Consider the following 144179-nt stretch of genomic DNA (forward strand, 5'->3'; position numbering starts at 1 on the left):
TACCCTCTTAGCGCTCCGAATGTCCACTTGCATTTTCTACAGAAAGAGTGTTCAGAACTGCGCAATCAAAAAGTATGGTTTAACTCTGTTAGCTTAATGAACATATCAGAAATAAGTTTCACACAATGCTTCTGTGTAGTTTTTATTTGAAGATATTATTTTTCCCAATAGAGGCCTCTTAGCGCTCAGAATGTCCAATTGCAGTTTCTACAGAAAGAGTGTTTCAGAAAGGCTCAATCAAAAGTAAGGTTCAACTCTGTTAGTTGAATGCACAGAACAGAAAGGAGTTTCATACAATGCTTCTGTGTAGTTTATATTTGAACATATTCTTTTTTCCACTATTACCCACTTAGCGCTACGAATGTCCAGTTGCATTTTCTACAGACAGAGTGTTTCAGAACTGCTCAATCAAAAGTATGGTTTAACTCTGTTAGCTGAATGCTCAGATCAGAAAGAAATTTCACAGAATGCTTCTGTGTAGTTTATATTTGAATATATTCCTTTTTCCACTACTACTCTCTTAGCGCTCCAAATGTCCAGTTGCATTTTCTACAGAAAGAGTGTTCAGATCTGCTCAATCAAAAGTATGCTTTAACTCTGTTTGCTGAATGCACAGATCAGAAAGAAGTTTCACCGAATGATTCTGTGTAGTTTATATTTGGAGACATTCCTTTTTCCACTATTACCCTCTTAGCGCTCCGAATCTCCACTTGCATTATCTACAGAAAGAGTGTTTCAGAACGGCTCAATCAAAACTAAGGTTCAACTCTTTTAGTTGAACAAACAGAACAGAAAGAAGTTTCACACAATTCTTCTGTGTAGTTTTTATTTGTAGACATTCTTTTTCCCAATATAGGCCTCTTAGCGCTCAGAATGTCCAATTGCAGTTTCTACAGAAAGAGTGTTTCAGAAAGGCTCAATCAAAAGTAAGGTTCAACTCTGTTAGTTGAATGCACAGAACAGAAAGAAGTTTCATACAATGCTTCTGTGTAGTTTATATTTGAACATAATCTTTTTTCCACTATTACCCACTTAGCGCTACGAATGTCCAGTTGCATTTTCTACAGACAGAGTGTTTCAAAACTGCTCAATCAAAAGTATGGTTTAACTCTGTTAGCTGTATGCTCAGATCAGAAAGAAGTTTCACAGAATGCTTCTGTGTAGTTTATATTTGAATATATTCCTTTTTCCACTACTACGCTCTTAGCGCTCCAAATGTCCAGTTGCATTTTCAACAGAAAGAGTGTTCAGATCTGCTCAATCAAAAGTATGGTTTAACTCTGTTAGCTGAATGCACAGATCAGAAAGAAGTTTCACAGAATGATTCTGTGTAGTTTATATTTGGAGACATTCCTTTTTCCACTATTACCCTCTTAGCGCTCCGAATCTCCACTTGCATTTTCTAAAGAAAGAGTGTTTCAGAACGGCTCAATCAAAACTAAGGTTCAACTCTTTTAGTTGAACAAACAGAACAGAAAGAAGTTTCACTCAATCCTTCTGTGTAGTTTTTATTTGTAGACATTCTTTTTCCCAATATAGGCCTCTTAGCGCTCAGAATGTCCAATTGCAATTTCTACAGAAAGAGTGTTTCAGAACGGCTCAATCAAAAGTAAGGTTCAACTCTGTTAGTTGAATGCACAGAACAGAAAGAAGTTTCATACAATGCTTCTGTGTAGTTTATATTTGAACATATTCTTTTTTCCACTATTACCCACTTAGCGCTACGAATGTCCAGTTGCATTTTCTACAGACAGAGTGTTTCAAAACTGCTCAATCAAAAGTATGGTTTAACTCTGTTAGCTGAATGCTCAGATCAGAAAGAAGTTTCACAGAATGCTTCTGTGTAGTTTATATTTGAATATATTCCTTTTTCCACTACTACTCTCTTAGCGCTCCAAATGTCCAGTTGCATTTTCTACAGAAAGAGTGTTCAGATCTGCTCAATCAAAAGTTTGGTTTAACTCTGTTAGCTGAATGCACAGATCAGAAAAAAGTTTCACAGAATGATTCTGTGTAGTTTATATTTGGAGACATTCCTTTTTCCACTATTACCCTCTTAGCGCTCCGAATCTCCACTTGCATTTTCTACAGAAAGAGTGTTTCAGAACGGCTCAATCAAAACTAAGGATCAACTCTTTTAGTTGAACAAACAGAACAGAAAGAAGTTTCACACAATTCTTCTGTGTAGTTTTTATTTGTAGACATTCTTTTTCCCAATATAGGCCTCTTAGCGCTCAGAATGTCCAATTGCAGTTTCTACACAAAGAGTGTTTCAGAACGGCTCAATCAAAAGTAAGGTTCAACTCTGTTAGTTGAATGCACAGAACAGAAAGAAGTTTCATACAATGCTTCTGTGTAGTTTATATTTGAACATATTCTCTTTTCCACTATTACCCACTTAGCGCTACGAATGTCCAGTTGCATTTTCTACAGACAGAGTGTTTCAAAACTGCTCAATCAAAAGTATGGTTTAACTCTGTTAGCTGTATGCTCAGATCAGAAAGAAGTTTCACAGAATGCTTCTGTGTAGTTTATATTTGAATATATTCCTTTTTCCACTACTACGCTCTTAGCGCTCCAAATGTCCAGTTGCATTTTCAACAGAAAGAGTGTTCAGATGTGCTCAATCAAAAGTATGGTTTAACTCTGTTAGCTGAATGCACAGATCAGAAAGGAGTTTCACCGAATGATTCTGTGTAGTTTATATTTGAAGACATTCCTTTTTCCACTATTACCATCTTAGCGCTCCGAATCTCCACTTGCATTTTCTACAAAAAAAGTGTTTCATAACTGCTCAATCAAAAATATGTTTTATCTCTGTTAACTGAATTTACAGATCAGAAATAAGTTTCACAGAATGCATCTGTGTAGTTTTTATTTGAAGATATTCTTTTTCCCAATGTAGGCCTCTTAGCGCTTAGCATGTCCAATTGCAGTTTCTACATAAAGAGTGTTTCAGAACGGCTCAATCAAAAGTAAGGTTCAACTCTGTTAGTTGAATGCACAGAACAGAAAGAATTTTCACAGAATGCTACTGTGTAGTTTATATTTGAATATATTCCTTTTTCCACTATTACCCTCTTAGCGCTCCGAATGTCCACTTGCATTTTCTACAGAAAGAGTGTTCAGAACTGCGCAATCAAAAGTATGGTTTAACTCTGTTAGCTTAATGAACATATCAGAAATAAGTTTCACACAATGCTTCTGTGTAGTTTTTATTTGAAGATATTATTTTTCCCAATAGAGGCCTCTTAGCGCTCAGAATGTCCAATTGCAGTTTCTACAGAAAGAGTGTTTCAGAAAGGCTCAATCAAAAGTAAGGTTCAACTCTGTTAGTTGAATGCACAGAACAGAAAGGAGTTTCATACAATGCTTCTGTGTAGTTTATATTTGAACATATTCTTTTTTCCACTATTACCCACTTAGCGCTACGAATGTCCAGTTGCATTTTCTACAGACAGAGTGTTTCAGAACTGCTCAATCAAAAGTATGGTTTAACTCTGTTAGCTGAATGCTCAGATCAGAAAGAAATTTCACAGAATGCTTCTGTGTAGTTTATATTTGAATATATTCCTTTTTCCACTACTACTCTCTTAGCGCTCCAAATGTCCAGTTGCATTTTCTACAGAAAGAGTGTTCAGATCTGCTCAATCAAAAGTATGCTTTAACTCTGTTAGCTGAATGCACAGAAGAGAAAGAAGTTTCACCGAATGATTCTGTGTAGTTTATATTTGGAGACATTCCTTTTTCCACTATTACCCTCTTAGCGCTCCGAATCTCCACTTGCATTATCTACAGAAAGAGTGTTTCAGAACGGCTCAATCAAAACTAAGGTTCAACTCTTTTAGTTGAACAAACAGAACAGAAAGAAGTTTCACACAATTCTTCTGTGTAGTTTTTATTTGTAGACATTCTTTTTCCCAATATAGGCCTCTTAGCGCTCAGAATGTCCAATTGCAGTTCCTACAGAAAGAGTGTTTCAGAACGGCTCAATCAAAAGTAAGGTTCAACTCTGTTAGTTGAATGCACAGAACAGAAAGAAGTTTCATACAATGCTTCTGTGTAGTTTATATTTGAAAATATTCTTTTTTCCACTATTACCCACTTAGCGCTACGAATGTCCTGTTGCATTTTCTACAGACAGAGTTTTTCAAAACTGCTCAATAAAAAGTATGGTTTAAGTCTGTGAGCTGAATGCTCAGATCAGAAAGAAGTTTCACAGAATGCTTCTGTGTAGTTTATATTTGAATATATTCCTTTTTCCACTACTACTCTCTTAGCGCTCCAAATGTCCAGTTGCATTTTCTACAGAAAGAGTGTTCAGATCTGCTCAATCAAAAGTATGGTTTAACTCTGTTAGCTGAATGCACAGATCGGAAAGAAGTTTCACAGAATGATTCTGTGTAGTTTATATTTGGAGACATTCCTTTTTCCACTATTACCCTCTTAGCGCTCCGAATCTCCACTTGCATTTTCTAAAGAAAGAGTGTTTCAGAACGGCTCAATCAAAACTAAGGTTCAACTCTTTTAGTTGAACAAACAGAACAGAAAGAAGTTTCACACAATCCTTCTGTGTAGTTTTTATTTGTAGACATTCTTTTTCCCAATATAGGCCTCTTAGCGCTCAGAATGTCCAATTGCAATTTCTACAGAAAGAGTGTTTCAGAACGGCTCAATCAAAAGTAAGGTTCAACTCTGTTAGTTGAATGCACAGAACAGAAAGAATTTTCATACAATGCTTCTGTGTAGTTTATATTTGAACATATTCTTTTTTCCACTATTACCCACTTAGCGCTACGAATGTCCAGTTGCATTTTCTACAGACAGAGTGTTTCAAAACTGCTCAATCAAAAGTATGGTTTAACTCTGTTAGCTGAATGCTCAGATCAGAAAGATGTTTCACAGAATGCTTCTGTGTAGTTTATATTTGAATATATTCCTTTTTCCACTACTACTCTCTTAGCGCTCCAAATGTCCAGTTGCATTTTCTACAGAAAGAGTGTTCAGATCTGCTCAATCAAAAGTTTGGTTTAACACTGTTAGCTGAATGCACAGATCAGAAAAAAGTTTCACAGAATGATTCTGTGTAGTTTATATTTGGAGACATTCCTTTTTCCACTATTACCCTCTTAGCGCTCCGAATCTCCACTTGCATTTTCTACAGAAAGAGTGTTTCAGAACGGCTCAATCAAAACTAAGGTTCAACTCTTTTAGTTGAACAAACAGAACAGAAAGAAGTTTCACACAATTCTTCTGTGTAGTTTTTATTTGTAGACATTCTTTTTCCCAATATAGGCCTCTTAGCGCTCAGAATGTCCAATTGCAGTTTCTACACAAAGAGTGTTTCAGAACGGCTCAATCAAAAGTAAGTTTCAACTCTGTTAGTTGAATGCACAGAACAGAAAGAAGTTTCATACAATGCTTCTGTGTAGTTTATATTTGAACATATTCTTTTTTCCACTATTACCCACTTAGCGCTACGAATGTCCAGTTGCATTTTCTACAGACAGAGTGTTTCAAAACTGCTCAATCAAAAGTATGGTTTAACTCTGTTAGCTGTATGCTCAGATCAGAAAGAAGTTTCACAGAATGCTTCTGTGTAGTTTATATTTGAATATATTCCTTTTTCCACTACTACGCTCTTAGCGCTCCAAATGTCCAGTTGCATTTTCAACAGAAAGAGTGTTCAGATCTGCTCAATCAAAAGTATGGTTTAACCCTGTTAGCTGAATGCACAGATCAGAAAGAAGTTTCACCGAATGATTCTGTGTACTTTATATTTGAAGACATTCCTTTTTCCACTATTACCCTCTTAGCGCTCCGAATCTCCACTTGCATTTTGTACAAAAAGAGTGTTTCATAACTGCTCAATCAAAAATATGTTTTATCTCTGTTAACTGAATTTACAGATCAGAAATAAGTTTCACAGAATGCATCTGTGTAGTTTTTATTTGAAGATATTCTTTTTCCCAATGTAGGCCTCTTAGCGCTTAGCATGTCCAATTGCAGTTTCTACAGAAACAGTGTTTCAGAACGGCTCAATCAAAAGTAATTTCAACTCTGTTAGTTGAATGCACAGAACAGAAAGAATTTTCACAGAATGCTACTGTGTAGTTTATATTTGAATATATTCCTTTTTCCACTATTACCCTCTTAGCGCTCCGAATGTCCACTTGCATTTTCTACAGAAAGAGTGTTCAGAACTGCGCAATCAAAAGTATGGTTTAACTCTGTTAGCTTAATGAACATATCAGAAATAAGTTTCACACAATGCTTCTGTGTAGTTTTTATTTGAAGATATTATTTTTCCCAATATAGGCCTCTTAGCGCTCAGAATGTCCAATTGCAGTTTCTACAGAAAGAGTGTTTCAGAAAGGCTCAATCAAAAGTAAGGTTCAACTCTGTTAGTTGAATGCACAGAACAGAAATAAGTTTCATACAATGCTTCTGTGTAGTTTATATTTGAACATATTCTTTTTTCCACTATTACCCACTTAGCGCTACGAATGTCCAGTTGCATTTTCTACAGACAGAGTGTTTCAAAACTGCTCAATCAAAAGTATGGTTTAACTCTGTTAGCTGTATGCTCAGATCAGAAAGAAGTTTCACAGAATGCTTCTGTGTAGTTTATATTTGAATATATTCCTTTTTCCACTACTACGCTCTTAGCGCTCCAAATGTCCAGTTGCATTTTCAACAGAAAGAGTGTTCAGATCTGCTCAATCAAAAGTATGGTTTAACTCTGTTAGCTGAATGCACAGATCAGAAAGAAGTTTCACCGAATGATTCTGTGTAGTTTATATTTGAAGACATCCCTTTTTCCACTATTACCCTCTTAGCGCACCGAATCTCCACTTGCATTTTCTACGAAAAGAGTGTTTCATAACTGCTCAATCAAAAATATGTTTTATCTCTGTTAACTGAATTTACAGATCAGAAATAAGTTTCACAGAATGCATCTGTGTAGTTTTTATTTGAAGATATTCTTTTTCCCAATGTAGGCCTCTTAGCGCTTAGCATGTCCAATTGCAGTTTCTACATAAAGAGTGTTTCAGAACGGCTCAATCAAAAGTAAGGTTCAACTCTGTTAGTTGAATGCACAGAACAGAAAGAATTTTCACAGAATGCTACTGTGTAGTTTATATTTGAATATATTCCTTTTTCCACTATTACCCTCTTAGCGCTCCGAATGTCCACTTGCATTTTCTACAGAAAGAGTGTTCAGAACTGCGCAATCAAAAAGTATGGTTTAACTCTGTTAGCTTAATGAACATATCAGAAATAAGTTTCACACAATGCTTCTGTGTAGTTTTTATTTGAAGATATTATTTTTCCCAATAGAGGCCTCTTAGCGCTCAGAATGTCCAATTGCAGTTTCTACAGAAAGAGTGTTTCAGAAAGGCTCAATCAAAAGTAAGGTTCAACTCTGTTAGTTGAATGCACAGAACAGAAAGGAGTTTCATACAATGCTTCTGTGTAGTTTATATTTGAACATATTCTTTTTTCCACTATTACCCACTTAGCGCTACGAATGTCCAGTTGCATTTTCTACAGACAGAGTGTTTCAGAACTGCTCAATCAAAAGTATGGTTTAACTCTGTTAGCTGAATGCTCAGATCAGAAAGAAATTTCACAGAATGCTTCTGTGTAGTTTATATTTGAATATATTCCTTTTTCCACTACTACTCTCTTAGCGCTCCAAATGTCCAGTTGCATTTTCTACAGAAAGAGTGTTCAGATCTGCTCAATCAAAAGTATGCTTTAACTCTGTTAGCTGAATGCACAGATCAGAAAGAAGTTTCACCGAATGATTCTGTGTAGTTTATATTTGGAGACATTCCTTTTTCCACTATTACCCTCTTAGCGCTCCGAATCTCCACTTGCATTATCTACAGAAAGAGTGTTTCAGAACGGCTCAATCAAAACTAAGGTTCAACTCTTTTAGTTGAACAAACAGAACAGAAAGAAGTTTCACACAATTCTTCTGTGTAGTTTTTATTTGTAGACATTCTTTTTCCCAATATAGGCCTCTTAGCGCTCAGAATGTCCAATTGCAATTTCTACAGAAAGAGTGTTTCAGAACGGCTCAATCAAAAGTAAGGTTCAACTCTGTTAGTTGAATGCACAGAACAGAAAGAAGTTTCATACAATGCTTCTGTGTAGTTTATATTTGAACATATTCTTTTTTCCACTATTACCCACTTAGCGCTACGAATGTCCAGTTGCATTTTCTACAGACAGAGTGTTTCAAAACTGCTCAATCAAAAGTATGGTTTAACTCTGTTAGCTGAATGCTCAGATCAGAAAGAAGTTTCACAGAATGCTTCTGTGTAGTTTATATTTGAATATATTCCTTTTTCCACTACTACTCTCTTAGCGCTCCAAATGTCCAGTTGCATTTTCTACAGAAAGAGTGTTCAGATCTGCTCAATCAAAAGTTTGGTTTAACTCTGTTAGCTGAATGCACAGATCAGAAAAAAGTTTCACAGAATGATTCTGTGTAGTTTATATTTGGAGACATTCCTTTTTCCACTATTACCCTCTTAGCGCTCCGAATCTCCACTTGCATTTTCTACAGAAAGAGTGTTTCAGAACGGCTCAATCAAAACTAAGGATCAACTCTTTTAGTTGAACAAACAGAACAGAAAGAAGTTTCACACAATTCTTCTGTGTAGTTTTTATTTGTAGACATTCTTTTTCCCAATATAGGCCTCTTAGCGCTCAGAATGTCCAATTGCAGTTTCTACACAAAGAGTGTTTCAGAACGGCTCAATCAAAAGTAAGGTTCAACTCTGTTAGTTGAATGCACAGAACAGAAAGAAGTTTCATACAATGCTTCTGTGTAGTTTATATTTGAACATATTCTTTTTTCCACTATTACCCACTTAGCGCTACGAATGTCCAGTTGCATTTTCTACAGACAGAGTGTTTCAAAACTGCTCAATCAAAAGTATGGTTTAACTTTGTTAGCTGTATGCTCAGATCAGAAAGAAGTTTCACAGAATGCTTCTGTGTAGTTTATATTTGAATATATTCCTTTTTCCACTACTACGCTCTTAGCGCTCCAAATGTCCAGTTGCATTTTCAACAGAAAGAGTGTTCAGATGTGCTCAATCAAAAGTATGGTTTAACTCTGTTAGCTGAATGCACAGATCAGAAAGGAGTTTCACCGAATGATTCTGTGTAGTTTATATTTGAAGACATTCCTTTTTCCACTATTACCATCTTAGCGCTCCGAATCTCCACTTGCATTTTCTACAAAAAAAGTGTTTCCTAACTGCTCAATCAAAAATATGTTTTATCTCTGTTAACTGAATTTACAGATCAGAAATAAGTTTCACAGAATGCATCTGTGTAGTTTTTATTTGAAGATATTCTTTTTCCCAATGTAGGCCTCTTAGCGCTTAGCATGTCCAATTGCAGTTTCTACATAAAGAGTGTTTCAGAACGGCTCAATCAAAAGTAAGGTTCAACTCTGTTAGTTGAATGCACAGAACAGAAAGAATTTTCACAGAATGCTACTGTGTAGTTTATATTTGAATATATTCCTTTTTCCACTATTACCCTCTTAGCGCTCCGAATGTCCACTTGCATTATCTACAGAAAGAGTGTTCAGAACTGCGCAATCAAAAGTACGGTTTAACTCTGTTAGCTTAATGAACATATCAGAAATAAGTTTCACAAAATGCTTCTGTGTAGTTTTTATTTGAAGATATTATTTTTCCCAATAGAGGCCTCTTAGCGCTCAGAATGTCCAATTGCAGTTTCTACAGAAAGAGTGTTTCAGAAAGGCTCAATCAAAAGTAAGGTTCAACTCTGTTAGTTGAATGCACAGAACAGAAAGGAGTTTCATACAATGCTTCTGTGTAGTTTATATTTGAACATATTCTTTTTTCCACTATTACCCACTTAGCGCTACGAATGTCCAGTTGCATTTTCTACAGACAGAGTGTTTCAGAACTGCTCAATCAAAAGTATGGTTTAACTCTGTTAGCTGAATGCTCAGATCAGAAAGAAATTTCACAGAATGCTTCTGTGTAGTTTATATTTGAATATATTCCTTTTTCCACTACTACTCTCTTAGCGCTCCAAATGTCCAGTTGCATTTTCTACAGAAAGAGTGTTCAGATCTGCTCAATCAAAAGTATGCTTTAACTCTGTTAGCTGAATGCACAGATCAGAAAGAAGTTTCACCGAATGATTCTGTGTAGTTTATATTTGGAGACATTCCTTTTTCCACTATTACCCTCTTAGCGCTCCGAAACTCCACTTGCATTATCTACAGAAAGAGTGTTTCAGAACGGCTCAATCAAAACTAAGGTTCAACTCTTTTAGTTGAACAAACAGAACAGAAAGAAGTTTCACACAATTCTTCTGTGTAGTTTTTATTTGTAGACATTCTTTTTCCCAATATAGGCCTCTTAGCGCTCAGAATGTCCAATTGCAGTTTCTACAGAAAGAGTGTTTCAGAACGGCTCAATCAAAAGTAAGGTTCAACTCTGTTAGTTGAATGCACAGAACAGAAAGAAGTTTCATACAATGCTTCTGTGTAGTTTATATTTGAAAATATTCTTTTTTCCACTATTACCCACTTAGCGCTACGAATGTCCTGTTGCATTTTCTACAGACAGAGTGTTTCAAAACTGCTCAATAAAAAGTATGGTTTAAGTCTGTGAGCTGAATGCTCAGATCAGAAAGAAGTTTCACAGAATGCTTCTGTGTAGTTTATATTTGAATATATTCCTTTTTCCACTACTACTCTCTTAGCGCTCCCAATGTCCAGTTGCATTTTCTACAGAAAGAGTGTTCAGATCTGCTCAATCAAAAGTATGGTTTAACTCTGTTAGCTGAATGCACAGATCAGAAAGAAGTTTCACAGAATGATTCTGTGTAGTTTATATTTGGAGACATTCCTTTTTCCACTATTACCCTCTTAGCGCTCCGAATCTCCACTTGCATTTTCTACAGAAAGAGTGTTTCAGAACGGCTCAATCAAAACTAAGGATCAACTCTTTTAGTTGAACAAACAGAACAGAAAGTAGTTTCACACAATTCTTCTGTGTAGTTTTTATTTGTAGACATTCTTTTTCCCAATATAGGCCTCTTAGCGCTCAGAATGTCCAATTGCAGTTTCTACACAAAGAGTGTTTCAGAACGGCTCAATCAAAAGTAAGGTTCAACTCTGTTAGTTGAATGCACAGAACAGAAAGAAGTTTCATACAATGCTTCTGTGTAGTTTATATTTGAACATATTCTTTTTTCCACTATTACCCACTTAGCGCTACGAATGTCCAGTTGCATTTTCTACAGACAGAGTGTTTCAAAACTGCTCAATCAAAAGTATGGTTTAACTCTGTTAGCTGTATGCTCAGATCAGAAAGAAGTTTCACAGAATGCTTCTGTGTAGTTTATATTTGAATATATTCCTTTTTCCACTACTACGCTCTTAGCGCTCCAAATGTCCAGTTGCATTTTCAACAGAAAGAGTGTTCAGATGTGCTCAATCAAAAGTATGGTTTAACTCTGTTAGCTGAATGCACAGATCAGAAAGGAGTTTTACCGAATGATTCTGTGTAGTTTATATTTGAAGACATTCCTTTTTCCACTATTACCATCTTAGCGCTCCGAATCTCCACTTGCATTTTCTACAAAAAAAGTGTTTCATAACTGCTCAATCAAAAATATGTTTTATCTCTGTTAACTGAATTTACAGATCAGAAATAAGTTTCACAGAATGCATCTGTGTAGTTTTTATTTGAAGATATTCTTTTTCCCAATGTAGGCCTCTTAGCGCTTAGCATGTCCAATTGCAGTTTCTACATAAAGAGTGTTTCAGAACGGCTCAATCAAAAGTAAGGTTCAACTCTGTTAGTTGAATGCACAGAACAGAAAGAATTTTCACAGAATGCTACTGTGCAGTTTATATTTGAATATATTCCTTTTTCCACTATTACCCTCTTAGCGCTCCGAATGTCCACTTGCATTATCTACAGAAAGAGTGTTCAGAACTGCGCAATCAAAAGTACGGTTTAACTCTGTTAGCTTAATGAACATATCAGAAATAAGTTTCACACAATGCTTCTGTGTAGTTTTTATTTGAAGATATTATTTTTCCCAATAGAGTCCTCTTAGCGCTCAGAATGTCCAATTGCAGTTTCTACAGAAAGAGTGTTTCAGAAAGGCTCAATCAAAAGTAAGGTTCAACTCTGTTAGTTGAATGCACAGAACAGAAAGGAGTTTCATACAATGCTTCTGTGTAGTTTATATTTGAACATATTCTTTTTTCCACTATTACCCACTTAGCGCTACGAATGTCCAGTTGCATTTTCTACAGACAGAGTGTTTCAGAACTGCTCAATCAAAAGTATGGTTTAACTCTGTTAGCTGAATGCTCAGATCAGAAAGAAATTTCACAGAATGCTTCTGTGTAGTTTATATGTGAATATATTCCTTTTTCCACTACTACTCTCTTAGCGCTCCAAATGTCCAGTTGCATTTTCTACAGAAAGAGTGTTCCGATCTGCTCAATCAAAAGTATGCTTTAACTCTGTTAGCTGAATGCACAGATCAGAAAGAAGTTTCACCGAATGATTCTGTGTAGTTTATATTTGGAGACATTCCTTTTTCCACTATTACCCTCTTAGCGCTCCGAATCTCCACTTGCATTATCTACAGAAAGAGTGTTTCAGAACGGCTCAATCAAAACTAAGGTTCAACTCTTTTAGTTGAACAAACAGAACAGAAAGAAGTTTCACACAATTCTTCTGTGTAGTTTTTATTTGTAGACATTCTTTTTCCCAATATAGGCCTCTTAGCGCTCAGAATGTCCAATTGCAGTTTCTACAGAAAGAGTGTTTCAGAACGGCTCAATCTAAACTAAGGTTCAACTCTGTTAGTTGAATGCACAGAACAGAAAGAAGTTTCATACAATGCTTCTGTGTAGTTTATATTTGAAAATATTCTTTTTTCCACTATTACCCACTTAGCGCTACGAATGTCCTGTTGCATTTTCTACAGACAGAGTGTTTCAAAACTGCTCAATAAAAAGTATGGTTTAAGTCTGTGAGCTGAATGCTCAGATCAGAAAGAAGTTTCACAGAATGCTTCTGTGTAGTTTATATTTGAATATATTCCTTTTTCCACTACTACTCTCTTAGCGCTCCAAATGTCCAGTTGCATTTTCTACAGAAAGAGTGTTCAGATCTGCTCAATCAAAAGTATGGTTTAACTCTGTTAGCTGAATGCCCAGATCAGAAAGAAGTTTCACAGAATGATTCTGTGTAGTTTATATTTGGAGACATTCCTTTTTCCACTATTACCCTCTTAGCGCTCCGAATCTCCACTTGCATTTTCTAAAGAAAGAGTGTTTCAGAACGGCTCAATCAAAACTAAGGTTCAACACTTTTAGTTGAACAAACAGAACAGAAAGAAGTTTCACACAATCCTTCTGTGTAGTTTTTATTTGTAGACATTCTTTTTCCCAATATAGGCCTCTTAGCGCTCAGAATGTCCAATTGCAATTTCTACAGAAAGAGTGTTTCAGAACGGCTCAATCAAAAGTAAGGTTCAACTCTGTTAGTTGAATGCACAGAACAGAAAGAAGTTTCATACAATGCTTCTGTGTAGTTTATATTTGAACATATTCTTTTTTCCACTATTACCCACTTAGCGCTACGAATGTCCAGTTGCATTTTCTACAGACAGAGTGTTTCAAAACTGCTCAATCAAAAGTATGGTTTAACTCTGTTAGCTGAATGCTCAGATCAGAAAGAAGTTTCACAGAATGCTTCTGTGTAGTTTATATTTGAATATATTCCTTTTTCCACTACTACTCTCTTAGCGCTCCAAAGGTCCAGTTGCATTTTCTACAGAAAGAGTGTTCAGATCTGCTCAATCAAAAGTTTGGTTTAACTCTGTTAGCTGAATGCACAGATCAGAAAAAAGTTTCACAGAATGATTCTGTGTAGTTTATATTTGGAGACATTCCTTTTTCCACTATTACCCTCTTAGCGCTCCGAATCTCCACTTGCATTTTCTACAGAAAGAGTGTTTCAGAACGGCTCAATCAAAACTAAGGTTCACCTCTTTTACTTGAACAAACAGAACAGAAAGAAGTTTCACACAATTCTTCTGTGTAGTTTTTATTTGTAGACATTCTTTTTCCCAATATAGGCCTCTTAGCGCTCAGAATGTCCAATTGCAGTTTCTACACAAAGAGTGTTTCAGAACGGCTCAATCAAAAGTAAGGTTCAACTCTGTTAGTTGAATGCACAGAACAGAAAGAACTTTCATACAATGCTTCTGTGTAGTTTATATTTGAACATATTCTTTTTTCCACTATTACCCACTTAGCGCTACGAATGTCCAGTTGCATTTTCTACAGACAGAGTGTTTCAAAACTGCTCAATCAAAAGTATGGTTTAACTCTGTTAGCTGTATGCTCAGATCAGAAAGAAGTTTCACAGAATGCTTCTGTGTAGTTTATATTTGAATATATTCCTTTTTCCACTACTACGCTCTTAGCGCTCCAAATGTCCAGTTGCATTTTCAACAGAAAGAGTGTTCAGATCTGCTCAATCAAAAGTATGGTTTAACCCTGTTAGCTGAATGCACAGATCAGAAAGAAGTTTCACCGAATTATTCTGTGTACTTTATATTTGAAGACATTCCTTTTTCCACTATTACCCTCTTAGCGCTCCGAATCTCCACTGGCATTTTCTACAAAAAGAGTGTTTCATAACTGCTCAATCAAAAATATGTTTTATCTCTGTTAACTGAATTTACAGATCAGAAATAAGTTTCACAGAATGCATCTGTGTAGTTTTTATTTGAAGATATTCTTTTTCCCAATGTAGGCCTCTTAGCGCTTAGCATGTCCAATTGCAGTTTCTACAGAAACAGTGTTTCAGAACGGCTCAATCAAAAGTAATTTCAACTCTGTTAGTTGAATGCACAGAACAGAAAGAATTTTCACAGAATGCTACTGTGTAGTTTATATTTGAATATATTCCTTTTTCCACTATTACCCTCTTAGCGCTCCGAATGTCCACTTGCATTTTCTACAGAAAGAGTGTTCAGAACTGCGCAATCAAAAGTATGGTTTAACTCTGTTAGCTTAATGAACATATCAGAAATAAGTTTCACACAATGCTTCTGTGTAGTTTTTATTTGAAGATATTATTTTTCCCAATATAGGCCTCTTAGCGCTCAGAATGTCCAATTGCAGTTTCTACAGAAAGAGTGTTTCAGAAAGGCTCAATCAAAAGTAAGGTTCAACTCTGTTAGTTGAATGCACAGAACAGAAAGAAGTTTCATACAATGCTTCTGTGTAGTTTATATTTGAAAATATTCTTTTTTCCACTATTACCCACTTAGCGCTACGAATGTCCTGTTGCATTTTCTACAGACAGAGTGTTTCAAAACTGCTCAATAAAAAGTATGGTTTAAGTCTGTGAGCTGAATGCTAAGATCAGAAAGAAGTTTCACAGAATGCTTCTGTGTAGTTTATATTTGAATATATTCCTTTTTCCACTACTACTCTCTTAGCGCTCCAAATGTCCAGTTGCATTTTCTACAGAAAGAGTGTTCAGATCTGCTCAATCAAAAGTATGGTTTAACTCTGTTAGCTGAATGCACAGATCAGAAAGAAGTTTCACAGAATGATTCTGTGTAGTTTATATTTGGAGACATTCCTTTTTCCACTATTACCCTCTTAGCGCTCCGAATCTCCACTTGCATTTTCTAAAGAAAGAGTGTTTCAGAACGGCTCAATCAAAACTAAGGTTCAACTCTTTTAGTTGAACAAACAGAACAGAAAGAAGTTTCACACATTCCTTCTGTGTAGTTTTTATTTGTAGACATTCTTTTTCCCAATATAGGCCTCTTAGCGCTCAGAATGTCCAATTGCAATTTCTACAGAAAGAGTGTTTCAGAACGGCTCAATCAAAAGTAAGGTTCAACTCTGTTAGTTGAATGCACAGAACAGAAAGAAGTTTCATACAATGCTTCTGTGTAGTTTATATTTGAACATATTCTTTTTTCCACTATTACCCACTTAGCGCTTCGAATGTCCAGTTGCATTTTCTACAGACAGAGTGTTTCAAAACTGCTCAATCAAAAGTATGGTTTAACTCTGTTAGCTGAATGCTCAGATCAGAAAGAAGTTTCACAGAATGCTTCTGTGTAGTTTATATTTGAATATATTCCTTTTTCCACTACTACGCTCTTAGCGCTCCAAATGTCCAGTTGCATTTTCAACAGAAAGAGTGTTCAGATGTACTCAATCAAAAGTATGGTTTAACTCTGTTAGCTGAATGCACAGATCAGAAAGGAGTTTCACCGAATGATTCTGTGTAGTTTATATTTGAAGACATTCCTTTTTCCACTATTACCATCTTAGCGCTCCGAATCTCCACTTGCATTTTCTACAAAAAAAGTGTTTCATAACTGCTCAATCAAAAATATGTTTTATCTCTGTTAACTGAATTTACAGATCAGAAATAAGTTTCACAGAATGCATCTGTGTAGTTTTTATTTGAAGATATTCTTTTTCCCAATGTAGGCCTCTTAGCGCTTAGCATGTCCAATTGCAGTTTCTACATAAAGAGTGTTTCAGAACGGCTCAATCAAAAGTAAGGTTCAACTCTGTTAGTTGAATGCACAGAACAGAAAGAATTTTCACAGAATGCTACTGTGTAGTTTATATTTGAATATATTCCTTTTTCCACTATTACCCTCTTAGCGCTCCGAATGTCCACTTGCATTTTCTACAGAAAGAGTGTTCAGAACTGCGCAATCAAAAGTATGGTTTAACTCTGTTAGCTTAATGAACATATCAGAAATAAGTTTCACACAATGCTTCTGTGTAGTTTTTATTTGAAGATATTATTTTTCCCAATAGAGGCCTCTTAGCGCTCAGAATGTCCAATTGCAGTTTCTAGAGAAAGAGTGTTTCAGAAAGGCTCAATCAAAAGTAAGGTTCAACTCTGTTAGTTGAATGCACAGAACAGAAAGAACTTTCATACAATGCTTCTGTGTAGTTTATATTTGAACATATTCTTTTTTCCACTATTACCCAATTAGCGCTACGAATGTCCAGTTGCATTTTCTACAGACAGAGTGTTTCAAAACTGCTCAATCAAAAGTATGGTTTAACTCTGTTAGCTGTATGCTCAGATCAGAAAGAAGTTTCACAGAATGCTTCTGTGTAGTTTATATTTGAATATATTCCTTTTTCCACTACTACGCTCTTAGCGCTCCAAATGTCCAGTTGCATTTTCAACAGAAAGAGTGTTCAGATCTGCTCAATCAAAAGTATGGTTTAACCCTGTTAGCTGAATGCACAGATCAGAAAGAAGTTTCACCGAATTATTCTGTGTACTTTATATTTGAAGACATTCCTTTTTCCACTATTACCCTCTTAGCGCTCCGAATCTCCACTTGCATTTTCTACAAAAAGAATGTTTCATAACTGCTCAATCAAAAATATGTTTTATCTCTGTTAACTGAATTTACAGATCAGAAATAAGTTTCACAGAATGCATCTGTGTAGTTTTTATTTGAAGATATTCTTTTTCCCAATGTAGGCCTCTTAGCGCTTAGCATGTCCAATTGCAGTTTCTACAGAAACAGTGTTTCAGAACGGCTCAATCAAAAGTAATTTCAACTCTGTTAGTTGAATGCACAGAACAGAAAGAATTTTCACAGAATGCTACTGTGTAGTTTATATTTGAATATATTCCTTTTTCCACTATTACCCTCTTAGCGCTCCGAATGTCCACTTGCATTTTCTACAGAAAGAGTGTTCAGAACTGCGCAATCAAAAGTATGGTTTAACTCTGTTAGCTTAATGAACATATCAGAAATAAGTTTCACACAATGCTTCTGTGTAGTTTTTATTTGAAGATATTATTTTTCCCAATATAGGCCTCTTAGCGCTCAGAATGTCCAATTGCAGTTTCTACAGAAAGAGTGTTTCAGAAAGGCTCAATCAAAAGTAAGGTTCAACTCTGTTAGTTGAATGCACAGAACAGAAAGAAGTTTCATACAATGCTTCTGTGTAGTTTATATTTGAAAATATTCTTTTTTCCACTATTACCCACTTAGCGCTACGAATGTCCTGTTGCATTTTCTACAGACAGAGTGTTTCAAAACTGCTCAATAAAAAGTATGGTTTAAGTCTGTGAGCTGAATGCTCAGATCAGAAAGAAGTTTCACAGAATGCTTCTGTGTAGTTTATATTTGAATATATTCCTTTTTCCACTACTACTCTCTTAGCGCTCCAAATGTCCAGTTGCATTTTCTACAGAAAGAGTGTTCAGATCTGCTCAATCAAAAGTATGGTTTAACTCTGTTAGCTGAATGCACAGATCAGAAAGAAGTTTCACAGAATGATTCTGTGTAGTTTATATTTGGAGACATTACTTTTTCCACTATTACCCTCTTAGCGCTCCGAATCTCCACTTGCATTTTCTAAAGAAAGAGTGTTTCAGAACGGCTCAATCAAAACTAAGGTTCAACTCTTTTAGTTGAACAAACAGAACAGAAAGAAGTTTCACACAATCCTTCTGTGTAGTTTTTATTTGTAGACATTCTTTTTCCCAATATAGGCCTCTTAGCGCTCAGAATGTCCAATTGCAATTTCTACAGAAAGAGTGTTTCAGAACGGCTCAATCAAAAGTAAGGTTCAACTCTGTTAGTTGAATGCACAGAACAGAAAGAAGTTTCATACAATGCTTCTGTGTAGTTTATATTTGAACATATTCTTTTTTCCACTATTACCCACTTAGCGCTACGAATGTCCAGTTGCATTTTCTACAGACAGAGTGTTTCAAAACTGCTCAATCAAAAGTATGGTTTAACTCTGTTAGCTGAATGCTCAGATCAGAAAGAAGTTTCACAGAATGCTTCTGTGTAGTTTATATTTGAATATATTCCTTTTTCCACTACTACTCTCTTAGCGCTCCAAATGTCCAGTTGCATTTTCTACAGAAAGAGTGTTCAGATCTGCTCAATCAAAAGTTTGGTTTAACTCTGTTAGCTGAATGCACAGATCAGAAAAAAGTTTCACAGAATGATTCTGTGTAGTTTATATTTGGAGACATTCCTTTTTCCACTATTACCCTCTTAGCGCTCCGAATCTCCACTTGCAATTTCTACAGAAAGAGTGATTCAGAACGGTTCAATCAAAACTAAGTTTCAACTCTTTTAGTTGAACAAACAGAACAGAAAGAAGTTTCACACAATTCTTCTGTGTAGTTTTTATTTGTAGACATTCTTTTTCCCAACATAGGCCTCTTAGCGCTCAGAATGTCCAATTGCAGTTTCTACACAAAGAGTGTTTCAGAACGGCTCAATCAAAAGTAAGGTTCAACTCTGTTAGTTGAATGCACAGAACAGAAAGAACTTTCATACAATGCTTCTGTGTAGTTTATATTTGAACATATTCTTTTTTCCACTATTACCCACTTAGCGCTACGAATGTCCAGTTGCATTTTCTACAGACAGAGTGTTTCAAAACTGCTCAATCAAAAGTATGGTTTAACTCTGTTAGCTGTATGCTCAGATCAGAAAGAAGTTTCACAGAATGCTTCTGTGTAGTTTATATTTGAATATATTCCTTTTTCCACTACTACGCTCTTAGCGCTCCAAATGTCCAGTTGCATTTTCAACAGAAAGAGTGTTCAGATCTGCTCAATCAAAAGTATGGTTTAACCCTGTTAGCTGAATGCACAGATCAGAAAGAATTTTCACCGAATTATTCTGTGTACTTTATATTTGAAGACATTCCTTTTTCCACTATTACCCTCTTAGCGCTCCGAATCTCCACTTGCATTTTCTACAAAAAGAGTGTTTCATAACTGCTCAATCAAAAATATGTTTTATCTCTGTTAACTGAATTTACAGATCAGAAATAAGTTTCACAGAATGCATCTGTGTAGTTTTTATTTGAAGATATTCTTTTTCCCAATGTAGGCCTCTTAGCGCTTAGCATGTCCAATTGCAGTTTCTACAGAAACAGTGTTTCAGAACGGCTCAATCAAAAGTAATTTCAACTCTGTTAGTTGAATGCACAGAACAGAAAGAATTTTCACAGAATGCTACTGTGTAGTTTATATTTGAATATATTCCTTTTTCCACTATTACCCTCTTAGCGCTCCGAATGTCCACTTGCATTTTCTACAGAAAGAGTGTTCAGAACTGCGCAATCAAAAGTATGGTTTAACTCTGTTAGCTTAATGAACATATCAGAAATAAGTTTCACACAATGCTTCTGTGTAGTTTTTATTTGAAGATATTATTTTTCCCAATATAGCCCTCTTAGCGCTCAGAATGTCCAATTGCAGTTTCTACAGAAAGAGTGTTTCAGAAAGGCTCAATCAAAAGTAAGGTTCAAATCTGTTAGTTGAATGCACAGAACAGAAAGAAGTTTCATACAATGCTTCTGTGTAGTTTATATTTGAAAATATTCTTTTTTCCACTATTACCCACTTAGCGCTACGAATGTCCTGTTGCATTTTCTACAGACAGAGTGTTTCAAAACTGCTCAATAAAAAGTATGGTTTAAGTCTGTGAGCTGAATGCTCAGATCAGAAAGAAGTTTCACAGAATGCTTCTGTGTAGTTTATATTTGAATATATTCCTTTTTCCACTACTACTCTCTTAGCGCTCCAAATGTACAGTTGCATTTTCTACAGAAAGAGTGTTCAGATCTGCTCAATCAAAAGTTTGGTTTAACTCTGTTAGCTGAATGCACAGATCAGAAAAAAGTTTCACAGAATGATTCTGTGTAGTTTATATTTGGAGACATTCCTTTTTCCACTATTACCCTCTTAGCGCTCCGAATCTCCACTTGCAATTTCTACAGAAAGAGTGTTTCAGAACGGCTCAATCAAAACTAAGTTTCAACTCTTTTAGTTGAACAAACAGAACAGAAAGAAGTTTCACACAATTCTTCTGTGTAGTTTTTATTTGTAGACATTCTTTTTCCCAATATAGGCCTCTTAGCGCTCAGAATGTCCAATTGCAGTTTCTACACAAAGAGTGTTTCAGAACGGCTCAATCAAAAGTAAGGTTCAACTCTGTTAGTTGAATGCACAGAACAGAAAGAACTTTCATACAATGCTTCTGTGTAGTTTATATTTGAACATATTCTTTTTTCCACTATTACCCACTTAGCGCTACGAATGTCCAGTTGCATTTTCTACAGACAGAGTGTTTCAAAACTGCTCAATCAAAAGTATGGTTTAACTCTGTTAGCTGTATGCTCAGATCAGAAAGAAGTTTCACAGAATGCTTCTGTGTAGTTTATATTTGAATATATTCCTTTTTCCACTACTACGCTCTTAGCGCTCCAAATGTCCAGTTGCATTTTCAACAGAAAGAGTGTTCAGATCTGCTCAATCAAAAGTATGGTTTAACCCTGTTAGCTGAATGCACAGATCAGAAAGAATTTTCACCGAATTATTCTGTGTACTTTATATTTGAAGACATTCCTTTTTCCACTATTACCCTCTTAGCGCTCCGAATCTCCACTTGCATTTTCTACAAAAAGAGTGTTTCATAACTGCTCAATCAAAAATATGTTTTATCTCTGTTAACTGAATTTACAGATCAGAAATAAGTTTCACAGAATGCATCTGTGTAGTTTTTATTTGAAGATATTCTTTTTCCCAATGTAGGCCTCTTAGCGCTTAGCATGTCCAATTGCAGTTTCTACAGAAACAGTGTTTCAGAACGGCTCAATCAAAAGTAATTTCAACTCTGTTAGTTGAATGCACAGAACAGAAAGAATTTTCACAGAATGCTACTGTGTAGTTTATATTTGAATATATTCCTTTTTCCACTATTACCCTCTTAGCGCTCCGAATGTCCACTTGCATTTTCTACAGAAAGAGTGTTCAGAACTGCGCAATCAAAAGTATGGTTTAACTCTGTTAGCTTAATGAACATATCAGAAATAAGTTTCACACAATGCTTCTGTGTAGTTTTTATTTGAAGATATTATTTTTCCCAATATAGGCCTCTTAGCGCTCAGAATGTCCAATTGCAGTTTCTACAGAAAGAGTGTTTCAGAAAGGCTCAATCAAAAGTAAGGTTCAAATCTGTTAGTTGAATGCACAGAACAGAAAGAAGTTTCATACAATGCTTCTGTGTAGTTTATATTTGAAAATATTCTTTTTTCCACTATTACCCACTTAGCGCTACGAATGTCCTGTTGCATTTTCTACAGACAGAGTGTTTCAAAACTGCTCAATAAAAAGTATGGTTTAAGTCTGTGAGCTGAATGCTCAGATCAGAAAGAAGTTTCACAGAATGCTTCTGTGTAGTTTATATTTGAATATATTCCTTTTTCCACTACTACTCTCTTAGCGCTCCAAATGTCCAGTTGCATTTTCTACAGAAAGAGTGTTCAGATCTGCTCAATCAAAAGTATGGTTTAACTCTGTTAGCTGAATGCACAGATCAGAAAGAAGTTTCACAGAATGATTCTGTGTAGTTTATATTTGGAGACATTCCTTTTTCCACTATTACCCTCTTAGCGCTCCGAATCTCCACTTGCATTTTCTAAAGAAAGAGTGTTTCAGAACGGCTCAATCAAAACTAAGGTTCAACTCTTTTAGTTGAACAAACAGAACAGAAAGAAGTTTCACACAATCCTTCTGTGTAGTTTTTATTTGTAGACATTCTTTTTCCCAATATAGGCCTCTTAGCGCTCAGAATGTCCAATTGCAATTTCTACAGAAAGAGTGTTTCAGAACGGCTCAATCAAAAGTAAGGTTCAACTCTGTTAGTTGAATGCACAGAACAGAAAGAAGTTTCATACAATGCTTCTGTGTAGTTTATATTTGAACATATTCTTTTTTCCACTATTACCCACTTAGCGCTACGAATGTCCAGTTGCATTTTCTACAGACAGAGTGTTTCAAAACTGCTCAATCAAAAGTATGGTTTAACTCTGTTAGCTGAATGCTCAGATCAGAAAGAAGTTTCACAGAATGCTTCTGTGTAGTTTATATTTGAATATATTCCTTTTTCCACTACTACTCTCTTAGCGCTCCAAATGTCCAGTTGCATTTTCTACAGAAAGAGTGTTCAGATCTGCTCAATCAAAAGTTTGGTTTAACTCTGTTAGCTGAATGCACAGATCAGAAAAAAGTTTCACAGAATGATTCTGTGTAGTTTATATTTGGAGACATTCCTTTTTCCACTATTACCCTCTTAGCGCTCCGAATCTCCACTTGCATTTTCTACAGAAAGAGTGTTTCAGAACGGCTCAATCAAAACTAAGTTTCAACTCTTTTAGTTGAACAAACAGAACAGAAAGAAGTTTCACACAATTCCTCTGTGTAGTTTTTATTTGTAGACATTCTTTTTCCCAATATAGGCCTCTTAGCGCTCAGAATGTCCAATTGCAGTTTCTACACAAAGAGTGTTTCAGAACGGCTTAATCAAAAGTAAGGTTCAACTCTGTTAGTTGAATGCACAGAACAGAAAGAAGTTTCATACAATGCTTCTGTGTAGTTTATATTTGAACATATTCTTTTTTCCACTATTACCCACTTAGCGCTACGAATGTCCAGTTGCATTTTCTACAGACAGAGTGTTTCAAAACTGCTCAATCAAAAGTATGGTTTAAGTCTGTTAGCTGAATGCTCAGATCAGAAAGAAGTTTCACAGAATGCTTCTGTGTAGTTTATATTTGAATATATTCCTTTTTCCACTACTACTCTCTTAGCGCTCCAAATGTCCAGTTGCATTTTCTACAGAAAGAGTGTTCAGATCTGCTCAATCAAAAGTATGGTTTAACTCTGTTAGCTGAATGCACAGATCAGAAAGAAGTTTCACCAAATGATTCTGTGTACTTTATATTTGAAGACATTCCTTTTTCCACTATTACCCTCTTAGCGCTCCGAATCTCCACTTGCATTTTCTACAAAAAGAGTGTTTCATAACTGCTCAATCAAAAATATGTTTTATCTCTGTTAACTGAATTTACAGATCAGAAATAAGTTTTACAGAATGCATCTGTGTAGTTTTTATTTGAAGATATTCTTTTTCCCAATGTAGGCCTCTTAGCGCTTAGCATGTCCAATTGCAGTTTCTACAGAAACAGTGTTTCAGAACGGCTCAATCAAAAGTAAGGTTCAACTCTGTTAGTTGAATGCACAGAACAGAAAGAATTTTCACAGAATGCTACTGTGTAGTTTATATTTGAATATATTCCTTTTTCCACTATTACCCTCTTAGCGGTCCGAATGTCCACTTGCGTTTTCTACAGAAAGAGTGTTCAGAACTGCGCAATCAAAAGTATGGTTTAACTCTGTTAGCTTAATGAACATATCAGAAATAAGTTTCACACAATGCTTCTGTGTAGTTTTTATTTGAAGATATTATTTTTCCCAATATAGGCCTCTTAGCGCTCAGAATGTCCAATTGCAGTTTCTACAGAAAGAGTGTTTCAGAAAGGCTCAATCAAAAGTAAGGTTCAACTCTGTTAGTTGAATGCACAGAACAGAAAGAAGTTTCATACAATGCTTCTGTGTAATTTATATTTGAACATATTCTTTTTTCCACTATTACAAACTTAGCGCTACGAATGTGCAGTTGCATTTTCTACAGACAGAGTGTTTCAAAACTGCTCAATCAAAGTATGGTTTAACTCTGTTAGCTGAATGCTCAGATCAGAAAGAAGTTTCACAGAATGCTTCTCTGTAGTTTATATTTGAATATATTCCTTTTTTCACTACTACACTCTTAGCGCTCCAAATGTCCAGTTGCATTTTCTACAGAAAGAGTGTTCAGATCTGCTCAATCAAAAGTATGGTTTAACTCTGTTAGCTGAATGCACATATCAGAAAGAAGTTTCACAGAATGATTCTGTGTAGTTTATATTTGGAGACATTCCTTTTTCCACTATTACCCTCTTAGCGCTCCGAATCTCCACTTCCATTTTCTACAGTAAGAGTGTTTCAGAACGGCTCAATCAAAACTAAGGTTCAACTCTTTTAGTTGAACAAACAGAACAGAAAGAAGTTTCACACAATCCTTCTGTGTAGTTTTTATTTTTAGACATTCTTTTTCCCAATATAGGCCTCTTAGCGCTCAGAATGTCCAATTGCAATTTCTACAGAAAGAGTGTTTCAGAACGGCTCAATCAAAAGTAAGGTTCAACTCTGTTAGTTGAATGCACAGAACAGAAAGAAGTTTCATACAATGCTTCTGTGTAGTTTATATTTGAACATATTCTTTTTTCCACTATTACCCACTTAGCGCTACGAATGTCCAGTTGCATTTTCTACAGACAGAGTGTTTCAAAACTGCTCAATCAAAAGTATGGTTTAACTCTGTTAGCTGAATGCTCAGATCAGAAAGAAGTTTCACAGAATGCTTCTGTGTAGTTTATATTTGAATATATTCCTTTTTCCACTACTACTCTCTTAGCGCTCCAAATGTCCAGTTGCATTTTCTACAGAAAGAGTGTTCAGATCATCTCAATCAAAAGTATGGTTTAACTCTGTTAGCTGAATGCACAGATCAGAAAGAAGTTTCACCGAATGATTCTGTGTAGTTTATATTTGAAGACATTCCTTTTTCCACTATTACCCTCTTAGCGCTCCGAATCTCCACTTGCATTTTCTACAAAAAGAGTGTTTCATAACTGCTCAATCAAAAATATGTTTTATCTCTGTTAACTGAATTTACAGATCAGAAATAAGTTTCACAGAATGCGTCTGTGTAGTTTTTATTTGAAGATATTCTTTTTCCCAATGTAGGCCTCTTAGCGCTTAGCATGTCCAATTGCAGTTTCTACAGAAAGAGTGTTTCAGAACGGCTCAATCAAAAGTAAGGTTCAACTCTGTTAGTTGAATGCACAGAACAGAAAGAATTTTCACAGAATTCTACTGTGTAGTTTATATTTGAATATATTCCTTTTTCCACTATTACCCTCTTATCGCTCCGAATGTCCACTTGCATTTTCTACAGAAAGAGTGTTCAGAACTGTGCAATCAAAAGTATGGTTTAACTCTGTTAGCTTAATGAACATATCAGAAATAAGTTTCACACAATGCTTCTGTGTAGTTTTTATTTGAAGATATTATTTTTCCCAATAGAGGCCTCTTAGCGCTCAGAATGTCCAATTGCAGTTTCTACAGAAAGAGTGTTTCAGAAAGGCTCAATCTAAAGTAAGGTTCAACTCTGTTAGTTGAATGCACAGAACAGAAAGAAGTTTCATACAATGCTTCTGTGTACTTTATATTTGAACATATTCTTTTTTCCACTATTACCCACTTAGCGCTACGAATGTCCAGTTGCATTTTCTACAGACAGAGTATTTCAAAACTGCTCAATAAAAAGTATGGTTTTACTCTGTTAGCTGAATGCTCAGATCAGAAAGAAGTTTCACAGAATGCTTCTGTGTAGTTTATATTTGAATATATTCCTTTTTCCACTACTACTCTCTTAGCGCTCCAAATGTCCAGGTGCATTTTCTACAGAAAGAGTGTTCAGATCTGCTCAATCAAAAGTATGGTTTAACTCTGTTAGCTGAATGCACAGATCAGAAAGAAGTTTCACAGAATGATTCTGTGTAGTTTATATTTGGAGACATTCCTTTTTCCACTATTACCCTCTTAGCGCTCCGAATCTCCACTTGCATTTTCTACAGAAAGAGTGTTTCAGAACGGCTCAATCGAAACTAAGGTTCAACTCTTTTAGTTGAACAAACAGAACAGAAAGAAGTTTCACACAATTCTTCTGTGTAGTTTTTATTTGTAGACATTCTTTTTCCCAATATAGGCCTCTTAGCACTCAGAATGTCCAATTGCAGTTTCTACAGAAAGAGTGTTTCAGAACGGCTCAATCAAAAGTAAGGTTCAACTCTGTTAGTTGAATGCACAGAACAGAAAGAAGTTTCATACAATGCTTCTGTGTAGTTCATATTTGAACATATTCTTTTTTCCACTATTACCCACTTAGCGCTACGAATGTCCAGTTGCATTTTCTACAGACAGAGTGTTTCAAAACTGCTCAATCAAAAGTATGGTTTAACTCTGTTAGCTGAATGCTCAGATCAGAAAGAAGTTTCACAGAATGCTTCTGTGTAGTTTATATTTGAATATATTCCTTTTTCCACTACTACGCTCTTAGCGCTCCAAAGGTCCAGTTGCATTTTCTACAGAAAGAGTGTTCAGATCTGCTCAATCAAAAGTATGGTTTAACTCTGTTAGCTGAATGCACAGATCAGAAAGAAGTTTCACCGAATGATTCTGTGTAGTTTATATTTGAAGACATTCCTTTTTCCACTATTACCCACTTAGCGCTCCGAATCTCCACTTGCATTTTCTACAAAAAGAGTGTTTCATAACTGCTCAAACAAAAATATGTTTTATCTCTGTTAACTGAATTTACAGATCAGAAATTAGTTTCACAGAATGCATCTGTGTAGTTTTTATTTGAAGATATTCTTTTTCCCAATGTAGGCCTCTTAGCGCTTAGCATGTCCAATTGCAGTTTCTACAGAACGAGTGTTTCAGAACGGCTCAATCAAAAGTAAGGTTCAACTCTGTTAGTTGAATGCACAGAACAGAAAGAATTTTCACAGAATGCTACTGTGTAGTTTATATTTGAATATATTCCTTTTTCCACTATTACCCTCTTAGCGCTCCGAATGTGCACGTGCATTTTCTACAGAAAGAGTGTTCAGAACTGCGCAATCAAAAGTATGGTTTAACTCTGTTAGCTTAATGAACATATCAGAAATAAGTTTCACACAATGCTTCTGTGTAGTTTTTATTTGAAGATATTATTTTTCCCAATAGAGGCCTCTTCGCGCTCAGAATGTCCAATTGCAGTTTCTACAGAAAGAGTGTTTCAGAAAGGCTCAATCAAAAGTAAGGTTCAACTCTGTTAGTTGAATGCACAGAACAGAAAGAAGTTTCATGCAATGCTTCTGTGTAGTTTACATTTGAAAATATTCTTTTTTCCACTATTACCCACTTAGCGCTACGAATGTCCAGTTGCATTTTCTACAGACAGAGTGTTTCAAAACTGCTCAATCAAAGTATGGTTTAACTCTGTTAGCTGAATGCTCAGATCAGAAAGAAGTTTCACAGAATGCTTCTGTGTAGTTTATATTTGAATATATTCCTTTTTTCACTACTACACTCTTAGCGCTCCAAATGTCCAGTTGCATTTTCTACAGAAAGAGTGTTCAGATCTGCTCAATCAAAAGTATGGTTTAACTATGTTAGCTGAATGCACATATCAGAAAGAAGTTTCACAGAATGATTCTGTGTAGTTTATATTTGGAGACATTCCTTTTTCCACTATTACCCTCTTAGCGCTCCGAATCTCCACTTCCATTTTCTACAGTAAGAGTGTTTCAGAACGGCTCAATCAAAACTAAGGTTCAACTCTTTTAGTTGAACAAACAGAACAGAAAGAAGTTTCACACAATCCTTCTGTGTAGTTTTTATTTTTAGACATTCTTTTTCCCAATATAGGCCTCTTAGCGCTCAGAATGTCCAATTGCAATTTCTACAGAAAGAGTGTTTCAGAACGGCTCAATCAAATGTAAGGTTCAACTCTGTTAGTTGAATGCACAGAACAGAAAGAAGTTTCATACAATGCTTCTGTGTAGTTTATATTTGAACATATTCTTTTTTCCACTATTACCCACTTAGCGCTACGAATGTCCAGTTGCATTTTCTACAGACAGAGTGTTTCAAAACTGCTCAATCAAAAGTATGGTTTAACTCTGTTAGCTGAATGCTCAGATCAGAAAGAAGTTTCACAGAATGCTTCTGTGTAGTTTATATTTGAATATATACCTTTTTCCACTACTACTCTCTTAGCGCTCCAAATGTCCAGTTGCATTTTCTACAGAAAGAGTGTTCAGATCATCTCAATCAAAAGTATGGTTTAACTCTGTTAGCTGAATGCACAGATCAGAAAGAAGTTTCACTGAATGATTCTGTGTAGTTTATATTTGAAGACATTCCTTTTTCCACTATTACCCTCTTAGCGCTCCGAATCTCCACTTGCATTTTCTACAAAAAGAGTGTTTCATAACTGCTCAATCAAAAATATGTTTTATCTCTGTTAACTGAATTTACAGATCAGAAATAAGTTTCACAGAATGCATCTGTGTAGTTTTTATTTGAAGATATTCTTTTTCCCAATGTAGGCCTCTTAGCGCTTAGCATGTCCAATTGCAGTTTCTACAGAAAGAGTGTTTCAGAACGGCTCAATCAAAAGTAAGGTTCAACTCTGTTAGTTGAATGCACAGAACAGAAAGAATTTTCACAGAATGCTACTGTGTAGTTTATATTTGAATATATTCCTTTTTCCACTATTACCCTCTTATCGCTCCGAATGTCCACTTGCATTTTCTACAGAAAGAGTGTTCAGAACTGTGCAATCAAAAGTATGGTTTAACTCTGTTAGCTTAATGAACATATCAGAAATAAGTTTCACACAATGCTTCTGTGTAGTTTTTATTTGAAGATATTATTTTTCCCAATAGAGGCCTCTTAGCGCTCAGAATGTCCAATTGCAGTTTCTACAGAAAGAGTGTTTCAGAAAGGCTCAACCAAAAGTAAGGTTCAACTCTGTTAGTTGAATGCACAGAACAGAAAGAAGTTTCATACAATGCTTCTGTGTAGTTTATATTTGAACATATTCTTTTTTCCACTATTACCCACTTAGCGCTACGAATGTCCAGTTGCATTTTCTACAGACAGAGTATTTCAAAACTGCTCAATAAAAAGTATGGTTTTACTCTGTTAGCTGAATGCTCAGATCAGAAAGAAGTTTCACAGAATGCTTCTGTGTAGTTTATATTTGAATATATTCCTTTTTCCACTACTACTCTCTTAGCGCTCCAAATGTCCAGGTACATTTTCTACAGAAAGAGTGTTCAGATCTGCTCAATCAAAAGTATGGTTTAACTCTGTTAGCTGAATGCACAGATCAGAAAGAAGTTTCACAGAATGATTCTGTGTAGTTTATATTTGGAGACATTCCTTTTTCCACTATTACCCTCTTAGCGCTCCGAATCTCCACTTGCATTTTCTACAGAAAGAGTGTTTCAGAACGGCTCAATCGAAACTAAGGTTCAACTCTTTTAGTTGAACAAACAGAACAGAAAGAAGTTTCACACAATTCTTCTGTGTAGTTTTTATTTGTAGACATTCTTTTTCCCAATATAGGCCTCTTAGCGCTCAGAATGTCCAATTGCAGTTTCTACAGAAAGAGTGTTTCAGAACGGCTCAATCAAAAGTAAGGTTCAACTCTGTTAGTTGAATGCACAGAACAGAAGGAAGTTTCATACAATGCTTCTGTGTAGTTCATATTTGAACATATTCTTTTTTCCACTATTACCCACTTAGCGCTACGAATGTCCAGTTGCATTTTCTACAGACAGAGTGTTTCAAAACTGCTCAATCAAAAGTATGGTTTAACTCTGTTAGCTGAATGCTCAGATCAGAAAGAAGTATCAAAGAATGCTTCTGTGTAGTTTATATTTGAATATATTCCTTTTTCCACTACTACGCTCTTAGCGCTCCAAATGTCCAGTTGCATTTTCTACAGAAAGAGTGTTCAGATCTGCTCAATCAAAAGTATGGTTTAACTCTGTTAGCTGAATGCACAGATCAGAAAGAAGTTTCACCGAATGATTCTGTGTAGTTTATATTTGAAGACATTCCTTTTTCCACTATTACCCACTTAGCGCTCCGAATCTCCACTTGCATTTTCTACAAAAAGAGTGTTTCATAACTGCTCAAACAAAAATATATTTTATCTCTGTTAACTGAATTTACAGATCAGAAATTAGTTTCACAGAATGCATCTGTGTAGTTTTTATTTGAAGATATTCTTTTTCCCAATGTAGGCCTCTTAGCGCTTAGCATGTCCAATTGCAGTTTCTACAGAACGAGTGTTTCAGAACGGCTCAATCAAAAGTAAGGTTCAACTCTCTTAGTTGAATGCACAGAACAGAAAGAATTTTCACAGAATTCTACTGTGTAGTTTATATTTGAATATATTCCTTTTTCAACTATTACCCTCTTAGCGCTCCGAATGTTCACTTGCATTTTCTACAGAAAGAGTGTTAAGAACTGCGCAATCAAAAGTATGGTTTAACTCTGTTAGCTTAATGAACATATCAGAAATAAGTTTCACAAAATGCTTCTGTGTAGTTTTTATTTGAAGATATTATTTTTCCCAATAGAGGCCTCTTCGTGCTCAGAATGTCCAATTGCAGTTTCTACAGAAAGAGTGTTTCAGAAAGGCTCAATCAAAAGTAAGGTTCAACTCTGTTAGTTGAATGCACAGAACAGAAAGAAGTTTCATACAATGCTTCTGTGTAGTTTATATTTGAACATATTCTTTTTTCCACTATTACCCACTTAGCGCTACGAATGTCCAGTTGCATTTTCTACAGACAGAGTGTTTCAAAACTGCTCAATCAAAAGTATGGTTTACCTCTGTTAGCTGAATGCTCAGATCAGAAAGAAGTTTCACAGAATGCTTCTGTGTAGTTTATATTTGAATATATTCCTTTTTCCACTACTACTCTCTTAGCGCTCCAAATGTCCAGTTGAATTTTCTACAGAAAGAGTGTTCAGATCTGCTCAATCAAACGTATGGTTTAACTCTGTTAGCTGAATGCACAGATCAGAAAGAAGTTTCACAGAATGATTCTGTGTAGTTTATATTTCGAGACATTCCTTTTTCCACTATTACCCTCTTAGCGCTCCGAATCTCCACTTGCATTTTCTACAGAAAGAGTGTTTCAGAACGGCTCAATCAAAACTAAGGTTCAACTCTTTTAGTTGAACAAACAGAACAGAAAGAAGTTTCACACAATTATTCTGTGTAGTTTTTATTTGTAGACATTCTTTTTCCTAATATAGGCCTCTTAGCGCTCAGAATGTCCAATTGCAGTTTCTACAGAAAGAGTGTTTCAGAACGGCTCCATCAAAAGTAAGGTTCAACTCTGTTAGTTGAATGCACAGAACAGAAAGTAGTTTCATACAATGCTTCTGTGTAGTTTATATTTGAACATATTCTTTTTTCCACTATTACCCACTTAGCGCTACGAATGTCCAGTTGCATTTTCTACAGACAGAGTGCTTCAAAACTGCTCAATCAAAAGTATGGTTTAAATCTGTTAGCTGAATGCTCAGATCAGAAAGAAGATACACAGAATGCTTCTGTGTAGTTTATATTTGAATATATTCCTTTTTCCACTACTACGCTCTTAGCGCTCCAAATGTCCAGTTGCATTTTCTACAGAAAGAGTGTTCAGATCTGCTCAATCAAAAGTATGGTTTAACTCTGTTAGCTGAATGCACAGATCAGAAAGATGTTTCACCGAATGATTCTGTGTAGTTTATATTTGAAGACATTCCTTTTTCCACTATTACCCACTTAGCGCTCCGAATCTCCACTTGCATTTTCTACAAAAAGAGTGTTTCATAACTGCTCAATCAAAAATATATTTTATCTCTGTTAACTGAATTTACAGATGAGAAATAAGTTTCACAGAATGCATCTGTGTAGTTTTTATTTGAAGATATTCTTTTTCCCAATGTAGGCCTCTTAGCGCTTAGCATGTCCAATTGCAGTTTCTACAGAAAGAGTGTTTCAGAACGGCTCAATCAAAAGTAAGGTTCAACTCTGTTAGTTGAATGCACAGAAGAGAAAGAATTTTCACAGAATGCTACTGTGTAGTTTATATTTGAATATATTCCTTTCTCCACTATTACCCTCTTAGCGCTCCGAATGTCCACTTGCATTTTCTACAGAAAGAGTGTTCAGAACTGCGCAATCAAAAGTATGGTTTAACTCTGTTAGCTTAATGAACATATCAGAAATAAGTTTCACACAATGCTTCTGTGTAGTTTTTATTTGAAGATATTATTTTTCCCAATAGAGGCCTCTTAGCGCTCAGAATGTCCAATTGCAGTTTCTACAGAAAGAGTGTTTCAGAAAGGCTCAATCAAACGTAAGGTTCAACTCTGTTAGTTGAATGCACAGAACAGAAAGAAGTTTCATACAATGATTCTGTGTCGTTTATATTTGAACATATTCTTTTTTCCACTCTTACCCACTTAGCGCTACGAATGTCCAGTTGCATTTTCTACAGACAGAGTGTTTCAAAACTGCTCAATCAAAAGTATGGTTTAACTCTGTTAGCTGAATGCTCAGATCAGAAAGAAGTTTCACAGAATGCTTCTGTGTAGTTTATATTTGAATATATTCATTTTTCCACTACTACCCTCTTAGCGCTCCAAATGTCCAGTTGCATTTTCTACAGAAAGAGTGTTCAGATCTGCTCAATCAAAAGTATGTTTTAACTCTGTTAGCTGAATGCACAGATCAGAAAGAAGTTTCACAGAATGATTCTGTGTAGTTTATATTTGGAGACATTCCTTTTTCCACTATTACCCTCTTAGCGCTCCGAATCTCCACTTGCATTTTCTACAGAAAGAGTGTTTCAGAACGGCTCAATCAAAACTAATGTTCAACTCTTTTAGTTGAACAAACAGAACAGAAAGAAGTTTCACACAATTCTTCTGTGTAGTTTTTATTTGTAGACATTCTTTTTCCCAATATAGGCCTCTTAGCGCTCAGAATGTCCAATTGCAGTTTCTACAGAAAGAATGTTTCAGAACGGCTCAATCAAAAGTAAGGTTCAACTCTGTTAGTTGAATGCACAGAACAGAAAGAAGTTTCATACAATGCTTCTGTGTAGTTTATATTTGAACATATTCTTTTTTCCACTATTACCCACTTAGCGCTACGAATGTCCAGTTGCATTTTCTACAGACAGAGTGTTTCAAAACTGCTCAATCAAAAGTATGGTTTAACTCTGTTAGCTGAATGCTCAGATCAGAAAGAAGTTTCACAGAATGCTTCTGTGTAGTTTATATTTGAATATATTCCTTTTTCCACTACTACGCTCTTAGCGCTCCAAAGGTCCAGTTGCATTTTCTACAGAAAGAGTGTTCAGATCTGCTCAATCAAAAGTATGGTTTAACTCTGTTAGCTGAATGCACAGATCAGAAAGAAGTTTCACCGAATGATTCTGTGTAGTTTATATTTGAAGACATTCCTTTTTCCACTATTACCCACTTAGCGCTCCGAATCTCCACTTACATTTTCTACAAAAAGAGTGTTTCATAACTGCTCAAACAAAAATATGTTTTATCTCTGTTAACTGAATTTACAGATCAGAAATTAGTTTCACAGAATGCATCTGTGTAGTTTTTATTTGAAGATATTCTTTTTCCCAATGTAGGCCTCTTAGCGCTTAGCATGTCCAATTGCAGTTTCTACAGAACGAGTGTTTCAGAACGGCTCAATCAAAAGTAAGGTTCAACTCTGTTAGTTGAATGCACAGAACAGAAAGAATTTTCACAGAATGCTACTGTGTAGTTTATATTTGAATATATTCCTTTTTCCACTATTACCCTCTTAGCGCTCCGAATGTGCACGTGCATTTTCTACAGAAAGAGTGTTCAGAACTGCGCAATCAAAAGTATGGTTTAACTCTGTTAGCTTAATGAACATATCAGAAATAAGTTTCACACAATGCTTCTGTGTAGTTTTTATTTGAAGATATTATTTTTCCCAATAGAGGCCTCTTCGCGCTCAGAATGTCCAATTGCAGTTTCTACAGAAAGAGTGTTTCAGAAAGGCTCAATCAAAAGTAAGGTTCAACTCTGTTAGTTGAATGCACAGAACAGAAAGAAGTTTCATGCAATGCTTCTGTGTAGTTTACATTTGAAAATATTCTTTTTTCCACTATTACCCACTTAGCGCTACGAATGTCCAGTTGCATTTTCTACAGACAGAGTGTTTCAAAACTGCTCAATCAAAGTATGGTTTAACTCTGTTAGCTGAATGCTCAGATCAGAAAGAAGTTTCACAGAATGCTTCTGTGTAGTTTATATTTGAATATATTCCTTTTTTCACTACTACACTCTTAGCGCTCCAAATGTCCAGTTGCATTTTCTACAGAAAGAGTGTTCAGATCTGCTCAATCAAAAGTATGGTTTAACTATGTTAGCTGAATGCACATATCAGAAAGAAGTTTCACAGAATGATTCTGTGTAGTTTATATTTGGAGACATTCCTTTTTCCACTATTACCCTCTTAGCGCTCCGAATCTCCACTTCCATTTTCTACAGTAAGAGTGTTTCAGAACGGCTCAATCAAAACTAAGGTTCAACTCTTTTAGTTGAACAAACAGAACAGAAAGAAGTTTCACACAATCCTTCTGTGTAGTTTTTATTTTTAGACATTCTTTTTCCCAATATAGGCCTCTTAGCGCTCAGAATGTCCAATTGCAATTTCTACAGAAAGAGTGTTTCAGAACGGCTCAATCAAAAGTAAGGTTCAACTCTGTTAGTTGAATGCACAGAACAGAAAGAAGTTTCATACAATGCTTCTGTGTAGTTTATATTTGAACATATTCTTTTTTCCACTATTACCCACTTAGCGCTACGAATGTCCAGTTGCATTTTCTACAGACAGAGTGTTTCAAAACTGCTCAATCAAAAGTATGGTTTAACTCTGTTAGCTGAATGCTCAGATCAGAAAGAAGTTTCACAGAATGCTTCTGTGTAGTTTATATTTGAATATATACCTTTTTCCACTACTACTCTCTTAGCGCTCCAAATGTCCAGTTGCATTTTCTACAGAAAGAGTGTTCAGATCACCTCAATCAAAAGTATGGTTTAACTCTGTTAGCTGAATGCACAGATCAGAAAGAAGTTTCACTGAATGATTCTGTGTAGTTTATATTTGAAGACATTCCTTTTTCCACTATTACCCTCTTAGCGCTCCGAATCTCCACTTGCATTTTCTACAAAAAGAGTGTTTCATAACTGCTCAATCAAAAATATGTTTTATCTCTGTTAACTGAATTTACAGATCAGAAATAAGTTTCACAGAATGCATCTGTGTAGTTTTTATTTGAAGATATTCTTTTTCCCAATGTAGGCCTCTTAGCGCTTAGCATGTCCAATTGCAGTTTCTACAGAAAGAGTGTTTCAGAACGGCTCAATCAAAAGTAAGGTTCAACTCTGTTAGTTGAATGCACAGAACAGAAAGAATTTTCACAGAATGCTACTGTGTAGTTTATATTTGAATATATTCCTTTTTCCACTATTACCCTCTTATCGCTCCGAATGTCCACTTGCATTTTCTACAGAAAGAGTGTTCAGAACTGTGCAATCAAAAGTATGGTTTAACTCTGTTAGCTTAATGAACATATCAGAAATAAGTTTCACACAATGCTTCTGTGTAGTTTTTATTTGAAGATATTATTTTTCCCAATAGAGGCCTCTTAGCGCTCAGAATGTCCAATTGCAGTTTCTACAGAAAGAGTGTTTCAGAAAGGCTCAACCAAAAGTAAGGTTCAACTCTGTTAGTTGAATGCACAGAACAGAAAGAAGTTTCATACAATGCTTCTGTGTAGTTTATATTTGAACATATTCTTTTTTCCACTATTACCCACTTAGCGCTACGAATGTCCAGTTGCATTTTCTACAGACAGAGTATTTCAAAACTGCTCAATAAAAAGTATGGTTTTACTCTGTTAGCTGAATGCTCAGATCAGAAAGAAGTTTCACAGAATGCTTCTGTGTAGTTTATATTTGAATATATTCCTTTTTCCACTACTACTCTCTTAGCGCTCCAAATGTCCAGGTACATTTTCTACAGAAAGAGTGTTCAGATCTGCTCAATCAAAAGTATGGTTTAACTCTGTTAGCTGAATGCACAGATCAGAAAGAAGTTTCACAGAATGATTCTGTGTAGTTTATATTTGGAGACATTCCTTTTTCCACTATTACCCTCTTAGCGCTCCGAATCTCCACTTGCATTTTCTACAGAAAGAGTGTTTCAGAACGGCTCAATCGAAACTAAGGTTCAACTCTTTTAGTTGAACAAACAGAACAGAAAGAAGTTTCACACAATTCTTCTGTGTAGTTTTTATTTGTAGACATTCTTTTTCCCAATATAGGCCTCTTAGCGCTCAGAATGTCCAATTGCAGTTTCTACAGAAAGAGTGTTTCAGAACGGCTCAATCAAAAGTAAGGTTCAACTCTGTTAGTTGAATGCACAGAACAGAAGGAAGTTTCATACAATACTTCTGTGTAGTTCATATTTGAACATATTCTTTTTTCCACTATTACCCACTTAGCGCTACGAATGTCCAGTTGCATTTTCTACAGACAGAGTGTTTCAAAACTGCTCAATCAAAAGTATGGTTTAACTCTGTTAGCTGAATGCTCAGATCAGAAAGAAGTTTCACAGAATGCTTCTGTGTAGTTTATATTTGAATATATTCCTTTTTCCACTACTACGCTCTTAGCGCTCCAAAGGTCCAGTTGCATTTTCTACAGAAAGAGTGTTCAGATCTGCTCAATCAAAAGTATGGTTTAACTCTGTTAGCTGAATGCACAGATCAGAAAGAAGTTTCACCGAATGATTCTGTGTAGTTTATATTTGAAGACATTCCTTTTTCCACTATTACCCACTTAGCGCTCCGAATCTCCACTTACATTTTCTACAAAAAGAGTGTTTCATAACTGCTCAAACAAAAATATGTTTTATCTCTGTTAACTGAATTTACAGATCAGAAATTAGTTTCACAGAATGCATCTGTGTAGTTTTTATTTGAAGATATTCTTTTTCCCAATGTAGGCCTCTTAGCGCTTAGCATGTCCAATTGCAGTTTCTACAGAACGAGTGTTTCAGAACGGCTCAATCAAAAGTAAGGTTCAACTCTGTTAGTTGAATGCACAGAACAGAAAGAATTTTCACAGAATGCTACTGTGTAGTTTATATTTGAATATATTCCTTTTTCCACTATTACCCTCTTAGCGCTCCGAATGTGCACGTGCATTTTCTACAGAAAGAGTGTTCAGAACTGCGCAATCAAAAGTATGGTTTAACTCTGTTAGCTTAATGAACATATCAGAAATAAGTTTCACACAATGCTTCTGTGTAGTTTTTATTTGAAGATATTATTTTTCCCAATAGAGGCCTCTTCGCGCTCAGAATGTCCAATTGCAGTTTCTACAGAAAGAGTGTTTCAGAAAGGCTCAATCAAAAGTAAGGTTCAACTCTGTTAGTTGAATGCACAGAACAGAAAGAAGTTTCATGCAATGCTTCTGTGTAGTTTACATTTGAAAATATTCTTTTTTCCACTATTACCCACTTAGCGCTACGAATGTCCAGTTGCATTTTCTACAGACAGAGTGTTTCAAAACTGCTCAATCAAAGTATGGTTTAACTCTGTTAGCTGAATGCTCAGATCAGAAAGAAGTTTCACAGAATGCTTCTGTGTAGTTTATATTTGAATATATTCCTTTTTTCACTACTACACTCTTAGCGCTCCAAATGTCCAGTTGCATTTTCTACAGAAAGAGTGTTCAGATCTGCTCAATCAAAAGTATGGTTTAACTATGTTAGCTGAATGCACATATCAGAAAGAAGTTTCACAGAATGATTCTGTGTAGTTTATATTTGGAGACATTCCTTTTTCCACTATTACCCTCTTAGCGCTCCGAATCTCCACTTCCATTTTCTACAGTAAGAGTGTTTCAGAACGGCTCAATCAAAACTAAGGTTCAACTCTTTTAGTTGAACAAACAGAACAGAAAGAAGTTTCACACAATCCTTCTGTGTAGTTTTTATTTTTAGACATTCTTTTTCCCAATATAGGCCTCTTAGCGCTCAGAATGTCCAATTGCAATTTCTACAGAAAGAGTGTTTCAGAACGGCTCAATCAAAAGTAAGGTTCAACTCTGTTAGTTGAATGCACAGAACAGAAAGAAGTTTCATACAATGCTTCTGTGTAGTTTATATTTGAACATATTCTTTTTTCCACTATTACCCACTTAGCGCTACGAATGTCCAGTTGCATTTTCTACAGACAGAGTGTTTCAAAACTGCTCAATCAAAAGTATGGTTTAACTCTGTTAGCTGAATGCTCAGATCAGAAAGAAGTTTCACAGAATGCTTCTGTGTAGTTTATATTTGAATATATACCTTTTTCCACTACTACTCTCTTAGCGCTCCAAATGTCCAGTTGCATTTTCTACAGAAAGAGTGTTCAGATCATCTCAATCAAAAGTATGGTTTAACTCTGTTAGCTGAATGCACAGATCAGAAAGAAGTTTCACTGAATGATTCTGTGTAGTTTATATTTGAAGACATTCCTTTTTCCACTATTACCCTCTTAGCGCTCCGAATCTCCACTTGCATTTTCTACAAAAAGAGTGTTTCATAACTGCTCAATCAAAAATATGTTTTATCTCTGTTAACTGAATTTACAGATCAGAAATAAGTTTCACAGAATGCATCTGTGTAGTTTTTATTTGAAGATATTCTTTTTCCCAATGTAGGCCTCTTAGCGCTTAGCATGTCCAATTGCAGTTTCTACAGAAAGAGTGTTTCAGAACGGCTCAATCAAAAGTAAGGTTCAACTCTGTTAGTTGAATGCACAGAACAGAAAGAATTTTCACAGAATGCTACTGTGTAGTTTATATTTGAATATATTCCTTTTTCCACTATTACCCTCTTATCGCTCCGAATGTCCACTTGCATTTTCTACAGAAAGAGTGTTCAGAACTGTGCAATCAAAAGTATGGTTTAACTCTGTTAGCTTAATGAACATATCAGAAATAAGTTTCACACAATGCTTCTGTGTAGTTTTTATTTGAAGATATTATTTTTCCCAATAGAGGCCTCTTAGCGCTCAGAATGTCCAATTGCAGTTTCTACAGAAAGAGTGTTTCAGAAAGGCTCAACCAAAAGTAAGGTTCAACTCTGTTAGTTGAATGCACAGAACAGAAAGAAGTTTCATACAATGCTTCTGTGTAGTTTATATTTGAACATATTCTTTTTTCCACTATTACCCACTTAGCGCTACGAATGTCCAGTTGCATTTTCTACAGACAGAGTATTTCAAAACTGCTCAATAAAAAGTATGGTTTTACTCTGTTAGCTGAATGCTCAGATCAGAAAGAAGTTTCACAGAATGCTTCTGTGTAGTTTATATTTGAATATATTCCTTTTTCCACTACTACTCTCTTAGCGCTCCAAATGTCCAGGTACATTTTCTACAGAAAGAGTGTTCAGATCTGCTCAATCAAAAGTATGGTTTAACTCTGTTAGCTGAATGCACAGATCAGAAAGAAGTTTCACAGAATGATTCTGTGTAGTTTATATTTGGAGACATTCCTTTTTCCACTATTACCCTCTTAGCGCTCCGAATCTCCACTTGCATTTTCTACAGAAAGAGTGTTTCAGAACGGCTCAATCGAAACTAAGGTTCAACTCTTTTAGTTGAACAAACAGAACAGAAAGAAGTTTCACACAATTCTTCTGTGTAGTTTTTATTTGTAGACATTCTTTTTCCCAATATAGGCCTCTTAGCGCTCAGAATGTCCAATTGCAGTTTCTACAGAAAGAGTGTTTCAGAACGGCTCAATCAAAAGTAAGGTTCAACTCTGTTAGTTGAATGCACAGAACAGAAGGAAGTTTCATACAATACTTCTGTGTAGTTCATATTTGAACATATTCTTTTTTCCACTATTACCCACTTAGCGCTACGAATGTCCAGTTGCATTTTCTACAGACAGAGTGTTTCAAAACTGCTCAATCAAAAGTATGGTTTAACTCTGTTAGCTGAATGCTCAGATCAGAAAGAAGTATCAAAGAATGCTTCTGTGTAGTTTATATTTGAATATATTCCTTTTTCCACTACTACGCTCTTAGCGCTCCAAATGTCCAGTTGCATTTTCTACAGAAAGAGTGTTCAGATCTGCTCAATCAAAAGTATGGTTTAACTCTGTTAGCTGAATGCACAGATCAGAAAGAAGTTTCACCGAATGATTCTGTGTAGTTTATATTTGAAGACATTCCTTTTTCCACTATTACCCACTTAGCGCTCCGAATCTCCACTTGCATTTTCTACAAAAAGAGTGTTTCATAACTGCTCAAACAAAAATATGTTTTATCTCTGTTAACTGAATTTACAGATCAGAAATTAGTTTCACAGAATGCATCTGTGTAGTTTTTATTTGAAGATATTCTTTTTCCCAATGTAGGCCTCTTAGCGCTTAGCATGTCCAATTGCAGTTTCTACAGAACGAGTGTTTCAGAACGGCTCAATCAAAAGTAAGGTTCAACTCTCTTAGTTGAATGCACAGAACAGAAAGAATTTTCACAGAATTCTACTGTGTAGTTTATATTTGAATATATTCCTTTTTCAACTATTACCCTCTTAGCGCTCCGAATGTTCACTTGCATTTTCTACAGAAAGAGTGTTAAGAACTGCGCAATCAAAAGTATGGTTTAACTCTGTTAGCTTAATGAACATATCAGAAATAAGTTTCACAAAATGCTTCTGTGTAGTTTTTATTTGAAGATATTATTTTTCCCAATAGAGGCCTCTTCGTGCTCAGAATGTCCAATTGCAGTTTCTACAGAAAGAGTGTTTCAGAAAGGCTCAATCAAAAGTAAGGTTCAACTCTGTTAGTTGAATGCACAGAACAGAAAGAAGTTTCATACAATGCTTCTGTGTAGTTTATATTTGAACATATTCTTTTTTCCACTATTACCCACTTAGCGCTACGAATGTCCAGTTGCATTTTCTACAGACAGAGTGTTTCAAAACTGCTCAATCAAAAGTATGGTTTACCTCTGTTAGCTGAATGCTCAGATCAGAAAGAAGTTTCACAGAATGCTTCTGTGTAGTTTATATTTGAATATATTCCTTTTTCCACTACTACTCTCTTAGCGCTCCAAATGTCCAGTTGAATTTTCTACAGAAAGAGTGTTCAGATCTGCTCAATCAAACGTATGGTTTAACTCTGTTAGCTGAATGCACAGATCAGAAAGAAGTTTCACAGAATGATTCTGTGTAGTTTATATTTCGAGACATTCCTTTTTCCACTATTACCCTCTTAGCGCTCCGAATCTCCACTTGCATTTTCTACAGAAAGAGTGTTTCAGAACGGCTCAATCAAAACTAAGGTTCAACTCTTTTAGTTGAACAAACAGAACAGAAAGAAGTTTCACACAATTATTCTGTGTAGTTTTTATTTGTAGACATTCTTTTTCCTAATATAGGCCTCTTAGCGCTCAGAATGTCCAATTGCAGTTTCTACAGAAAGAGTGTTTCAGAACGGCTCCATCAAAAGTAAGGTTCAACTCTGTTAGTTGAATGCACAGAACAGAAAGTAGTTTCATACAATGCTTCTGTGTAGTTTATATTTGAACATATTCTTTTTTCCACTATTACCCACTTAGCGCTACGAATGTCCAGTTGCATTTTCTACAGACAGAGTGCTTCAAAACTGCTCAATCAAAAGTATGGTTTAAATCTGTTAGCTGAATGCTCAGATCAGAAAGAAGATACACAGAATGCTTCTGTGTAGTTTATATTTGAATATATTCCTTTTTCCACTACTACGCTCTTAGCGCTCCAAATGTCCAGTTGCATTTTCTACAGAAAGAGTGTTCAGATCTGCTCAATCAAAAGTATGGTTTAACTCTGTTAGCTGAATGCACAGATCAGAAAGATGTTTCACCGAATGATTCTGTGTAGTTTATATTTGAAGACATTCCTTTTTCCACTATTACCCACTTAGCGCTCCGAATCTCCACTTGCATTTTCTACAAAAAGAGTGTTTCATAACTGCTCAATCAAAAATATATTTTATCTCTGTTAACTGAATTTACAGATGAGAAATAAGTTTCACAGAATGCATCTGTGTAGTTTTTATTTGAAGATATTCTTTTTCCCAATGTAGGCCTCTTAGCGCTTAGCATGTCCAATTGCAGTTTCTACAGAAAGAGTGTTTCAGAACGGCTCAATCAAAAGTAAGGTTCAACTCTGTTAGTTGAATGCACAGAAGAGAAAGAATTTTCACAGAATGCTACTGTGTAGTTTATATTTGAATATATTCCTTTCTCCACTATTACCCTCTTAGCGCTCCGAATGTCCACTTGCATTTTCTACAGAAAGAGTGTTCAGAACTGCGCAATCAAAAGTATGGTTTAACTCTGTTAGCTTAATGAACATATCAGAAATAAGTTTCACACAATGCTTCTGTGTAGTTTTTATTTGAAGATATTATTTTTCCCAATAGAGGCCTCTTAGCGCTCAGAATGTCCAATTGCAGTTTCTACAGAAAGAGTGTTTCAGAAAGGCTCAATCAAACGTAAGGTTCAACTCTGTTAGTTGAATGCACAGAACAGAAAGAAGTTTCATACAATGATTCTGTGTCGTTTATATTTGAACATATTCTTTTTTCCACTCTTACCCACTTAGCGCTACGAATGTCCAGTTGCATTTTCTACAGACAGAGTGTTTCAAAACTGCTCAATCAAAAGTATGGTTTAACTCTGTTAGCTGAATGCTCAGATCAGAAAGAAGTTTCACAGAATGCTTCTGTGTAGTTTATATTTGAATATATTCCTTTTTCCACTACTACCCTCTTAGCGCTCCAAATGTCCAGTTGCATTTTCTACAGAAAGAGTGTTCAGATCTGCTCAATCAAAAGTATGTTTTAACTCTGTTAGCTGAATGCACAGATCAGAAAGAAGTTTCACAGAATGATTCTGTGTAGTTTATATTTGGAGACATTCCTTTTTCCACTATTACCCTCTTAGCGCTCCGAATCTCCACTTGCATTTTCTACAGAAAGAGTGTTTCAGAACGGCTCAATCAAAACTAATGTTCAACTCTTTTAGTTGAACAAACAGAACAGAAAGAAGTTTCACACAATTCTTCTGTGTAGTTTTTATTTGTAGACATTCTTTTTCCCAATATAGGCCTCTTAGCGCTCAGAATGTCCAATTGCAGTTTCTACAGAAAGAATGTTTCAGAACGGCTCAATCAAAAGTAAGGTTCAACTCTGTTAGTTGAATGCACAGAACAGAAAGAAGTTTCATACAATGCTTCTGTGTAGTTTATATTTGAACATATTCTTTTTTCCACTATTACCCACTTAGCGCTACGAATGTCCAGTTGCATTTTCTACAGACAGAGTGTTTCAAAACTGCTCAATCAAAAGTATGGTTTAACTCTGTTAGCTGAATGCTCAGATCAGAAAGAAGTTTCACAGAATGCTTCTGTGTAGTTTATATTTGAATATATTCCTTTTTCCACTATTACGCTCTTAGCGCTCCAAATGTCCAGTTGCATTTTCTACAGAAAGAGTGTTCAGATCTGCTCAATCAAAAGTATGGTTTAACTCTGTTAGCTGAATGCACATATCAGAAAGAAGTTTCACCGAATGATTCTGTGTAGTTTATATTTGAAGACATTCCTTTTTCCACTATTACCCTGTTAGCGCTCCGAATCTCCACTTGCATTTTCTACAAAAAGAGTGTTTGATAACTGCTCAATCAAAAATATGTTTTATCTCTGTTACCTGAATTTACAGAACAGAAATAAGTTTCACAGAATGCATCTGTGTAGTTTTTATTTGAAGATATTCTTTTTCCCACAGTAGGCCTCTTAGCGCTTAGCATGTCCACTTGCAGTTTCTACACAAAGAGTGTTTCAGAACGGCTCAATCAAAAGTAAGGTTCAACTCTGTTAGTTGAATGCACAGAACAGAAAGAATTTTCACAGAATGCTACTGTGTAGTTTATATTTGAATATATTCCTTTTTCCACTATTACCCTCTTAGCGCTCCGAATGTCCACTTGCATTTTCTACAGAAAGAGTGTTCAGAACTGCGCAATCAAAAGTATGGTTTAACTCTGTTAGCTTAATGAACATATCAGAAATAAGTTTCACACAATGCTTCTGTGTAGTTTTTATTTGAAGATATTATTTTTCCCAATAGAGGCATCTTAGCGCTCAGAATGTCCAATTGCAGTTTCTACAGAAAGAGTGTTTTAGAAAGGCTCAATCAAAAGTAAGGTTCAACTCTGTTAGTTGAATGCACGGAACAGAAAGAAGTTTCATAAAATGCTTCTGTGTAGTTTATATTTGAACATATTCTTTTTTCCACTATTACCCACTTAGCGCTACGAATGTCCAGTTGCATTTTCTACAGACAGAGTGTTTCAAAACTGCTCAATCAAAAGTATGGTTTAACTCTGTTAGCTGAATGCTCAGATCAGAAAGAAGTTTCACAGAATGCTTCTGTGTAGTTTATATTTGAATATATTCCTTTTTCCACTACTACTCTCTTAGCGCTCCAAATGTCCAGTTGCATTTTCTACAGAAGGAGTGTTCAGATCTGCTCAATGAAAAGTATGGTTTAACTCTGTTAGCTGAATGCACAGATCAGAAAGAAGTTTCACAGAATGATTCTGTGTAGTTTATATTTGGAGACATTCCTTTTTCCACTATTACCCTCTTAGCGCTCCGAATCTCCACTTGCATTTTCTACAGAAAGAGTGTTTCAGAACGGCTCCATCAAAACTAAGGTTCAACTCTTTTAGTTGAACAAACAGAACAGAAAGAAGATTCACACAATTCTTCTGTGTAGTTTTTATTTGTAGACATTCTTTTTCCCAATATAGGCCTCTTAGCGCTCAGAATGTCCAATTGCAGTTTCTACAGAAAGAGTGTTTCAGAACGGCTCAATCAAAAGTAAGGTTCAACTCTGTTAGTTGAATGCACAGAACAGAAAGAAGTTTCATACAATGCTTCTGTGTAGTTTATATTTTAACATATTCTTTTTTCCACTATTACCCACTTAGCTCTACGAATGTCCAGTTGCATTTTCTACAGACAGAGTGTTTCAAAACTGCTCAATCAAAAGTATGGTTTAACTCTGTTAGCTGAATGCTCAGATCAGAAAGTAGTTTCACAGAATGCTTCTGTGTAGTTTATATTTGAATATATTCCTTTTTCCACTACTATGCTCTTAGCGCTCCAAATGTCCAGTTGCATTTTCTACAGAAAGAGTGTTCAGATCTGCTCAATCAAAAGTATGGTTTAACTCTGTTAGCTGAATGCACAGATCAGAAAGAAGTTTCACCGAATGATTCTGTGTAGTTTATATTTGAAGACATTCCTTTTTCCAATATTACCCTCTTAGCGCTCCGAATCTCCACTTGCATTTTCTACAAAAAGAGTGTTTCATAACTGCTCAATCAAAAATATGTTTTATCTCTGTTAACTGAATTTACAGATCAGAAATAAGTTTCACAGAATGCATCTGTGTAGTTTTTATTTGAAGATATTCTTTTTCCCAATGTAGGCCTCTTAGCGCTTAGCATGTCCAATTGCAGTTTCTACAGAAAGAGTGTTTCAGAACGGCTCAATCAAAAGTAAGGTTCAACTCTGTTAGTTGAATGCACAGAACAGAAAGAATTTTCACAGAATGCTACTGTGTAGTTTATATTTGAATATATTCCTTTCTCCACTATTACCCTCTTAGCGCTCCGAATGTCCACTTGGATTTTCTACAGAAAGAGTGTTCAGAACTGCGCAATCAAAAGTATGGTTTAACTCTGTTAGCTTAATGAACGTATCAGAAATAAGTTTCACACAATGCTTCTGTGTAGTTTTTATTTGAAGATATTATTTTTCCCAATATAGGCCTTTTAGCGCTCAGAATGTCCAATTGCAGTTTCTAGAGAAAGAGTGTTTCAGAAAGGCTCAATCAAAAGTAAGGTTCAACTCTGTTAGTTGAATGCGCAGAACAGAAAGAAATTTCATACAATGCTTCTGTGTAGTTTATATTTGAAGATATTCTTTTTTCCACTATTACCCACTTGGTGCTACGAATGTCCAGTTGCATTTTCTACAGACAGAGTGTTTCTAAACTGCTCAATCAAAAGTATTTTTTAACTCTGTTAGTTGAATGCACAGAACAGAAAGAAGTTTCATACAATGCTTCTGTGTAGTTTATATTTGAATATATTCCTTTTTCCACTACTACTCTCTTAGCGCTCCAAATGTCCAGTTGCATTTTCTACAGAAAGAGTGTTCAGATCTGCTCAATCAAAAGTATGGTTTAACTCTGTTAGCTGAATGCACAGATCAGAAAGAAGTTTCACAGAATGATTCAGTGTAGTTTATATTTGGAGACATTCCTTTTTCCACTATTACCCTCTTAACGCTCCGAATCTCCACTTGCATTTTCTACAGAAATAGTGTTTCAGAACGGCTCAATCAAAACTAAGGTTCAACTCTTTTAGTTGAACAAACAGAACAGAAAGAAGTTTCACACAATTCTTCTGTGTAATTTTTATTTGTAGACATTATTTTTCCCAATAGAGGCCTCTTAGCGCTCAGAATGTCCAATTGCAGTTTCTACAGAAAGAGTGTTTCAGAAAGGCTCAATCAAAAGTAAGGTTCAACTCTGTTAGTTGAATGCACAGAACAGAAAGAAGTTTCATACAATGCTTCTGTGTAGTTTATATTTGAACATATTCTTTTTTCCACTATTACCCACTTGGCGCTACGAATGTCCAGTTGCATTTTCTACAGACAGAGTGTTTCAAAACTGCTCAATCAAAAGTATGGTTTAACTCTGTTAGCTGAATGCTCAGATCAGAAAGAAGTTTCACAGAATGCTTCTGTGTAGTTTATATTTGAATATATTCCTTTTTCCACTACTACGCTCTTAGCGCTCCAAATGTCCAGTTGCATTTTCTACAGAAAGAGTGTTCAGATCTGCTCAATCAAAAGTATGGTTTAACTGTGTTAGCTGAATGCACAGATCAGAAAGAAGTTTCACCGAATGATTCTGTGTAGTTTATATTTGAAGACATTCCTTTTTCCACTATTACCCTCTTAGCGCTCCGAATCTCCACTTGCATTTTCTACAAAAAGAGTGTTTCATAACTGCTCAATCAAAAATATGTTTTATCTCTGTTAACTGAAATTACAGATCAGAAATAAGTTTCACAGAATGCATCTGTGTACTTTTTATTTGAAGATATTCTTTTTCCCAATGTAGGCCTCTTAGCGCTTAGCATGTCCAATTGCAGTATCTACAGAAAGAGTGTTTCAGAACGGCTCAATCAAAAGTAAGGTTCAACTCTGTTAGTTGAATGCACAGAACAGAAAGAAGTTTCATACAATGCTTCTGTGTAGTTTATATTTGAACATATTCTTTTTTCCACTATTACCCACTTAGCGCTACGAATGTCCAGTTGCATTTTCTACAGACAGAGTGTTTCAAAACTGCTCAATCAAAAGTATGGTTTAACTCTGTTAGCTGAATGCTCAGATCAGAAAGAAGTTTCACAGAATGCTTCTGTGTAGTTTATATTTGAATATATTCCTTTTTCCACTACTACTCTCTTAGCGCTCCAAATGTCCAGTTGCATTTTCTACAGAAAGAGTGTTCAGATCTGCTCAATCAAAAGTATGGTTTAACTCTGTTAGCTGAATGCACAGATCAGAAAGAAGTTTCACAGAATGATTCTGTGTAGTTTATATTTGGAGACATTCCTTTTTCCACTATTACCCTCTTAGCGCTCCGAATCTCCACTTGCATTTTCTACAGAAAGAGTGTTTCAGAACGGCTCCATCAAAACTAAGGTTCAACACTTTTAGTTGAACAAACAGAACAGAAAGGAGTTTCACACAATTCTTCTGTGTAGTTTTTATTTGTAGACATTCTTTTTCCCAATATAGGCCCCTTAGCGCTCAGAATGTCCAATTGCAGTTTCTACAGAAAGAGTGTTTCAGAACGGCTCAATCAAAAGTAAGGTTCAACTCTGTTAGTTGAATGCACAGAACAGAAAGAAGTTTCATACAATGCTTCTGTGTAGTTTATATTTGAACATATTCTTTTTTCCACTATTACCCACTTAGCGCTACGAATGTCCAGTTGCATTTTCTACAGACAGAGTGTTTCAAAACTGCTCAATCAAAAGTATGGTTTAACTCTGTTAGCTGAATGCTCAGATCAGAAAGTAGTTTCACAGAATGCTTCTGTGTAGTTTATATTTGAATATATTCCTTTTTCCACTACTATGCTCTTAGCGCTCCAAATGTCCAGTTGCATTTTCTACAGAAAGTGTGTTCAGATCTGCTCAATCAAAAGTATGGTTTAACTCTGTTAGCTGAATGCACAGATCAGAAAGAAGTTTCAACGAATGATTCTGTGTAGTTTATATTTGAAGACATTACTTTTTCCAATATTACCCTCTTAGCGCTCCGAATCTCCACTTGCATTTTCTACAAAAAGAGTGTTTCATAACTGCTCAATCAAAAATATGTTTTATCTCTGTTAACTGAATTTACAGATCAGAAATAAGTTTCACAGAATGCATCTGTGTAGTTTTTATTTGAAGATATTCTTTTTCCCAATGTAGGCCTCTTAGCGCTTAGCATGTCCAATTGCAGTTTCTACAGAAAGAGTGTTTCAGAACGGCTCAATCAAAAGTAAGGTTCAACTCTGTTAGTTGAATGCACAGAACAGAAAGAATTTTCACAGAATGCTACTGTGTAGTTTATATTTGAATATATTCCTTTCTCCACTATTACCCTCTTAGCGCTCCGAATGTCCACTTGGATTTTCTACAGAAAGAGTGTTCAGAACTGCGCAATCAAAAGTATGGTTTAACTCTGTTAGCTTAATGAACATATCAGAAATAAGTTTCACACAATGCTTCTGTGTAGTTTTTATTTGAAGATATTATTTTTCCCAATAGAGGCCTCTTAGCGCTCAGAATGTCCAATTGCAGTTTCTACAGAAAGAGTGTTTCAGAAAGGCTCAATCAAAAGTAAGGTTCAACTCTGTTAGTTGAATGCACAGAACAGAAAGAAGTTTCATACAATGCTTCTGTGTAGTTTATATTTGAACATATTCTTTTTTCCACTATTACCCACTTGGCGCTACGAATGTCCAGTTGCATTTTCTACAGACAGAGTGTTTCAAAACTGCTCAATCAAAAGTATGGTTTAACTCTGTTAGCTGAATGCTCAGATCAGAAAGAAGTTTCACAGAATGCTTCTGTGTAGTTTATATTTGAATATATTCCTTTTTCCACTTCTACGCTCTTAGCGCTCCAAATGTCCAGTTGCATTTTCTACAGAAAGAGTGTTCAGATCTGCTCAATCAAAAGTATGGTTTAACTCTGTTAGCTGAATGCACAGATCAGAAAGAAGTTTCACCGAATGATTCTGTGTAGTTTATATTTGAAGACATTCCTTTTTCCACTATTACCCTCTTAGCGCTCCGAATCTCCACTTGCATTTTCTACAAAAAGAGTGTTTCATAACTGCTCAATCAAAAATATGATTTATCTCTGTTAACTGAATTTACAGATAAGAAATAAGTTTCACAGAATGCATCTGTGTAGTTTTTATTTGAAGATATTATTTTTCCCAATGTAGGCCTCTTAGCGCTTAGCATGTCCAATTGCAGTTTCTACAGAAAGAGTGTTTCAGAAAGGCTCAATCAAAAGTAAGGTTCAACTCTGTTAGTTGAATGCACAGAACAGAAAGAATTTTCACAGAATGCTACTGTGTAGTTTATATTTGAATATATTCCTTTCTCCACTATTACGCTCTTAGCGCTACGAATGTCCACTTGCATTTTCTACAGAAAGAGTGTTCAGAACTGCGCAATCAAAAGTATGGTTTAACTCTGTTAGCTTAATGAACATATCAGAAATAAGTTTCACACAATGCTTCTGTGTAGTTTTTATTTGAAGATATTATTTTTCCCAATATAGGCCTCTTAGCGCTCAGAATGTCCAATTGCAGTTTCTACAGAAAGAGTGTTTCAGAAAGGCTCAATCAAAAGTAAGGTTCAACTCTGTTAGTTGAATGCACAGAACAGAAAGAATTTTCACAGAATGCTACTGTGTAGTTTATATTTGAATATATTCCTTTCTCCACTATTACCCTCTTAGCGCTCGGAATGTCCACTTGCATTTTCTACAGAAAGAGTGTTCAGAACTGCGCAATCAAAAGTATGGTTTAACTCTGTTAGCTTAATGAACATATCAGAAATAAGTTTCACACAATGCTTCTGTGTAGTTTTTATTTGAAGATATTATTTTTCCCAATATAGGCCTTTTAGCGCTCAGAATGTCCAATTGCAGTTTCTACAGAAAGAGTGTTTCAGAAAGGCTCAATCAAAAGTAAGGTTCAACTCTGTTAGTTGAATGCGCAGAACAGAAAGAAATTTCATACAATGCTTCCGTGTAGTTTATATTTGAAGATATTCTTTTTTCCACTATTACCCACTTGGCGCTACGAATGTCCAGTTGCATTTTCTACAGACAGAGTGTTTCAAAACTGCTCAATCAAAAGTATGTTTTAACTCTGTTAGCTGAATGCTCAGATCAGAAAGAAGTTTCACAGAATGCTTCTGTGTAGTTTATATTTGAATATATTCCTTTTTCCACTACTACTCTCTTAGCGCTCCAAATGTCCAGTTGCATTTTCTACAGAAAGAGTGTTCAGATCTGCTCAATCAAAAGTATGGTTTAACTCTGTTAGCTGAATGCACAGATCAGAAAGAAGTTTCACAGAATGATTCTGTGTAATTTATATTTGGAGACATTCCTTTTTCCACTATTACCCTCTTAGTGCTCCGAATCTCCACTTGCATTTTCTACAGAAAGAGTGTTTCAGAACAGCTCCATCAAAACAAAGGTTCAACTCTTTTAGTTGAACAAACAGAACAGAAAGAAGTTTCACACAATTCTTCTGTGTAGTTTTTATTTGTAGACATTCTTTTTCCCAATATAGGCCCCTTAGCGCTCAGAATGTCCAATTGCAGTTTCTACAGAAAGAGTGTTTCAGAACGGCTCAATCAAAAGTAAGCTTCACCTCTGTTAGTTGAATGCACAGAACAGAAAGAAGTTTCATACAATGCTTCTGTGTAGTTTATATTTGAACATATTCTTTTTTCCACTATTACCCACTTAGCACTACGAATGTCCAGTTGCATTTTCTACAGACAGAGTGTTTCAAAACTGCTCAATCAAAAGTATGGTTTAACTCTGTTAGCTGAATGCTCAGAGCAGAAAGAAGTTTCACAGAATGCTTCTGTGTAGTTTATATTTGAATATATTCCTTTTTCCACTACTACGCTCTTAGCGCTCCAAATGTCCAGTTGCATTTTCTACAGAAAGAGTGTTCAGATCTGCTCAATCAAAAGTATGGTTTAACTGTGTTAGCTGAATGCACAGATCAGAAAGAAGTTTCACCGAATGATTCTGTGTAGTTTATATTTGAAGTCATTCCTTTTTCCACTATTACCCTCTTAGCGCTCCGAATCTCCACTTGCATTTTCTACAAAAAGAGTGTTTCATAACTGCTCAATCAAAAATATGTTTTATCTCTGTTAACTGAATTTACAGATCAGAAATAAGTTTCACAGAATGCATCTGTGTAGTTTTTATTTGAAGATATTCTTTTTCCCAATGTAGGCCTCTTAGCGCTTAGCATGTCCAATTGCAGTTTCTACAGAAAGAGTGTTTCAGAACGGCTCAATCAAAAGTAAGGTTCAACTCTGTTAGTTGAATGCACAGAACAGAAAGAATTTTCACAGAATGCTACTGTGTAGTTTATATTTGAATATATTCCTTTCTCCACTATTACCCTCTTAGCGCTACGAATGTCCACTTGCATTTTCTACAGAAAGAGTGTTCAGAACTGCACAATCAAAAGTATGGTTTAACTCTGTTAGCTTAATGAACATATCAGAAATAAGTTTCACACAATGCTTCTGTGTAGTTTTTATTTGAAGATATTATTTTTCCCAATAGAGGCCTCTTAGCGCTCAGAATGTCCAATTGCAGTTTCTACAGAAAGAGTGTTTCAGAAAGGCTCAATCAAAAGTAAGGTTCAACTCTGTTAGTTGAATGCACAGAACAGAAAGAAGTTTCATACAATGCTTCTGTGTAGTTTATATTTGAACATATTCTTTTTTCCACTATTACCCACTTGGCGCTACGAATGTCCAGTTGCATTTTCTACAGACAGAGTGTTTCAAAACTGCTCAATCAAAAGTATGGTTTAACTCTGTTAGCTGAATGCTCAGATCAGAAAGAAGTTTCACAGAATGCTTCTGTGTAGTTTATATTTGAATATATTCCTTTTTCCACTTCTACGCTCTTAGCGCTCCAAATGTCCAGTTGCATTTTCTACAGAAAGAGTGTTCAGATCTGCTCAATCAAAAGTATGGTTTAACTCTGTTAGCTGAATGCACAGATCAGAAAGAAGTTTCACCGAATAATTCTGTGTAGTTTATATTTGAAGACATTCCTTTTTCCACTATTACCCTCTTAGCGCTCCGAATCTCCACTTGCATTTTCTACAAAAAGAGTGTTTCATAACTGCTCAATCAAAAATATGTTTTATCTCTGTTAACTGAATTTACAGATCAGAAATAAGTTTCACAGAATGCATCTGTGTAGTTTTTATTTGAAGATATTCTTTTTCCCAATGTAGGCCTCTTAGCGCTTAGCATGTCCAATTGCAGTTTCTACAGAAAGAGTGTTTCAGAACGGCTCAATCAAAAGTAAGGTTCAACTCTGTTAGTTGAATGCACAGAACAGAAAGAATTTTCACAGAATGCTACTGTGTAGTTTATATTTGAATATATTCCTTTCTCCACTATTACGCTCTTAGCGCTACGAATGTCCACTTGCATTTTCTACAGAAAGAGTGTTCAGAACTGCGCAATCAAAAGTATGGTTTAACTCTGTTAGCTTAATGAATATATCAGAAATAAGTTTCACACAATGCTTCTGTGTAGTTTTTATTTGAAGATATTATTTTTCCCAATATAGTCCTCTTAGCGCTCAGAATGTCCAATTGCAGTTTCTACAGAAAGAGTGTTTCAGAAAGGCTCAATCAAAACTAAGGTTCAACTCTGTTAGTTGAATGCACAGAACAGAAAGAAATTTCAAACAATGCTTCTGTGTAGTTTATATTTGAACATATTCTTTTTTCCACTATTTCCCACTTGGCGCTACGAATGTCCAGTTGCATTTTCTACAGACAGAGTGTTTCAAAACTGCTCAATCAAAAGTATGTTTTAACTCTGTTAGCTGAATGCTCAGATCAGAAAGAAGTTTCACAGAATGCTTCTGTGTATTTTATATTTGAATATATTCCTTTTTCCACTACTACTCTCTTAGCGCCCCAAATGTCCAGTTGCATTTTCTACAGAAAGAGTGTTCAGATCTGCTCAATCCAAAGTATGGTTTAACTCTGTTAGCTGAATGCACAGATCAGAAATAAGTTTGACAGAATGATTCTGTGTAGTTTATATTTGGAGACATTCCTTTTTCCACTATTTCCCTCTTAGCGCTCCGAATATCCACTTGCATTTTCTACAGAAAGAGTGTTTCAGAACGGCTCAATCAAAACTAAGGTTCAACTCTTTTAGTTGAACAAACAGAACAGAAAGAAGTTTCACACAATTCTTCTGTGTAGTTTTTATTTGTAGACATTCTTTTTCCCAATATAGGCCTCTTAGCGCTCAGAATGTCCAATTGCAGTTTCTACAGAAAGAGTGTTTCAGAGCGGCTCAATCAAAAGTAAGGTTCAACTCTGTTAGTTGAATGCACAGAACAGAAAGAAGTTTCATACAATGCTTCTGTGTAGTTCATATTTGAACATATTCTTTTTTCCACTATTACCCACTTAGCGCTACGAATGTCCAGTTGCATTTTCTACAGACAGAGTGTTTCAAAACTGCTCAATCAAAAGTATGGTTTAACTCTGTTAGCTGAATGCTCAGATCAGAAAGAAGTTTCACAGAATGCTTCTGTGTAGTTTATATTTGAATATATTCCTTTTTCCACTACTACGCTCTTAGCGCTCCAAATGTCCAGTTGCATTTTCTACAGAAAGAGTGTTCAGATCTGCTCAATCAAAACTATGGTTTAACTCTGTTAGCTGAATGCATAGATCAGAAAGAAGTTTCACCGAATGATTCTGTGTGGTTTGTATTTGAAGACATTAATTTTTCCACTATTACCATCTTAGCGCTCCGAATCTCCACTTGCATTTTCTACAAAAAGAGTGTTTCATAACTGCTCAATCAAAAATATGATTTATCTCTGTTAACTGAATTTACAGATCAGAAATAAGTTTCACAGAATGCATCTGTGTAGTATTTATTTGAAGATATTCTTTTTCCCAATGTAGGCCTCTTAGCGCTTAGCATGTCCAATTGCAGTTTCTACAGAAAGAGAGTTTCAGAACGGCTCAATCAAAAATAAGGTTCAACTCTGTTAGTTGAATGCACAGAACAGAAAGGATTTTCACAGAATGCTACTGTGTAGTTTATATTTGAATATATTCCTTTCTCCACTATTACCCTCTTAGCGCTCCGAATGTCCACTTGCATTTTCTACAGAAAGAGTGTTCAGTACTGCGCAATCAAAAGTATGGTTTAACTCTGTTAGCTTAATGAACATATCAGAAATAAGTTTCACACAATGCTTCTGTGTAGTTTTTATTTGAAGATATTATTTTTCCCAATATAGGCCTCTTAGCGCTCAGAATGTCCAATTGCAGTTTCTACAGAAAGAGTGTTTCAGAAAGGCTCAATCAAAAGTAAGGTTCAACTCTGTTAGTTGAATGCACAGAACAGAAAGAAATTTCATACAATGCTTCTGTGTAGTTTGTATTTGAAGATATTCTTTTTTCCACTATTACCCACTTAGCGCTACGAATGTCCAGTTGCATTTTCTACAGACAGAGTGTTTCAAAACTGCTCAATCAAAAGTATGGTTTAACTCTGTTAGCTGAATGCTCAGATCAGAAAGAAGTTTCACAGAATGCTTCTGTGTAGTTTATATTTGAATATATTCCTTTTTCCACTACTACTCTCTTAGCGCTCCAAATGTCCAGTTGCATTTTTACAGAAAGAGTGTTCAGATCTGCTCAATGAAAAGTATGGTTTAACTCTGTTAGCTGAATGCACAGATCAGAAAGAAGTTTCACAGAATGATTCTGTGTAGTTTATATATGGAGACATTCCTTTTTCCACTATTACCCTCTTAGCGCTCCGAATCTCCACTTGCATTTTCTACAGAAAGAGTGTTTCAGAACGGCTCAATCAAAACTAAGGTTCAACTCTTTTAGTTGAACAAACAGAACAGAAAGAAGTTTCACGCAATTCTTCTGTGTAGTTTTTATTTGTAGACATTCTTTTTCCCAATATAGGCCTCTTAGCGCTCAGAATGTCCAATTGCAGTTTCTACAGAAAGAGTGTTTCATAACGGCTCAATCAAAAGTAAGGTTCAACTCTGATAGTTGAATGCACAGAACAGAAAGAAGTTTCATACAATGCTTCTGTGTAGTTTATATTTGAACATATTCTTTTTTCCACTATTACCCAATTGGCGCTACGAATGTCCAGTTGCATTTTCTACAGACGGAGTGTTTCAAAACTGCTCAATCAAAAGTATGGTTTAACTCTTTTAGCTGAATGCTCAGATCAGAAAGAAGTTTCACAGAATGCTTCTGTGTAGTTTATATTTGAATATATTCCTTTTTCCACTTCTACGCTCTTAGCGCTCCAAATGTCCAGTTGCATTTTCTACAGAAAGAGTGTTCAGATCTGCTCAATCAAAAGTATGGTTTAACTCTGTTAGCTGAATGCACAGATCAGAAAGAAGTTTCACCGAATGATTCTGTGTAGTTTATATTTGAAGACATTCCTTTTTCCACTATTACCCTCTTAGCGCTCCGAATCTCCACTTGCATTTTCTACAAAAAGAGTGTTTCATAACTGCTCAATCAAAAATATGTTTTATCTCTGTTAACTGAATTTACAGATCAGAAATATGTTTCACAGAATGCATCTGTGTAGTTTTTATTTGAAGATATTCTTTTTCCCAATGTAGGCCTCTTAGCGCTTAGCATGTCCAATTGCAGTTTCCACAGAAAGAGTGTTTCAGAACGGCTCAATCAAAAGTAAGGTTCAACTCTGTTAGTTGAATGCACAGAACAGAAAGAATTTTCACAGAATGCTACTGTGTAGTTTATATTTGAATATATTCCTTTCTCCACTATTACGCTCTTAGCGCTACGAATGTCCACTTGCATTTTCTACAGAAAGAGTGTTCAGAACTGCGCAATCAAAAGTATGGTTTAACTCTGTTAGCTTAATGAATATATCAGAAATAAGTTTCACACAATGCTTCTGTGTAGTTTTTATTTGAAGATATTATTTTTCCCAATAGAGGCCTCTTAGCGCTCAGAATGTCCAATTGCAGTTTCTACAGAAAGAGTGTTTCAGAAAGGCTCAACCAAAAGTAAGGTTCAACTCTGTTAGTTGAATGCACAGAACAGAAAGAAGTTTCATACAATGCTTCTGTGTAGTTTATATTTGAACATATTCTTTTTTCCACTATTACCCACTTAGCGCTACGAATGTCCAGTTGCATTTTCTACAGACAGAGTATTTCAAAACTGCTCAATAAAAAGTATGGTTTTACTCTGTTAGCTGAATGCTCAGATCAGAAAGAAGTTTCACAGAATGCTTCTGTGTAGTTTATATTTGAATATATTCCTTTTTCCACTACTACTCTCTTAGCGCTCCAAATGTCCAGGTACATTTTCTACAGAAAGAGTGTTCAGATCTGCTCAATCAAAAGTATGGTTTAACTCTGTTAGCTGAATGCACAGATCAGAAAGAAGTTTCACAGAATGATTCTGTGTAGTTTATATTTGGAGACATTCCTTTTTCCACTATTACCCTCTTAGCGCTCCGAATCTCCACTTGCATTTTCTACAGAAAGAGTGTTTCAGAACGGCTCAATCGAAACTAAGGTTCAACTCTTTTAGTTGAACAAACAGAACAGAAAGAAGTTTCACACAATTCTTCTGTGTAGTTTTTATTTGTAGACATTCTTTTTCCCAATATAGGCCTCTTAGCGCTCAGAATGTCCAATTGCAGTTTCTACAGAAAGAGTGTTTCAGAACGGCTCCATCAAAAGTAAGGTTCAACTCTGTTAGTTGAATGCACAGAACAGAAAGTAGTTTCATACAATGCTTCTGTGTAGTTTATATTTGAACATATTCTTTTTTCCACTATTACCCACTTAGCGCTACGAATGTCCAGTTGCATTTTCTACAGACAGAGTGCTTCAAAACTGCTCAATCAAAAGTATGGTTTAAATCTGTTAGCTGAATGCTCAGATCAGAAAGAAGATACACAGAATGCTTCTGTGTAGTTTATATTTGAATATATTCCTTTTTCCACTACTACGCTCTTAGCGCTCCAAATGTCCAGTTGCATTTTCTACAGAAAGAGTGTTCAGATCTGCTCAATCAAAAGTATGTTTTAACTCTGTTAGCTGAATGCACAGATCAGAAAGATGTTTCACCGAATGATTCTGTGTAGTTTATATTTGAAGACATTCCTTTTTCCACTATTACCCACTTAGCGCTCCGAATCTCCACTTGCATTTTCTACAAAAAGAGTGTTTCATAACTGCTCAATCAAAAATATATTTTATCTCTGTTAACTGAATTTACAGATGAGAAATAAGTTTCACAGAATGCATCTGTGTAGTTTTTATTTGAAGATATTCTTTTTCCCAATGTAGGCCTCTTAGCGCTTAGCATGTCCAATTGCAGTTTCTACAGAAAGAGTGTTTCAGAACGGCTCAATCAAAAGTAAGGTTCAACTCTGTTAGTTGAATGCACAGAAGAGAAAGAATTTTCACAGAATGCTACTGTGTAGTTTATATTTGAATATATTCCTTTCTCCACTATTACCCTCTTAGCGCTCCGAATGTCCACTTGCATTTTCTACAGAAAGAGTGTTCAGAACTGCGCAATCAAAAGTATGGTTTAACTCTGTTAGCTTAATGAACATATCAGAAATAAGTTTCACACAATGCTTCTGTGTAGTTTTTATTTGAAGATATTATTTTTCCCAATAGAGGCCTCTTAGCGCTCAGAATGTCCAATTGCAGTTTCTACAGAAAGAGTGTTTCAGAAAGGCTCAATCAAACGTAAGGTTCAACTCTGTTAGTTGAATGCACAGAACAGAAAGAAGTTTCATACAATGATTCTGTGTCGTTTATATTTGAACATATTCTTTTTTCCACTCTTACCCACTTAGCGCTACGAATGTCCAGTTGCATTTTCTACAGACAGAGTGTTTCAAAACTGCTCAATCAAAAGTATGGTTTAACTCTGTTAGCTGAATGCTCAGATCAGAAAGAAGTTTCACAGAATGCTTCTGTGTAGTTTACATTTGAATATATTCCTTTTTCCACTACTACCCTCTTAGCGCTCCAAATGTCCAGTTGCATTTTCTACAGAAAGAGTGTTCAGATCTGCTCAATCAAAAGTATGTTTTAACTCTGTTAGCTGAATGCACAGATCAGAAAGAAGTTTCACAGAATGATTCTGTGTAGTTTATATTTGGAGACATTCCTTTTTCCACTATTACCCTCTTAGCGCTCCGAATCTCCACTTGCATTTTCTACAGAAAGAGTGTTTCAGAACGGCTCAATCAAAACTAATGTTCAACTCTTTTAGTTGAACAAACAGAACAGAAAGAAGTTTCACACAATTCTTCTGTGTAGTTTTTATTTGTAGACATTCTTTTTCCCAATATAGGCCTCTTAGCGCTCAGAATGTCCAATTGCAGTTTCTACAGAAAGAATGTTTCAGAACGGCTCAATCAAAAGTAAGGTTCAACTCTGTTAGTTGAATGCACAGAACAGAAAGAAGTTTCATACAATGCTTCTGTGTAGTTTATATTTGAACATATTCTTTTTTCCACTATTACCCACTTAGCGCTACGAATGTCCAGTTGCATTTTCTACAGACAGAGTGTTTCAAAACTGCTCAATCAAAAGTATGGTTTAACTCTGTTAGCTGAATGCTCAGATCAGAAAGAAGTTTCACAGAATGCTTCTGTGTAGTTTATATTTGAATATATTCCTTTTTCCACTATTACGCTCTTAGCGCTCCAAATGTCCAGTTGCATTTTCTACAGAAAGAGTGTTCAGATCTGCTCAATCAAAAGTATGGTTTAACTCTGTTAGCTGAATGCACATATCAGAAAGAAGTTTCACCGAATGATTCTGTGTAGTTTATATTTGAAGACATTCCTTTTTCCACTATTACCCTGTTAGCGCTCCGAATCTCCACTTGCATTTTCTACAAAAAGAGTGTTTGATAACTGCTCAATCAAAAATATGTTTTATCTCTGTTACCTGAATTTACAGAACAGAAATAAGTTTCACAGAATGCATCTGTGTAGTTTTTATTTGAAGATATTCTTTTTCCCACAGTAGGCCTCTTAGCGCTTAGCATGTCCACTTGCAGTTTCTACACAAAGAGTGTTTCAGAACAGCTCAATCAAAAGTAAGGTTCAACTCTGTTAGTTGAATGCACAGAACAGAAAGAATTTTCACAGAATGCTACTGTGTAGTTTATATTTGAATATATTCCTTTTTCCACTATTACCCTCTTAGCGCTCCGAATGTCCACTTGCATTTTCTACAGAAAGAGTGTTCAGAACTGCGCAATCAAAAGTATGGTTTAACTCTGTTAGCTTAATGAACATATCAGAAATAAGTTTCACACAATGCTTCTGTGTAGTTTTTATTTGAAGATATTATTTTTCCCAATAGAGGCATCTTAGCGCTCAGAATGTCCAATTGCAGTTTCTACAGAAAGAGTGTTTTAGAAAGGCTCAATCAAAAGTAAGGTTCAACTCTGTTAGTTGAATGCACGGAACAGAAAGAAGTTTCATAAAATGCTTCTGTGTAGTTTATATTTGAACATATTCTTTTTTCCACTATTACCCACTTAGCGCTACGAATGTCCAGTTGCATTTTCTACAGACAGAGTGTTTCAAAACTGCTCAATCAAAAGTATGGTTTAACTCTGTTAGCTGAATGCTCAGATCAGAAAGAAGTTTCACAGAATGCTTCTGTGTAGTTTATATTTGAATATATTCCTTTTTCCACTACTACTCTCTTAGCGCTCCAAATGTCCAGTTGCATTTTCTACAGAAGGAGTGTTCAGATCTGCTCAATGAAAAGTATGGTTTAACTCTGTTAGCTGAATGCACAGATCAGAAAGAAGTTTCACAGAATGATTCTGTGTAGTTTATATTTGGAGACATTCCTTTTTCCACTATTACCCTCTTAGCGCTCCGAATCTCCACTTGCATTTTCTACAGAAAGAGTGTTTCAGAACGGCTCCATCAAAACTAAGGTTCAACTCTTTTAGTTGAACAAACAGAACAGAAAGAAGATTCACACAATTCTTCTGTGTAGTTTTTATTTGTAGACATTCTTTTTCCCAATATAGGCCTCTTAGCGCTCAGAATGTCCAATTGCAGTTTCTACAGAAAGAGTGTTTCAGAACGGCTCAATCAAAAGTAAGGTTCAACTCTGTTAGTTGAATGCACAGAACAGAAAGAAGTTTCATACAATGCTTCTGTGTAGTTTATATTTTAACATATTCTTTTTTCCACTATTACCCACTTAGCTCTACGAATGTCCAGTTGCATTTTCTACAGACAGAGTGTTTCAAAACTGCTCAATCAAAAGTATGGTTTAACTCTGTTAGCTGAATGCTCAGATCAGAAAGTAGTTTCACAGAATGCTTCTGTGTAGTTTATATTTGAATATATTCCTTTTTCCACTACTATGCTCTTAGCGCTCCAAATGTCCAGTTGCATTTTCTACAGAAAGAGTGTTCAGATCTGCTCAATCAAAAGTATGGTTTAACTCTGTTAGCTGAATGCACAGATCAGAAAGAAGTTTCACCGAATGATTCTGTGTAGTTTATATTTGAAGACATTCCTTTTTCCAATATTACCCTCTTAGCGCTCCGAATCTCCACTTGCATTTTCTACAAAAAGAGTGTTTCATAACTGCTCAATCAAAAATATGTTTTATCTCTGTTAACTGAATTTACAGATCAGAAATAAGTTTCACAGAATGCATCTGTGTAGTTTTTATTTGAAGATATTCTTTTTCCCAATGTAGGCCTCTTAGCGCTTAGCATGTCCAATTGCAGTTTCTACAGAAAGAGTGTTTCAGAACGGCTCAATCAAAAGTAAGGTTCAACTCTGTTAGTTGAATGCACAGAACAGAAAGAATTTTCACAGAATGCTACTGTGTAGTTTATATTTGAATATATTCCTTTCTCCACTATTACCCTCTTAGCGCTCCGAATGTCCACTTGGATTTTCTACAGAAAGAGTGTTCAGAACTGCGCAATCAAAAGTATGGTTTAACTCTGTTAGCTTAATGAACGTATCAGAAATAAGTTTCACACAATGCTTCTGTGTAGTTTTTATTTGAAGATATTATTTTTCCCAATATAGGCCTTTTAGCGCTCAGAATGTCCAATTGCAGTTTCTAGAGAAAGAGTGTTTCAGAAAGGCTCAATCAAAAGTAAGGTTCAACTCTGTTAGTTGAATGCGCAGAACAGAAAGAAATTTCATACAATGCTTCTGTGTAGTTTATATTTGAAGATATTCTTTTTTCCACTATTACCCACTTGGTGCTACGAATGTCCAGTTGCATTTTCTACAGACAGAGTGTTTCTAAACTGCTCAATCAAAAGTATTTTTTAACTCTGTTAGTTGAATGCACAGAACAGAAAGAAGTTTCATACAATGCTTCTGTGTAGTTTATATTTGAATATATTCCTTTTTCCACTACTACTCTCTTAGCGCTCCAAATGTCCAGTTGCATTTTCTACAGAAAGAGTGTTCAGATCTGCTCAATCAAAAGTATGGTTTAACTCTGTTAGCTGAATGCACAGATCAGAAAGAAGTTTCACAGAATGATTCAGTGTAGTTTATATTTGGAGACATTCCTTTTTCCACTATTACCCTCTTAACGCTCCGAATCTCCACTTGCATTTTCTACAGAAATAGTGTTTCAGAACGGCTCAATCAAAACTAAGGTTCAACTCTTTTAGTTGAACAAACAGAACAGAAAGAAGTTTCACACAATTCTTCTGTGTAATTTTTATTTGTAGACATTATTTTTCCCAATAGAGGCCTCTTAGCGCTCAGAATGTCCAATTGCAGTTTCTACAGAAAGAGTGTTTCAGAAAGGCTCAATCAAAAGTAAGGTTCAACTCTGTTAGTTGAATGCACAGAACAGAAAGAAGTTTCATACAATGCTTCTGTGTAGTTTATATTTGAACATATTCTTTTTTCCACTATTACCCACTTGGCGCTACGAATGTCCAGTTGCATTTTCTACAGACAGAGTGTTTCAAAACTGCTCAATCAAAAGTATGGTTTAACTCTGTTAGCTGAATGCTCAGATCAGAAAGAAGTTTCACAGAATGCTTCTGTGTAGTTTATATTTGAATATATTCCTTTTTCCACTACTACGCTCTTAGCGCTCCAAATGTCCAGTTGCATTTTCTACAGAAAGAGTGTTCAGATCTGCTCAATCAAAAGTATGGTTTAACTGTGTTAGCTGAATGCACAGATCAGAAAGAAGTTTCACCGAATGATTCTGTGTAGTTTATATTTGAAGACATTCCTTTTTCCACTATTACCCTCTTAGCGCTCCGAATCTCCACTTGCATTTTCTACAAAAAGAGTGTTTCATAACTGCTCAATCAAAAATATGTTTTATCTCTGTTAACTGAAATTACAGATCAGAAATAAGTTTCACAGAATGCATCTGTGTACTTTTTATTTGAAGATATTCTTTTTCCCAATGTAGGCCTCTTAGCGCTTAGCATGTCCAATTGCAGTATCTACAGAAAGAGTGTTTCAGAACGGCTCAATCAAAAGTAAGGTTCAACTCTGTTAGTTGAATGCACAGAACAGAAAGAAGTTTCATACAATGCTTCTGTGTAGTTTATATTTGAACATATTCTTTTTTCCACTATTACCCACTTAGCGCTACGAATGTCCAGTTGCATTTTCTACAGACAGAGTGTTTCAAAACTGCTCAATCAAAAGTATGGTTTAACTCTGTTAGCTGAATGCTCAGATCAGAAAGAAGTTTCACAGAATGCTTCTGTGTAGTTTATATTTGAATATATTCCTTTTTCCACTACTACTCTCTTAGCGCTCCAAATGTCCAGTTGCATTTTCTACAGAAAGAGTGTTCAGATCTGCTCAATCAAAAGTATGGTTTAACTCTGTTAGCTGAATGCACAGATCAGAAAGAAGTTTCACAGAATGATTCTGTGTAGTTTATATTTGGAGACATTCCTTTTTCCACTATTACCCTCTTAGCGCTCCGAATCTCCACTTGCATTTTCTACAGAAAGAGTGTTTCAGAACGGCTCCATCAAAACTAAGGTTCAACACTTTTAGTTGAACAAACAGAACAGAAAGGAGTTTCACACAATTCTTCTGTGTAGTTTTTATTTGTAGACATTCTTTTTCCCAATATAGGCCCCTTAGCGCTCAGAATGTCCAATTGCAGTTTCTACAGAAAGAGTGTTTCAGAACGGCTCAATCAAAAGTAAGGTTCAACTCTGTTAGTTGAATGCACAGAACAGAAAGAAGTTTCATACAATGCTTCTGTGTAGTTTATATTTGAACATATTCTTTTTTCCACTATTACCCACTTAGCGCTACGAATGTCCAGTTGCATTTTCTACAGACAGAGTGTTTCAAAACTGCTCAATCAAAAGTATGGTTTAACTCTGTTAGCTGAATGCTCAGATCAGAAAGTAGTTTCACAGAATGCTTCTGTGTAGTTTATATTTGAATATATTCCTTTTTCCACTACTATGCTCTTAGCGCTCCAAATGTCCAGTTGCATTTTCTACAGAAAGTGTGTTCAGATCTGCTCAATCAAAAGTATGGTTTAACTCTGTTAGCTGAATGCACAGATCAGAAAGAAGTTTCAACGAATGATTCTGTGTAGTTTATATTTGAAGACATTACTTTTTCCAATATTACCCTCTTAGCGCTCCGAATCTCCACTTGCATTTTCTACAAAAAGAGTGTTTCATAACTGCTCAATCAAAAATATGTTTTATCTCTGTTAACTGAATTTACAGATCAGAAATAAGTTTCACAGAATGCATCTGTGTAGTTTTTATTTGAAGATATTCTTTTTCCCAATGTAGGCCTCTTAGCGCTTAGCATGTCCAATTGCAGTTTCTACAGAAAGAGTGTTTCAGAACGGCTCAATCAAAAGTAAGGTTCAACTCTGTTAGTTGAATGCACAGAACAGAAAGAATTTTCACAGAATGCTACTGTGTAGTTTATATTTGAATATATTCCTTTCTCCACTATTACCCTCTTAGCGCTCCGAATGTCCACTTGGATTTTCTACAGAAAGAGTGTTCAGAACTGCGCAATCAAAAGTATGGTTTAACTCTGTTAGCTTAATGAACATATCAGAAATAAGTTTCACACAATGCTTCTGTGTAGTTTTTATTTGAAGATATTATTTTTCCCAATAGAGGCCTCTTAGCGCTCAGAATGTCCAATTGCAGTTTCTACAGAAAGAGTGTTTCAGAAAGGCTCAATCAAAAGTAAGGTTCAACTCTGTTAGTTGAATGCACAGAACAGAAAGAAGTTTCATACAATGCTTCTGTGTAGTTTATATTTGAACATATTCTTTTTTCCACTATTACCCACTTGGCGCTACGAATGTCCAGTTGCATTTTCTACAGACAGAGTGTTTCAAAACTGCTCAATCAAAAGTATGGTTTAACTCTGTTAGCTGAATGCTCAGATCAGAAAGAAGTTTCACAGAATGCTTCTGTGTAGTTTATATTTGAATATATTCCTTTTTCCACTTCTACGCTCTTAGCGCTCCAAATGTCCAGTTGCATTTTCTACAGAAAGAGTGTTCAGATCTGCTCAATCAAAAGTATGGTTTAACTCTGTTAGCTGAATGCACAGATCAGAAAGAAGTTTCACCGAATGATTCTGTGTAGTTTATATTTGAAGACATTCCTTTTTCCACTATTACCCTCTTAGCGCTCCGAATCTCCACTTGCATTTTCTACAAAAAGAGTGTTTCATAACTGCTCAATCAAAAATATGATTTATCTCTGTTAACTGAATTTACAGATAAGAAATAAGTTTCACAGAATGCATCTGTGTAGTTTTTATTTGAAGATATTATTTTTCCCAATGTAGGCCTCTTAGCGCTTAGCATGTCCAATTGCAGTTTCTACAGAAAGAGTGTTTCAGAAAGGCTCAATCAAAAGTAAGGTTCAACTCTGTTAGTTGAATGCACAGAACAGAAAGAATTTTCACAGAATGCTACTGTGTAGTTTATATTTGAATATATTCCTTTCTCCACTATTACGCTCTTAGCGCTACGAATGTCCACTTGCATTTTCTACAGAAAGAGTGTTCAGAACTGCGCAATCAAAAGTATGGTTTAACTCTGTTAGCTTAATGAACATATCAGAAATAAGTTTCACACAATGCTTCTGTGTAGTTTTTATTTGAATTATTATTTTTCCCAATATAGGCCTCTTAGCGCTCAGAATGTCCAATTGCAGTTTCTACAGAAAGAGTGTTTCAGAAAGGCTCAATCAAAAGTAAGGTTCAACTCTGTTAGTTGAATGCACAGAACAGAAAGAATTTTCACAGTATGCTACTGTGTAGTTTATATTTGAATATATTCCTTTCTCCACTATTACCCTCTTAGCGCTCGGAATGTCCACTTGCATTTTCTACAGAAAGAGTGTTCAGAACTGCGCAATCAAAAGTATGGTTTAACTCTGTTAGCTTAATGAACATATCAGAAATAAGTTTCACACAATGCTTCTGTGTAGTTTTTATTTGAAGATATTATTTTTCCCAATATAGGCCTTTTAGCGCTCAGAATGTCCAATTGCAGTTTCTACAGAAAGAGTGTTTCAGAAAGGCTCAATCAAAAGTAAGGTTCAACTCTGTTAGTTGAATGCGCAGAACAGAAAGAAATTTCATACAATGCTTCCGTGTAGTTTATATTTGAAGATATTCTTTTTTCCACTATTACCCACTTGGCGCTACGAATGTCCAGTTGCATTTTCTACAGACAGAGTGTTTCAAAACTGCTCAATCAAAAGTATGTTTTAACTCTGTTAGCTGAATGCTCAGATCAGAAAGAAGTTTCACAGAATGCTTCTGTGTAGTTTATATTTGAATATATTCCTTTTTCCACTACTACTCTCTTAGCGCTCCAAATGTCCAGTTGCATTTTCTACAGAAAGAGTGTTCAGATCTGCTCAATCAAAAGTATGGTTTAACTCTGTTAGCTGAATGCACAGATCAGAAAGAAGTTTCACAGAATGATTCTGTGTAATTTATATTTGGAGACATTCCTTTTTCCACTATTACCCTCTTAGTGCTCCGAATCTCCACTTGCATTTTCTACAGAAAGAGTGTTTCAGAACAGCTCCATCAAAACAAAGGTTCAACTCTTTTAGTTGAACAAACAGAACAGAAAGAAGTTTCACACAATTCTTCTGTGTAGTTTTTATTTGTAGACATTCATTTTCCCAATATAGGCCCCTTAGCGCTCAGAATGTCCAATTGCAGTTTCTACAGAAAGAGTGTTTCAGAACGGCTCAATCAAAAGTAAGCTTCACCTCTGTTAGTTGAATGCACAGAACAGAAAGAAGTTTCATACAATGCTTCTGTGTAGTTTATATTTGAACATATTCTTTTTTCCACTATTACCCACTTAGCACTACGAATGTCCAGTTGCATTTTCTACAGACAGAGTGTTTCAAAACTGCTCAATCAAAAGTATGGTTTAACTCTGTTAGCTGAATGCTCAGAGCAGAAAGAAGTTTCACAGAATGCTTCTGTGTAGTTTATATTTGAATATATTCCTTTTTCCACTACTACGCTCTTAGCGCTCCAAATGTCCAGTTGCATTTTCTACAGAAAGAGTGTTCAGATCTGCTCAATCAAAAGTATGGTTTAACTGTGTTAGCTGAATGCACAGATCAGAAAGAAGTTTCACCGAATGATTCTGTGTAGTTTATATTTGAAGTCATTCCTTTTTCCACTATTACCCTCTTAGCGCTCCGAATCTCCACTTGCATTTTCTACAAAAAGAGTGTTTCATAACTGCTCAATCAAAAATATGTTTTATCTCTGTTAACTGAATTTACAGATCAGAAATAAGTTTCACAGAATGCATCTGTGTAGTTTTTATTTGAAGATATTCTTTTTCCCAATGTAGGCCTCTTAGCGCTTAGCATGTCCAATTGCAGTTTCTACAGAAAGAGTGTTTCAGAACGGCTCAATCAAAAGTAAGGTTCAACTCTGTTAGTTGAATGCACAGAACAGAAAGAATTTTCACAGAATGCTACTGTGTAGTTTATATTTGAATATATTCCTTTCTCCACTATTACCCTCTTAGCGCTACGAATGTCCACTTGCATTTTCTACAGAAAGAGTGTTCAGAACTGCACAATCAAAAGTATGGTTTAACTCTGTTAGCTTAATGAACATATCAGAAATAAGTTTCACACAATGCTTCTGTGTAGTTTTTATTTGAAGATATTATATTTCCCAATAGAGGCCTCTTAGCGCTCAGAATGTCCAATTGCAGTTTCTACAGAAAGAGTGTTTCAGAAAGGCTCAATCAAAAGTAAGGTTCAACTCTGTTAGTTGAATGCACAGAACAGAAAGAAGTTTCATACAATGCTTCTGTGTAGTTTATATTTGAACATATTCTTTTTTCCACTATTACCCACTTGGCGCTACGAATGTCCAGTTGCATTTTCTACAGACAGAGTGTTTCAAAACTGCTCAATCAAAAGTATGGTTTAACTCTGTTAGCTGAATGCTCAGATCAGAAAGAAGTTTCACAGAATGCTTCTGTGTAGTTTATATTTGAATATATTCCTTTTTCCACTTCTACGCTCTTAGCGCTCCAAATGTCCAGTTGCATTTTCTACAGAAAGAGTGTTCAGATCTGCTCAATCAAAAGTATGGTTTAACTCTGTTAGCTGAATGCACAGATCAGAAAGAAGTTTCACCGAATAATTCTGTGTAGTTTATATTTGAAGACATTCCTTTTTCCACTATTACCCTCTTAGCGCTCCGAATCTCCACTTGCATTTTCTACAAAAAGAGTGTTTCATAACTGCTCAATCAAAAATATGTTTTATCTCTGTTAACTGAATTTACAGATCAGAAATAAATTTCACAGAATGCATCTGTGTAGTTTTTATTTGAAGATATCCTTTTTCCCAATGTAGGCCTCTTAGCGCTTAGCATGTCCAATTGCAGTTTCTACAGAAAGAGTGTTTCAGAACGGCTCAATCAAAAGTAAGGTTCAACTCTGTTAGTTGAATGCACAGAACAGAAAGAATTTTCACAGAATGCTACTGTGTAGTTTATATTTGAATATATTCCTTTCTCCACTATTACGCTCTTAGCGCTACGAATGTCCACTTGCATTTTCTACAGAAAGAGTGTTCAGAACTGCGCAATCAAAAGTATGGTTTAACTCTGTTAGCTTAATGAATATATCAGAAATAAGTTTCACACAATGCTTCTGTGTAGTTTTTATTTGAAGATATTATTTTTCCCAATATAGTCCTCTTAGCGCTCAGAATGTCCAATTGCAGTTTCTACAGAAAGAGTGTTTCAGAAAGGCTCAATCAAAACTAAGGTTCAACTCTGTTAGTTGAATGCACAGAACAGAAAGAAATTTCAAACAATGCTTCTGTGTAGTTTATATTTGAACATATTCTTTTTTCCACTATTTCCCACTTGGCGCTACGAATGTCCAGTTGCATTTTCTACAGACAGAGTGTTTCAAAACGGCTCAATCAAAAGTATGTTTTAACTCTGTTAGCTGAATGCTCAGATCAGAAAGAAGTTTCACAGAATGCTTCTGTGTATTTTATATTTGAATATATTCCTTTTTCCACTACTACTCTCTTAGCGCCCCAAATGTCCAGTTGCATTTTCTACAGAAAGAGTGTTCAGATCTGCTCAATCCAAAGTATGGTTTAACTCTGTTAGCTGAATGCACAGATCAGAAATAAGTTTGACAGAATGATTCTGTGTAGTTTATATTTGGAGACATTCCTTTTTCCACTATTTCCCTCTTAGCGCTCCGAATATCCACTTGCATTTTCTACAGAAAGAGTGTTTCAGAACGGCTCAATCAAAACTAAGGTTCAACTCTTTTAGTTGAACAAACAGAACAGAAAGAAGTTTCACACAATTCTTCTGTGTAGTTTTTATTTGTAGACATTCTTTTTCCCAATATAGGCCTCTTAGCGCTCAGAATGTCCAATTGCAGTTTCTACAGAAAGAGTGTTTCAGAGCGGCTCAATCAAAAGTAAGGTTCAACTCTGTTAGTTGAATGCACAGAACAGAAAGAAGTTTCATACAATGCTTCTGTGTAGTTCATATTTGAACATATTCTTTTTTCCACTATTACCCACTTAGCGCTACGAATGTCCAGTTGCATTTTCTACAGACAGAGTGTTTCAAAACTGCTCAATCAAAAGTATGGTTTAACTCTGTTAGCTGAATGCTCAGATCAGAAAGAAGTTTCACAGAATGCTTCTGTGTAGTTTATATTTGAATATATTCCTTTTTCCACTACTACGCTCTTAGCGCTCCAAATGTCCAGTTGCATTTTCTACAGAAAGAGTGTTCAGATCTGCTCAATCAAAACTATGGTTTAACTCTGTTAGCTGAATGCATAGATCAGAAAGAAGTTTCACCGAATGATTCTGTGTAGTTTGTATTTGAAGACATTAATTTTTCCACTATTACCATCTTAGCGCTCCGAATCTCCACTTGCATTTTCTACAAAAAGAGTGTTTCATAACTGCTCAATCAAAAATATGATTTATCTCTGTTAACTGAATTTACAGATCAGAAATAAGTTTCACAGAATGCATCTGTGTAGTATTTATTTGAAGATATTCTTTTTCCCAATGTAGGCCTCTTAGCGCTTAGCATGTCCAATTGCAGTTTCTACAGAAAGAGAGTTTCAGAACGGCTCAATCAAAAATAAGGTTCAACTCTGTTAGTTGAATGCACAGAACAGAAAGGATTTTCACAGAATGCTACTGTGTAGTTTATATTTGAATATATTCCTTTCTCCACTATTACCCTCTTAGCGCTCCGAATGTCCACTTGCATTTTCTACAGAAAGAGTGTTCAGTACTGCGCAATCAAAAGTATGGTTTAACTCTGTTAGCTTAATGAACATATCAGAAATAAGTTTCACACAATGCTTCTGTGTAGTTTTTATTTGAAGATATTATTTTTCCCAATATAGGCCTCTTAGCGCTCAGAATGTCCAATTGCAGTTTCTACAGAAAGAGTGTTTCAGAAAGGCTCAATCAAAAGTAAGGTTCAACTCTGTTAGTTGAATGCACAGAATAGAAAGAAATTTCATACAATGCTTCTGTGTAGTTTGTATTTGAAGATATTCTTTTTTCCACTATTACCCACTTAGCGCTACGAATGTCCAGTTGCATTTTCTACAGACAGAGTGTTTCAAAACTGCTCAATCAAAAGTATGGTTTAACTCTGTTAGCTGAATGCTCAGATCAGAAAGAAGTTTCACAGAATGCTTCTGTGTAGTTTATATTTGAATATATTCCTTTTTCCACTACTACTCTCTTAGCGCTCCAAATGTCCAGTTGCATTTTTACAGAAAGAGTGTTCAGATCTGCTCAATGAAAAGTATGGTTTAACTCTGTTAGCTGAATGCACAGATCAGAAAGAAGTTTCACAGAATGATTCTGTGTAGTTTATATATGGAGACATTCCTTTTTCCACTATTACCCTCTTAGCGCTCCGAATCTCCACTTGCATTTTCTACAGAAAGAGTGTTTCAGAACGGCTCAATCAAAACTAAGGTTCAAATCTTTTAGTTGAACAAACAGAGCAGAAAGAAGTTTCACGCAATTCTTCTGTGTAGTTTTTATTTGTAGACATTCTTTTTCCCAATATAGGCCTCTTAGCGCTCAGAATGTCCAATTGCAGTTTCTACAGAAAGAGTGTTTCATAACGGCTCAATCAAAAGTAAGGTTCAACTCTGATAGTTGAATGCACAGAACAGAAAGAAGTTTCATACAATGCTTCTGTGTAGTTTATATTTGAACATATTCTTTTTTCCACTATTACCCAATTGGCGCTACGAATGTCCAGTTGCATTTTCTACAGACAGAGTGTTTCAAAACTGCTCAATCAAAAGTATGGTTTAACTCTTTTAGCTGAATGCTCAGATCAGAAAGAAGTTTCACAGAATGCTTCTGTGTAGTTTATATTTGAATATATTCCTTTTTCCACTTCTACGCTCTTAGCGCTCCAAATGTCCAGTTGCATTTTCTACAGAAAGAGTGTTCAGATCTGCTCAATCAAAAGTATGGTTTAACTCTGTTAGCTGAATGCACAGATCAGAAAGAAGTTTCACCGAATGATTCTGTGTAGTTTATATTTGAAGACATTCCTTTTTCCACTATTACCCTCTTAGCGCTCCGAATCTCCACTTGCATTTTCTACAAAAAGAGTGTTTCATAACTGCTCAATCAAAAATATGTTTTATCTCTGTTAACTGAATTTACAGATCAGAAATATGTTTCACAGAATGCATCTGTGTAGTTTTTATTTGAAGATATTCTTTTTCCCAATGTAGGCCTCTTAGCGCTTAGCATGTCCAATTGCAGTTTCTACAGAAAGAGTGTTTCAGAACGGCTCAATCAAAAGTAAGGTTCAACTCTGTTAGTTGAATGCACAGAACAGAAAGAATTTTCACAGAATGCTACTGTGTAGTTTATATTTGAATATATTCCTTTCTCCACTATTACGCTCTTAGCGCTACGAATGTCCACTTGCATTTTCTACAGAAAGAGTGTTCAGAACTGCGCAATCAAAAGTATGGTTTAACTCTGTTAGCTTAATGAATATATCAGAAATAAGTTTCACACAATGCTTCTGTGTAGTTTTTATTTGAAGATATTATTTTTCCCAATATAGTCCTCTTAGCGCTCAGAATGTCCAATTGCAGTTTCTACAGAAAGAGTGTTTCAGAAAGGCTCAATCAAAACTAAGGTTCAACTCTGTTAGTTGAATGCACAGAACAGAAAGAAATTTCAAACAATGCTTCTGTGTAGTTTATATTTGAACATATTCTTTTTTCCACTATTTCCCACTTGGCGCTACGAATGTCCAGTTGCATTTTCTACAGACAGAGTGTTTCAAAACTGCTCAATCAAAAGTATGTTTTAACTCTGTTAGCTGAATGCTCAGATCAGAAAGAAGTTTCACAGAATGCTTCTGTGTAGTTTATATTTGAATATATTCCTTTTTCCACTACTACTCTCTTAGCGCTCCAAATGTCCAGTTGCATTTTCTACAGAAAGAGTGTTCAGATCTGCTCAATCCAAAGTATGGTTTAACTCTGTTAGCTGAATGCACAGATCAGAAATAAGTTTGACAGAATGATTCTGTGTAGTTTATATTTGGAGACATTCCTTTTTCCACTATTTCCCTCTTAGCGCTCCGAATCTCCACTTGCATTTTCTACAGAAAGAGTGTTTCAGAACGGCTCAATCAAAACTAAGGTTCAACTCTTTTAGTTGAACAAACAGAACAGAAAGAAGTTTCACACAATTCTTCTGTGTAGTTTTTATTTGTAGACATTCTTTTTCCCAATATAGGCCTCTTAGCGCTCAGAATGTCCAATTGCAGTTTCTACAGAAAGAGTGTTTCAGAACGGCTCAATCAAAAGTAAGGTTCAACTCTGTTAGTTGAATGCACAGAACAGAAAGAAGTTTCATACAATGCTTCTGTGTAGTTCATATTTGAACATATTCTTTTTTCCACTATTACTCACTTAGCGCTACGAATGTCCAGTTGCATTTTCTACAGACAGAGTGTTTCAAAACTGCTCAATCAAAAGTATGGTTTAACTCTGTTAGCTGAATGCTCAGATCAGAAAGAAGTTTCACAGAATGCTTCTGTGTAGTTTATATTTGAATATATTCCTTTTTCCACTACTACGCTCTTAGCGCTCCAAATGTCCAGTTGCATTTTCTACAGAAGGAGTGTTCAGATCTGCTCAATCAAAACTATGGTTTAACTCTGTTAGCTGAATGCATAGATCAGAAAGAAGTTTCACCGAATGATTCTGTGTAGTTTGTATTTGAAGACATTAATTTTTCCACTATTACCCTCTTAGCGCTCCGAATCTCCACTTGCATTTTCTACAAAAAGAGTGTTTCATAACTGCTCAATCAAAAATATGATTTATCTCTGTTAACTGAATTTACAGATCAGAAATAAGTTTCACAGAATGCATCTGTGTAGTATTTATTTGAAGATATTCTTTTTCCCAATGTAGGCCTCTTAGCGCTTAGCATGTCCAATTGCAGTTTCTACAGAAAGAGAGTTTCAGAACGGCTCAATCAAAAATAAGGTTCAACTCTGTTAGTTGAATGCACAGAACAGAAAGGATTTTCACAGAATGCTACTGTGTAGTTTATATTTGAATATATTCCTTTCTCCACTATTACCCTCTTAGCGCTCCGAATGTCCACTTGCATTTTCTACAGAAAGAGTGTTCAGAACTGCGCAATCAAAAGTATGGTTTAACTCTGTTAGCTTAATGAACATATCAGAAATAAGTTTCACACAATGCTTCTGTGTAGTTTTTATTTGAAGATATTATTTTTCCCAATATAGGCCTCTTAGCGCTCAGAATGTCCAATTGCAGTTTCTACAGAAAGAGTGTTTCAGAAAGGCTCAATCAAAAGTAAGGTTCAACTCTGTTAGTTGAATGCACAGAACAGAAAGAAATTTCATACAATGCTTCTGTGTAGTTTGTATTTGAAGATATTCTTTTTTCCACTATTACCCACTTAGCGCTACGAATGTCCAGTTGCATTTTCTACAGACAGAGTGTTTCAAAACTGCTCAATCAAAAGTATGGTTTAACTCTGTTAGCTGAATGCTCAGATCAGAAAGAAGTTTCACAGAATGCTTCTGTGTAGTTTATATTTGAATATATTCCTTTTTCCACTACTACTCTCTTAGCGCTCCAAATGTCCAGTTGCATTTTCTACAGAAAGAGTGTTCAGATCTGCTCAATGAAAAGTATGGTTTAACTCTGTTAGCTGAATGCACAGATCAGAAAGAAGTTTCACAGAATGATTCTGTGTAGTTTATATATGGAGACATTCCTTTTTCCACTATTACCCTCTTAGCGCTCCGAATCTCCACTTGCATTCTCTACAGAAAGAGTGTTTCAGAACGGCTCAATCAAAACTAAGGTTCAACTCTTTTAGTTGAACAAACAGAACAGAAAGAAGTTTCACGCAATTCTTCTGTGTAGTTTTTATTTGTAGACATTCTTTTTCCCAATATAGGCCTCTTAGCGCTCAGAATGTCCAATTGCAGTTTCTACAGAAAGAGTGTTTCATAATGGCTCAATCAAAAGTAAGGTTCAACTCTGTTAGTTGAATGCACAGAACAGAAAGAAGTTTCATACAATGCTTCTGTGTAGTTTATATTTGAACATATCCTTTTTTCTCTATTACCCACTTAGCGCTACGAATGTCCAGTTGCATTTTCTACAGACAGAGTGTTTCAAAACTGCTCAATCAAAAGTATGGTTTAACTCTGTTAGCTGAATGCTCAGATCAGAAAGAAGTTTCACAGAATGCTTCTGTGTAGTTTATATTTGAATATATTCCTTTTTCCACTACTACGCTCTTAGCGCTCCAAATGTCCAGTTGCATTTTCAACAGAATGAGTGTTCAGATCTGCTCAATCAAAAGAATGGTTTAACTCTGTTAGCTGAATGCACACATCAGAAAGAAGTTTCACCGAATGATTCTGTGTAGTTTATATTTGAAGACATTCCTTTTTCCACTATTACCCTCTTAGCGCTCCGAATCTCCACTTGCATTTTCTACAAAAAGAGTGTTTCATAACTGCTCAATCAAAAATATGTTTTATCTCTGTTAACTGAATTTACAGATCAGAAATAAGTTTCACAGAATGCATCTGTGTAGTTTTTATTTGAAGATATTCTTTTTCCCAATGTAGGCCTCTTAGCGCTTAGCATGTCCAATTGCAGTTTCTACAGAAAGAGTGTTTCAGAACGGCTCAATCAAAAGTAAGGTTCAACTCTGTTAGTTGAATGCACAGAACAGAAAGAATTTTCACAGAATGCTACTGTGTAGTTTATATTTGAATATATTCCTTTTTCCACTATTACCCTCTTAGCGCTCCGAATGTCCACTTGCATTTTCTACAGAAAGAGTGTTCAGCACTGCGCAATCAAAAGTATGGTTTAACTCTGTTAGCTTAATGAAAATATCAGAAATAAGTTTCACACAATGCTTCTGTGTAGTTTTTATTTGAAGATATTATATTTCCCAATATAGGCCTCTTAGCGCTCAGAATGTCCAATTGCAGTTTCTACAGAAAGAGTGTTTCAGAAAGGCTCAATCAAAAGTAAGGTTCAACTCTGTTAGTTGAATGCACAGAACAGAAAGAAGTTTCATACAATGCTTCTGTGTAGTTTATATTTGAACATATTCTTTTTTCCACTATTACCCACTTAGCACTACGAATGTCCAGTTGCATTTTCTACAGACAGAGTGTTTCAAAACTGCTCAATCAAAAGTATTGTTTAACTCTGTTAGCTGAATGCTCAGATCAGAAAGAAGTTTCACAGAATGCTTCTGTGTAGTTTATATTTGAATATATTCCTTTTTCCACTACTACTCTCTTAGCGCTCCAAATGTCCAGTTGCATTTTCTACAGAAAGAGTGTTCAGATCTGCTCAATCAAAAGTATGGTTTAACTCTGTTAGCTGAATGCACAGATCAGAAAGAAGTTTCACAGAATGATTCTGTGTAGTTTATATTTGGAGACATTCCTTTTTCCACTATTACCCTCTTAGCGCTCCGAATCTCCACTTGCATTTTCTACAGAAAGATTGTTTCAGAACGGCTCAATCAAAACTAAGGTTCAACTCTTTTAGTTGAACAAACAGAACAGAAAGAAGTTTCACACAATTCTTCTGTGTAGTTTTTATTTGTAGACATTCTTTTTCCCAATATAGGCCTCTTTGCGCTCAGAATGTCCAATTGCAGTTTCTACAGAAAGAGTGTTTCAGAACGGCTCAATCAAAAGTAAGGTTCAACTCTGTTAGTTGAATGCACAGAACAGAAAGAAGTTTCATTCAATGCTTCTGTGTAGTTTATATTTGAACATATTCTTTTTTCCACTATTACCCACTTAGCGCTACGAATGTCCAGTTGCATTTTCTACAGACAGAGTGTTTCAAAACTGCTCAATCAAAAGTATGGTTTAACTCTGTTAGCTGAATGCTCAGATCAGAAAGAAGTTTCACAGAATGCTTCTGTGTAGTTTATATTTGAATATATTCCTTTTTCCACAACTACGTTCTTAGCGCTCCAAATGTCCAGTTGCATTTTCTACAGAAAGAGTGTTCAGATCTGCTCAATCAAAAGTATGGTTTAACTCTGTTAGCTGAATGCACAGATCAGAAAGAAGTTTCACCGAATGATTCTGTGTAGTTTATATTTGAAGACATTCCTTTTTCCACTATTACCCCCTTAGCGCTCCGAATCTCAACTTGCATTTTCTACAAAAAGAGTGTTTCATAACTGCTCAATCAAAAATATGTTTTATCTCTGTTAACTGAATTTACAGATCAGAAATAAGTTTCACAGAATGCATCTGTGTAGTTTTTATTTGAAGATATTCTTTTTCCCAATGTAGGCCTCTTAGCGCTTAGCATGTCCAATTGCAGTTTCTACAGAAAGAGTGTTTCAGAACGGCTCAATCAAAAGTAAGGTTCAACTCTGTTAGTTGAATGCACAGAACAGAAAGAATTTTCACAGAATGCTACTGTGTAGTTTATATTTGACTATATTCCTTTTTCCACTATTACCCTCTTAGCGCTCCGAATGTCCACTTGCATTTTCTACAGAAAGAGTGTTCAGAACTGCGCAATCAAAAGTATGGTTTAACTCTGTTAGCTTAATGAATATATCAGAAATAAGTTTCACACAATGCTTCTGTGTAGTTTTTATTTGAAGATATTATTTTTCCCAATATAGTCCTCTTAGCGCTCAGAATGTCCAATTGCAGTTTCTACAGAAAGAGTGTTTCAGAAAGGCTCAATCAAAACTAAGGTTCAACTCTGTTAGTTGAATGCACAGAACAGAAAGAAATTTCAAACAATGCTTCTGTGTAGTTTATATTTGAACATATTCTTTTTTCCACTATTTCCCACTTGGCGCTACGAATGTCCAGTTGCATTTTCTACAGACAGAGTGTTTCAAAACTGCTCAATCAAAAGTATGTTTTAACTCTGTTAGCTGAATGCTCAGATCAGAAAGAAGTTTCACAGAATGCTTCTGTGTAGTTTATATTTGAATATATTCCTTTTTCCACTACTACTCTCTTAGCGCTCCAAATGTCCAGTTGCATTTTCTACAGAAAGAGTGTTCAGATCTGCTCAATCCAAAGTATGGTTTAACTCTGTTAGCTGAATGCACAGATCAGAAATAAGTTTGACAGAATGATTCTGTGTAGTTTATATTTGGAGACATTCCTTTTTCCACTATTTCCCTCTTAGCGCTCCGAATCTCCACTTGCATTTTCTACAGAAAGAGTGTTTCAGAACGGCTCAATCAAAACTAAGGTTCAACTCTTTTAGTTGAACAAACAGAACAGAAAGAAGTTTCACACAATTCTTCTGTGTAGTTTTTATTTGTAGACATTCTTTTTCCCAATATAGGCCTCTTAGCGCTCAGAATGTCCAATTGCAGTTTCTACAGAAAGAGTGTTTCAGAACGGCTCAATCAAAAGTAAGGTTCAACTCTGTTAGTTGAATGCACAGAACAGAAAGAAGTTTCATACAATGCTTCTGTGTAGTTCATATTTGAACATATTCTTTTTTCCACTATTACCCACTTAGCGCTACGAATGTCCAGTTGCATTTTCTACAGACAGAGTGTTTCAAAACTGCTCAATCAAAAGTATGGTTTAACTCTGTTAGCTGAATGCTCAGATCAGAAAGAAGTTTCACAGAATGCTTCTGTGTAGTTTATATTTGAATATATTCCTTTTTCCACTACTACGCTCTTAGCGCTCCAAATGTCCAGTTGCATTTTCTACAGAAAGAGTGTTCAGATCTGCTCAATCAAAACTATGGTTTAACTCTGTTAGCTGAATGCATAGATCAGAAAGAAGTTTCACCGAATGATTCTGTGTAGTTTGTATTTGAAGACATTAATTTTTCCACTATTACCCTCTTAGCGCTCCGAATCTCCACTTGCATTTTCTACAAAAAGAGTGTTTCATAACTGCTCAATCAAAAATATGATTTATCTCTGTTAACTGAATTTACAGATCAGAAATAAGTTTCACAGAATGCATCTGTGTAGTATTTATTTGAAGATATTCTTTTTCCCAATGTAGGCCTCTTAGCGCTTAGCATGTCCAATTGCAGTTTCTACAGAAAGAGAGTTTCAGAACGGCTCAATCAAAAATAAGGTTCAACTCTGTTAGTTGAATGCACAGAACAGAAAGGATTTTCACAGAATGCTACTGTGTAGTTTATATTTGAATATATTCCTTTCTCCACTATTACCCTCTTAGCGCTCCGAATGTCCACTTGCATTTTCTACAGAAAGAGTGTTCAGAACTGCGCAATCAAAAGTATGGTTTAACTCTGTTAGCTTAATGAACATATCAGAAATAAGTTTCACACAATGCTTCTGTGTAGTTTTTATTTGAAGATATTATTTTTCCCAATATAGGCCTCTTAGCGCTCAGAATGTCCAATTGCAGTTTCTACAGAAAGAGTGTTTCAGAAAGGCTCAATCAAAAGTAAGGTTCAACTCTGTTAGTTGAATGCACAGAACAGAAAGAAATTTCATACAATGCTTCTGTGTAGTTTGTATTTGAAGATATTCTTTTTTCCACTATTACCCACTTAGCGCTACGAATGTCCAGTTGCATTTTCTACAGACAGAGTGTTTCAAAACTGCTCAATCAAAAGTATGGTTTAACTCTGTTAGCTGAATGCTCAGATCAGAAAGAAGTTTCACAGAATGCTTCTGTGTAGTTTATATTTGAATATATTCCTTTTTCCACTACTACTCTCTTAGCGCTCCAAATGTCCAGTTGCATTTTCTACAGAAAGAGTGTTCAGATCTGCTCAATGAAAAGTATGGTTTAACTCTGTTAGCTGAATGCACAGATCAGAAAGAAGTTTCACAGAATGATTCTGTGTAGTTTATATATGGAGACATTCCTTTTTCCACTATTACCCTCTTAGCGCTCCGAATCTCCACTTGCATTTTCTACAGAAAGAGTGTTTCAGAACGGCTCAATCAAAACTAAGGTTCAACTCTTTTAGTTGAACAAACAGAACAGAAAGAAGTTTCACACAATTCTTCTGTGTAGTTTTTATTTGTAGACATTCTTTTTCCCAATATAGGCCTCTTTGCGCTCAGAATGTCCAATTGCAGTTTCTACAGAAAGAGTGTTTCAGAACGGCTCAATCAAAAGTAAGGTTCAACTCTGTTAGTTGAATGCACAGAACAGAAAGAAGTTTCATAAAATGCTTCTGTGTAGTTTATATTTGAACATATTCTTTTTTCCACTATTACCCACTTAGCGCTACGAATGTCCAGTTGCATTTTCTACAGACAGAGTGTTTCAAAACTGCTCAATCAAAAGTATGGTTTAACTCTGTTAGCTGAATGCTCAGATCAGAAAGAAGTTTCACAGAATGCTTCTGTGTAGTTTATATTTGAATATATTCCTTTTTCCACAACTACGTTCTTAGCGCTCCAAATGTCCAGTTGCATTTTCTACAGAAAGAGTGTTCAGATCTGCTCAATCAAAAGTATGGTTTAACTCTGTTAGCTGAATGCACAGATCAGAAAGAAGTTTCACCGAATGATTCTGTGTAGTTTATATTTGAAGACATTCCTTTTTCCACTATTACCCCCTTAGCGCTCCGAATCTCAACTTGCATTTTCTACAAAAAGAGTGTTTCATAACTGCTCAATCAAAAATATGTTTTATCTCTGTTAACTGAATTTACAGATCAGAAATAAGTTTCACAGAATGCATCTGTGTAGTTTTTATTTGAAGATATTCTTTTTCCCAATGTAGGCCTCTTAGCGCTTAGCATGTCCAATTGCAGTTTCTACAGAAAGAGTGTTTCAGAACGGCTCAATCAAAAGTAAGGTTCAACTCTGTTAGTTGAATGCACAGAACAGAAAGAATTTTCACAGAATGCTACTGTGTAGTTTATATTTGACTATATTCCTTTTTCCACTATTACCCTCTTAGCGCTCCGAATGTCCACTTGCATTTTCTACAGAAAGAGGGTTCAGCACTGCGCAATCAAAAGTATGGTTTAACTCTGTTAGCTTAATGAAAATATCAGAAATAAGTTTCACACAATGCTTCTGTGTAGTTTTTATTTGAAGATATTATATTTCCCAATATAGGCCTCTTAACTCTCAGAATGTCCAATTGCAGTTTCTACAGAAAGAGTGTTTCAGAAAGGCTCAATCAAAAGTAAGGTTCAACTCTGTTAGTTGAATGCACAGAAGAGAAAGAAGTTTCATACAATGCTTCTGTGTAGTTTATATTTGAACATATTCTTTTTTCCACTATTACCCACTTAGCACTACGAATGTCCACTTGCATTTTCTACAGACAGAGTGTTTCAAAACTGCTCAATCAAAAGTATGGTTTAACTCTGTTAGCTGAATGCTCAGATCAGAAAGAAGTTTCACAGAATGCTTCTGTGTAGTTTATATTTGAATATATTCCTTTTTCCACTACTACTCTCTTAGCGCTCCAAATGTCCAGTTGCATTTTCTACAGAAAGAGTGTTCAGATCTGCTCAATCAAAAGTATGGTTTAACTCTGTTAGCTGAATGCACAGATCAGAAAGTAGTTTCACAGAATGATTCCGTGTAGTTTATATTTGGAGACATTCCTTTTTCCACTATTACCCTCTTAGCGCTCCGAATCTCCACTTGCATTTTCTACAGAAAGAGTGTTTCAGAACGGCTCAATGAAAACTAAGTTTCAACTCTTTTAGTTGAACAAACAGAACAGAAAGTAGTTTCACACAATTCTTCTGTGTAGTTTTTATTTGTAGACATTCTTTTTCCCAATATAGGCCTCTTAGCGCTCAGAATGTCCAATTGCAGTTTCTACAGAAAGAGTATTTCAGAACGGCTCAATCAAAAGTAAGGTTCAACTCTGTTAGTTGAATGCACAGAACAGAAAGAAGTTTCATACAATGCTTCTGTGTAGTTTATATTTGAACATATTCTTTTTTCCACTATTACCCACTTAGCGCTACGAATGTCCAGTTGCATTTTCTACAGACAGAGTGTTTCAAAACTGCTCAATCAAAAGTATGGTTTAACTCTGTTAGCTGTATGCTCAGATCAGAAAGAAGTTTCACAGAATGCTTCTGTGTAGTTTATATTTGAATATATTCCTTTTTCCACTACTACGCTCTTAGCGCTCCAAATGTCCAGTTGCATTTTCAACAGAAAGAGTGTTCAGATCTGCTCAATCAAAAGTATGGTTTAACTCTGTTAACTGAATGCACAGATCAGAAAGAAGTTTCACCGAATGATTCTGTGTAGTTTATATTTGAAGACATTACTTTTTCCACTATTACCCTCTTAGCGCTCCGAATCTCCACTTGCATTTTCTACGAAAAGAGTGTTTCATAACTGCTCAATCAAAAATATGTTTTATCTCTGTTAACTGAATTTACAGATCAGAAATAAGTTTCACAGAATGCATCTGTGTAGTTTATATTTTAAGATATTCTTTTTCCCAATGTAGGCCTCTTAGCGCTTAGCATGTCCAATTGCAGTTTCTACAGAAAGAGTGTTTCAGAACGGCTCAATCAAAAGTAAGGTTCAACTCTGTTAGTTGAATGCACAGAACAGAAAGAATTTTCACAGAATGCTACTGTGTAGTTTATATTTGAATATATTCCTTTTTCCACTATTACCCTCTTAGCGCTCCGAATGTCCACTTGCATTTTCTACAGAAAGAGTGTTCAGAACTGCGCAATCAAAAGTATGGTTTAACTCTGTTAGCTTAATGAACATATCAGAAATAAGTTTCACACAATGCTTCTGTGTAGTTTTTATTTGAAGATATTATTTTTCCCAATAGAGGCCTCTTAGCGCTCAGAATGTCCAATTGCAGTTTCTACAGAAAGAGTGTTTCAGAAGGCTCAATCAAAAGTAAGGTTCAACTCTCTTAGTTGAATGCACAGAACAGAAAGAAGTTTCATACAATGCTTCTGTGTAGTTTATATTTGAACATATTCTTTTTTCCACTATTACCCACTTAGCGCTACGAATGTCCAGTTGCATTTTCTACAGACAGAGTGTTTCAAAACTGCTCAATCAAAAGTATGGTTTAACTCTGTTAGCTGTATGCACAGATCAGAAAGTAGTTTCACAGAATGCTTCTGTGTAGTTTATATTTGAATATATTCCTTTTTCCACTACTACGCTCTTAGCGCTCCAAATGTCCAGTTGCATTTTCAACAGAAAGAGTGTTCAGATCTGCTCAATCAAAAGTATGGTTTAACTCTGTTAGCTGAATGCACAGATCAGAAAGAAGTTTCACCGAATGATTCTGTGTAGTTTATATTTGAAGACATTCCTTTTTCCACTATTACCCTCTTAGCGCACCGAATCTCCACTTGCATTTTCTACGAAAAGAGTGTTTCATAACTGCTCAATCAAAAATATGTTTTATCTCTGTTAACTGAATTTACAGATCAGAAATAAGTTTCACAGAATGCATCTGTGTAGTTTTTATTTGAAGATATTCTTTTTCCCAATGTAGGCCTCTTAGCGCTTAGCATGTCCAATTGCAGTTTCTACAGAAAGAGTGTTTCAGAACGGCTCAATCAAAAGTAAGGTTCAACTCTGTTAGTTGAATGCACAGAACAGAAAGAATTTTCACAGAATGCTACTGTGTAGTTTATATTTGAATATATTCCTTTTTCCACTATTACCCTCTTAGCGCTCCGAATGTCCACTTGCATTTTCTACAGAAAGAGTGTTCAGAACTGCGCAATCAAAAGTATGGTTTAACTCTGTTAGCTTAATGAACATATCAGAAATAAGTTTCACACAATGATTCTGTGTAGTTTTTATTTGAAGATATTATTTTTCCCAATAGAGGCCTCTTAGCACTCAGAATGTCCAATTGCAGTTTCTACAGAAAGAGTGTTTCAGAAAGGCTCAATCAAAAGTAAGGTTCAACTCTGTTAGTTGAATGCACAGAACAGAAAGAAGTTTCATACAATGCTTCTTTGTAGTTTATATTTGAACATATTCTTTTTTCCACTATTACCCACTTAGCGCTACGAATGTCCAGTTGCATTTTCTACAGACAGAGTGTTTCAAAACTGCTCAATCAAAAGTATGGTTTAACTCTGTTAGCTGAATGCTCAGATCAGAAAGAAGTTTCACAGAATGCTTCTGTGTAGTTTATATTTGAATATATTCCTTTTTCCACTACTACACTCTTAGCGCTCCAAATGTCCAGTTGAATTTTCTACAGAAAGAGTGTTCAGATCTGCTCAATCAAAAGTATGGTTTAACTCTGTTAGCTGAATGCAGAGATCAGAAAGAAGTTTCACAGAATGATTCTGTGTAGTTTATATTTGGAGACATTCCTTTTTCCACTATTACCGTCTTAGCGCTCCGAATCTCCACTTGCATTTTCTACAGAAAGAGTGTTTCAGAACGGCTCAATCAAAACTAAGGTTCAACTCTTTTAGTTGAACAAACAGAACAGAAAGAAGTTTCACACAATTCTTTTGTGTAGTTTTTATTTGTAGACATTCTTTTTCCCAATATAGGCTTCTTAGCGCTCAGAATGTCCAATTGCAGTTTCTACAGAAAGAGTGTTTCAGAACGGCTCAATCAAAAGTAAGGTTCAACTCTGTTAGTTGAATGCACAGAACAGAAAGAAGTTTCATACAATGCTTCTGTGTAGTTTATATTTGAACATATTCTTTTTTCCACTATTACCCACTTAGTGCTACGAATGTCCAGTTGCATTTTCTACAGACAGAGTGTTTCAAAACTGCTCAATCAAAGTATGGTTTAACTCTGTTAACTGAATGCACAGATCAGAAAGAAGTTTCACCGAATGATTCTGTGTAGTTTATATTTGAAGACATTACTTTTTCCACTATTACCCTCTTAGCGCTCCGAATCTACACTTGCATTTTCTACGAAAAGAGTGTTTCATAACTGCTCAATCAAAAATATGTTTTATCTCTGTTAACTGAATTTACAGATCAGAAATAAGTTTCACAGAATGCATCTGTGTAGTTTATATTTTAAGATATTCTTTTACCCAATGTAGGCCTCTTAGCGCTTAGCATGTCCAATTGCAGTTTCTACAGAAAGAGTGTTTCAGAACGGCTCAATCAAAAGTAAGGTTCAACTCTGTTAGTTGAATGCACAGAACAGAAAGAATTTTCACAGAATGCTACTGTGTAGTTTATATTTGAATATATTCCTTTTTCCACTATTACCCTCTTAGCGCTCCGAATGTCCACTTGCATTTTCTACAGAAAGAGTGTTCAGAACTGCGCAATCAAAAGTATGGTTTAACTCTGTTAGCTTAATGAACATATCAGAAATAAGTTTCACACAATGCTTCTGTGTAGTTTTTATTTGAAGATATTATTTTTCCCAATAGAGGCCTCTTAGCGCTCAGAATGTCCAATTGCAGTTTCTACAGAAAGAGTGTTTCAGAAGGCTCAATCAAAAGTAAGGTTCAACTCTCTTAGTTGAATGCACAGAACAGAAAGAAGTTTCATACAATGCTTCTGTGTAGTTTATATTTGAACATATTCTTTTTTCCACTATTACCCACTTAGCGCTACGAATGTCCAGTTGCATTTTCTACAGACAGAGTGTTTCAAAACTGCTCAATCAAAAGTATGGTTTAACTCTGTTAGCTGAATGCTCAGATCAGAAACAAGTTTCACAGAATGCTTCTGTGTAGTTTATATTTGAATATATTCCTTTTTCCACTACTACTCTCTTAGCGCTCCAAATGACCAGTTGCATTTTCTACAGAAAGAGTGTTCAGATCTGCTGAATCAAAAGTATGGTTTAACTCTGTTAGCTGAATGCACAGATCAGAAAGAAGTTTCACAGAATGATTCTGTGTAGTTTATATTTAGAGACATTCCTTTTTCCACTATTACTCTCTTAGCGCTCCGAATCTCCACTTGCATTTTCTACAGAAAGAGTGTTTCAGAACGGCTTAATCAAAACTAAGGTTCAACTCTTTTAGTTGAACAAACAGAACAGAAAGAAGTTTCACACAATTCTTCTGTGTAGTTTTTATTTGTAGGCATTCTTTTTCCCAATATAGGCCTCTTAGCGCTCAGAATGTCCAATTGCAGTTTCTACAGAAAGAGTGTTTCAGAACGGCTCAATCAAAAGTAAGGTTCAACTCTGTTAGTTGAATGCACAGAACAGAAAGAAGTTTCATACAATGCTTCTGTGTAGTTTATATTTGAACATATTCTTTTTTCCACTATTACCCACTTAGCGCTACGAATGTCCAGTTGCATTTTCTACAGACAGAGTGTTTCAAAACTGCTCAATCAAAAGTATGGTTTAACTCTGTTAGCTGTTTGCTCAGATCAGAAAGAAGTTTCACAGAATGCTTCTGTGTAGTTTATATTTGAATATATTCCTTTTTCCACTACTACGCTCTTAGCGCTCCAAATGTCCAGTTGCATTTTCAACAGAAAGAGTGTTCAGATCTGCTCAATCAAAAGTATGGTTTAACTCTGTTAGCTGAATGCACAGATCAGAAAGAAGTTTCACCGAATGATTCTGTGTAGTTTATATTTGAAGACATTCCTTTTTCCACTATTACCCTCTTAGCGCACCGAATCTCCACTTGCATTTTCTACGAAAAGAGTGTTTCATAACTGCTCAATCAAAAATATGTTTTATCTCTGTTAACTGAATTTACAGATCAGAAATAAGTTTCACAGAATGCATCTGTGTAGTTTTTATTTGAAGATATTCTTTTTCCCAATGTAGGCCTCTTAGCGCTTAGCATGTCCAATTGCAGTTTCTACAGAAAGAGTGTTTCAGAACGGCTCAATCAAAAGTAAGGTTCAACTCTGTTAGTTGAATGCACAGAACAGAAAGAAGTTTCATACAATGCTTCTGTGTAGTTTATATTTGAACATATTCTTTTTTCCACTATTACCCACTTAGCGCTACGAATGTCCAGTTGCATTTTCTACAGACAGAGTGTTTCAAAACTGCTCAATCAAAATTATGGTTTAACTCTGTTAGCTGAATGCTCAGATCAGAAAGAAGTTTCACAGAATGCTTCTGTGTAGTTTATATTTGAATATATTCCTTTTTCCACTACTACGCTCTTAGCGCTCCAAATGTCCAGTTGCATTTTCAACAGAAAGAGTGTTCAGATCTGCTCAATCAAAAGTATGGTTTAACTCTGTTAGCTGAATGCACAGATCAGAAAGAAGTTTCACCGAATGATTCTGTGTAGTTTATATTTGAAGACATTCCTTTTTCCACTATTACCCTCTTAGCGATCCGAATCTCAACTTGCATTTTCTACAAAAAGAGTGTTTCATAACTGCTCATTCAAAAATATGTTTTATCTCTGTTAACTGAATTTACAGATCAGAAATAAGTTTCACAGAATGCATCTGTGTAGTTTTTATTTGAAGATATTCTTTTTCCCAATGTAGGCCTCTTAGCGCTTAGCATGTCCAATTGCAGTTTCTACAGAAAGAGTGTTTCAGAACGGCTCAATCAAAAGTAAGGTTCAACTCTGTTAGTTGAATGCACAGAACAGAAAGAATTTTCACAGAATGCTACTGTGTAGTTTATATTTGAATATATTCCTTTTTCCACTATTACCCTCTTAGCACTCCGAATGTCCACTTGCATTTTCTACAGAAAGAGTGTTCAGAACTGCGCAATCAAAAGTATGGTTTAACTCTGTTAGCTTAATGAACATATCAGAAATAAGTTTCACACAATGCTTCTGTGTAGTTTTTATTTGAAGATATTATTTTTCCCAATATAGGCCTCTTAGCGCTCAGAATGTCCAATTGCAGTTTCTACAGAAAGAGTGTTTCAGAAAGGCTCAATCAAAAGTAAGGTTCAACTCTGTTAGTTGAATGCACAGAACAGAAAGAAGTTTCATACAATGATTCTGTGTAGTTTATATTTGAAAATATTCTTTTTTCCACTATTACCCACTTAGCGCTACGAATGTCCAGTTGCATTTTCTACAGACAGAGTGTTTCAAAACTGCTCAATAATAAGTATGGTTTAATTCTGTTAGCTGAATGCTCAGATCAGAAAGAAGTTTCACAGAATGCTTCTGTGTAGTTTATATTTGAATGTATTCCTTTTTCCACTACTACTCTCTTAGCGCTCCAAATGTCCAGTTGCATTTTCTACAGAAAGAGTGTTCAGATCTGCTCAATCAAAAGTATGGTTTAACTCTGTTAGCTGAATGCACAGATCAGAAAGAAGTTTCACAGAATGATTCTGTGTAGTTTATATTTGGAGACATTCCTTTTTCCACTATTACCCTCTTAGCGCTCCGAATCTCCACTTGCATTTTCTACAGAAAGAGTGTTTCAGAACGGCTCAATCAAAACTAAGGTTCAACTCTTTTAGTTGCACAAACAGAACAGAAAGAAGTTTCACACAATTCTTCTGTGTAGTTTTTATTTGTAGACATTCTTTTTCCCAATATAGGCCTCTTAGCGCTCAGAATGTCCAATTGCAGTTTCTACAGAAAGAGTGTTTCAGAACGGCTCAATCAAAAGTAAGGTTCAACTCTGTTAGTTGAATGCACAGAACAGAAAGAAGTTTCATACAATGCTTCTGTGTAGTTTATATTTGAACATATTCTTTTTTCCACTATTACCCACTTAGCGCTACGAATGTCCAGTTGCATTTTCTACAGACAGAGTGTTTCAAAACTGCTCAATCAAAAGTATGGTTTAACTCTGTTAGCTGAATGCTCAGATCAGAAAGAAGTTTCACAGAATGCTTCTGTGTAGTTTATATTTGAATATATTCCTTTTTCCACTACTACGCTCCTAGCGCTCCAAATGTCCAGTTGCATATTCTACAGAAAGAGTGTTCAGATCTGCTCAATCAAAAGTATGGTTTAACTCTGTTAGCTGAATGCACAGATCAGAAAGAAGTTTCACCGAATGATTCTGTGTAGTTTATATTTGAAGACATTCCTTTTTCCACTATTACCCTCTTAGCGCTCCGAATCTCCACTTGCATTTACTACAAAAAGAGTGTTTCATAACTGCTCAATCAAAAATATGTTTTATCTCTGTTAACTGAATTTACAGATCAGAAATAAGTTTCACAGAATGCATCTGTGTACTTTTATTTGAAGATATTCTTTTTCCCAATGTAGGCCTCTTAGCGCTTATCATGTCCCATTGCACTTTCTACAGAAAGAGTGTTTCAGAACGGCTCAATCAAAAGTAAGGTTCAACTCTGTTAGTTGAATGCACAGAACAGAAAGAATTTTCACAGAATGCTACTGTGTAGTTTATATTTGAATATATTCCTTTTTCCACTATTACCCTCTTAGCGCTCCGAATGTCCACTTGCATTTTCTACAGAAAGAGTGTTCAGAACTGCGCAATCAAAAGTATGGTTTAACTCTGTTAGCTTAATGAACATATCAGAAATAAGTTTCAAACAATGCTTCTGTGTAGTTTTTATTAGAAGATATTATTTTTCCCAATAGAGGCCTCTTAGCGCTCAGAATGTCCAATTGCAGTTTCTACAGAAAGAGTGTTTCAGAAAGGCTCAATCAAAAGTAAGGTTCAACTCTGTTAGTTGAATGCACAGTACAGAAAGAAGTTTCATACAATGCTTCTGTGTAGTTTATATTTGAACATATTCTTTTTTCCACTATTACCCCCTTAGCGCTACGAATGTCCAGTTGCATTTTCTACAGACAGAGTGTTTCAAAACTGCTCAATCAAAAATATGGTTTAACTCTGTTAGCTGAATGCTCAGATCAGAAAGAAGTTTCACAGAATGCTTCTGTGTAGTTTATATTTGAATATATTCCTTTTTCCACTACTACTCTCTTAGCGCTCCAAATGTCCAGTTGCATTTTCTACAGAAAGAGTGTTCAGATCTGCTCAATCAAATGTATGGTTTAACTCTGTTAGCTGAATGCACAGATCAGAAAGAAGTTTCACAGAATGATTCTGTGTAGTTTATATTTGGAGACATTCCTTTTTCCACTATTACCCTCTTTACGCTCCGAATCTCCACTTGCATTTTCTACATAAAGAGTGTTTCAGAACGGCTCAATCAAAACTAAGGTTCAACTCTTTTAGTTGAACAAACAGAACAGAAAGTAATTTCACACAATTCTTCTGTGTAGTTTTTATTTGTAGACATTCTTTTTCCCAATATAGGCCTCTTAGCGCTCAGAATGTCCAATTGCAGTTTCTACAGAAAGAGTGTTTCAGAACGGCTCAATCAAAAGTAAGGTTCAGCTCTGTTAGTTGAATGCACAGAACAGAAAGAAGTTTCATACAATGCTTCTGTGTAGTTTATATTTGAACATATTCCCTTTTCCACTATTACCCACTTAGCGCTACGAATGTCCAGTTGCATTTTCTACAGACAGAGTGTTTCAAAACTGCTCATTCAAAAGTATGGTTTAACTCTGTTAGCTGTATGCTCAGATCCGAAAGAAGTTTCACAGAATGCTTCTGTGTAGTTTATATTTGAATATATTCCTTTTTCCACTACTACGCTCTTAGCGCTCCAAATGTCCAGTTGCATTTTCAACAGAAAGATTGTTCAGATGTGCTCAATCAAAAGTATGGTTTAACTCTGTTAGCTGAATGCACAGATCAGAAAGGAGTTTCACCGAATGATTCTGTGTAGTTTATATTTGAAGACATTCCTTTTTCCACTATTACCATCTTAGCGCTCCGAATCTCCACTTGCATTTTCTACAAAAAAAGTGTTTCATAACTGCTCAATCAAAAATATGTTTTATCTCTGTTAACTGAATTTACAGATCAGAAATAAGTTTCACAGAATGCATCTGTGTAGTTTTTATTTGAAGATATTCTTTTTCCCAATGTAGGCCTCTTAGCGCTTAGCATGTCCAATTGCAGTTTCTACAGAAAGAGTGTTTCAGAACGGCTCAATCAAAAGTAAGGTTCAACTCTGTTAGTTGAATGCACAGAACAGAAAGAATTTTCACAGAATGCTACTGTGTAGTTTATATTTGAATATATTCCTTTTTCCACTATTACCCTCTTAGCGCTCCGAATGTCCACTTGCATTTTCTACAGAAAGAGTGTTCAGAACTGCGCAATCAAAAGTATGGTTTAACTCTGTTAGCTTAATGAACATATCAGAAATAAGTTTCACACAATGCTTCTGTGTAGTTTTTATTTGAAGATATTATTTTTCCCAATAGAGGCCTCTTAGCGCTCAGAATGTCCAATTGCAGTTTCTACAGAAAGAGTGTTTCAGAAAGGCTCAATCAAAAGTAAGGTTCAACTCTGTTAGTTGAATGCACAGAACAGAAAGGAGTTTCATACAATGCTTCTGTGTAGTTTATATTTGAACATATTCTTTTTTCCACTATTACCCACTTAGCGCTACGAATGTCCAGTTGCATTTTCTACAGACAGAGTGTTTCAAAACTGCTCAATCAAAAGTATGGTTTAACTCTGTTAGCTGAATGCTCAGATCAGAAAGAAATTTCACAGAATGCTTCTGTGTAGTTTATATTTGAATATATTCCTTTTTCCACTACTACTCTCTTAGCGCTCCAAATGTCCAGTTGCATTTTCTACAGAAAGAGAGTTCAGATCTGCTCAATCAAAAGTATGCTTTAACTCTGTTAGCTGAATGCACAGATCAGAAAGAAGTTTCACAGAATGATTCTGTGTAGTTTATATTTGGAGACATTCCTTTTTCCACTATTACCCTCTTAGCGCTCCGAATCTCCACTTGCATTATCTACAGAAAGAGTGTTTCAGAACGGCTCAATCAAAACTAAGGTTCAACTCTTTTAGTTGAACAAACAGAACAGAAAGTAGTTTCACACAATTCTTCTGTGTAGTTTTTATTTGTAGACATTCTTTTTCCCAATATAGGCCTCTTAGCGCTCAGAATGTCCAATTGCAGTTTCTACAGAAAGAGTGTTTCAGAACGGCTCAATGAAAAGTAAGGTTCAACTCTGTTAGTTGAATGCACAGAACAGAAAGAAGTTTCATACAATGCTTCTGTGTAGTTTATATTTGAAAATATTCTTTTTTCCACTATTACCCACTTAGCGCTACGAATGTCCAGTTGCATTTTCTACAGACAGACTGTTTCAAACCTGCTCAATAAAACGTATGGTTTAAGTCTGTTAGCTGAATGCTCAGATCAGAAAGAAGTTTCACAGAATGCTTCTGTGTAGTTTATATTTGAATATATTCCTTTTCCACTACTACTCTCTTAGCGCTCCAAATGTCCAGTTGCATTTTCTACAGAAAGAGTGTTCAGATCTGCTCAATCAAAAGTATGGTTTAACTCTGTTAGCTGAATGCACAGATCAGAAAGAAGTTTCACAGAATGATTCTGTGTAGTTTATATTTGGAGACATTCCTTTTTCCACTATTACCCTCTTAGCGCTCCGAATGTCCACTTGCATTTTCTACAGAAAGAGTGTTTCAGAACGGCTCAATCAAAACTAAGGTTCAACTCTTTTAGTTGAACAAACAGAACAGAAAGATGTTTCACACAATTCTTCTGTGTAGTTTTTATTTGTAGACATTCTTTTTCCCAATATAGGCCTCTTAGCGCTCAGAATGTCCAATTGCAGTTTCTACACAAAGAGTGTTTCAGAACGGCTCAATCAAAAGTAAGGTTCAACTCTGTTAGTTGAATGCACAGAACAGAAAGTAGTTTCATACAATGCTTCTGTGTAGTTTATATTTGAACATATTCTTTTTTCCATTGTTACCCACTTAGCGCTACGAATGTCCAGTTGCATTTTCTACAGACAGAGTGTTTCAAAACTGCTCAATCAAAAGTATGGTTTAACTCTGTTAGCTGTATGCTCAGATCAGAAAGAAGTTTCACAGAATGCTTCTGTGTAGTTTATATTTGAATATATTCCTTTTTCCACTACTACGCTCTTAGCGCTCCAAATGTCCAGTTGCATTTTCAACAGAAAGAGTGTTCAGATCTGCTCAATCAAAAGTATGGTTTAACTATGTTAGCTGAATGCACAGATCAGAAAGGAGTTTCACCGAATGATTCTGTGTAGTTTATATTTGAAGACATTCCTTTTTCCACTATTACCATCTTAGCGCTCCGAATCTCCACTTGCATTTTCTACAAAAAAAGTGTTTCATAACTGCTCAATCAAAAATATGTTTTATCTCTGTTAACTGAATTTACAGATCAGAAATAAGTTTCACAGAATGCATCTGTGTAGTTTTTATTTGAAGATATTCTTTTTCCCAATGTAGGCCTCTTAGCGCTTAGCATGTCCAATTGCAGTTTCTACAGAAAGAGTGTTTCAGAACGGCTCAATCAAAAGTAAGGTTCAACTCTGTTAGTTGAATGCACAGAACAGAAAGAATTTTCACAGAATGCTACTGTGTAGTTTATATTTGAATATATTCCTTTTTCCACTATTACCCTCTTAGCGCTCCGAATGTCCACTTGCATTTTCTACAGAAAGAGTGTTCAGAACTGCGCAATCAAAAGTATGGTTTAACTCTGTTAGCTTAATGAACATATCAGAAATAAGTTTCACACAATGCTTCTGTGTAGTTTTTATTTGAAGATATTATTTTTCCCAATATAGGCCTCTTAGCGCTCAGAATGTCCAATTGCAATTTCTACAGAAAGAGTGTTTCAGAACGGCTCAATCAAAAGTAAGGTTCAACTCTGTTAGTTGAATGCACAGAACAGAAAGAAGTTTCATACAATGCTTCTGTGTAGTTTATATTTGAACATATTCTTTTTTCCACTATTACCCACTTAGCGCTACGAATGTCCAGTTGCATTTTCTACAGACAGAGTGTTTCAAAACTGCTCAATCAAAAGTATGGTTTAACTCTGTTAGCTGAATGCTCAGATCAGAAAGAAGTTTCACAGAATGCTTCTGTGTAGTTTATATTTGAATATATTCCTTTTTCCACTACTAATCTCTTAGCGCTCCAAATGTCCAGTTGCATTTTCTACAGAAAGAGTGTTCAGATCTGCTCAATCAAAAGTATGGTTTAACTCTGTTAGCTGAATGCACAGATCAGAAAGAAGTTTCACAGAATGATTCTGTGTAGTTTATATTTGGAGACATTCCTTTTTCCACTATTACCCTCTTAGCGCTCCGAATCTCCACTTGCATTATCTACAGAAAGAGTGTTTCAGAACGGCTCAATCAAAACTAAGGTTCAACTCATTTAATTGAACAAACAGAACAGAAAGAAGTTTCACACAATTCTTCTGTGTAGTTTTTATTTGTAGACATTTTTTTTTCCCAATAGAGGCCTCTTAGCGCTCAGAATGTCCAATTGCAGTTTCTACAGAAAGAGTGTTTCAGAAAGGCTCAATCAAAAGTAAGGTTCAACTCTGTTAGTTGAATGCACAGAACAGAAAGAAGTTTCATACAATGCTTCTGTGTAGTTTATATTTGAACATATTCTTTTTTCCACTATTACCCACTTAGCGCTACGAATGTCCAGTTGCATTTTCTACAGACAGAGTGTTTCAAAACTGCTCAATCAAAAGTATGGTTTAACTCTGTTAGCTGAATGCTCAGATCAGAAAGAAGTTTCACAGAATGCTTCTGTGTAGTTTATATTTGAATATATTCCTTTTTCCACTACTACTCTCTTAGCGCTCCAAATGTCCAGTTGCATTTTCTACAGAAAGAGTGTTCAGATCTGCTCAATCAAAAGTATGGTTTAACTCTGTTAGCTGAATGCACAGATCAGAAAGAAGTTTCACAGAATGATTCTGTGTAGTTTATATTTGGAGACATTCCTTTTTCCACTATTACCCTCTTAGCGCTCCGAATCTCCACTTGCATTTTCTACAGAAAGAGTGTTTCAGAACGGCTCAATCAAAACTAAGTTTCAACTCTTTTAGTTGAACAAACAGAACAGAAAGAAGTTTCACACAATTCTTTTGTGTAGTTTTTATTTGTAGACATTCTTTTTCCCAATATAGGCCTCTTAGCGCTCAGAATGTCCAATTGCAGTTTCTACAGAAAGAGTGTTTCAGAACGGCTCAATCAAATGTAAGGTTCAACTCTGTTAGTTGAATGCACAGAACAGAAAGAAGTTTCATACAATGCTTCTGTGTAGTTTATATTTGAACATATTCTTTTTTCCACTATTACCCACTTTGCGCTACGAATGTCCAGTTGCATTTTCTACAGACAGAGTGTTTCAAAACTGCTCAAACAAAAGTATGGTTTAACTCTGTTGGCTGAATGCTCAGATCAGAAAGAAGTTTCACAGAATGCTTCTGTGTAGTTTATATTTGAATATATTCCTTTTTCCACTAATACGCTGTTAGCGCTCCAAATGTCCAGTTGCATTTTCAACAGAAAGAGTGTTCAGATCTGCTCAATCAAAAGTATGGTTTAACTCTGTTAGCTGAATGCACAGATCAGAAAGAAGTTTCACCGAATGATTCTGTGTAGTTTATATTTGAAGACATTCCTTTTTCCACTATTACCCTCTTTGCGCTCCGAATGTCCACTTGCATTTTCTACAGAAAGAGTGTTCAGAACTGCGCAATCAAAAGTATGGTTTAACTCTGTTAGCTTAATGAATATATCAGAAATAAGTTTCACACAATGCTTCTGTGTAGTTTTTATTTGAAGATATTATTTTTCCCAATAGAGGCCTCTTAGCGCTCAGAATGTCCAATTGCAGTTTCTACAGAAAGAGTGTTTCAGAAAGGCTCAATCAAAAGTAAGGTTCAACTCTGTTAGTTGAATGCACAGAACAGAAAGAAGTTTCATACAATGCTTCTGTGTAGATTATATTTCAACATATTCTTTTTTCCACTATTACCCACTTAGCGCTACGAATGTCCAGTTGCATTTTCTACAGACAGAGTGTTTCAAAACTGCTCAATCAAAAGTATGGTTTAACTCTGTTAGCTGAATGCTCAGATCAGAAAGAAGTTTCACAGAATGCTTCTGTGTAGTTTATATTTGAATGTATTCCTTTTTCCACTACTACTCTCTTAGCGCTCCAAATGTCCAGTTGCATTTTCTACAGAAAGAGTGTTCAGATCTGCTCAATCAAAAGTATGTTTTAACTCTGTTAGCTGAATGCACAGATCAGAAAGAAGTTTCACAGAATGATTCTGTGTAGTTTATATTTGTAGACATTCCTTTTTCCACTATTACCCTCTTAGCGCTCCGAATCTCCACTTGCATTTTCTACAGAAAGAGTGTTTCAGAACGGCTCAATCAAAACTAAGGTTCAACTCTTTTAGTTGAACAAACAGAACAGAAAGAAGTTTCACACAATTCTTCTGTGTAGTTTTTATTTGTAGACATTCTTTTTCCCAATATAGGCCTCTTAGCGCTCAGAATGTCCAATTGTAGTTTCTACAGAAAGAGTGTTTCAGAACGGCTCAATCAAAAGTAAGGTTCAACTCTGTTAGTTGAATGCACAGAACAGAAAGAAGTTTCATACAATGCTTCTGTGTAGTTTATATTTGAACATATTCTTTTTTCCACTATTACCCACTTAGCGCTACGAATGTCCAGTTGCATTTTCTACAGACAGAGTGTTTCAAAACTGCTCAATCAAAAGTATGGTTTAACTCTGTTAGCTGAATGCTCAGATCAGAAAGAAGTTTCACAGAATGCTTCTGTGTAGTTTATATTTGAATGTATTCCTTTTTCCACTACTACTCTCTTAGCGCTCCAAATGTCCAGTTGCATTTTCTACAGAAAGAGTGTTCAGATCTGCTCAATCAAAAGTATGGTTTAACTCTGTTAGCTGAATGCACAGATCAGAAAGAAGTTTCACAGAATGATTCTGTGTAGTTTATATTTGGAGACATTCCTTTTTCCACTATTACCCTCTTAGCGCTCCGAATCTCCACTTGCATTTTCTACAGAAAGAGTGTTTCAGAACGGCTCAATTAAAAATATGTTTTATCTCTGTTAACTGAATTTACAGATCAGAAATAAGTTTCACAGAATGCATCTGTGTAGTTTTTATTTGAAGATATTCTTTTTCCCAATGTAGGCCTCTTAGCGCTTAGCATGTCCAATTGCAGTTTCTACAGAAAGAGTGTTTCAGAACGGCTCAATCAAAAGTAAGGTTCAACTCTGTTAGTTGAATGCACAGAACAGAAAGAATTTTCACAGAATGCTACTGTGTAGTTTATATTTGAATATATTCCTTTTTCCACTATTACCCTCTTAGCACTCCGAATGTCCACTTGCATTTTCTACAGAAAGAGTGTTCAGAACTGCGCAATCAAAAGTATGGTTTAACTCTGTTAGCTTAATGAACATATCAGAAATAAGTTTCACACAATGCTTCTGTGTAGTTTTTATTTGAAGATATTATTTTTCCCAATATAGGCCTCTTAGCGCTCAGAATGTCCAATTGCAGTTTCTACAGAAAGAGTGTTTCAGAAAGGCTCAATCAAAAGTAAGGTTCAACTCTGTTAGTTGAATGCACAGAACAGAAAGAAGTTTCATACAATGATTCTGTGTAGTTTATATTTGAAAATATTCTTTTTTCCACTATTACCCACTTAGCGCTACGAATGTCCAGTTGCATTTTCTACAGACAGAGTGTTTCAAAACTGCTCAATCATAAGTATGGTTTAACTCTGTTAGCTGAATGCTCAGATCAGAAAGAAGTTTCACAGAATGCTTCTGTGTAGTTTATATTTGAATGTATTCCTTTTTCCACTACTACTCTCTTAGCGCTCCAAATGTCCAGTTGCATTTTCTACAGAAAGAGTGTTCAGATCTGCTCAATCAAAAGTATGGTTTAACTCTGTTAGCTGAATGCACAGATCAGAAAGAAGTTTCACAGAATGATTCTGTGTAGTTTATATTTGGAGACATTCCTTTTTCCACTATTACCCTCTTAGCGCTCCGAATCTCCACTTGCATTTTCTACAGAAAGAGTGTTTCAGAACGGCTCAATCAAAACTAAGGTTCATCTCTTTTAGTTGAACAAACAGAACAGAAAGAAGTTTCACACAATTCTTCTGTGTAGTTTTTATTTGTAGACATTCTTTTTAACAATATAGGCCTCTTAGCGCTCAGAATGTCCAATTGCAGTTTCTACAGAAAGAGTGTTTCAGAACGGCTCAATCAAAAGTAAGGTTCAACTCTGTTAGTTGAATGCACAGAACAGAAAGAAGTTTCATACAATGCTTCTGTGTAGTTTATATTTGAACATATTCTTTTTTCCACTATTACCCACTTAGCGCTACGAATGTCCAGTTGCATTTTCTACAGACAGAGTGTTTCAAAACTGCTCAATCAAAAGTATGGTTTAACTCTGTTAGCTGAATGCTCAGATCAGAAAGAAGTTTCACAGAATGCTTCTCTGTAGTTTATATTTGAATATATTCCTTTTTCCACTACTACGCTCCTAGCGCTCCAAATGTCCAGTTGCATTTTCTACAGAAAGAGTGTTCAGATCTGCTCAATCAAAAGTATGGTTTAACTCTGTTAGCTGAATGCACAGATCAGAAAGAAGTTTCACCGAATGATTCTGTGTAGTTTATATTTGAAGACATTCCTTTTTCCACTATTACCCTCTTAGCGCTCCGAATCTCCACTTGCATTTTCTACAAAAAGAGTGTTTCATAACTGCTCAATCAAAAATATGTTTTATCTCTATTAACTGAATTTACAGATCAGAAATAAGTTTCACAGAATGCATCTGTGTAGTTTTATTTGAAGATATTCTTTTTCCCAATGTAGGCCTCTTAGCGCTTAGCATGTCCCATTGCACTTTCTACAGAAAGAGTGTTTCAGAACGGCTCAATCAAAAGTAAGGTTCAACTCTGTTAGTTGAATGCACAGAACAGAAAGAATTTTCACAGAATGCTACTGTGTAGTTTATATTTGAATATATTCCTTTTTCCACTATTACCCTCTTAGCGCTCCGAATGTCCACTTGCATTTTCTACAGAAAGAGTGTTCAGAACTGCGCAATCAAAAGTATGGTTTAACTCTGTTAGCTTAATGAACATATCAGAAATAAGTTTCACACAATGCTTCTGTGTAGTTTTTATTTGAAGATATTATTTTTCCCAATATAGGCCTCTTAGCGCTCAGAATGTCCAATTGCAGTTTCTACAGAAAGAGTGTTTCAGAAAGGCTCAATCAAAAGTAAGGTTCAACTCTGTTAGTTGAATGCACAGAACAGAAAGAAGTTTCATACAATGCTTCTGTGTAGTTTATATTTGAACATATTCTCTTTTCCACTATTACCCACTTAGCGCTACGAATGTCCAGTTGCATTTTCTACAGACAGAGTGTTTCAAAACTGCTCAATCAAAAGTATGGTTTAACTCTGTTAGCTGTATGCTCAGATCCGAAAGAAGTTTCACAGAATGCTTCTGTGTAGTTTATATTTGAATATATTCCTTTTTCCACTACTACGCTCTTAGCGCTCCAAATGTCCAGTTGCATTTTCAACAGAAAGAGTGTTCAGATGTGCTCAATCAAAAGTATGGTTTAACTCTGTTAGCTGAATGCACAGATCAGAAAGGAGTTTCACCGAATGATTCTGTGTAGTTTATATTTGAAGACATTCCTTTTTCCACTATTACCATCTTAGCGCTCCGAATCTCCACTTGCATTTTCTACAAAAAAAGTGTTTCATAACTGCTCAATCAAAAATATGTTTTATCTCTGTTAACTGAATTTACAGATCAGAAATAAGTTTCACAGAATGCATCTGTGTAGTTTTTATTTGAAGATATTCTTTTTCCCAATGTAGGCCTCTTAGCGCTTAGCATGTCCAATTGCAGTTTCTACATAAAGAGTGTTTCAGAACGGCTCAATCAAAAGTAAGGTTCAACTCTGTTAGTTGAATGCACAGAACAGAAAGAATTTTCACAGAATGCTACTGTGTAGTTTATATTTGAATATATTCCTTTTTCCACTATTACCCTCTTAGTGCTCCGAATGTCCACTTGCATTTTCTACAGAAAGAGTGTTCAGAACTGCGCAATCAAAAGTATGGTTTAACTCTGTTAGCTTAATGAACATATCAGAAATAAGTTTCACACAATGCTTCTGTGTAGTTTTTATTTGAAGATATTATTTTTCCCAATAGAGGCCTCTTAGCGCTCAGAATGTCCAATTGCAGTTTCTACAGAAAGAGTGTTTCAGAAAGGCTCAATCAAAAGTAAGGTTCAACTCTGTTAGTTGAATGCACAGAACAGAAAGGAGTTTCATACAATGCTTCTGTGTAGTTTATATTTGAACATATTCTTTTTTCCACTATTACCCACTTAGCGCTTCGAATGTCCAGTTGCATTTTCTACAGACACAGTGTTTCAGAACTGCTCAATCAAAAGTATGGTTTAACTCTGTTAGCTGAATGCTCAGATCAGAAAGAAATTTCACAGAATGCTTCTGTGTAGTTTATATTTGAATATATTCCTTTTTCCACTACTACTCTCTTAGCGCTCCAAATGTCCAGTTGCATTTTCTACAGAAAGAGTGTTCAGATCTGCTCAATCAAAAGTATGCTTTAACTCTGTTAGCTGAATGCACAGATCAGAAAGAAGTTTCACCGAATGATTCTGTGTAGTTTATATTTGGAGACATTCCTTTTTCCACTATTACCCTCTTAGCGCTCCGAATCTCCTCTTGCATTATCTACAGAAAGAGTGTTTCAGAACGGCTCAATCAAAACTAAGGTTCAACTCTTTTAGTTGAACAAACAGAACAGAAAGAAGTTTCACACAATCCTTCTGTGTAGTTTTTATTTGTAGACATTCTTTTTCCCAATATAGGCCTCTTAGCGCTCAGAATGTCCAATTGCAATTTCTACAGAAAGAGTGTTTCAGAACGGCTCAATCAAAAGTAAGGTTCAACTCTGTTAGTTGAATGCACAGAACAGAAAGAAGTTTCATACAATGCTTCTGTGTAGTTTATATTTGAACATATTCTTTTTTCCACTATTAGCCACTTAGCGCTACGAATGTCCAGTTGCATTTTCTACAGACAGAGTGTTTCAAAACTGCTCAATCAAAAGTATGGTTTAACTCTGTTAGCTGAATGCTCAGATCAGAAAGAAGTTTCACAGAATGCTTCTGTGTAGTTTATATTTGAATATATTCCTTTTTCCACTACTACTCTCTTAGCGCTCCAAATGTCCAGTTGCATTTTCTACAGAAAGAGTGTTCAGATCTGCTCAATCAAAAGTTTGGTTTAACTCTGTTAGCTGAATGCACAGATCAGAAAAAAGTTTCACAGAATGATTCTGTGTAGTTTATATTTGGAGACATTCCTTTTTCCACTATTACCCTCTTAGCGCTCCGAATCTCCACTTGCATTTTCTACAGAAAGAGTGTTTCAGAACGGCTCCATCAAAACTAAGGTTCAAATCTTTTAGTTGAACAAACCGAACAGAAAGAAGTTTCACACAATTCTTCTGTGTAGTTTTTATTTGTAGACATTCTTTTTCCCAATATAGGCCTCTTAGCGCTCAGAATGTCCAATTGCAGTTTCTACACAAAGAGTGTTTCAGAACGGCTCAATCAAAAGTAAGGTTCAACTCTGTTAGTTGAATGCACAGAACAGAAAGAAGTTTCATACAATGCTTCTGTGTAGTTTATATTTGAACATATTCTTTTTTCCACTATTACCCACTTAGCGCTACGAATGTCCAGTTGCATTTTCTACAGACAGAGTGTTTCAAAACTGCTCAATCAAAAGTATGGTTTAACTCTGTTAGCTGTGTGCTCAGATCAGAAAGAAGTTTCACAGAATGCTTCTGTGTAGTTTATATTTGAATATATTCCTTTTTCCACTACTACGCTCTTAGCGCTCCAAATGTCCAGTTGCATTTTCAACAGAAAGAGTGTTCAGATCTGCTCAATCAAAAGTATGGTTTAACCCTGTTAGCTGAATGCACAGATCAGAAAGAAGTTTCACCGAATGATTCTGTGTACTTTATATTTGAAGACATTCCTTTTTCCACTATTACCCACTTAGCGCTCCGAATCTCCACTTGCATTTTCTACAAAAAGAGTGTTTCATAACTGCTCAATCAAAAATATGTTTTATCTCTGTTAACTGAATTTACAGATCAGAAATAAGTTTCACAGAATGCATCTGTGTAGTTTTTATTTGAAGATATTCTTTTTCCCAATGTAGGCCTCTTAGCGCTTAGCATGTCCAATTGCAGTTTCTACAGAAACAGTGTTTCAGAACGGCTCAATCAAAAGTAATTTCAACTCTGTTAGTTGAATGCACAGAACAGAAAGAATTTTCACAGAATGCTACTGTGTAGTTTATATTTGAATATATTCCTTTTTCCACTATTACCCTCTTAGCGCTCCGAATGTCCACTTGCATTTTCTACAGAAAGAGTGTTCAGAACTGCGCAATCAAAAGTATGGTTTAACTCTGTTAGCTTAATGAACATATCAGAAATAAGTTTCACACAATGCTTCTGTGTAGTTTTTATTTGAAGATATTATTTTTCCCAATATAGGCCTCTTAGCGCTCAGAATGTCCAATTGCAGTTTCTACAGAAAGAGTGTTTCAGAAAGGCTCAATCAAAAGTAAGGTTCAACTCTGTTAGTTGAATGCACAGAACAGAAAGAAGTTTCATACAATGCTTCTGTGTAGTTTATATTTGAACATATTCTTTTTTCCACTATTACCCACTTAGCGCTACGAATGTCCAGTTGCATTTTCTACAGACAGAGTGTTTCAAAACTGCTCAATCAAAAGTATGGTTTAACTCTGTTAGCTGTATGCTCAGATCAGAAAGAAGTTTCACAGAATGCTTCTGTGTAGTTTATATTTGAATATATTCCTTTTTCCACTACTACGCTCTTAGCGCTCCAAATGTCCAGTTGCATTTTCAACAGAAAGAGTGTTCAGATCTGCTCAATCAAAAGTATGGTTTAACTCTGTTAGCTGAATGCACAGATCAGAAAGAAGTTTCACCGAATGATTCTGTGTAGTTTATATTTGAAGACATTCCTTTTTCCACTATTACCCTCTTAGCGCACCGAATCTCCACTTGCATTTTCTACGAAAAGAGTGTTTCATAACTGCTCAATCAAAAATATGTTTTATCTCTGTTAACTGAATTTACAGATCAGAAATAAGTTTCACAGAATGCATCTGTGTAGTTTTTATTTGAAGATATTCTTTTTCCCAATGTAGGCCTCTTAGCGCTTAGCATGTCCAATTGCAGTTTCTACATAAAGAGTGTTTCAGAACGGCTCAATCAAAAGTAAGGTTCAACTCTGTTAGTTGAATGCACAGAACAGAAAGAATTTTCACAGAATGCTACTGTGTAGTTTATATTTGAATATATTCCTTTTTCCACTATTACCCTCTTAGCGCTCCAAATGTCCACTTGCATTTTCTACAGAAAGAGTGTTCAGAACTGCGCAATCAAACGTATGGTTTAACTCTGTTAGCTTAATGAACATATCAGAAATAAGTTTCACACAATGCTTCTGTGTAGTTTTTATTTGAAGATATTATTTTTCCCAATAGAGGCCTCTTAGCGCTCAGAATGTCCAATTGCAGTTTCTACAGAAAGAGTGTTTCGGAAAGGCTCAATCAAAAGTAAGGTTCAACTCTGTTAGTTGAATGCACAGAACAGAAAGGAGTTTCATACAATGCTTCTGTGTAGTTTATATTTGAACATATTCTTTTTTCCACTATTACCCACTTAGCGCTATGAATGTCCAGTTGCATTTTCTACAGACAGAGTGTTTCAGAACTGCTCAATCAAAAGTATGGTTTAACTCTGTTAGCTGAATGCTCAGATCAGAAAGAAATTTCACAGAATGCTTCTGTGTAGTTTATATTTGAATATATTCCTTTTTCCACTACTACTCTCTTAGCGCTCCAAATGTCCAGTTGCATTTTCTACAGAAAGAGTGTTCAGATCTGCTCAATCAAAAGTATGGTTTAACTCTGTTAGCTGAATGCACAGATCAGAAAGAAGTTTCACCGAATGATTCTGTGTAGTTTATATTTGGAGACATTCCTTTTTCCACTATTACCCTCTTAGCGCTCCGAATATCCACTTGCATTATCTACAGAAAGTGTGTTTCAGAACGGCTCAATCAAAACTAAGGTTCAACCCTTTTAGTTGAACAAACAGAACAGAAAGAAGTTTCACACAATTCTTCTGTGTAGTTTTTATTTGTAGACATTTTTTTTCCCAATATAGGCCTCTTAGCGCTCAGAATGTCCAATTGCAGTTTCTACAGAAAGAGTGTTTCAGAACGGCTCAATCAAAAGTAAGGTTCAACTCTGTTAGTTGAATGCACAGAACAGAAAGAAGTTTCATACAATGCTTCTGTGTAGTTTATATTTGAAAATATTCTTTTTTCCACTATTACCCACTTAGCGCTACGAATGTCCTGTTGCATTTTCTACAGACAGAGTGTTTCAAAACTGCTCAATGAAAAGTATGGTTTAAGTCTGAGAGCTGAATGCTCAGATCAGAAAGAAGTTTCACAGAATGCTTCTGTGTAGTTTATATTTGAATATATTCCTTTTTCCACTACTACTCTCTTAGCGCTCCAAATGTCCAGTTGCATTTTCTACAGAAAGAGTGTTCAGATCTGCTCAATCAAAAGTATGGTTTAACTCTGTTAGCTGAATGCACAGATCAGAAAGAAGTTTCACAGAATGATTCTGTGTAGTTTATATTTGGAGACATTCCTTTTTCCACTATTACCATCTTAGCGCTCCGAATCTCCACTTGCATTTTCTAAAGAAAGAGTGTTTCTGAACGGCTCAATCAAAACTAAGGTTCAACTCTTTTAGTTGAACAAACAGAACAGAAAGAAGTTTCACACAATCCTTCTGTGTAGTTTTTATTTGTAGACATTCTTTTTCCCAATATAGGCCTCTTAGCGCTCAGAATGTCCAATTGCAATTTCTACAGAAAGAGTGTTTCAGAACGGCTCAATCAAAAGTAAGGTTCAACTCTGTTAGTTGAATGCACAGAACAGAAAGAAGTTTCATACAATGCTTCTGTGTAGTTTATATTTGAACATATTCTTTTTTCCACTATTACCCACTTAGCGCTACGAATGTCCAGTTGCATTTTCTACAGACAGAGTGTTTCAAAACTGCTCAATCAAAAGTATGGTTTAACTCTGTTAGCTGAATGCTCAGATCAGAAAGAAGTTTCACAGAATGCTTCTGTGTAGTTTATATTTGAATATATTCCTTTTTCCACTACTACTCTCTTAGCGCTCCAAATGTCCAGTTGCATTTTCTACAGAAAGAGTGTTCAGATCTGCTCAATCAAAAGTTTGTTTTAACTCTGTTAGCTGAATGCACAGATCAGAAAAAAGTTTCACAGAATGATTCTGTGTAGTTTATATTTGGAGACATTCCTTTTTCCACTATTACCCTCTTAGCGCTCCGAATCTCCACTTGCATTTTCTACAGAAAGAGTGTTTCAGAACGGCTCCATCAAAACTAAGGTTCAACTCTTTTAGTTGAACAAACAGAACAGAAAGAAGTTTCACACAATTCTTCTGTGTAGTTTTTATTTGTAGACATTCTTTTTCCCAATATAGGCCTCTTAGCGCTCAGAATGTCCAATTGCAGTTTCTACACAAAGAGTGTTTCAGAACGGCTCAATCAAAAGTAAGGTTCAACTCTGTTAGTTGAATGCACAGAACAGAAAGAAGTTTCATACAATGCTTCTGTGTAGTTTATATTTGAACATATTCTTTTTTCCACTATTACCCACTTAGCGCTACGAATGTCCAGTTGCATTTTCTACAGACAGAGTGTTTCAAAACTGCTCAATCAAAAGTATGGTTTAACTCTGTTAGCTGTATGCTCAGATCAGAAAGAAGTTTCACAGAATGCTTCTGTGTAGTTTATATTTGAATATATTCCTTTTTCCACTACTACGCTCTTAGCGCTCCAAATGTCCAGTTGCATTTTCAACAGAAAGAGTGTTCAGATCTGCTCAATCAAAAGTATGGTTTAACCCTGTTAGCTGAATGCACAGATCAGAAAGAAGTTTCACCGAATGATTCTGTGTACTTTATATTTGAAGACATTCCTTTTTCCACTATTACCCTCTTAGCGCTCCGAATCTCCACTTGCATTTTCTACAAAAAGAGTGTTTCATAACTGCTCAATCAAAAATATGTTTTATCTCTGTTAACTGAATTTACAGATCAGAAATAAGTTTCACAGAATGCATCTGTGTAGTTTTTATTTGAAGATATTCTTTTTCCCAATGTAGGCCTCTTAGCGCTTAGCATGTCCAATTGCAGTTTCTACAGAAACAGTGTTTCAGAACGGCTCAATCAAAAGTAATTTCAACTCTGTTAGTTGAATGCACAGAACAGAAAGAATTTTCACAGAATGCTACTGTGTAGTTTATATTTGAATATATTCCTTTTTCCACTATTACCCTCTTAGCGCTCCGAATGTCCACTTGCATTTTCTACAGAAAGAGTGTTCAGAACTGCGCAATCAAAAGTATGGTTTAACTCTGTTAGCTTAATGAACATATCAGAAATAAGTTTCACACAATGCTTCTGTGTAGTTTTTATTTGAAGATATTATTTTTCCCAATATAGGCCTCTTAGCGCTCAGAATGTCCAATTGCAGTTTCTACAGAAAGAGTGTTTCAGAAAGGCTCAATCAAAAGTAAGGTTCAACTCTGTTAGTTGAATGCACAGAACAGAAAGAAGTTTCATACAATGCTTATGTGTAGTTTATATTTGAACATATTCTTTTTTCCACTATTACCCACTTAGCGCTACGAATGTCCAGTTGCATTTTCTACAGACAGAGTGTTTCAAAACTGCTCAATCAAAAGTATGGTTTAACTCTGTTAGCTGTATGCTCAGATCAGAAAGAAGTTTCACAGAATGCTTCTGTGTAGTTTATATTTGAATATATTCCTTTTTCCACTACTACGCTCTTAGCGCTCCAAATGTCCAGTTGCATTTTCAACAGAAAGAGTGTTCAGATCTGCTCAATCAAAAGTATGGTTTAACTCTGTTAGCTGAATGCACAGATCAGAAAGAAGTTTCACCGAATGATTCTGTGTAGTTTATATTTGAAGACATTCCTTTTTCCACTATTACCCTCTTAGCGCACCGAATCTCCACTTGCATTTTCTATGAAAAGAGTGTTTCATAACTGCTCAATCAAAAATATGTTTTATCTCTGTTAACTGAATTTACAGATCAGAAATAAGTTTCACAGAATGCATCTGTGTAGTTTTTATTTGAAGATATTCTTTTTCCCAATGTAGGCCTCTTAGCGCTTAGCATGTCCAATTGCAGTTTCTACATAAAGAGTGTTTCAGAACGGCTCAATCAAAAGTAAGGTTCAACTCTGTTAGTTGAATGCACAGAACAGAAAGAATTTTCACAGAATGCTACTGTGTAGTTTATATTTGAATATATTCCTTTTTCCATTATTACCCTCTTAGCGCTCCGAATGTCCACTTGCATTTTCTACAGAAAGAGTGTTCAGAACTGCGCAATCAAAAAGTATGGTTTAACTCTGTTAGCTTAATGAACATATCAGAAATAAGTTTCACACAATGCTTCTGTGTAGTTTTTATTTGAAGATATTATTTTTCCCAATAGAGGCCTCTTAGCGCTCAGAATGTCCAATTGCAGTTTCTACAGAAAGAGTGTTTCAGAAAGGCTCAATCAAAAGTAAGGTTCAACTCTGTTAGTTGAATGCACAGAACAGAAAGGAGTTTCATACAATGCTTCTGTGTAGTTTATATTTGAACATATTCTTTTTTCCACTATTACCCACTTAGCGCTACGAATGACCAGTTGCATTTTCTACAGACAGAGTGTTTCAGAACGGCTCAATCAAAAGTATGGTTTAACTCTGTTAGCTGAATGCTCAGATCAGATAGAAATTTCACAGAATGCTTCTGTGTAGTTTATATTTGAATATATTCCTTTTTCCACTACTACTCTCTTAGCGCTCCAAATGTCCAGTTGCATTTTCTACAGAAAGAGTGTTCAGATCTGCTCAATCAAAAGTATGGTTTAACTCTGTTAGCTGAATGCACAGATCAGAAAGAAGTTTCACCGAATGATTCTGTGTAGTTTATATTTGGAGACATTCCTTTTTCCACTATTACCCTCTTAGCGCTCCGAATCTCCACTTGCATTATCTACAGAAAGAGTGTTTCAGAACGGCTCAATCAAAACTAAGGTTCAACTCTTTTAGTTGAACAAACAGAACAGAAAGAAGTTTCACACAATTCTTCTGTGTAGTTTTTATTTGTAGACATTCTTTTTCCCAATATAGGCCTCTTAGCGCTCAGAATGTCCAATTGCAGTTTCTACAGAAAGAGTGTTTCAGAACGGCTCAATCAAAAGTAAGGTTCAACTCTGTTAGTTGAATGCACAGAACAGAAAGAAGTTTCATACAATGCTTCTGTGTAGTTTATATTTGAAAATATTCTTTTTTCCACTATTACCCACTTAGCGCTACGAATGTCCTGTTGCATTTTCTACAGACAGAGTGTTTCAAAACTGCTCAATAAAAAGTATGGTTTAAGTCTGTGAGCTGAATGCTCATATCAGAAAGAAGTTTCACAGAATGCTTCTGTGTAGTTTATATTTGAATATATTCCTTTTTCCACTAATACTCTCTTAGCGCTCCAAATGTCCAGTTGCATTTTCTACAGAAAGAGTGTTCAGATCTGCTCAATCAAAAGTATGGTTTAACTCTGTTAGCTGAATGCACAGATCAGAAAGAAGTTTCACAGAATGATTCTGTGTAGTTTATATTTGGAGACATTCCTTTTTCCACTATTACCCTCTTAGCGCTCCGAATCTCCACTTGCATTTTCTAAAGAAAGAGTGTTTCAGAACGGCTCAATCAAAACTAAGGTTCAACTCTTTTAGTTGAACAAACAGAACAGAAAGAAGTTTCACACAATCCTTCTGTGTAGTTTTTATTTGTAGACATTCTTTTTCCCAATATAGGCCTCTTAGCGCTCAGAATGTCCAATTGCAATTTCTACAGAAAGAGTGTTTCAGAACGGCTCAATCAAAAGTAAGGTTCAACTCTGTTAGTTGAATGCACAGAACAGAAAGAAGTTTCATACAATGCTTCTGTGTAGTTTATATTAGAACATATTCTTTTTTCCACTATTACCCACTTAGCGCTACGAATGTCCAGTTGCATTTTCTACAGACAGAGTGTTTCAAAACTGCTCAATCAAAAGTATGGTTTAACTCTGTTAGCTGAATGCTCAGATCAGAAAGAAGTTTCACAGAATGCTTCTGTGTAGTTTATATTTGAATATATTCCTTTTTCCACTACTACTCTCTTAGCGCTCCAAATGTCCAGTTGCATTTTCTACAGAAAGAGTGTTCAGATCTGCTCAATCAAAAGTTTGGTTTAACTCTGTTAGCTGAATGCACAGATCAGAAAAAAGTTTCACAGAATTATTCTGTGTAGTTTATATTTGGAGACATTCCTTTTTCCACTATTACCCTCTTAGCGCTCCGAATCTCCACTTGCATTTTCTACAGAAGGAGTGTTTCAGAACGGCTCAATCAAAACTAAGGTTCAACTCTTTTAGTTGAACAAACAGAACAGAAAGAAGTTTCACACAATTCTTCTGTGTAGTTTTTATTTGTAGACATTCTTTTTCCCAATATAGGCCTCTTAGCGCTCAGAATGTCCAATTGCAGTTTCTACACAAAGAGTGTTTCAGAACGGCTCAATCAAAAGTAAGGTTCAACTCTGTTAGTTGAATGCACAGAACAGAAAGAAGTTTCATACAATGCTTCTGTGTAGTTTATATTTGAACATATTCTTTTTTCCACTATTACCCACTTAGCGCTACGAATGTCCAGTTGCATTTTCTACAGACAGAGTGTTTCAAAACTGCTCAATCAAAAGTATGGTTTAACTCTGTTAGCTGAATGCTCAGATCAGAAAGAAGTTTCACAGAATGCTTCTGTGTTGTTTATATTTGAATATATTCCTTTTTCCACTACAACGCTCTTAGCGCTCCAAATGTCCAGTTGCATTTTCAACAGAAAGAGTGTTCAGATCTGCTCAATCAAAAGTATGGTTTAACCCTGTTAGCTGAATGCACAGATCAGAAAGAAGTTTCACCGAATGATTCTGTGTACTTTATATTTGAAGACATTCCTTTTTCCACTATTAGCCTCTTAGCGCTCCGAATCTCCACTTGCATTTTCTACAAAAAGACTGTTTCATAACTGCTCAATCAAAAATATGTTTTATCTCTGTTAACTGAATTTTCAGATCAGAAATAAGTTTCACAGAATGCATCTGTGTAGTTTTTATTTGAAGATATTCTTTTTCCCAATGTAGGCCTCTTAGCGCTCAGCATGTCCAATTGCAGTTTCTACAGAAACAGTGTTTCAGAACGGCTCAATCAAAAGTAATTTCAACTCTGTTAGTTGAATGCACAGAACAGAAAGAATTTTCACAGAATGCTACTGTGTAGTTTATATTTGAATATATTCCTTTTTCCACTATTACCCTCTTAGCGCTCCGAATGTCCACTTGCATTTTCTACAGAAAGAGTGTTCAGAACTGCGCAATCAAAAGTATGGTTTAACTCTGTTAGCTTAATGAACATATCAGAAATAAGTTTCACACAATGCTTCTGTGTAGTTTTTATTTGAAGATATTATTTTTCCCAATATAGGCCTCTTAGCGCTCAGAATGTCCAATTGCAATTTCTACAGAAAGAGTGTTTCAGAAAGGCTCAATCAAAAGTAAGGTTCAACTCTGTTAGTTGAATGCACAGAACAGAAAGAAGTTCCATACAATGCTTCTGTGTAATTTATATTTGAACATATTCTTTTTTCCACTATTACCCACTTAGCGCTTCGAATGTCCAGTTGCATTTTCTACAGACAGAGTGTTTCAAAACTGCTCAATCAAAAGTATGGTTTAACTCGGTTAGCTGAATGCTCAGATCAGAAAGAAGTTTCACAGAACGCTTCTGTGTAGTTTATATTTGAATATATTCCTTTTTCCACTACTGCGCTCTTAGCGCTCCAAATGTCCAGTTGCATTTTCAACAGAATGAGTGTTCAGATCTGCTCAATCAAAAGTATGGTTTAACTCTGTTAGCTGAATGCACAGATCAGAAAGAAGTTTCACCGAATGATTCTGTGTAGTTTATATTTGAAGACATTCCTTTTTCCACTATTACCCTCTTAGCGCTCCGAATCTCAACTTGCATTTTCTACGAAAAGTGTGTTTCATAACTGCTCAATCAAAAATATGTTTTATCTCTGTTAACTGAATTTACAGATCAGAAATAAGTTTCACAGAATGCATCTGTGTAGTTTATATTTTAAGATATTCTTTTTCCCAATGTAGGCCTCTTAGCGCTTAGCATGTCCAATTGCAGTTTCTACAGAAAGAGTGTTTCAGAACGGCTCAATCAAAAGTAAGGTTCAACTCTGTTAGTTGAATGCACAGAACAGAAAGAATTTTCACAGAATGCTACTGTGTAGTTTATATTTGAATATATTCCTTTTTCCACTATTACCCTCTTAGCGCTCCGAATGTCCACTTGCATTTTCTACAGAAAGAGTGTTTAGAACTGCGCAATCAAAAGTATGGTTTAACTCTGTTATCTTAATGAACATATCAGAAATAAGTTTCACACAATGCTTCTGTGTAGTTTTTATTTGAAGATATTATTTTTCCCAATAGAGGCCTCTTAGCGCTCAGAATGTCCAATTGCAGTTTCTACAGAAAGAGTGTTTCAGAAAGGCTCAATCAAAAGTAAGGTTCAACTCTCTTAGTTGAATGCACAGAACAGAAAGAAGTTTCATACAATGCTTCTGTGTAGTTTATATTTGAACATATTCTTTTTTCCACTATTACCCACTTAGCGCTACGAATGTCCAGTTGCATTTTCTACAGACAGAGTGTTTCAAAACTGCTCAATCAAAAGTATGGTTTAACTCTGTTAGCTGAATGCTCAGATCAGAAAGAAGTTTCACAGAATGCTTCTGTGTAGTTTATATTTGAATATATTCCTTTTTCCACTACTACTCTCTTAGCGCTCCAAATGTCCAGTTGCATTTTCTACAGAAAGAGTGTTCAGATCTGCTCAATCAAAAGTATGGTTTAACTCTGTTAGCTGAATGCACAGATCAGAAAGAAGTTTCACAGAATGATTCTGTGTAGTTTATATTTGGAGACATTCCTTTTTCCACTATTACCCTCTTAGCGCTCCGAATCTCCACTTGCATTTTCTACAGAAAGAGTGTTTCAGAACGGCTTATTCAAAACTAAGGTTCAACTCTTTTAGTTGAACAAACAGAACAGAAAGAAGTTTCACAAAATTCTTCTGTGTAGTTTTTATTTGTAGACATTCTTTTTCCCAATATAGGCCTCTTAGCGCTCAGAATGTCCAATTGCAGTTTCTACACAAAGAGTGTTTCAGAACGGCTCAATCAAAAGTAAGGTTCAACTCTGTTAGTTGAATGCACAGAACAGAAAGGAGTTTCATACAATGCTTCTGTGTAGTTTATATTTGAACATATTCTTTTTTCCACTATTACCCACTTAGCGCTACGAATGTCCAGTTGCATTTTCTACAGACAGAGTGTTTCAAAACTGCTCAATCAAAAGTATGGTTTAACTCTGTTAGCTGTATGCTCAGATCAGAAAGAAGTTTCACAGAATGCTTCTGTGTAGTTTATATTTGAATATATTCCTTTTTCCACTACTACGCTCTTAGCGCTCCAAATGTCCAGTTGCATTTTCAACAGAAAGAGTGTTCAGATCTGCTCAATCAAAAGTATGGTTTAACTCTGTTAGCTGAATGCACAGATCAGAAAGAAGTTTCACCGAATGATTCTGTGTAGTTTATATTTGAAGACATTCCTTTTTCCACTATTACCCTCTTAGCGCACCGAATCTCCACTTGCATTTTCTACGAAAAGAGTGTTTCATAACTGCTCAATCAAAAATATGTTTTATCTCTGTTAACTGAATTTGCAGATCAGAAATAAGTTTCACAGAATGCATCTGTGTAGTTTTTATTTGAAGATATTCTTTTTCCCAATGTAGGCCTCTTAGCGCTTAGCATGTCCAATTGCAGTTTCTACAGAAAGAGTGTTTCAGAACGGCTCAATCAAAAGTAAGGTTCAACTCTGTTAGTTGAATGCACAGAACAGAAAGAATTTTCACAGAATGCTACTGTGTAGTTTATATTTGAATATATTCCTTTTTCCACATTTACCCTCTTAGCGCTCCGAATGTCCACTTGCATTTTCTACAGAAAGAGTGTTCAGAACTGCGCAATCAAAAGTATGGTTTAACTCTGTTAGCTTAATGAACATATCAGAAATAAGTTTCACACAATGCTTCTGTGTAGTTTTTATTTGAAGATATTATTTTTCCCAATAGAGGCCTCTTAGCGCTCAGAATGTCCAATTGCAGTTTCTACAGAAAGAGTGTTTCAGAAAGGCTCAATCAAAAGTAAGGTTCAACTCTGTTAGTTGAATGCACAGAACAGAAAGAAGTTTCATACAATGCTTCTGTGTAGTTTATATTTGAACATATTCTTTTTTCCACTATTACCCACTTAGCGCTACGAATGTCCAGTTGCATTTTCTACAGACAGAGTGTTTCAAAACTGCTCAATCAAAGTATGGTTTAACTCTGTTAGCTGAATGCTCAGATCAGAAAGAAGTTTCACAGAATGCTTCTGTGTAGTTTATATTTGAATATATTCCTTTTTCCACTACTACGCTCTTAGCGCTCCAAATGTCCAGTTGCATTTTCTACAGAAAGAGTGTTCAGATCTGCTCAATCAAAAGTATGGTTTAACTCTGTTAGCTGAATGCACAGATCAGAAAGAAGTTTCACCGAATGATTCTGTGTACTTTATATTTGAAGACATTCCTTTTTCCACTATTACCCTCTTAGCGCTCCGAATCTCCACTTGCATTTTCTACAAAAAGAGTGTTTCATAACTGCTCAATCAAAAATATGTTTTATCTCTGTTAACTGAATTTACAGATCAGAAATAAGTTTCACAGAATGCATCTGTGTAGTTTTTATTTGAAGATATTCTTTTTCCCAATGTAGGCCTCTTAGCGCTTAGCATGTCCAATTGCAGTTTCTACAGAAAGAGAGTTTCAGAACGGCTCAATCAAAAGTAAGGTTCAACTCTGTTAGCTGAATGCACAGAACAGAAAGAGTTTTCACAGAATGCTACTGTGTAGTTTATATTTGAATATATTCCTTTTTCCACTATTACCCTCTTAGCGCTCCGAATGTCCACTTGCATTTTCTACAGAAAGAGTGTTCAGAACTGCGCAATCAAAAGTATGGTTTAACTCTGTTAGCTTAATGAACATATCAGAAATAAGTTTCACACAATGCTTCTGTGTAGTTTTTATTTGAAGATATTATTTTTCCCAATAGAGGCCTCTTAGCGCTCAGAATGTCCAATTGCAGTTTCTACAGAAAGAGTGTTTCAGAAAGGCTCAATCAAAAGTAAGGTTCAACTCTGTTAGTTGAATGCACAGAACAGAAAGAAGTTTCATACAATGCTTCTGTGTAGTTTATATTTGAACATATTCTTTTTTCCACTATTACCCACTTAGCGCTACGAATGTCCAGTTGCATTTTCTACAGACAGAGTGTTTCAAAACTGCTCAATCAAAAGTATGGTTTAACTCTGTTAGCTGAATGCTCAGATCAGAAAGTAGTTTCACAGAATGCTTCTGTGTAGTTTATATTTGAATATATTCCTTTTTCCACTACTACTCTCTTAGCGCTCCAAATGTCCAGTTGCATTTTCTACAGAAAGAGTGTTCAGATCTGCTCAATCAAAAGTATGGTTTAACTCTGTTAGCTGAATGCACAGATCAGAAAGAAGTTTCACAGAATGATTCTGTGTAGTTTATATTTGGAGACATTCCTTTTTCCACTATTACCCTCTTAGCGCTCGGAATCTCCACTTGCATTTTCTACAGAAAGAGTGTTTCAGAACGGCTCAATCAAAACTAAGGTTCAACTCTTTTAGTTGAACAAACAGAACAGAAAGAAGTTTCACACAATTCTTCTGTGTAGTTTTTATTTTTAGACATTCTTTTTCCCAATATAGGCCTGTTAGCGCTCAGAATGTCCAATTGCAGTTTCTACAGAAAGAGTATTTCAGAATGGCTCAATCAAAAGTAAGGTTCAACTCTGTTAGTTGAATGCACAGAACAGAAAGAAGTTTCATACAATGCTTCTGTGTAGTTTATATTTGAACATATTCTTTTTTCCACTATTACCCACTTAGCGCTACGAATGTCCAGTTGCATTTTCTACAGACAGAGTGTTTCAAAACTGCTCAATCAAAAGTATGGTTTAACTCTGTTAGCTGAATGCTCAGATCAGAAAGAAGTTTCACAGAATGCTTCTGTGTACTTTATATTAGAATATATTCCTTTTTCCACTAATACGTTCTTAGCGCTCCAAATGTCCAGTTGCATTTTCAACAGAAAGAGTGTTCAGATCTGCTCAATCAAAAGTATGGTTTAACTCTATTAGCTGAATGCACAGATCAGAAAGAAGTTTCACCGAATGATTCTGTGTAGTTTATATTTGAAGACATTCCTTTTTCCACTATTACCCTCTTAGCGCTCAAAATCTCCACTTGCATTTTCTACAAAAAGAGTGTTTCATAACTGCTCAATCAAAAATATGTTTTATCTCTGTTAACTGAATTTACAGATCAGAAATAAGTTTCACAGAATGCATCTGTGTAGTTTTTACTTGAAGATATTCTTTTTCCCAATGTAGGCCTCTTAGCGCTTAGCATGTCCAATTGCAGTTTCTACAGAAAGAGTGTTTCAGAACGGCTCAATCAAAAGTAAGGTTCAACTCTGTTAGTTGAATGCACAGAACAGAAAGAATTTTCACAGAATACTACTGTGTAGTTTATATTTGAATATATTCCTTTTTCCGCTATTACCCTCTTAGCGCTCCGAATGTCCACTTGCATTTTCTACAGAAAGAGTGTTCAGAACTGCGCAATCAAAAGTATGGTTTAACTCTGTTAGCTTAATGAATATATCAGAAATAAGTTTCCCACAATGCTTCTGTGTAGTTTTTATTTGAAGATATTATTTTTCCCAATATAGGCCTCTTAGCGCTCAGAATGTCCAATTGCAGATTTTACAGAAAGAGTGTTTCAGAAAGGCTCAATCAAAAGTAAGGTTCAACTCTGTTAGTTGAATGCACAGAACAGAAAGAAGTTTCATACAATGCTTCTGTGTAGTTTATATTTGAACATATTCTTTTTTCCACTATTACCCACTTAGCGCTACGAATGTCCAGTTGCATTTTCTACAGACAGAGTGTTTCAAAACTGCTCAATCAAAAGTATGGTTTAACTCTGTTAGCTGAATGCTCAGATCAGAAAGAAGTTTCGCAGAATGCCTCTGTGTAGTTTATATTTGAATATATTCCTTTTTCCACTACTACGCTCTTAGCGCTCCAAATGTCCAGTTGCATTTTCAACAGAAAGAGAGTTCAGATCTGCTCAATCAAAAGTATGGTTTAACTCTGTTAGCTGAATGCACAGATCAGAAAGAAGTTTCACCGAATGATTCTGTGTAGTTTATATTTGAAGACATTCCTTTTTCCACTATTAACCTCTTAGCGCTCCGAATCTCCACTTGCATTTTCTACAAAAAGAGTGTTTCATAACTGCTCAATCAAAAATATGTTTTATCTCTGTTAACTGAATTTACAGATCAGAAATAAGTTTCACAGAATGCATCTGTGTAGTTTTTATTTGAAGATATTCTTTTTCCCAATGTAGGCCTCTTAGCGCTTAGCATGTCCAATTGCAGTTTCTACAGAAAGAGTGTTTCAGAACGGCTCAATCAAAAGTAAGGTTCAACTCTGTTAGTTGAATGCACAGAACAGAAAGAATTTTCACAGAATGCTACTGTGTAGTTTATATTTGAATATATTCCTTTTTCCACTATTACCCTATTAGCACTCCGAATGTCCACTTGCATTTTCTACAGAAAGAGTGTTCAGAACTGCGCAATCAAAAGTATGGTTTAACTCTGTTAGCTTAATGAACATATCAGAAATAAGTTTCACACAATGCTTCTGTGTAGTTTTTATTTGAAGATATTATTTTTCCCAATATAGGCCTCTTAGCGCTCAGAATGTCCAATTGCAGTTTCTACAGAAAGAGTGTTTCAGAAAGGCTCAATCAAAAGTAAGGTTCAACTCTGTTAGTTGAATGCACAGAACAGAAAGAAGTTTCATACAATGATTCTGTGTAGTTTATATTTGAAAATATTCTTTTTTCCACTATTACCCACTTAGCGCTACGAATGTCCAGTTGCATTTTCTACAGACAGAGTGTTTCAAAACTGCTCAATCATAAGTATGGTTTAACTCTGTTAGCTGAATGCTCAGATCAGAAAGAAGTTTCACAGAATGCTTCTGTGTAGTTTATATTTGAATGTATTCCTTTTTCCACTACTACTCTCTTAGCGCTCCAAATGTCCAGTTGCATTTTCTACAGAAAGAGTGTTCAGATCTGCTCAATCAAAAGTATGGTTTAACTCTGTTAGCTGAATGCACAGATCAGAAAGAAGTTTCACAGAATGATTCTGTGTAGTTTATATTTGGAGACATTCCTTTTTCCACTATTACCCTCTTAGCGCTCCGAATCTCCACTTGCATTTTCTACAGAAAGAGTGTTTCAGAACGGCTCAATCAAAACTAAGGTTCAACTCTTTTAGTTGAACAAACAGAACAGAAAGAAGTTTCACACAATTCTTCTGTGTAGTTTTTATTTGTAGACATTCTTTTTCCCAATATAGGCCTCTTAGCGCTCAGAATGTCCAATTGCAGTTTCTACAGAAAGAGTGTTTCAGAACGGCTCAATCAAAAGTAAGGTTCAACTCTGTTAGTTGAATGCACAGAACAGAAAGAAGTTTCATACAATGCTTCTGTGTAGTTTATATTTGAACATATTCTTTTTTCCACTATTACCCACTTAGCGCTACGAATGTCCAGTTGCATTTTCTACAGACAGAGTGTTTCAAAACTGCTCAATCAAAAGTATGGTTTAACTCTGTTAGCTGAATGCTCAGATCAGAAAGAAGTTTCACAGAACGCTTCTGTGTAGTTTATATTTGAATATATTCCTTTTTCCACTACTACGCTCCTAGCGCTCCAAATGTCCAGTTGCATATTCTACAGAAAGAGTGTTCAGATCTGCTCAATCAAAAGTATGGTTTAACTCTGTTAGCTGAATGCACAGATCAGAAAGAAGTTTCACCGAATGATTCTGTGTAGTTTATATTTGAAGACATTTCTTTTTCCACTATTACCCTCTTAGCGCTCCGAATCTCCACTTGCATTTTCTACAAAAAGAGTGTTTCATAACTGCTCAATCAAAAATATGTTTTATCTCTGTTAACTGAATTTACAGATCAGAAATAAGTTTTACAGAATGCATCTGTGTAGTTTTTATTTGAAGATATTCTTTTTCCCAATGTAGGCCTCTTAGCGCTTAGCATGTCCAATTGCAGTTTCTACAGAAACAGTGTTTCAGAACGGCTCAATCAAAAGTAAGGTTCAACTCTGTTAGTTGAATGCACAGAACAGAAAGAATTTTCACAGAATGCTACTGTGTAGTTTATATTTGAATATATTCCTTTTTCCACTATTACCCTCTTAGCGGTCCGAATGTCCACTTGCGTTTTCTACAGAAAGAGTGTTCAGAACTGCGCAATCAAAAGTATGGTTTAACTCTGTTAGCTTAATGAACATATCAGAAATAAGTTTCACACAATGCTTCTGTGTAGTTTTTATTTGAAGATATTATTTTTCCCAATATAGGCCTCTTAGCGCTCAGAATGTCCAATTGCAGTTTCTACAGAAAGAGTGTTTCAGAAAGGCTCAATCAAAAGTAAGGTTCAACTCTGTTAGTTGAATGCACAGAACAGAAAGAAGTTTCATACAATGCTTCTGTGTAATTTATATTTGAACATATTCTTTTTTCCACTATTACCCACTTAGCGCTACGAATGTGCAGTTGCATTTTCTACAGACAGAGTGTTTCAAAACTGCTCAATCAAAGTATGGTTTAACTCTGTTAGCTGAATGCTCAGATCAGAAAGAAGTTTCACAGAATGCTTCTGTGTAGTTTGTATTTGAATATATTCCTTTTTCCACTACTACTCTCTTAGCGCTCCAAATGTCCAGTTGCATTTTCTACAGAAAGAGTGTTCAGATCTGCTCAATCAAAAGTATGGTTTAACTCTGTTAGCTGAATGCACAGATCAGAAATAAGTTTCACAGAATGATTCTGTGTAGTTTATATTTGGAGACATTCCTTTTTGCACTATTACCCTCTTAGCGCTCCGAATCTCCACTTGCATTTTCTACAGAAAGTGTGTTTCAGAACGGCTCAATCAAAACTAAGGTTCAACTCTTTTAGTTGAACAAACAGAACAGAAAGAAGTTTCACACAATTCTTCTGTGTAGTTTTTATTTGCAGACATTCTTTTTCCCAATATAGGCCTCTTAGCGCTCAGAATGTCCAATTGCAGTTTCTACACAAAGAGTGTTTCAGAACGGCTCAATCAAAAGTAAGGTTCAACTCTGTTAGTTGAATGCACAGAACAGAAAGAAGTTTCATACAATGCTTCTGTGTAGTTTATATTTGAACATATTCTTTTTTCCACTATTACCCACTTAGCGCTACGAATGTCCAGTTGCATTTTCTACAGACAGAGTGTTTCAAAACTGCTCAATCAAAAGTATGGTTTAACTCTGTTAGCTGTATGCTCAGATCAGAAAGAAGTTTCACAGAATGCTTCTGTGTAGTTTATATTTGAATATATTCCTTTTTCCACTACTACGCTCTTAGCGCTCCAAATGTCCAGTTGCATTTTCTACAGAAAGAGTGTTCAGATCTGCTCAATCAAAAGTATGGTTTAACTCTGTTAGCTGAATGCACAGATCAGAAAGAAGTTTCACCGAATGATTCTGTGTAGTTTATATTTGAAGACATTCCTTTTTCCACTATTACCCTCTTAGCGCTCCGAATCTCCACTTGCATTTTCTACAAAAAGAGTGTTTCATAACTGCTCAATCAAAAATATGTTTTATCTCTGTTAACTGAATTTACAGATCAGAAATAAGTTTCACAGAATGCATCTGTGTAGTTTTTATTTGAAGATATTCTTTTTCCCAATGTAGGCCTCTTAGCGCTTAGCATGTCCAATTGCAGTTTCTACAGAAAGAGAGTTTCAGAACGGCTCAATCAAAAGTAAGGTTCAACTCTGTTAGCTGAATGCACAGAACAGAAAGAGTTTTCACAGAATGCTACTGTGTAGTTTATATTTGAATATATTCCTTTTTCCACTATTACCCTCTTAGCGCTCCGAATGTCCACTTGCATTTTCTACAGAAAGAGTGTTCAGAACTGCGCAATCAAAAGTATGGTTTAACTCTGTTAGCTTAATGAACATATCAGAAATAAGTTTCACACAATGCTTCTGTGTAGTTTTTATTTGAAGATATTATTTTTCCCAATAGAGGCCTCTTAGCGCTCAGAATGTCCAATTGCAGTTTCTACAGAAAGAGTGTTTCAGAAAGGCTCAATCAAAAGTAAGGTTCAACTCTGTTAGTTGAATGCACAGAACAGAAAGAAGTTTCATACAATGCTTCTGTGTAGTTTATATTTGAACATATTCTTTTTTCCACTATTACCCACTTAGCGCTACGAATGTCCAGTTGCATTTTCTACAGACAGAGTGTTTCAAAACTGCTCAATCAAAAGTATGGTTTAACTCTGTTAGCTGAATGCTCAGATCAGAAAGTAGTTTCACAGAATGCTTCTGTGTAGTTTATATTTGAATATATTCCTTTTTCCACTACTACTCTCTTAGCGCTCCAAATGTCCAGTTGCATTTTCTACAGAAAGAGTGTTCAGATCTGCTCAATCAAAAGTATGGTTTAACTCTGTTAGCTGAATGCACAGATCAGAAAGAAGTTTCACAGAATGATTCTGTGTAGTTTATATTTGGAGACATTCCTTTTTCCACTATTACCCTCTTAGCGCTCGGAATCTCCACTTGCATTTTCTACAGAAAGAGTGTTTCAGAACGGCTCAATCAAAACTAAGGTTCAACTCTTTTAGTTGAACAAACAGAACAGAAAGAAGTTTCACACAATTCTTCTGTGTAGTTTTTATTTTTAGACATTCTTTTTCCCAATATAGGCCTGTTAGCGCTCAGAATGTCCAATTGCAGTTTCTACAGAAAGAGTATTTCAGAATGGCTCAATCAAAAGTAAGGTTCAACTCTGTTAGTTGAATGCACAGAACAGAAAGAAGTTTCATACAATGCTTCTGTGTAGTTTATATTTGAACATATTCTTTTTTCCACTATTACCCACTTAGCGCTACGAATGTCCAGTTGCATTTTCTACAGACAGAGTGTTTCAAAACTGCTCAATCAAAAGTATGGTTTAACTCTGTTAGCTGAATGCTCAGATCAGAAAGAAGTTTCACAGAATGCTTCTGTGTACTTTATATTAGAATATATTCCTTTTTCCACTAATACGTTCTTAGCGCTCCAAATGTCCAGTTGCATTTTCAACAGAAAGAGTGTTCAGATCTGCTCAATCAAAAGTATGGTTTAACTCTATTAGCTGAATGCACAGATCAGAAAGAAGTTTCACCGAATGATTCTGTGTAGTTTATATTTGAAGACATTCCTTTTTCCACTATTACCCTCTTAGCGCTCAAAATCTCCACTTGCATTTTCTACAAAAAGAGTGTTTCATAACTGCTCAATCAAAAATATGTTTTATCTCTGTTAACTGAATTTACAGATCAGAAATAAGTTTCACAGAATGCATCTGTGTAGTTTTTACTTGAAGATATTCTTTTTCCCAATGTAGGCCTCTTAGCGCTTAGCATGTCCAATTGCAGTTTCTACAGAAAGAGTGTTTCAGAACGGCTCAATCAAAAGTAAGGTTCAACTCTGTTAGTTGAATGCACAGAACAGAAAGAATTTTCACAGAATACTACTGTGTAGTTTATATTTGAATATATTCCTTTTTCCGCTATTACCCTCTTAGCGCTCCGAATGTCCACTTGCATTTTCTACAGAAAGAGTGTTCAGAACTGCGCAATCAAAAGTATGGTTTAACTCTGTTAGCTTAATGAATATATCAGAAATAAGTTTCCCACAATGCTTCTGTGTAGTTTTTATTTGAAGATATTATTTTTCCCAATATAGGCCTCTTAGCGCTCAGAATGTCCAATTGCAGATTTTACAGAAAGAGTGTTTCAGAAAGGCTCAATCAAAAGTAAGGTTCAACTCTGTTAGTTGAATGCACAGAACAGAAAGAAGTTTCATACAATGCTTCTGTGTAGTTTATATTTGAACATATTCTTTTTTCCACTATTACCCACTTAGCGCTACGAATGTCCAGTTGCATTTTCTACAGACAGAGTGTTTCAAAACTGCTCAATCAAAAGTATGGTTTAACTCTGTTAGCTGAATGCTCAGATCAGAAAGAAGTTTCGCAGAATGCCTCTGTGTAGTTTATATTTGAATATATTCCTTTTTCCACTACTACGCTCTTAGCGCTCCAAATGTCCAGTTGCATTTTCAACAGAAAGAGAGTTCAGATCTGCTCAATCAAAAGTATGGTTTAACTCTGTTAGCTGAATGCACAGATCAGAAAGAAGTTTCACCGAATGATTCTGTGTAGTTTATATTTGAAGACATTCCTTTTTCCACTATTAACCTCTTAGCGCTCCGAATCTCCACTTGCATTTTCTACAAAAAGAGTGTTTCATAACTGCTCAATCAAAAATATGTTTTATCTCTGTTAACTGAATTTACAGATCAGAAATAAGTTTCACAGAATGCATCTGTGTAGTTTTTATTTGAAGATATTCTTTTTCCCAATGTAGGCCTCTTAGCGCTTAGCATGTCCAATTGCAGTTTCTACAGAAAGAGTGTTTCAGAACGGCTCAATCAAAAGTAAGGTTCAACTCTGTTAGTTGAATGCACAGAACAGAAAGAATTTTCACAGAATGCTACTGTGTAGTTTATATTTGAATATATTCCTTTTTCCACTATTACCCTATTAGCACTCCGAATGTCCACTTGCATTTTCTACAGAAAGAGTGTTCAGAACTGCGCAATCAAAAGTATGGTTTAACTCTGTTAGCTTAATGAACATATCAGAAATAAGTTTCACACAATGCTTCTGTGTAGTTTTTATTTGAAGATATTATTTTTCCCAATATAGGCCTCTTAGCGCTCAGAATGTCCAATTGCAGTTTCTACAGAAAGAGTGTTTCAGAAAGGCTCAATCAAAAGTAAGGTTCAACTCTGTTAGTTGAATGCACAGAACAGAAAGAAGTTTCATACAATGATTCTGTGTAGTTTATATTTGAAAATATTCTTTTTTCCACTATTACCCACTTAGCGCTACGAATGTCCAGTTGCATTTTCTACAGACAGAGTGTTTCAAAACTGCTCAATCATAAGTATGGTTTAACTCTGTTAGCTGAATGCTCAGATCAGAAAGAAGTTTCACAGAATGCTTCTGTGTAGTTTATATTTGAATGTATTCCTTTTTCCACTACTACTCTCTTAGCGCTCCAAATGTCCAGTTGCATTTTCTACAGAAAGAGTGTTCAGATCTGCTCAATCAAAAGTATGGTTTAACTCTGTTAGCTGAATGCACAGATCAGAAAGAAGTTTCACAGAATGATTCTGTGTAGTTTATATTTGGAGACATTCCTTTTTCCACTATTACCCTCTTAGCGCTCCGAATCTCCACTTGCATTTTCTACAGAAAGAGTGTTTCAGAACGGCTCAATCAAAACTAAGGTTCAACTCTTTTAGTTGAACAAACAGAACAGAAAGAAGTTTCACACAATTCTTCTGTGTAGTTTTTATTTGTAGACATTCTTTTTCCCAATATAGGCCTCTTAGCGCTCAGAATGTCCAATTGCAGTTTCTACAGAAAGAGTGTTTCAGAACGGCTCAATCAAAAGTAAGGTTCAACTCTGTTAGTTGAATGCACAGAACAGAAAGAAGTTTCATACAATGCTTCTGTGTAGTTTATATTTGAACATATTCTTTTTTCCACTATTACCCACTTAGCGCTACGAATGTCCAGTTGCATTTTCTACAGACAGAGTGTTTCAAAACTGCTCAATCAAAAGTATGGTTTAACTCTGTTAGCTGAATGCTCAGATCAGAAAGAAGTTTCACAGAACGCTTCTGTGTAGTTTATATTTGAATATATTCCTTTTTCCACTACTACGCTCCTAGCGCTCCAAATGTCCAGTTGCATATTCTACAGAAAGAGTGTTCAGATCTGCTCAATCAAAAGTATGGTTTAACTCTGTTAGCTGAATGCACAGATCAGAAAGAAGTTTCACCGAATGATTCTGTGTAGTTTATATTTGAAGACATTTCTTTTTCCACTATTACCCTCTTAGCGCTCCGAATCTCCACTTGCATTTTCTACAAAAAGAGTGTTTCATAACTGCTCAATCAAAAATATGTTTTATCTCTGTTAACTGAATTTACAGATCAGAAATAAGTTTTACAGAATGCATCTGTGTAGTTTTTATTTGAAGATATTCTTTTTCCCAATGTAGGCCTCTTAGCGCTTAGCATGTCCAATTGCAGTTTCTACAGAAACAGTGTTTCAGAACGGCTCAATCAAAAGTAAGGTTCAACTCTGTTAGTTGAATGCACAGAACAGAAAGAATTTTCACAGAATGCTACTGTGTAGTTTATATTTGAATATATTCCTTTTTCCACTATTACCCTCTTAGCGGTCCGAATGTCCACTTGCGTTTTCTACAGAAAGAGTGTTCAGAACTGCGCAATCAAAAGTATGGTTTAACTCTGTTAGCTTAATGAACATATCAGAAATAAGTTTCACACAATGCTTCTGTGTAGTTTTTATTTGAAGATATTATTTTTCCCAATATAGGCCTCTTAGCGCTCAGAATGTCCAATTGCAGTTTCTACAGAAAGAGTGTTTCAGAAAGGCTCAATCAAAAGTAAGGTTCAACTCTGTTAGTTGAATGCACAGAACAGAAAGAAGTTTCATACAATGCTTCTGTGTAATTTATATTTGAACATATTCTTTTTTCCACTATTACCCACTTAGCGCTACGAATGTGCAGTTGCATTTTCTACAGACAGAGTGTTTCAAAACTGCTCAATCAAAGTATGGTTTAACTCTGTTAGCTGAATGCTCAGATCAGAAAGAAGTTTCACAGAATGCTTCTGTGTAGTTTGTATTTGAATATATTCCTTTTTCCACTACTACTCTCTTAGCGCTCCAAATGTCCAGTTGCATTTTCTACAGAAAGAGTGTTCAGATCTGCTCAATCAAAAGTATGGTTTAACTCTGTTAGCTGAATGCACAGATCAGAAATAAGTTTCACAGAATGATTCTGTGTAGTTTATATTTGGAGACATTCCTTTTTGCACTATTACCCTCTTAGCGCTCCGAATCTCCACTTGCATTTTCTACAGAAAGTGTGTTTCAGAACGGCTCAATCAAAACTAAGGTTCAACTCTTTTAGTTGAACAAACAGAACAGAAAGAAGTTTCACACAATTCTTCTGTGTAGTTTTTATTTGCAGACATTCTTTTTCCCAATATAGGCCTCTTAGCGCTCAGAATGTCCAATTGCAGTTTCTACACAAAGAGTGTTTCAGAACGGCTCAATCAAAAGTAAGGTTCAACTCTGTTAGTTGAATGCACAGAACAGAAAGAAGTTTCATACAATGCTTCTGTGTAGTTTATATTTGAACATATTCTTTTTTCCACTATTACCCACTTAGCGCTACGAATGTCCAGTTGCATTTTCTACAGACAGAGTGTTTCAAAACTGCTCAATCAAAAGTATGGTTTAACTCTGTTAGCTGTATGCTCAGATCAGAAAGAAGTTTCACAGAATGCTTCTGTGTAGTTTATATTTGAATATATTCCTTTTTCCACTACTACGCTCTTAGCGCTCCAAATGTCCAGTTGCATTTTCAACAGAAAGAGTGTTCAGATCTGCTCAATCAAAAGTATGGTTTAACTCTGTTAGCTGAATGCACAGATCAGAAAGAAGTTTCACCGAATGATTCTGTGTACTTTATATTTGAAGACATTCCTTTTTCCACTATTACCCTCTTAGCGCTCCGAATCTCCACTTGCATTTTCTACAAAAAGAGTGTTTCATAACTGCTCAATCAAAAATATGTTTTATCTCTGTTAACTGAATTTACAGATCAGAAATAAGTTTCACAGAATGCATCTGTGTAGTTTTTATTTGAAGATATTCTTTTTCCCAATGTAGGCCTCTTAGCGCTTAGCATGTCCAATTGCAGTTTCTACAGAAACAGTGTTTCAGAACGGCTCAATCAAAAGTAAGGTTCAACTCTGTTAGTTGAATGCACAGAACAGAAAGAATTTTCACAGAATGCTACTGTGTAGTTTATATTTGAATATATTCCTTTTTCCACTATTACCCTCTTAGCGCTCCGAATGTCCACTTGCATTTTTACAGAAAGAGTGTTCAGAACTGCGCAATCAAAAGTATGGTTTAACTCTGTTTGCTTAATGAACATATCAGAAATAAGTTTCACACAATGCTTCTGTGTAGTTTTTATTTGAAGATATTATTTTTCCCAATATAGGCCTCTTAGCGCTCAGAATGTCCAATTGCAGTTTCTACAGAAAGAGTGTTTCAGAAACGATCAATCAAAAGTAAGGTTCAACTCTGTTAGTTGAATGCACAGAACAGAAAGAAGTTTCATACAATGCTTCTGTGTAGTTTATATTTGAACATATTCTTTTTCCACTATTACCCACTTAGCGCTACGAATGTCCAGTTGCATTTTCTACAGACAGAGTGTTTCAAAACTGCTCAATCAAAAGTATGGTTTAACTCTGTTAGCTGAATGCTCAGATCAGAAAGAAGTTTCACAGAATGCTTCTGTGTAGTTTATATTTGAATATATTCCTTTTTCCACTACTACTCTCTTAGCGCTCCAAATGTCCAGTTGCATTTTCTACAGAAAGAGTGTTCAGATCTGCTCAATCAAAAGTATGGTTTAACTCTGTTAGCTGAATGCACAGATCAGAAAGAAGTTTCACAGAATGATTCTGTGTAGTTTATATTTGGAGACATTCCTTTTTCCACTATTACCCTCTTAGCGCTCCGAATCTCCACTTGCATTTTCTACAGAAAGAGTGTTTCAGAACGGCTCAATCAAAACTAAGGTTCAACTCTTTTAGTTGAACAAACAGAACAGAAAGTAGTTTCACACAATTCTTCTGTGTAGTTTTTATTTGCAGACATTCTTTTTCCCAATATAGGCCTCTTAGCGCTCAGAATGTCCAATTGCAGTTTCTACAGAAAGAGTGTTTCAGAACGGCTCAATCAAAAGTAAGGTTCAACTCTGTTAGTTGAATGCACAGAACAGAAAGAAGTTTCATACAATGCTTCTGTGTAGTTTATATATGAACATATTCTTTTTTCCACTATTACCCACTTAGCGCTACGAATGTCCAGTTGCATTTTCTACAGACAGAGTGTTTCAAAACTGCTCAATCAAAAGTATGGTTTAACTCTGTTAGCTGAATGCTCAGATCAGAAAGAAGTTTCACAGAATGCTTCTGTGTAGTTTATATTTGAATATATTCCTTTTTCCACTACTACTCTCTTAGCGCTCCAAATGTCCAGTTGCATTTTCTACAGAAAGAGTGTTCAGATCTGCTCAATCAAAAGTATGGTTTAACTCTGTTAGCTGAATGCACAGATCAGAAAGAAGTTTCACAGAATGATTCTGTGTAGTTTATATTTGGAGACATTCCTTTTTCCACTATTACCCTCTTAGCGCTCCGAATCTCCACTTGCATTTTCTACAGAAAGAGTGTTTCAGAACGGCTCAATCAAAACTAAGGTTCAACTCTTTTAGTTGAACAAACAGAACAGAAAGAAGTTTCACACAATTCTTCTGTGTAGTTTTTATTTGTAGACATTCTTTTTCCCAATATAGGCCTCTTAGCGCTCAGAATGTCCAATTGCAGTTTCTACACAAAGAGTGTTTCAGAACGGCTCAATCAAAAGTAAGGTTCAACTCTGTTAGTTGAATGCACAGAACAGAAAGAAGTTTCATACAATGCTTCTGTGTAGTTTATATTTGAACATATTCTTTTTTCCACTATTACCCACTTAGCGCTACGAATGTCCAGTTGCATTTTCTACAGACAGAGTGTTTCAAAACTGCTCAATCAAAAGTATGGTTTAACTCTGTTAGCTGTATGCTCAGATCAGAAAGAAGTTTCACAGAATGCTTCTGTGTAGTTTATATTTGAATATATTCCTTTTTCCACTACTACGCTCTTAGCGCTCCAAATGTCCAGTTGCATTTTCAACAGAAAGAGTGTTCAGATCTGCTCAATCAAAAGTATGGTTTAACTCTGTTAGCTGAATGCACAGATCAGAAAGAAGTTTCACCGAATGATTCTGTGTACTTTATATTTGAAGACATTCCTTTTTCCACTATTACCCTCTTAGCGCTCCGAATCTCCACTTGCATTTTCTACAAAAAGAGTGTTTCATAACTGCTCAATCAAAAATATGTTTTATCTCTGTTAACTGAATTTACAGATCAGAAATAAGTTTCACAGAATGCATCTGTGTAGTTTTTATTTGAAGATATTCTTTTTCCCAATGTAGGCCTCTTAGCGCTTAGCATGTCCAATTGCAGTTTCTACAGAAACAGTGTTTCAGAACGGCTCAATCAAAAGTAAGGTTCAACTCTGTTAGTTGAATGCACAGAACAGAAAGAATTTTCACAGAATGCTACTGTGTAGTTTATATTTGAATATATTCCTTTTTCCACTATTACCCTCTTAGCGCTCCGAATGTCCACTTGCATTTTTACAGAAAGAGTGTTCAGAACTGCGCAATCAAAAGTATGGTTTAACTCTGTTTGCTTAATGAACATATCAGAAATAAGTTTCACACAATGCTTCTGTGTAGTTTTTATTTGAAGATATTATTTTTCCCAATATAGGCCTCTTAGCGCTCAGAATGTCCAATTGCAGTTTCTACAGAAAGAGTGTTTCAGAAAGGATCAATCAAAAGTAAGGTTCAACTCTGTTAGTTGAATGCACAGAACAGAAAGAAGTTTCATACAATGCTTCTGTGTAGTTTATATTTGAACATATTCTTTTTCCACTATTACCCACTTAGCGCTACGAATGTCCAGTTGCATTTTCTACAGACAGAGTGTTTCAAAACTGCTCAATCAAAAGTATGGTTTAACTCTGTTAGCTGAATGCTCAGATCAGAAAGAAGTTTCACAGAATGCTTCTGTGTAGTTTATATTTGAATATATTCCTTTTTCCACTACTACTCTCTTAGCGCTCCAAATGTCCAGTTGCATTTTCTACAGAAAGAGTGTTCAGATCTGCTCAATCAAAAGTATGGTTTAACTCTGTTAGCTGAATGCACAGATCAGAAAGAAGTTTCACAGAATGATTCTGTGTAGTTTATATTTGGAGACATTCCTTTTTCCACTATTACCCTCTTAGCGCTCCGAATCTCCACTTGCATTTTCTGCAGAAAGATTGTTTCAGAACGGCTCAATCAAAACTAAGGTTCAACTCTTTTAGTTGAACAAACAGAACAGAAAGTAGTTTCACACAATTCTTCTGTGTAGTTTTTATTTGCAGACATTCTTTTTCCCAATATAGGCCTCTTAGCGCTCAGAATGTCCAATTGCAGTTTCTACAGAAAGAGTGTTTCAGAACGGCTCAATCAAAAGTAAGGTTCAACTGTGTTAGTTGAATGCACAGAACAGAAAGAAGTTTCATACAATGCTTCTGTGTAGTTTATATATGAACATATTCTTTTTTCCACTATTACCCACTTAGCGCTACGAATGTCCAGTTGCATTTTCTACAGACAGAGTGTTTCAAAACTGCTCAATCAAAAGTATGGTTTAACTCTGTTAGCTGAATGCTCAGATCAGAAAGAAGTTTCACAGAATGCTTCTGTGTAGTTTATATTTGAATATATTCCTTTTTCCACTACTACTCTCTTAGCGCTCCAAATGTCCAGTTGCATTTTCTACAGAAAGAGTGTTCAGATCTGCTCAATCAAAAGTATGGTTTAACTCTGTTAGCTGAATGCACAGATCAGAAAGAAGTTTCACAGAATGATTCTGTGTAGTTTATATTTGGAGACATTCCTTTTTCCACTATTACCCTCTTAGCGCTCCGAATCTCCACTTGCATTTTCTACAGAAAGAGTGTTTCAGAACGGCTCAATCAAAACTAAGGTTCAACTCTTTTAGTTGAACAAACAGAACAGAAAGAAGTTTCACACAATTCTTCTGTGTAGTTTTTATTTGTAGACATTCTTTTTCCCAATATAGGCCTCTTAGCGCTCAGAATGTCCAATTGCAGTTTCTACACAAAGAGTGTTTCAGAACGGCTCAATCAAAAGTAAGGTTCAACTCTGTTAGTTGAATGCACAGAACAGAAAGAAGTTTCATACAATGCTTCTGTGTAGTTTATATTTGAACATATTCTTTTTTCCACTATTACCCACTTAGCGCTACGAATGTCCAGTTGCATTTTCTACAGACAGAGTGTTTCAAAACTGCTCAATCAAAAGTATGGTTTAACTCTGTTAGCTGTATGCTCAGATCAGAAAGAAGTTTCACAGAATGCTTCTGTGTAGTTTATATTTGAATATATTCCTTTTTCCACTACTACGCTCTTAGCGCTCCAAATGTCCAGTTGCATTTTCAACAGAAAGAGTGTTCAGATCTGCTCAATCAAAAGTATGTTTTAACTCTGTTAGCTGAATGCACAGATCAGAAAGAAGTTTCACCGAATGATTCTGTGTACTTTATATTTGAAGACATTCTTTTTCCACTATTACCCTCTTAGCGCTCCGAATCTCCACTTGCATTTTCTACAAAAAGAGTGTTTCATAACTGCTCAATCAAAAATATGTTTTATCTCTGTTAACTGAATTTACAGATCAGAAATAAGTTTCACAGAATGCATCTGTGTAGTTTTAATTTGAAGATATTCTTTTTCCCAATGTAGGCCTCTTAGCGCTTAGCATGTCCAATTGCAGTTTCTACAGAAACAGTGTTTCAGAACGGCTCAATCAAAAGTAAGGTTCAACTCTGTTAGTTGAATGCACAGAACAGAAAGAATTTTCACAGAATGCTACTGTGTAGTTTATATTTGAATATATTCCTTTTTCCACTATTACCCTCTTAGCGCTCCGAATGTCCACTTGCATTTTCTACAGAAAGAGTGTTCAGAACTGCGCAATCAAAAGTATGGTTTAACTCTGTTTGCTTAATGAACATATCAGAAATAAGTTTCACACAATGCTTCTGTGTAGTTTTTATTTGAAGATATTATTTTTCCCAATATATGCCTCTTAGCGCTCAGAATGTCCAATTGCAGTTTCTACAGAAAGAGTGTTTCAGAAAGGCTCAATCAAAAGTAAGGTTCAACTCTGTTAGTTGAATGCACAGAACAGAAAGAAGTTTCATACAATGCTTCTGTGTAATTTATATTTGAACATATTCTTTTTTCCAGTATTGCCCACTTAGCGCTACGAATGTCCAGTTGCATTTTCTACAGACAGAGTGTTTCAAAACTGCTCAATCAAAAGTATGGTTTAACTCTGTTAGCTGAATGCTCAGATCAGAAAGAAGTTTCACAGAATGCTTCTGTGTAGTTTATATTTCAATATATTCCTTTTTCCACTACTACACTCTTAGCGCTCAAAATGTATAGTTGCATTTTCTACAGAAAGAGTGTTCAGATCTGCTCAATCAAAAGTATGGTTTAACTCTGTTAGCTGAATGCACAGATCAGAAAGAAGTTTCACAGAATGATTCTGTGTAGTTTATATTTGGAGACATTCCTTTTTCCACTATTACCCTCTTAGCGCTCCGAATCTCCACTTGCATTTTCTACAGAAAAAGTGTTTCAGAACGGCTCAATCAAAACTAAGGTTCAACTCTTTTAGTTGAACAAACAGAACAGAAAGAAGTTTCACACAATTCTTCTGTGTAGTTTTTATTTGTAGACATTCTTTTTCCCAATATAGGCCTCTTAGCGCTCAGAATGTCCAATTGCAGTTTCTACACAAAGAGTGTTTCAGAACGGCTCAATAAAAAGTAAGGTTCAACTCTGTTAGTTGAATGCACAGAACAGAAAGAAGTTTCATACAATGCTTCTGTGTAGTTTATATTTGAACATATTCTTTTTTCCACTATTACCCACTTAGCGCTACGAATGTCCAGTTGCATTTTCTACAGACAGAGTGTTTCAAAACTGCTCAATCAAAAGTATGGTTTAACTCTGTTAGCTGTATGCTCAGATCAGAAAGAAGTTTCACAGAATGCTTCTGTGTAGTTTATATTTGAATATATTCCTTTTTCCACTACTACGCTCTTAGCGCTCCAAATGTCCAGTTGCATTTTCAACAGAAAGAGTGTTCAGATCTGCTCAATCAAAAGTATGTTTTAACTCTGTTAGCTGAATGCACAGATCAGAAAGAAGTTTCACCGAATGATTCTGTGTACTTTATATTTGAAGACATTCTTTTTCCACTATTACCCTCTTAGCGCTCCGAATCTCCACTTGCATTTTCTACAAAAAGAGTGTTTCATAACTGCTCAATCAAAAATATGTTTTATCTCTGTTAACTGAATTTACAGATCAGAAATAAGTTTCACAGAATGCATCTGTGTAGTTTTAATTTGAAGATATTCTTTTTCCCAATGTAGGCCTCTTAGCGCTTAGCATGTCCAATTGCAGTTTCTACAGAAACAGTGTTTCAGAACGGCTCAATCAAAAGTAAGGTTCAACTCTGTTAGTTGAATGCACAGAACAGAAAGAATTTTCACAGAATGCTACTGTGTAGTTTATATTTGAATATATTCCTTTTTCCACTATTACCCTCTTAGCGCTCCGAATGTCCACTTGCATTTTCTACAGAAAGAGTGTTCAGAACTGCGCAATCAAAAGTATGGTTTAACTCTGTTTGCTTAATGAACATATCAGAAATAAGTTTCACACAATGCTTCTGTGTAGTTTTTATTTGGAGACATTCCTTTTTCCACTATTACCCTCTTAGCGCTCCGAATCTCCACTTGCATTTTCTACAGTAAGAGTGTTTCAGAACGGCTCAATCAAAACTAAGGTTCAACTCTTTTAGTTGAACTAACAGAACAGAAAGAAGTTTCACACAATCCTTCTGTGTAGTTTTTATTTGTAGACATTCTTTTTCCCAATATAGGCCTCTTAGCGCTCAGAATGTCCAATTGCAATTTCTACAGAAAGAGTGTTTCAGAACGGCTCAATCAAAAGTAAGGTTCAACTCTGTTAGTTGAATGCACAGAACAGAAAGAAGTTTCATACAATGCTTCTGTGTAGTTTATATTTGAACATATACTTTTTTCCACTATTACCCACTTAGCGCTACGAATGTCCAGTTGCATTTTCTACAGACAGAGTGTTTCAAAACTGCTCAATCAAAAGTATGGTTTAACTCTGTTAGCTGAATGCTCAGATCAGAAAGAAGTTTCACAGAATGCTTCTGTGTAGTTTATATTTGAATATATTCCTTTTTCCACTACTACTCTCTTAGCGCTCCAAATGTCCAGTTGCATTTTCTACAGAAAGAGTGTTCAGATCTGCTCAATCAAAAGTATGGTTTAACTCTGTTAGCTGAATGCACAGATCAGAAAGAAGTTTCACAGAATGATTCTGTGTAGTTTATATTTGGAGACATTCCTTTTTCCACTATTACCCTCTTAGCGCTCCGAATCTCCACTTGCATTTTCTACAGAAAGAGTGTTTCAGAACGGCTCAATCAAAACTAAGGTTCAACTCTTTTAGTTGAACAAACAGAACAGAAAGTAGTTTCACACAATTCTTCTGTGTAGTTTTTATTTGCAGACATTCTTTTTCCCAATATAGGCCTCTTAGCGCTCAGAATGTCCAATTGCAGTTTCTACAGAAAGAGTGTTTCAGAACGGCTCAATCAAAAGTAAGGTTCAACTCTGTTAGTTGAATGCACAGAACAGAAAGAAGTTTCATACAATGCTTCTGTGTAGTTAATATTTGAACATATTCTTTTTTCCAATATTACCCACTTAGCGCTACGAATGTCCAGTTGCATTTTCTACAGACAGAGTGTTTCAAAACTGCTCAATCAAAAGTATGGTTTAACTCTGTTAGCTGAATGCTCAGATCAGAAAGAAGTTTCACAGAATGCTTCTGTGTAGTTTATATTTGAATATATTCCTTTTTCCACTACTACTCTCTTAGCGCTCCAAATGTCCAGTTGCATTTTCTACAGAAAGAGTGTTCAGATCTGCTCAATCAAAAGTATGGTTTAACTCTGTTAGCTGAATGCACAGATCAGAAAGAAGTTTCACAGAATGATTCTGTGTAGTTTATATTTGGAGACATTCCTTTTTCCACTATTACCCTCTTAGCGCTCCGAATCTCCACTTGCATTTTCTACAGAAAGAGTGTTTCAGAACGGCTCAATCAAAACTAAGGTTCAACTCTTTTAGTTGAACAAACAGAACAGAAAGAAGTTTCACACAATTCTTCTGTGTAGTTTTTATTTGTAGACATTCTTTTTCCCAATATAGGCCTCTTAGCGCTCAGAATGTCCAATTGCAGTTTCTACACAAAGAGTGTTTCAGAACGGCTCAATCAAAAGTAAGGTTCAACTCTGTTAGTTGAATGCACAGAACAGAAAGAAGTTTCATACAATGCTTCTGTGTAGTTTATATTTGAACATATTCTTTTTTCCACTATTACCCACTTAGCGCTACGAATGTCCAGTTGCATTTTCTACAGACAGAGTGTTTCAAAACTGCTCAATCAAAAGTATGGTTTAACTCTGTTAGCTGTATGCTCAGATCAGAAAGAAGTTTCACAGAATGCTTCTGTGTAGTTTATATTTGAATATATTCCTTTTTCCACTACTACGCTCTTAGCGCTCCAAATGTCCAGTTGCATTTTCAACAGAAAGAGTGTTCAGATCTGCTCAATCAAAAGTATGTTTTAACTCTGTTAGCTGAATGCACAGATCAGAAAGAAGTTTCACCGAATGATTCTGTGTACTTTATATTTGAAGACATTCTTTTTCCACTATTACCCTCTTAGCGCTCCGAATCTCCACTTGCATTTTCTACAAAAAGAGTGTTTCATAACTGCTCAATCAAAAATATGTTTTATCTCTGTTAACTGAATTTACAGATCAGAAATAAGTTTCACAGAATGCATCTGTGTAGTTTTAATTTGAAGATATTCTTTTTCCCAATGTAGGCCTCTTAGCGCTTAGCATGTCCAATTGCAGTTTCTACAGAAACAGTGTTTCAGAACGGCTCAATCAAAAGTAAGGTTCAACTCTGTTAGTTGAATGCACAGAACAGAAAGAATTTTCACAGAATGCTACTGTGTAGTTTATATTTGAATATATTCCTTTTTCCACTATTACCCTCTTAGCGCTCCGAATGTCCACTTGCATTTTCTACAGAAAGAGTGTTCAGAACTGCGCAATCAAAAGTATGGTTTAACTCTGTTTGCTTAATGAACATATCAGAAATAAGTTTCACACAATGCTTCTGTGTAGTTTTTATTTGAAGATATTATTTTTCCCAATATAGGCCTCTTAGCGCTCAGAATGTCCAATTGCAGTTTCTACAGAAAGAGTGTTTCAGAAAGGCTCAATCAAAAGTAAGGTTCAACTCTGTTAGTTGAATGCACAGAACAGAAAGAAGTTTCATACAATGCTTCTGTGTAATTTATATTTGAACATATTCTTTTTTCCAGTATTACCCACTTAGCGCTACGAATGTCCAGTTGCATTTTCTACAGACAGAGTGTTTCAAAACTGCTCAATCAAAAGTATGGTTTAACTCTGTTAGCTGAATGCTCAGATCAGAAAGAAGTTTCACAGAATGCTTCTGTGTAGTTTATATTTCAATATATTCCTTTTTCCACTACTACACTCTTAGCGCTCCAAATGTATAGTTGCATTTTCTACAGAAAGAGTGTTCAGATCTGCTCAATCAAAAGTATGTTTTAACTCTGTTAGCTGAATGCACAGATCAGAAAGAAGTTTCACAGAATGATTCTGTGTAGTTTATATTTGGAGACATTCCTTTTTCCACTATTACCCTCTTAGCGCTCCGAATCTCCACTTGCATTTTCTACAGTAAGAGTGTTTCAGAACTTCTCAATCAAAACTAAGGTTCAACTCTTTTAGTTGAACAAACAGAACAGAAAGAAGTTTCACACAATCCTTCTGTGTAGTTTTTATTTGTAGACATTCTTTTTCCCAATATAGGCCTCTTAGCGCTCAGAATGTCCAATTGCAATTTCTACAGAAAGAGGGTTTCAGAACGGCTCAATAAAAGTAAGGTTCAACTCTGTTAGTTGAATGCACAGAACAGAAAGGAGTTTCATACAATGCTTCTGTGTAGTTTATATTTGAACATATTCTTTTTTCCACTATTACCCACTTAGCGCTACGAATGTCCAGTTGCATTTTCTACAGACAGAGTGTTTCAAAACTGCTCAATCAAAAGTATGGTTTAACTCTGTTAGCTGAATGCTCAGATCAGAAAGAAGTTTCACAGAATGCTTCTGTGTAGTTTATATTTGAATATATTCCTTTTTCCACTACTACTCTCTTAGCGCTCCAAATGTCCAGTTGCATTATCTACAGAAAGAGTGTTCAGATCTGCTCAATCAAAAGTATGGTTTAACTCTGTTAGCTGAATGCACAGATCAGAAAGAAGTTTCACAGAATGATTCTGTGTAGTTTATATTTGGAGACATTCCTTTTTCCACTATTACCCTCTTAGCGCTCCGAATCTCCACTTGCATTTTCTACAGAAAGAGTGTTTCAGAACGGCTCAATCAAAACTAAGGTTCAACTCTTTTAGTTGAACAAACAGAACAGAAATTAGTTTCACACAATTCTTCTGTGTAGTTTTTATTTGAAGATATTATTTTTCCCAATATAGGCCTCTTAGCGCTCAGAATGTCCAATTGCAGTTTCTACAGAAAGAGTGTTTCAGAAAGGCTCAATCAAAAGGAAGGTTCAACTCTGTTAGTTGAATGCACAGAACAGAAAGAAGTTTCATACAATGCTTCTGTGTAGTTTATATTTGAACATATTCTTTTTTCCACTATTACCCACTTAGCGCTACGAATGTCCAGTTGCATTTTCTACAGACAGAGTGTTTCAAAACTGCTCAATCAAAAGTATGGTTTAACTCTGTTAGCTGAATGCTCAGATCAGAAAGAAGTTTCACAGAATGCTTCTGTGTAGTTTATATTTGAATATATTCCTATTTCCACTACTACTCTCTTAGCGCTCCAAATGTCCAGTTGCATTTTGTACAGAAAGAGTGTTCAGATCTGCTCAATCAAAAGTATGGTTTAACCCTGTTAGCTGAATGCACAGATCAAAAAGAAGTTTCACAGAATGATTCTGTGTAGTTTATATTTGGAGACATTCCATTTTCCACTATTACCCTCTTAGCGCTCCGAATCTCCACTTGCATTTTCTACAGAAAGAGTGTTTCAGAACAGCTCAATCAAAACTAAGGTTCAACTCTTTTAGTTGAACAAACAGAACAGAAAGAAGTTTCACACAATTCTTCTGTGTAGTTTTTATTTGTAGACATTCTTTTTCCCAATATAGGCCTCTTAGCGCTCAGAATGTCCAATTGCAGTTTCTACACAAAGAGTGTTTCAGAACGGCTCAATCGAAAGTAAGGTTCAACTCTGTTAGTTGAATGCACAGAACAGAAAGAATTTTCACAGAATGCTACTGTGTAGTTTATATTTGAATATATTCCTTTTTCCACTATTACCCTCTTAGCGCTCCGAATGTCCACTTGCATTTTCTACAGAAAGAGTGTTCAGAACTGCGCAATCAAAAGTATGGTTTAACTCTGTTAGCTTAATGAACATATCAGAAATAAGTTTCACACAATGCTTCTGTGTAGTTTTTATTTGAAGATATTCTTTTTCCCAATATAGGCCTCTTAGCGCTCAGAATGTCCAATTGCAGTTTCTACAGAAAGAGTGTTTCAGAACGGCTCAATCAAAAGTAAGGTTCAACTCTGTTAGTTGAATGCACAGAACAGAAAGTAGTTTCATACAATGCTTCTGTGTAGTTTATATTTGAACATATTCTTTTTTCCACTATTACCCACTTAGCGCTACGAATGTCCAGTTGCATTTTCTACAGACAGAGTGTTTCAAAACTGCTCAATCAAAAGTATGGTTTAACTCTGTTAGCTGAATGCTCAGATCAGAAAGAAGTTTCACAGAATGCTTCTGTGTAGTTTATATTTGAATATATTCCTTTTTCCACTACTACGCTCTTAGCGCTCCAAATGTCCAGTTGCATTTTCTACAGAAAGAGTGTTCAGATCTGCTCAATCAAAAGTATGGTTTAACTCTGTTAGCTGAATGCACAGATCAGAAAGAAGTTTCACCGAATGATTCTGTGTAGTTTATATTTGAAGACATTCCGTTTTCCACTATTACCCACTTAGCGCTCCGAATCTCCACTTGCATTTTCTACAAAAAGAGTGTTTCATAACTGCTCAATCAAAAATATGTTTTATCTCTGTTAACTGAATTTACAGATCAGAAATAGGTTTCACAGAATGCATCTGTGTAGTTTTTATTTGAAGATATTCTTTTTCCCAATGTAGGCCTCTTAGCGCTTAGCATGTCCAATTGCAGTTTCTACAGAAAGAGTGTTTCAGAACGGCTCAATCAAAAGTAAGGTTCAACTCTGTTAGTTGAATGCACAGAACAGAAAGAATTTTCACAGAATGCTACTGTGTAGTTTATATTTGAATATAATCCTTTCTCCACTATTACCCTCTTAGCGCTCCGAATGTCCACTTGCATTTTCTACAGAAAGAGTGTTCAGAACTGCGCAATCAAAAGTATGGTTTAACTCTGTTAGCTTAATGAATATATCAGAAATAAGTTTCACACAATGCTTACGTGTAGTTTTTATTTGAAGATATTATTTTTCCCAATATAGGCCTCTTAGCGCTCAGAATGTCCAATTGCAGTTTCTACAGAAAGAGTGTTTCAGAAAGGCTCAATAAAAAGTAAGGTTCAACTCTGTTAGTTGAATGCACAGAACAGAAAGTAATTTCATACAAGGCTTCTGTGTAGTTTATATTTGAACATATTCTTTTTTCCACTATTACCCACTTGGCGCTACGAATGTCCAGTTGCATTTTCTACAGACAGAGTGTTTCAAAACTGCTCAATCAAAAGTATGGTTTAACTCTGTTAGCTGAATGCTCAGATCAGAAAGAAGTTTCACAGAATGCTTCTGTGTAGTTTATATTTGAATATATCCCTTTTTCCACTACTACTCTCTTAGCACTCCAAATGTCCTGTAGCATTTTCTACAGAAAGAGTGTTCAGATCTGCTCAATCAAAAGTATGGTTTTATTCTGTTAGCTGAATGCACAGATCAGAAAGAAGTTTCACAGAATGATTCTGTGTAGTTTATATTTGGAGACATTCCTTTTTCCACTATTACCCTCTTAGCGCTCGGAATCTCCACTTGCATTTTCTACAGAAAGAGTGTTTCAGAACGGCTCAATCAAAACTAAGGTTCAACTCTTTTAGTTGAACAAACAGAACAGAAAGAAGTTTCACACAATTCTTCTGTGTAGTTTTTATTTGTAGACATTCTTTTTCCCAATATAGGCCTCTTAGCGCTCAGAATGTCCAATTGCAGTTTCTACAGAAAGAGTGTTTCAGAACGGCTCAATCAAAAGTAAGGTTCAACTCTGTTAGTTGAATGCACAGAACAGAAAGAAGTTTCATACAATGCTTCTGTGTAGTTTATATTTGAACATATACTTTTTTCCACTATTACCCACTTAGCGCTACGAATGTCCAGTTGCATTTTCTACAGACAGAGTGTTTCAAAACTGCTCAATCAAAAGTATGGTTTAACTCTGTTAGCTGAATGCTCAGATCAGAAAGAAGTTTCACAGAATGCTTCTGTGTAGTTTATATTTGAATATATTCCTTTTTCCACTACTACGCTCTTAGCGCTCCAAATGTCCAGTTGCATTTTCTACAGAAAGAGTGTTCAGATCTGCTCAATCAAAAGTATGGTTTAACTCTGTTAGCTGAATGCACAGATCAGAAAGAAGTTTCACCGAATGATTCTGTGTAGTTTATATTTGAAGACATTCCGTTTTCCACTATTACCCTCTTAGCGCTCCGAATCTCCACTTGCATTTTCAACAAAAAGAGTGTTTCATAACTGCTCAATCAAAAATATGTTTTATCTCTGTTAACTGAATTTACAGATCAGAAATAGGTTTCACAGAATGCATCTGTGTAGTTTTTATTTGAAGAGATTCTTTTTCCCAATGTAGGCCTCTTAGCGCTTAGCATGTCCAATTGCAGTTTCTACAGAAAGAGTGTTTCAGAACGGCTCAATCAAAAGTAAGGTTCAACTCTGTTAGTTGAATGCACAGAACAGAAAGAATTTTCACAGAATGCTACTGTGTAGTTTATATTTGAATATATTCCTTTCTCCACTATTACCCTCTTAGCGCTCCGAATGTCCACTTGCATTTTCTACAGAAAGAGTGTTCAGAACTGCGCAATCAAAAGTATGGTTTAACTCTGTTAGCTTAATGAATATATCAGAAATAAGTTTCACACAATGCTTATGTGTAGTTTTTATTTGAAGATATTATTTTTCCCAATATAGGCCTCTTAGCGCTCAGAATGTCCAATTGCAGTTTCTACAGAAAGAGTGTTTCAGAAAGGCTCAATAAAAAGTAAGGTTCAACTCTGTTAGTTGAATGCACAGAACAGAAAGTAATTTCATACAAGGCTTCTGTGTAGTTTATATTTGAACATATTCTTTTTTCCACTATTACCCACTTGGCGCTACGAATGTCCAGTTGCATTTTCTACAGACAGAGTGTTTCAAAACTGCTCAATCAAAAGTATGGTTTAACTCTGTTAGCTGAATGCTCAGATCAGAAAGAAGTTTCACAGAATGCTTCTGTGTAGTTTATATTTGAATATATCCCTTTTTCCACTACTACTCTCTTAGCGCTCCAAATGTCCAGTAGCATTTTCTACAGAAAGAGTGTTCAGATCTGCTCAATCAAAAGTATGGTTTAACTCTGTTAGCTGAATGCACAGATCAGAAAGAAGTTTCACCGAATGATTCTGTGTAGTTTATATTTGAAGACATTCCGTTTTCCACTATTACCCACTTAGCGCTCCGAATCTCCACTTGCATTTTCTACAAAAAGAGTGTTTCATAACTGCTCAATCAAAAATATGTTTTATCTCTGTTAACTGAATTTACAGATCAGAAATAGGTTTCACAGAATGCATCTGTGTAGTTTTTATTTGAAGATATTCTTTTTCCCAATGTAGGCCTCTTAGCGCTTAGCATGTCCAATTGCAGTTTCTACAGAAAGAGTGTTTCAGAACGGCTCAATCAAAAGTAAGGTTCAACTCTGTTAGTTGAATGCACAGAACAGAAAGAATTTTCACAGAATGCTACTGTGTAGTTTATATTTGAATATAATCCTTTCTCCACTATTACCCTCTTAGCGCTCCGAATGTCCACTTGCATTTTCTACAGAAAGAGTGTTCAGAACTGCGCAATCAAAAGTATGGTTTAACTCTGTTAGCTTAATGAATATATCAGAAATAAGTTTCACACAATGCTTACGTGTAGTTTTTATTTGAAGATATTATTTTTCCCAATATAGGCCTCTTAGCGCTCAGAATGTCCAATTGCAGTTTCTACAGAAAGAGTGTTTCAGAAAGGCTCAATAAAAAGTAAGGTTCAACTCTGTTAGTTGAATGCACAGAACAGAAAGTAATTTCATACAAGGCTTCTGTGTAGTTTATATTTGAACATATTCTTTTTTCCACTATTACCCACTTGGCGCTACGAATGTCCAGTTGCATTTTCTACAGACAGAGTGTTTCAAAACTGCTCAATCAAAAGTATGGTTTAACTCTGTTAGCTGAATGCTCAGATCAGAAAGAAGTTTCACAGAATGCTTCTGTGTAGTTTATATTTGAATATATCCCTTTTTCCACTACTACTCTCTTAGCACTCCAAATGTCCTGTAGCATTTTCTACAGAAAGAGTGTTCAGATCTGCTCAATCAAAAGTATGGTTTTATTCTGTTAGCTGAATGCACAGATCAGAAAGAAGTTTCACAGAATGATTCTGTGTAGTTTATATTTGGAGACATTCCTTTTTCCACTATTACCCTCTTAGCGCTCGGAATCTCCACTTGCATTTTCTACAGAAAGAGTGTTTCAGAACGGCTCAATCAAAACTAAGGTTCAACTCTTTTAGTTGAACAAACAGAACAGAAAGAAGTTTCACACAATTCTTCTGTGTAGTTTTTATTTGTAGACATTCTTTTTCCCAATATAGGCCTCTTAGCGCTCAGAATGTCCAATTGCAGTTTCTACAGAAAGAGTGTTTCAGAACGGCTCAATCAAAAGTAAGGTTCAACTCTGTTAGTTGAATGCACAGAACAGAAAGAAGTTTCATACAATGCTTCTGTGTAGTTTATATTTGAACATATACTTTTTTCCACTATTACCCACTTAGCGCTACGAATGTCCAGTTGCATTTTCTACAGACAGAGTGTTTCAAAACTGCTCAATCAAAAGTATGGTTTAACTCTGTTAGCTGAATGCTCAGATCAGAAAGAAGTTTCACAGAATGCTTCTGTGTAGTTTATATTTGAATATATTCCTTTTTCCACTACTACGCTCTTAGCGCTCCAAATGTCCAGTTGCATTTTCTACAGAAAGAGTGTTCAGATCTGCTCAATCAAAAGTATGGTTTAACTCTGTTAGCTGAATGCACAGATCAGAAAGAAGTTTCACCGAATGATTCTGTGTAGTTTATATTTGAAGACATTCCGTTTTCCACTATTACCCTCTTAGCGCTCCGAATCTCCACTTGCATTTTCAACAAAAAGAGTGTTTCATAACTGCTCAATCAAAAATATGTTTTATCTCTGTTAACTGAATTTACAGATCAGAAATAGGTTTCACAGAATGCATCTGTGTAGTTTTTATTTGAAGAGATTCTTTTTCCCAATGTAGGCCTCTTAGCGCTTAGCATGTCCAATTGCAGTTTCTACAGAAAGAGTGTTTCAGAACGGCTCAATCAAAAGTAAGGTTCAACTCTGTTAGTTGAATGCACAGAACAGAAAGAATTTTCACAGAATGCTACTGTGTAGTTTATATTTGAATATATTCCTTTCTCCACTATTACCCTCTTAGCGCTCCGAATGTCCACTTGCATTTTCTACAGAAAGAGTGTTCAGAACTGCGCAATCAAAAGTATGGTTTAACTCTGTTAGCTTAATGAATATATCAGAAATAAGTTTCACACAATGCTTATGTGTAGTTTTTATTTGAAGATATTATTTTTCCCAATATAGGCCTCTTAGCGCTCAGAATGTCCAATTGCAGTTTCTACAGAAAGAGTGTTTCAGAAAGGCTCAATAAAAAGTAAGGTTCAACTCTGTTAGTTGAATGCACAGAACAGAAAGTAATTTCATACAAGGCTTCTGTGTAGTTTATATTTGAACATATTCTTTTTTCCACTATTACCCACTTGGCGCTACGAATGTCCAGTTGCATTTTCTACAGACAGAGTGTTTCAAAACTGCTCAATCAAAAGTATGGTTTAACTCTGTTAGCTGAATGCTCAGATCAGAAAGAAGTTTCACAGAATGCTTCTGTG

Source organism: Symphalangus syndactylus, chromosome 4 (genome assembly GCF_028878055.3).
Source record: "Symphalangus syndactylus isolate Jambi chromosome 4, NHGRI_mSymSyn1-v2.1_pri, whole genome shotgun sequence".
In the NCBI taxonomy this organism is placed as follows: domain Eukaryota; kingdom Metazoa; phylum Chordata; class Mammalia; order Primates; family Hylobatidae; genus Symphalangus; species Symphalangus syndactylus.